The sequence below is a fragment of the Myxine glutinosa genome, chromosome 5 (assembly GCF_964187855.1).
Source record: "Myxine glutinosa chromosome 5, kmMyxGlut1.1, whole genome shotgun sequence".
Lineage (NCBI taxonomy): Eukaryota > Metazoa > Chordata > Myxini > Myxiniformes > Myxinidae > Myxine > Myxine glutinosa.
In genome coordinates this window covers 96349660-96489077 of record NC_136265.1, presented here as the reverse complement: position 1 = coordinate 96489077, position 139418 = coordinate 96349660, and the positions used below count along the sequence as shown (strand labels likewise).

At 46.7% G+C, this 139418-nt stretch overlaps 1 protein-coding gene and 1 long non-coding RNA gene across 3 annotated transcripts in view; one reads left to right on the top strand and one right to left on the bottom strand.

The window, feature by feature from the left end:
* Positions 1-28826: 28826 nt before the first annotated feature.
* Positions 28827-96305, bottom strand: LOC144891990 (uncharacterized). 2 transcript variants are annotated; one of them, XM_078777148.1, is made up of 4 exons: positions 96184-96305; positions 68039-68233; positions 61625-61735; positions 28827-31497 (listed from the first exon to the last, which is right to left on the bottom strand). In XM_078777148.1, the coding sequence occupies exons 2-4, from the start codon at positions 68220-68222 to the stop codon at positions 30407-30409; spliced, it is 1386 nt and encodes a 461-aa protein (XP_078633274.1). In that variant the 5' UTR covers positions 68223-68233; positions 96184-96305; the 3' UTR covers positions 28827-30406. The 2 variants fall into 2 exon arrangements, with proteins under 2 accessions (XP_078633274.1, XP_078633275.1); XM_078777149.1 differs by lacking the exon at positions 61625-61735 and having other exon boundaries at positions 96184-96273.
* Positions 96306-137411: 41106 nt separating this feature from the next.
* The window catches only part of LOC144891992 (uncharacterized), a 707648-nt gene continuing 705641 nt past the window's right edge, over positions 137412-139418 (top strand). Inside the window, exon 1 of the long non-coding RNA XR_013623313.1 lies at positions 137412-138289. This is a non-coding gene — a long non-coding RNA (uncharacterized LOC144891992). The remainder of the gene's footprint in view (positions 138290-139418) is intronic.

The window sequence follows — 139418 nt, the reverse complement described above, 5'->3', positions numbered from 1 at the left end:
TGAGGAAGTTGTTGTGGGTGGAGGAGACCTAAATGGACATGTGGGAAGGAGTATGGATGGTTTTGAGGGAGTTCATGGGGGGTTACGGATATGATGTGAGAAATGGAGAAGGTGAAAGGATTTTGGAGTTTGCTGATGGAGCTTATTTGTTGATTTGTAATACTCAGTTCCAGAAAGACGATAATAAGCTTGTTACATACACGTCAGGTGGGTCGACAACAACCGTTGACTACCTGATGGTGCGTAGGAGAGATAGGGGGCACCTCCGGGACACAGAGGTGATCCTGGGGGAGGAGGCTGTTTCACAGCACCACTTGGTTGTCTGCGACATAAGGGTGAAAAAAGGTGCGAGGAGAGCTCGGCGGGTGAAGTACCAACCGAGAATGAAGGTGTGGAGGTTGAAAGAGGTGACAGTAAGGGAGGCATTAAAAGAGAGGCTGAGTAGGGGAGAGGATGATGTGGTTGAGCTTGAAAGTGGTTGGATGTCAATGAAAGCTAGTCTGTTGGGAGCCGTTGGTGAGGAATGTGGATGGACAAAAGGACCACCGAGGCACTCAAAAACATGGTGGTGGGATGATGAAGTTGGAAAGAGGATTGACGAGAAGAGGAAGAAGTTCAAGGAGTGGCAGAAGGCGAAGGGTACGGGAGCAGAAACAGCAGAGCATGAAAGTTATAAGGCAGCCAAGAAGGCTGCAAAGAAAGAGGTAGCAAAGGCGCAGGAGGCATGTAGGAAAATGTTCTTTGAACGCTTGGATTCGGAAGAGGGTCAGAGAGCAGTATTCAGGATTGCAAAACAGATAGCGAAAGAGAGGTGTGGTGTGATGGGGGTGAGTTGCTTGAAGGCTGAAGTGGGACAAATCGTTGTGGACCCAGATGGAATTAAAGGAAGATGGAAAAGATATATGGAAATGCTGTTGAATACAGAGAACGAATGGGATGGCAACATAAAGAGTAACCCAGTTTTAGGACCGGCAGAGAAGATAACGGAGAAGGAAGTTGAGGAAGCGATAAAAGCAATGAAGAGTAGAAAAGTGGGAGGGCCAACAGGAGTTGTGGGAGATATGTTGAAGGCAGCAGGAAGTTGGGGTGTGAAGAGAATGACAGAGATCTGTAATCTGGCGGTGAAAGAAGGCCGCATTCCAGTGGGTTGGGAACTGAGTACCCTCGTCCCTCTATACAAGGGGAAAGGTGACACTCTAGAGTGTGGCTCGTACCGAGCGATAAAGTTATTGGAGCATGGAATGAAGGTATTGGAAAGGGTGTTGGAGAGGAGGATAAGGAAGAAAGTGAAGATCGACGAAATGCAGTTTGGATTTATGCCAGGAAGAGGAATGACAGACGTGCTTTTTATTGTGAGGCAGTTGCAGGAGAAGTACATGGAGAAGAGGAAGAAGTTGTTTCTTGGGTTTGTTGATCTGGAGAAAGCATTCGATAGGGTTCCACGCAAAGTATTGACATGGGCAATGAGGAAGTTAGGAGTGGAGGAATGGTTGATCAGAGTAGTGATGGCAATGTACAAAAGAGCGCGCACAGCTGTAAGGACGAAGGCCGGGAACAGTGGTGAGTTTGAGGTGAAGGTGGGAGTGCATCAGGGGTCGGTACTAAGTCCACTACTATTTGTAGCTGTGATGGAGGTGCTGGCTCAGAACGTAAAGGAGGGTTTACCGTGGGAGTTGTGGTATGCAGATGATCTGGTGTTGATTGCGGAAAGTATGGATGGACTGAAGGAAAAGATGAACAAGTGGAAGGAATGTATGGAGACAAAAGGTCTGAAGGTGAATATTGGAAATATGAAGGTGATGGCAAGTGGTAAAGCATGTGGTGAGGTGGAAAGAACTGGGAAGTGGCCCTGTGCTGTGTGCAGGAAGGGTGTCGGAGTAAACTCCATTCAATGTACAATGTGCGCTGAGTGGGTTCATCAAAAATGTAGTGGTCTGAGAGGGTTATTAAACAGTGTGGCAGCTACATTCAAATGTAAGGTGTGCACAGAGGGAGCTGCAGATGGAGGAAATGTTGAGTTGGATCTTGGAGACGGCGTGAAGCTGGACGGTGTGCAAACATTTTGCTACCTCGGAGACATGCTGAATGGAGAAGGTGGATCAGACTCGGCAACGGTTGCTCGAGTGAGATGTGCATGGAAGAAGTTTCGGGAACTGAGTGGCGTGCTGATGAGGAGGGGAGTGTCGTTGAAGCTGAAGGGAAAGGTGTATGCTGCATGTGTGAGAAGTGTTATGATTTATGGGAGCGAGACATGGGTAATGAACGTAGAGCAGCAACGAAGGTTGGAAAGGGTGGAAATGCGAATGGTTCGATGGATGTGCGGAGTATCGTTGAGAGAGAGGAAGACAAATGATGAATTGCGAAAGATGATGGGAATAGAGCCTGTGATTGATGCTGTGAAGAGGAACAGGTTGAGATGGTTTGGTCATGTGTTGAGGAAGGATGAAAGTGACTGGTTGAGAAGAGTGATGGAAATGAATGTAGAAGGAAGTAGAGGACGGGGAAGACCGAGAAAGACTTGGCTAAAGATGGTGGAAGAAGAAATGTGGGCAAGGGGGTTAACAAGGAGAGATGCAGAAAATAGGGCAAGATGGAGAAGATTGTCATGGGGACCGCAAGGCTAACCGCCGCTCTAGCAGGGAAAATGGCCTTAAAATGCATGTTGTTGTTTGTTGTTGTTCCCCCTCCATCCCCTCCCTTACCTCAAATGGCTAGACAGTTGACACTGCACGTGACAAAGCCGAATGCTTCAACTCTGTGTTTGCCTCAAAATCTTGTGTCCCAAACCCATCTCTGTCTGTTCCCACCTTTCCCAGTCGAACCCAACTGCACCTGGACTCTGTGTCCTTCTTTCCTGACAAGGTGGAGAAGTTTTTGTCAAACCTCGACTCTGATTCTGCAACTGGATCAGACGGCATCAGCCCACGGGTCCTAAAATCCTACTCTGCCGCTCTATCTCACCCTCTCTCTGTTCTTTTCACCCTCTCTTTTGCTCAAGGTCATCTGCCAGAATCTTGGAAATCAGCAAACATTACCGCTTTGCACAAAAAAAGGTACAAAAACAGATCCTTGCAACTGCAGACCAATCAGCCTGCTCCCAATAATCAGCAAGGTCATGCAATCAATCATCGCTTCTGACATCAAATCTTTCCTCTTCTCCAATGGCTTGATCTCGGATCATCAATTTGGATTCAGATCAGGTCATTCTTCTCTGGACATGGTGCTTCTGCTGTCTCAACAATGGATGGAGGTCCTCAATGCCAAACAGGAAATCAGAGCTGTCTCACTTATATTACGTGCCTTCGATACGGTCTGGCACCCAGCTCTGCTCACCAAACTCTCCTCCTATGGTATCCATGGAAATCTCCACTCATGGCTTGCAGACTTGCTCTCTGTTCGTAGGCAACGTGAGGCCCTGAATGGATTTCTCTCATCTCCCCTTCTTGTTCTGGCTGGAGTTCCCCAAGGTAGTGTTCTGGGCCCTGTGCTATTTCTGGTCTTCATCAATGATCTCTCCGACTCTCTGGAAAATCCTCTCTATCTCTTTGCTGATGACTCCACTATCTGCCGCTCCATTCCTCATGCCTCAGATCGGCAGTCTGCAGCCTCCTCACTCTCTGCAGACCTGGACAAAATCACAGACTAACTAGTCAAACAAGTGGAACATGTCTTTCAATCCTGACAAATCTCACACTCTTACTATGTCTCTCCGAAAAGACCGACTGGAAAACCCTCCAATCTACTTTCTCAACAATCCTCTCGAAGAAGTTCTGTCGCTCAAGCTTTTGGGTCTCACTATCTGCTATGATCTTTCTTGGGAAAACCACATTTCCAAGCTTGACTCCAAAACCAGTCGCCGACTGTGCATCCTCTGTCATGCGAAGTCCTTCCTTGGCACACCTGAGCTCCTCACCACATACATGGCTTTCATCAGCAGCTCAATGGAATACTGTTCCCCCCTCTGGGCCGGTGCTCCTGCCTCACACCTAGCTCGGCTACACGCTGTTGAAACCAAAGCTTTCAGAATCATTGGAATCTCCTGCGATGAAGCTAACTCGGAGGGCCTTTCACTCACTCAGCGCAGGCAGGTTGGTGGTCTTTCTGTCTTCTCCCGACTCCTCTCCGGCCTTGCTCCCCCAGCTCTCTCTGTGCTCTGTCCCCCCAATATTCCTTCAGGTCGCACAAGATCTGCCTGCAACCCTCTTATGGTTAAACTGCCAAAATTTAGGCTCTCTGCTCACCTTCACTCTTTCATTCCCCTTTTCTCCCGCCTCTGGAACAAACTCCCCCACTCCCTTCAATCCCACCCCTCCCTCCAGGTCTTTAAAACAGCTGTTCACCACCATCTCTTATCTTCCTCCATCCAAAACCTTGATCTTTTCTACCCCTGCTAATTCACCCCAGATACTTTTTTTTTTTTTTGAAATTCCAACTTCTTTCCTGGAAGTCCTTGCAGTGTTCATGTTTTATACCTCTCCCACCTCCCCCCAAGCCATTTCTCCCGATGTCCCTGCTCTCAAATGTTGTGTTTGTGTCCTTCCGCCTCTCTCCCCAACTTGTCTACCGCTCCCCTTATTTTTGTGTTTTCCGTGTCGGTTTGACTTTTTGTGTGATTAATGTTGGTTCTTTCACGAGCCTCGATCTTGTATACAAAAAAATACAAAAAAAAACTACATATCACATTCGCAATGCATATCTATTGCATGAATTGTTTGTCACGCTTATGCGAAACAAATGCTAAGGAATAACGAACGTGATGCTCATCAATTTCACCCTCTTCGGGCCATTTTTTTCTGTCACCACCCTTTTACACGAGCCGAGATCATGTATAAACATGGAGAATAAATCCATAAAAAGTATGCAACTGAAGCTCAATCAGAAATGACGAGAGTACAAATTGAGGATAACAGGATTACAACAATGACGAGAGTATTGTTGTTGGGTGAAATATTTCACCTTATGATAAGGGGGACAATTGATGTTTGAGAAATTGATCTTCCATTTTGGTTATTTCTTAAAGCAATTAAATCATCATGTCGGGGTTTTTTTTTCCTTCACACCAGAGTTCATCATCAAACTGATAAAATCAAAATGTAAAGACATTGACAGAAACCTTCATGGGGATGGTTCTTGAAGAAAGAAGCTTCAGCATCATTTGCTTTTGGTAGATCCAGGTGACCATCAATGTCGTGCTCAGTTTTCACTTCCACTTTCACAAATAAATCTGGAAAATGTAACTTTTATTAAATGCAGCCAGTCTTACGTCACAGGCAGAACTGGTTCCACACTCTCCTTGAGGAGGAAATCAAACATTTCCCCCATGGGAACAGTGTGGTGTCAAAACATTACAATATCAAAGTGTAAACGTTCTCCACAAACTGCCTCAATGTGAAGAGATGCTTCCTGCTCGACCAGATCTATAGTAGGAATTGCACCACCACCCAATATCACAGCCAACAAAATAAAGGCAAGAACTCGAACAGCATTCTTCAAAGTCGACCGATATGCCTCCGCCAACATTATGACATCATTTAGCTGTTCTCAAATGGAATTAAAATGAATTAAAGCAAAATGGAATTAAAGAAATGGAATCAAATGGAATTAAAAGAAGATGGAAGAGATATATGGAAATACTGTTGCATGCAGAGAATGAATGGGATGGCAACATAGAGAGTAACCCAGTTTTAGGACCGGCAGAGAAGATAACCGAGAAGGAAGTTGAGGAAGCGATAAAAGCAATGAAGAGTAGAAAAGCGGGAGGGCCGATGGGAGTTGTGGGAGATATGTTGAAGGCAGCGGGAAATTGGGGTGTGAAGAGAATGACAGAGATCTGTAATCTGGTGGTGAAAGAAGGCCGCATTCCAGTGGATTGGGAACTGAGTACCCTCGTCCCTCTATACAAGGGGAAAGGTGACCCTTTGGAGTGTGGCTCGTACCGAGCGATAAAGTTATTGGAGCATGGAATGAAGGTATTGGAAAGGGTGTTGGAGAGGAGGATAAGGAAGAAAGTGAAGATTGACGAAATGCAGTTTGGATTTATGCCAGGAAGAGGAACGACAGACGCACTTTTTATTGTGAGGCAGTTGCAGGAGAAGTACATGGAGAAGAGGAAGAAGTTGTTTCTTGGGTTTGTTGATCTGGAGAAAGCATTCGATAGGGTTCCACGTGAAGTATTGACATGGGCATTGAGGAAGTTAGGAGTGGAGGAATAGTTGATCAGAGTAGTGATGGCAATGTACAAAAGAGCGCGCACAGCTGTAAGGAAGAAGGACGGGAACAGTGGTGAGTTTGAGGTGAAGGTGGGAGTGCATCAGGGGTCGGTACGAAGTCCACTACTATTTGTAGCTGTGATGGAGGTGCTGGCTCGGAACGGAAAGGAGGGTTTACCGTGGGAGTTGTTGTATGCAGATGATCTGGTGTTGATTGCAGAAAGTATGGATGGACTGAAGGAGAAGATGAACAAGTGGAAGGAATGTATGGAGACAAAAGGTCTGAAGGTGAATATCAGAAAAACGAAGGTGATAGCAAGTGGTAAAGCATGTGGTGAGGTGGAAAGAACTGGGAAGTGGCCGTGTGCTGTGTGCAGGAAGGGTGTCGGAGTGAATTCCATTCAATGTACAATGTGCGCTGAGTGGGTTCATCAAAAATGTAGTGGTTTGAGAGGGTCATTAACCAGTGTGGCAGCTACATTCAAGTGTAAGGTGTGCACAGAGGGAGCTCCAGATGGAGGAAATGTTGAGTTGGATCTTGGAGACGGCGTGAAGCTGGAAGGTGTGAAAACATTTTGTTACCAAGGAGACATGCTGAATGGAGAAGGTGGATCAGACTCGGCAACGGTTGCTGGAGTGAGATGTGCATGGAAGAAGTTTCGGGAACTGAGTGGCGTGCTGACGAGGAGGGGAGTGTCGTTGAAGCTGAAGGGAAAGGTGTATGCTGCATGTGTGAAAAGTGTTATGATTTATGGGAGTGAGACATGGGTAATGAACGAAGAGCAGCAACGAAGGCTGGAAAGGGTGGAAATGCGAATGGTTCCGTGGATGTGTGGAGTATCGTTGAGAGAGGAAGACAAATGATGAATTGCGAAAGATGATGGGAAGAGAGCCTGTGATGGATGCTGTGAAGAGAAACAGTTTGAGATCGTTTGGTCATGTGTTGAGGAAGGATGAAAGTGACTGGTTGAGAAGAGTGATGGAAATGAATGTAGAAGGAAGTAGAGGACGAGGAAGACCGAGAAAGACTTGGCTAAAGATGGTCGAAGAAGAAATGTGGGCAAGGGGGTTAACAAGGGGAGATGCAGAATATAGGGCAAAATGGAGCAGATTGTCATGGGGACCGCAAAGCTAACCCCCGCTCTTGCAGGGAAAATGGCCTTAAAATGCCTGTTGTTGTTGTTGTTGTTGTTGTATTCAGCTGTTCTCAAGTATCACATTTTCAACCAAACATGACCTTTTACCTTTAAGCCAAAATCGAATCAGTTAATCTTTGCATCATAATTGGTCAAAATAAATTTCAACAACAAAATCAACAACCAATGTTGGTCAAAATCACATCACTTGTTCACAAGTTGGCGGAGTAACTTTTTTTTTTAACCAAATGGGACCTTTGACCTATTGACCCCATAATCTAATCCTTTTGTCTTTACATCATTATACACTTGTCCCAAGTTTGAGTTGGTTCCCTTCAGCCATTCTCAAGTTATCGAGGAAACGAAAACCTATTTCAGACTCTGACCTTTGACCTCTTCATGCCGAAATCAAATCAGTTTATCTTTGCATCATAATATGTTTACTTCAATCAAGTTTGGTCAAAATCCCATCACTGGTTCACAAGTTAATTCGGAAACATATATTTTTTACCGAACGGGACCTCTGAACTTTGACTTTAATGTGGTATTAAAAAATTAACTGGACACTTCCCAATGGTTAAATCAGAACGAGCCGATTCATCATACACTCACGGATTGTTTGACCCCAATATGCGGCCGTTCAAAAATTTCACAATGCTATATTTAAACTACACGTTATGGCCATGACAATATAGTTAGCAATAGTTGTTTTTGGTAGTTTTTGTAACGTAATGCCTCATTACGTAACATAACGCTTGATTACTGCAATTTTGGCTGAGAGCTATGGGTTGGAGTGAAGCAAAAGATGTGGATGTGGTCTGGCAGCTGTCTGACCAATGGGTGCACATTTCCAAAACTAGTGAAGTACCCGTGCTATGCACGGGTGGGAGGCCAGAAGCAAACAGACAATGCAGAAACGGCGAATGCTGAAGCATGAAACCAATAAATTCCACATTCCTGTAGCACCTTCAGTCGCACGTCAGACATGGACAGCCAGTTCGTGAAGGACTTCCATGAAAAACGTACACGTTCGCAAACAAACGGGTACGTTTGTTCCATACCCAGTCAATGGCGAATCTGCAAATGGCGATCCGTGAATTCACGTTTAGAAAGTAGAAACCATCATGGCATTCTGTCATTCACTTGAACTCGATATCTCTTTTTTTCATTCCAAACAGCATAACTCCAATCACAAATTAAATAACATTAATATAAAAAATAAACTTTTAACAACATTCATGACATAAACAAGTATTTAAATCATGATGTGAAGTTCCGTACGGTTGGGTGAATACAATTACGAATTCAAAATCGTAATTGTATTCACTCAATTCCAATCATCAATTGATACTTTAACAAAACGATTAACACGATTAACGTTTAACGATTTAACATTACGGATGAATGATGGTTGTATTGGGATATTATCAAACCCGCGCATTGCCGTCTTCTGTCCACTTCAGGATTCGCTGCAGGTTCGTAATTCTCATCAAAATCTAAACAGTATTTGTCGAATTTCAATAAAAGCCACGTCACTGTTCATATCGGTAAATATTATTCAATCGTGTTTGGAAAAACTGGAAAATTGGAAAACTTGGAAAAATTGGAAAAGCAATACAACCTATTTTACTCCAGAGGGTCCCAGGAATACCCACTCAAAATATCGTTGCGATCGGTTGAGCCGTTTTTGCGGTACCTGGGAACGGACAGACGGACGGACATTTGGTGAATTATAGTAAGATTGACTCACACCAAGAAACCCAACAGCAACGCAAAGCTCTTGTAGACCTGTGACATGTTGCAGGTAAAAATAAGAAAAACCTTGGCACAAAACAAACAGATCCCATCAGAAGCGGTGCAGAACACACAACTCACCATTCGGCTGGTCGCTTTGCTCCTCTTCCACACCAAAGTAGTTCACATCCTCTATTTTTATCTGCAGAATCTCAGAAGATGGTTCAGGCTCCTCAACCTTCATTTTATACCCGAGCACAGTCTGCTGTTCCAATTCTGGCTGCACACCACAGGAATCCTTCCAACAGCCAACTTGAGCATACATGGTGGGAGAACCGAGAGAGATGCAACAAACATACCACTCTTCCTGATGTTTGCTCCACTCTGAGTACCTTGATCTGACACAGTACCTACATGTGAAGTACCTCTGTACTTAAGGCGTTATCCTCTGCCGAAATCAGTTCCAGCACATTAAATGTTCAGCACACACAAACGCACACCATATAAACGCACCCCAAAAATAAATTGTACAAGTTTCAGGTTCTTAAAACAATACTGCAATTGTATTACATGTTAACGTAAATGTTGATTTAACCATATCAAAAGTTTAGATATTCAAATATAATATGGACCTGTTCAGCCTGTTCACCTTACACACAAGCACGGGGGATGTGTTTGAAGGAGCATTTGTGCTCAGATGTAATCCATGCCACAGATATGTTGATATGTAGACAGTTTCGCCGCATCACTAACTTTCAGGTAATAAATAAAGGATCCAATTTAAAGAAAATCGGATTGGCACTGCAACATTCCTCTGGAACATGTCCATGGGCATTTAGTTCAAGTTCATCACACTGGCAAGTAGTACTGCGTCACCTGTATTTAAAGGCCAGCAAAAGTACCTGGCATTGCTAGGTAACGCAGAGTCGCTTCGTGAGGTGAGTATTAAGAGAGGGGAGGGGAGGGAGGAAGGAGGGGAGGGGGGATGAGGAGGGTGTGGTATGGGGAGGGGAACAGTAGGGGAAGGGGAGGGTAGGGTGAGGGGAAGGGGAAGGGGAGGGAAAGCAGAAGGGGGAGGGGGAGAGGGACAGGGATGGGAGTGGGAGGGGAAGTGGAGGGTAGGGTGAGGGGAAGGGGGGAGGGGAGGCACAGCGGAAGGGGGGAGAGGGACGGGGATGGGAGGCGAAGGGTGGGGTGAGGGGAAGGGGAGAAAAGGAAGAGGAAGGTGGAAGGGAGGGGGAGGGAAGTGGGTAAGTGAGTGGAGAAGGAGGGGAATGGGGAGGGAGAGGAAGGGGAAGAGGCAGGGAGAGGAGAGGGAGGAGGGGAGGGTAGGGTGAGGGGAAGGGGAGGGAAAGCAGAAGGGGGAGGGGGAGAGGGTGGGAGGGGGACAGGGATGGGAGTGGGAGGGGAAGTGGAGGGTAGGGGGAGGGGAGGGACAGAGGAAGGGGGGAAGAGGGGTGGGGATGGGAGGAGAAGGGTGGGGTGAGGGAAGGGGAGAAAAGGAAGAGGAAGGTGGAAGGGAGGGGAGGGAAGGGGGGGGGGGGAAATGGTAACAGGGAGGAGAGGAGTGAAGTGTGGAGAGGGGTGAGAGGGGAACGAGAGGAGTGAGGAGTGGGAAAAGGAGACGAGAGAGGGATGGAAAGGAGTGAGGGGTGGAAAGGAGTGAGGGGTGGAAAGGAGTGAGGGGTGGAAAGGAGTGAGGGGTGGAAAGGAGTGAGGGGTGGAAAGGAGTGGGGGGTGGAAAGGAGTGGAGGGTGGAAAGGAGTGAGGGGTGGAAAGGAGTGAGGGGTGGAAAGGAGTGAGGGGTGGAAAGGAGTGAGGGGTGGAAAGGAGTGAGGGGTGGAAAGGAGTGGGGGGTGGAAAGGAGTGGAGGGTGGAAAGGAGTGGGGGGTGGAAAGGAGTGGGGGGTGGAAAGGAGTGGGGGGGGGGGGGTGGAAAGGAGTGGGGGGTGGAAAGGAGTGGGGGGTGGAAAGGAGTGCGGGGTGGAAAGGAGTGGGGGGTGGAAAGGAGTGGGGGGTGGAAAGGAGTGGGGGGTGGAAAGGAGTGGGGGGTGGAAAGGAGTGGGGGTGGAAAGGAGTGAGGGGTGGAAAGGAGTGAGGGGTGGAAAGGAGTGAGGGGTGGAAAGGAGTGGGGGGTGGAAAGGAGTGGGGGGTGGAAAGGAGTGGGGGGTGGAAAGGAGTGGGGGGTGGAAAGGAGTGGGGGGTGGAAAGGAGTGGGGGTGGAAAGGAGTGAGGGGTGGAAAGGAGTGAGGGGTGGAAAGGAGTGAGGGGTGGAAAGGAGTGAGGGGTGGAAAGGAGTGAGGGGTGGAAAGGAGTGAGGTGTGGAAAGGAGTGAGGGATGGAAAGGAGTGAGGGGTGGAAAGGAGTGAGGGGTGGAAAGGAGTGAGGAGTGGAAAGGAGTGAGGTGTGGAAAGGAGTGAGGGGTTGAGAAGAGTGAGGAGGGAGAGGAGTGAGGAGTGGGGAAAGGAGATGAGAGAGGGATGGAAAGGAGTGAGGGGTGGAGAGGAGTGAGGGGTTGAGAAGAGTGAGGAGGGAGAGGAGTGAGGAGTGGGGAAAGGAGATGAGAGAGGGATGGAAAGGAGTGAGGGGTGGAGAGGAGGTGTGGAAAGGAGTGAGGGGTTGAGAAGAGTGAGGAGGGAGAGGAGTGACGAGTGGGGAAAGGAGATGAGAGAGGGATGGAAAGGAGTGGGGGTGGAGAGGAGTAAGGGTGGGATTGGAGTGAGGGGTAGAGAGGAGTGAGGGGTAGAGAGGAGTGAGGGGTAGAGAGTATTGAGGGGGGAGAGGAGAGTGAGGTTTTTACCCATTTTGTAAAACTCTTTGTGCAGCATCCAACTGAAAATGTCCAAATGTCATCCACGCCTCTGCCCTGGGTTTCCCACGAGTGCCCCACAAGTCTGACTGAATGAATGAATGATCGTTTTAAGGCCATTTTCCCCGCTAGAGCGGGGGTTAGCCTTGCGGGCCCGATGACAATCATGGTTCCCTGTTTGAGGCAATGTTTTTATGGCCGGATGCCCTTCCTGACGCCAACCCTTGGTCGCCTCTTACGATGCGCAGGGATACGGTGTACCTATTATAAATCGGGGTACACACCGGGATCATTCATCCCAGCAAGCTGGTACTCAAATAGTCCAATGAAGCCCCACTCGTCTAATAAATAAAATTCATCAGACGTCTGTCTGTCTGTTTGCATTTTTTGAAAGGCCGTCGGGCCGACAACCATCAAATTTGGCACACAGACCCAGTCCAACCCGGCGATTGTCCGAAGGGTATTTTCATCCACAACCTCAGCCTTTAAATACCCTCAAAGACCCCTAATAGCCTCCTCACATGCTTTTAACATGCTTGGGAGATTAGACCCTTAATATCGTGAAGAACCCAAAGACCCACAACACCATTAAGACCCTCAAAGACCCCAGACACCCTCAACACCGTTTAAAACCCCAAATACCCCCAATTTATCCAGATATTGTGCATGTCGATAGTGTTCATCACTAATATGAGTTTTATTCAGTGCATTGTAGCTTTCTTTTGAAGGGAGTTGTGCTTCCTCGAACCCGCCAAGGTTGTCCACATCGTCATACGGGTAAACACCCTTTCGCGTGAGAAGAGCTCAACTGTGCTTGCTTCAGCCAAATGAGTTGGGAAATGTGGATATGCTTTTTGGTTTGATACTAATTTGGATAAATGACTCGTCATTAAATTGCATGAATCTAGAAATCTAATATTAGTTTTCATCGGTTATTACCTCCACCAAAAAAGGTGGATTCATTTGTGAAAGTGGAAGTGAAAAGCGAGCATGACATTGCTGTCCACCTGGATCGACTTGAACCAAATGACTCTGAAGCTTCTTTCTTCGAGAGCCATCCCCATGGAGGTAAAAATCAATGCTTCCACGTTTTGCTTCGGAGAATGTGATGATGATCTCATGAAAAAAACCCGACATGATGATTTAATTGTTTTTAAAGAAAATTCCACGTCGGTGGATCAATTTCTCAAACATCCATTGTCCCCTTCATCATCAGGTGAAAGATTTGAACCAACCATTTGATTTGAATATACTGTAGCGGTTACCGCTGGATGCACACAATCGCCTTGCACCGGCCAGAACACGGCCAGACGCGCCTCTCCCGGGCATGCCCGGACTCGCTGTTCCCGGGCACGCCCGAACCTCCCAGGCACGCCCGCTCTCGCCTTTCCAGGGCTCGCCTAGAGCGTCCGGGCATGCCCGCTATCACCTTTTCAGGGCTCGCCCAGAGCGTCCGGGCATGCCCGCTATCGCCTTTCCAGGGCTCGCGCAGAGCGCCCGGGCACGCCCAGCCTCGACTTGCCAGGCCGCAGCCAAACACGCCCGGGCAGGTCCAGACTCGCCTTTCCAAGGCTCGCCCTTGACACCCGGGCATGCCCGGTATAGCTTTTGCCGGGCAAACTTCCCGACATAAATGTGTATATATATTGCTGCCGGATAAACGGGCTTGTCAGAATACCTGAGCTGTTTTGTTTCAATAATATAAAGCAACTTGGACGAATTCCGTCTTTGGTCGCGTCAATTCTTTTGACTCGCGTTGGAGCGCAGTTCCTTCATTGGTGACCTACCGACATGGATACGGCAGTGACGCTTAAACGGCCTACCTTCTGGGAGGCTCACGCGGCTGTTTGGTTCGCTCAGGCGGACTCTCAGTTTGCCCTGCGAGGCATCACCGCGGACGACACCCGCTTCCACCATGTTGTGGCGGCGCTCGGTTCCGCCACCGCGGCCCGCGCCTTGAGCCTCCTCGAGCACCCGCCGGCTGCTGACAAATACGACGCGCTGAAGACACTCCTCGACGCTTTGGCCTCTCACCGGCAGCACGCGCACGGCGCCTGCTCGCTCTGCCCGAGCTCGGCGACACGCGCCCGTCAGAGCGCATGGACTATATGCTCTCGTTGCTCGGTGAGCACTCTCTGGATTTTCTGTTCCGCGAGCTGTTCCTTCGCCAGCTGCCTCACCCGGTACGCCTCACCCTGGCTGGCACGTTGATCACGGATTCCCGCGCCCTCGCCAGGGAAGCCGATAAGATCTCCTCGGCGGGCCAGCACATCGGCGCGGTTACCTGGAGCCCGCCGCCGTCCGAGGCGACGCCCACGACGCCCGAGCGCCCTGCGCGGTTGGAGGCCGAACTGCCGGTGCAACTGGCGGCCGCCACGCCGCACCACCCGCTTCCGACACGACGGCCGGGGCCTCCACCTGACCGGGCGTGGTGTTACCACGCCAGGTTCGGACACAAGGCTCGGACGTGCTGGCCCCCCTGCACTTTCGGCAGGTCGGGAAACGGCCGGGCCGGCGTTCATTCCCAGCCATGAGCGCCGGCCACTCGGGCAACTTGCTGTTTATTCGGGACAAAGCGTCTGGGCGGCGTTTCCTGTGTGACACCGGCGCCCAACTGAGCGTCATACCCGCCTCCGAGCAGGACAGGCGGGACGCCGTTTGCAGCCCCTCTTTGGTCGCTGCTACTGGCTCGGCCATACGCACTTTCGGCCCACGCGTCGTCACCCTCTGCTTCGGCAGCCAGCGTTTTCAATGGACTTTTGTGACCACCTGCGTCCCCATGGCTTTGCTGGGCGCCGACTTCCTCTGCGCGCACGGGCTGCTGGTCGACGTCAAACGTCGTCGCCTTGTCAATGCCGAGACCTTCAGCTCCCTGGCATGCACGATGAGCAGCTCCACGCCGACCGAACTGGCGTGCGCCCTCCCGGCAGCGAACGAGTTCGCTCGCCTGCTTGCGGAATTCCCGGCCCTCACGCGGCCGACGTTTTCGGCCGTTGCGGTGCGGCACGGGATCGAGCACCACATACCCAATACGGGCCCGCCGGTCTACGCAAGGGCCCGCCGCCTCGACCCGGCCAAGCTCGCCGTGGCGAAGGCCGAGTTCGACGCATTGGAGCACCTCGGCATCGTGCGGCGCTCCGATAGCGCGTGGGCCTCGCCACTGCACATCGTGCCAAAGCCGGGGGGTGGATGGCGCCCGTGTGGCGACTACCGCCGTCTCAACAACGCTACCACCCCCGAAAGGTACCCGATCCCGCATATTCAGGACTTTTCCGCCCATTTGGTGGGACGGGTCATCTTTTCGAAAATTGACCTGATACGGGGCTACCACCAGGTACCTGTCCGGGCGGCAGACGTCCCGAAGACGGCCGTCATCATGCCGTTCGGCCTGTTCGAATTTTTGCGGATGCCGTTTGGCCTCAAGAACGCGGCCCAGGCGTTCCAGCGCTTGATGGACGGCGTGCTGTGCGACCTGCCGTTTCTTTTCGTCTCTCTGGACGATATCCTCGTCGCCAGCACGTCCCGTGCCGAGCACCTCCTCCACCTCCGAACACTGTTCGGTCGCCTCAGCGAGCACGGCTTAATTGTCAACCCGGTCAAATGCCACTTCGGCGCGATGACCGTTGACTTTTTGGGCCACCGCATCACCAAGACCGGGGCCGTGCCACTGCCGACCAAGGTCGAGGCCATCACCACGTTCCCGCGTCCCTGTTCCATCAAGGCCCTCCAAGAGTTCCTCGGCATGGTGAATTTTTATCACCGATTCGTGCCCGTGCTGCTCAGCTCATGCGGCCCCTTTACGAGGCCCTCCAGGGCAAGCCGGCCAAGCATGACATTGTTTGGTCCGCGGCCATGGACGCGGCCTTCGCCAGCGCCAAACTGGCCCTCGCCGACGCAACGCTGCTGGCTCACCCGGTGCTCAACGCGCCCATCGCCCTCACTACGGACGCCTCCAACTACGCGGTGGGCGCCGTCCATGAGCAATGGGTGGACGGGGTTTGGCAGCCACTCGCCTTTTTCAGCCGGCAACTCCGGCCGAACGAGTTAAACTACAGCACGTTTGACCGCGAGCTGCTCGGGCTATTCCTGGCCGTTCGCCATTTCCGACACCTCCTGGAGGGCCGCCCGTTCACGGCTTTCGTCGACCACAAGCCGTTGGTCTATGCAATGGCTAAGGTCACGGAGCCGTGGTCGGCCCGCCAGCAGCGCCACCTCTCCGCCGTGTCGGAGTTCACCACGGACATCCGGCACGTCGCCGGCAAAGACAACGCCATGGCCGACTGTCTTTCTCGGGCCAGCGTGAACGCGGTCCACCTCGGCGTGGACTTCGCGCTCATGGCGGCGACCAGACCACCGATGCCTCGGTGCAGGCACTCCGTGCGGCGGACACGGGCCTCTGCCTGGCCGACATTCCCTTCGCGGGCACCGTCCTGCTCTGCGACGTCTCCCAGGGCCAGCCTCGCCCCATCGTGCCCGTTTCCTAGCAGCGCCGCATCTTCGCCTCCATCCACGGCCTTTCTCACCCGGCCGGAAAGCTTCTCAGAAGCTGGTGTCGGCGCGTTTCGTCTGGCACGGCCTTCGACGAAACATCCGCGACTGGGCCAACGCCTGCACGGCCTGCCAGTGGGTCAAGGTCCACCGCCACACCCAGGCCCCGCTGGCACCTTTCGCCGTGCCTGAACGGCGTTTCGACCACGTCCACGTGGACCTGGTGGGTCCCCTGCCCCCCTCGCGGGGGTTCACCCACCTGCTCACCATGGTGGACAGGACCACCAGGTGGCCGGAGGCTGTGCCCCTCGCCTCCACCACCACCGCCGACGTGGCGCAGGCGTTCATCGCCACCTGGGTCGCGCGCTTCGGCGCACCAGCGGACATCTCGTCCGACCGCGGCCCACAGTTCACGTCTGAGCTTTGGGGCACGGTCGCCCGTTCGTTGGGGGTCACGCTGCACCGCACCACGGCCTACCACCCCCAAGCCAACGGGTTGTGCGAGCGGTTTCACCGCTCCATGAAGGCCGCACTCATGGCCGGCCTTCAGGACGACGGTTGGGCCGACCGGCTGCCGTGGGTCCTTTTGGGCCTTCGCACGGCCCCCAAGGAAGACCTCCAGGCGTCCGCCGTCGAGCTCGTCTACGGCCAGCCGCTCCGCGTCCCGGGCGAATTCGTGCCCGACGCTACCAGTCCCTGGTCCGCCGCTCGCCAGCGCTCGGACCTCCAGGAGGCCGCCCGACGATTTGCCCCCGTGCCGACGTCCCGCCACGGTGGCCCCCAGTCCTACGTCCCCCCCGGCGCTTCGCACAGCGGAGTACGTCTTTGTGCGTCATGACGCGCACCGGGGGCCACTCCGGCCGCCGTACGATGGGCCCTTCCGGGTCCTGCGACGGGGCGACAAGTCTTTCATCGTCGACTTCGGCGGCCGGCCGGACCGGATTTCTGTGGACCACCTCAAACCGGCGCACATGGACGTCGACCGACCACCACGGTTGGCCCTTCCTCTGCGGCGAGGCCGCCCCCCGTCCACAGTTCCCCCCTCTCGACCACCCACCACCACATCGGACCCCTCCCCACGACCCTCCAGGGGTCGCTTCGGCCGGGTCATCCGGACCCCCCTTAAATTGACCCTGCCGGTGCAGGTCGATTCTGGAGGGGCATGTGTAGCAGTTACCGCTGGATGCACACAATCGCCTTGCACCGGCCAGAACACGGCCAGACGCGCCTCTCCCGGGCATGCCCGGACTCACTGTTCCCGGGCACGCCCGAACCTCCCGGGCACGCCCGGTCTCGTCTTTCCCGGGCATGCCCGCTCTCGCCTTTCCAGGGCTCGCCCAGAGCGTCCGGGCATGCCCGCTATCGCCTTTTCAGGGCTCGCCCAGAGCGTCCGGGCATGCCCGCTATCGCCTTTCCAGGGCTCGCCCAGAGCGTCCGGGCATGCCCGCTATCGCCTTTCCAGGGCTCGCCCAGAGCGCCCGGGCACGCCCAGCCTCGACTTGCCAGGCCGCAGCCAAACACGCCCGGGCAGGTCCAGACTCGCCTTTCCAAGGCTCGCCCTTGACACCCGGGCATGCCCGGTATAGCTTTTGCCGGGCAAACTTCCCGACATAAATGTGTATATTGTCGCGATCCCGTCTGTGGAATGTATCCCAGCACGGAATACGGACGTAAATGTCCGGGCTTCAAGTAATCCACGTAGTGAACCAAAAGAGACGCAATAAACACAATTGTGTTTTAATCGGCCTTCTAGGGGTAAGGCACGATTATTTATTGGCTCGATCACAAAACTATAAATGGTAACAGAATTGAATACACTGCACACAGCCTGCAGGAACGGTCGGCACCAGGGGCTCCAACCAGGACGCAGGTAATATCTCTCGCGGTTCCAATCGACGACCTCCGGGACTCGGAGGGTAACAGGATGGAATACCGCACAAGGCCGGCAGGAACGGTCGGCCAGTCCAACTCGGCTGTCGTGAGGATTCAAGGAAAGCCCTTTTTATCTTTCCCACTCGGAGCCTTCGAGCCGCGTGCGTTGCACAAGATGGCGGCCGCGCTCTCTGACCCCTCCACCAATCACGTGCCGAATTCCCCCCCGATCGCGTGAGGCTCCAAGGATGCCACGTCACGCGGTGGGCGGGGCACCAAATCGGTCGTGAGAACAGGTGGTTTCACCGGTGGTTTCTCACAGTCCTCCCCCCCTAAGTAAAAACCCCGTCGAATAGACGGCGTGTTTTTTAAAAACCAGTATTTGTAGTAGGTGCAAATCACATGGCAAGATGATGGCGGTAATCGCTAACAGGCAATTAACGCCATTAACAAGTATTAACACTTATTAACAACAATAACGCAACAACGCCACAATACAACGCAACGCAATAGCGCAACAATAACGCAATTATTAACGCACAGGCCATTAACAGGCATTAACAGGTTAACAATGAACCAGTTTGGTTTTTTTTTTCCACACACAATAGTTAACACCATACACCACATTAATATCTACCCTACAAGAGTTACACTTCACACAAGCACAATAGAGAGGCAAGGGGGCCAAACTCAAGTTGGGGGAAGCGTTGACAGGAAGGGAACGGGCCGAGACCTAGAGCGGCGGGTACTCCTCCGGTGTCGAGAACAACAGTCATATGCGTAATGACCCCTTTCACCGCACTGGTAACATCGATCGTTCGGGTCGAAAGGCCTGCGGACCAAAGGGCGTCTGAAACGAGGCCGCCGCGACATGCCATTCGACATCTCGACGCACACACGCGATCCGCAAATTAACCTTCCATCAAGGGCTCTGACCGAATCTTCAGCATCTCGTGGCTCTTCAAACTCAACAACTGCAAATCCAGGTGGGTTTCGAGCCACCCATACGTTGCGGAGTGGTCCGTAATGTTCGAAGACCCTCCCTAGCTCGGCCTTCGCTGCTCCATTGCCCAGGTTTCCCACATATACCTTAGCATTAGCGTTCCTGCTGAATCGCGACATGGCGGGAGCGGTCCCTGAGGAGCACGGCACCTGAGGGTGGCTGGACGGGAGGCTCGGGTGGACTTCAGCTGACGCAACGTCACCGTCGGGAACTGGAGTCGAGGCGCTAGGCTCCTCGGGCCAGAGTGAAGATATGTCTGACTCCGCCACTCTCTCCGCCTGTTTACTCTGGGATCTAGTGACCCCCCCACAGGTCAGAGTCAATGACTCCTCCCTGGCCATGGCATCATTGCCAATCAGCAAGGAGACCCCGGGTATCGGGTAGTAGGGTACCACCACACAGGTCACTGGACCCTTAAAAATGTCACTCCGGACCTCGAGGAGGGCAAGGGGATACCGGCCAAGAACCCGGTCAATGCCCCGAAGGAGGGTATACTCGCCGGTATAACGCATCTGAGAGGCCGGAACTACCCCCGCCCGGAGAACACACCGTGTCGCCCCAGTATCCCGAAGGTATTGGGCCTCAAACTTCAGCATCGAATCAGGGCCACCCACTAAGGCTGTCCCTGAATAATCCTGGTACAGTGGATGAATGGAATTAGCCTCGGTGGCAGTGACCTCGGTCACCGATGCCACCGTCGTGTGCGAGGGCCCGGCGGATGAGCTCCACTGATCTCCCTCCGACTTAACAGGAGGGTTGCCTCGGTAGGCCGGACTAGCGGGATTAGAGAAGCAGCGGTTTTCACCGTGCCCCACGCGTTTGCAGAAATCGCACCAGGGCCCTGCCCTGGTCTGCGGCTCGCGACCGCCACCAGTGGAGGGCATCGGAGAACCCCTCCCCTCGATCCAGCCGCCGGGCAGACGGGGGGCGGTCTTGATCGCAGACTCCTCCGTCTTACGACGCGACTGCGTGACTTGCAGCATTTTGCACGCCAAAACATGTTTATCAATAAGGTTGACGCAGTCTGCCAAGGAAGCAGTGTCTTTGTCGACAAGAAACAATGCTAAGTCAGGCGGAAGCTGTTGATCGATACGGTAACGCACCAGGAGTTCCGCCACCGCTTGAGGTAACTCAACCTTGCTCCCCTTGAACCATCTCTGCAGCTGTTCCAACAAGGCCCGCGAATGTTCCTCATAGGTTTGACTGGACTCACGAGTCCAGCTGAAAAAATTTCTCCTATAAATACATGCGGACACCGCATAGGCGTTCAAAATCTCGGCCTTCAATGCCCTGTATCTGTTTGCGTCCTCGGTTGCCATCCTCGCATATACCTCCCTCGCCTTCTCAGATAGATGGCTCACAAGATGGCCGACCCACAAGCTCTCATCAATGCCACCGGCAGCCAACAACTTCTCCGCCATCTCCAGATACGCTTCTGGCTTCGTGTCTCCCGTCCAGTCCGGCAAACGAACATGAACAGTTTCCGGGACTCTTGCAGCAGACCCCTCTGCCCGCAGTCGTTCAGTCAACATTCGCAACTCATGCTCTCTGACGCGTTCAGCTTCTGCTGCCGCATGCTCTCTCTCTGCTGCCGCCGCACGCTCTCTCTCTGCTGCCGCATGCTCTCTCGCTGCTGCCGCACGCTCTCCCTCTGCTGCTGCCGCACGCTCTCTCTCTGCTGCCGCATGCTCTCTCTCTGCTGCCGCACGCTCTCCCTCTGCTGCTGCACGCTCTCTCTCTGCTGCTGCACGCTCTCTCTCTGCTGCTGCCGCACACTCTCTCTCTGCTGCTGTCTCTGCTCTGTCATTCTCCCTGTTATACATGTCAAGTTGTTGAACCGGAGTCAGCCCGGTCCAGAAGGGCGAACGCATGCATTTAGTCATGATGGGATCGCTTCCTAACATCTCGGGTTGAGTGACCGGGTCAAGGCTGCTTGCGTCGCTCACCTCGCCACCCACGTGACTGTCAACATGATCAGGTTGAACTCTCACTTCCCTGGTCGACATAGCTTGGCTACGAGTTATCATACGACCAGGCACAAAACACAACCTCAAACACAATGCTCAAACACAACGCTCTGTTGGGGAAATACGACACAAACTACGCAATATCACCCGCACATCAAATTGCCAATGAGAAAAATACCACGTACAAATACTCACGTTTTTTTTTTTTTTTCGGTTGTTTGGAGGGATCCGAGGCTATTCGCTTATCCTTTGTCGGTTGTTTGGAGGGATCCGAGGCTATTCACTTCTCTGCCCAAGACAGCGTCCTACGGCGAGAAAGTTCCTCCGAGACGGCGTCCGCTGGTGAGAAGGCGATGAACAGATGCCAGAAGATGTCGTCCACTGCAGAATTCCCGTCTCAATCGAATGGCTCTTACTTGAATGATCCTAGGACGAGCAACCCATTTGTCGCGATCCCGTCTGTGGAATGTATCCCAGCACGGAATACGGACGTAAATGTCCGGGCTTCAAGTAATCCACGTAGTGAACCAAAAGAGACGCAATAAACACAATTGTGTTTTAATCGGCCTTCTAGGGGTAAGGCACGATTATTTATTGGCTCGATCACAAAACTATAAATGGTAACAGAATTGAATACACTGCACACAGCCTGCAGGAACGGTCGGCACCAGGGGCTCCAACCAGGACGCAGGTAATATCTCTCGCGGTTCCAATCGACGACCTCCGGGACTCGGAGGGTAACAGGATGGAATACCGCACAAGGCCGGCAGGAACGGTCGGCCAGTCCAACTCGGCTGTCGTGAGGATTCAAGGAAAGCCCTTTTTATCTTTCCCACTCGGAGCCTTCGAGCCGCGTGCGTTGCACAAGATGGCGGCCGCGCTCTCTGACCCCTCCACCAATCACGTGCCGAATTCCCCCCCGATCGCGTGAGGCTCCAAGAATGCCACGTCACGCGGTGGGCGGGGCACCAAATCGGTCGTGAGAACAGGTGGTTTCACCGGTGGTTTCTCACAATATATATTGCTGCCCGATAAACGGGCTTGTCAGAATACCTGAGCTGTTTTGTTTCAATAAAGCAACTCAGACGAATTCCGTCTTTGGTCGCGTCAATTCTTTCGACTCGCGTTGGAGCGCAGTTCCTTCAATACCTTGTTACCAAAGGTGGATGGAGGTTATGTTTTCACCCTTATCTGTTTGTCCGTTTGTTTGTCCGTTTGTGAACGAAATATCTCAAAAGGTTGTGCGCGTATTCGGACGAGGTTTGGCAGATATGTAGCGTGTGTGACGAGGTCGAAATTATTAGATTTTGGTGAAGATCCGGATTCGGATCCGGCCACAAGAATTTTTAAAGCGATTCTTCACCATTGGGAGATGGGGCCAAAAACGATACATCGCAGGATATCTCAAAAAGTTGTGGATGGATTTGGACGAAACTGGTTGGACAGGTTGTGTGTGTGAGACAAGGAAGAATCGATTCAATTTTGGTGAAGATCCGGATCCGGATCCGGCTAGTAGAAATTTTTAAGTGATTCTTCACCATTGAGTGATAGATATGGCCAACAGGCGGAGGTTTGCTCTCCACTGAGTGCCGTTCTTGTTGAGATCGATTTTGTAAATGAGATGAACTTCTGGTCTATGGTACAAATGACAGATATGTCCCGAAGATTTTTAAAACCCCGAAATCTCCACAACTCTTCCTCTACTCACGAAGATGTTAAATACCCGACATCTCCACAACTCTTCCCCTACCCACGAAGATGTTAAATACCCGAAATCTCCACAACTCTTCCCCTACTCACGAAGATGAGATCTTTAAAACCCCGAAATCTCCACAACTCTTCCTCTACTCACGAAGATGTTTAAAACCCCGAAATCTCCACAACTCTTCCTCTACTCACGAAGATAAGATGTTTAAAACCCGAAATCTCCACAACTCTTCCTCTACTCACGAAGATGTTTAAAACCCGAAAACTCCACAACTCTTCCTCTACTCACGAAGATATTTAAAACCCCGAAATCTCCACAACTCTTCCTCTACTCACGAAGATGTTTAAAACCCGAAATCTCCACAACTCTTCCTCTACTCACCAAGATATTTAAAACCCCGAAATCTCCACAACTCTTCCTCTACTCACAAAGATATTTAAAACCCCGAAATCTCCACAACTCTTCCTCTACTCACAAAGATATTTAAAACCCCGAAATCTCCACAACTCTTCCTCTACTCACAAAGATATTTAAAACCCCGAAATCTCCACAACTCTTCCTCTACTCACAAAGATATTTAAAACCCCGAAATCTCCACAACTCTTCCTCTACTCACAAAGATATTTAAAACCCGAAATCTCCACAACTCTTCCTCTACTCACAAAGATATTTAAAACCCCGAAATCTCCACAACTCTTCCTCTACTCACAAATATATTTAAAACCCCGAAATCTCCACAACTCTTCCTCTACTCACAAAGATATTTAAAACTCCGAAATCTCCACAACTCTTCCTCTACTCACAAAGATATTTAAAACCCCGAAATCTCCACAACTCTTCCTCTACTCACAAAGATATTTAAAACCCGAAATCTCCACAACTCTTCCTCTACTCACAAAGATATTTAAAACCCCGAAATCTCCACAACTCTTCCTCTACTCACAAAGATATTAAAAACCCGAAATCTCCACAACTCTTCCTCTACTCACGAAGATGTTTAAAACCCCGAAATCTCCACAACTCTTCCTCTACTCACGAAGATGTTTAAAACCCCGAAATCTCCACATCTCTTCCTCTACTCACGAAGATGTTTAAAACTCCGAAATCTCCACAACTCTTCCTCTACTCACGAAGATGTTTAAAACCCGAAATCTCCACAACTCTTCTTCTACTCACAAAGATATTTAAAACCCGAAATCTCCACAACTCTTCCTCTACTCACGAAGATGTTTAAAACCCGAAATCTCCACAACTCTTCCCCTACTCACGAAGATGAGATCTTTAAAACCCCGAAATCTCCACAACTCTTCCTCTACTCACGAAGATGAGATGTTTAAAACCCCGAAATCTCCACAACTCTTCCTCTACTCACGAAGATAAGATGTTTAAAACCCGAAATCTCCACAACTCTTCCTCGACTCACGAAGATGTTTAAAACCCGAAATCTCCACAACTCTTCCTCTACTCACGAAGATATTTAAAACCCGAAATCTCCACAACTCTTCCTCTACTCACAAAGATATTTAAAACCCCGAAATCTCCACAACTCTTCCTCTACTCACAAAGATATTTAAAACCCCGAAATCTCCACAACTCTTCCTCTACTCACAAAGATATTTAAAACCCCGAAATCTCCACAACTCTTCCTCTACTCACAAAGATATTTAAAACCCGAAATCTCCACAACTCTTCCTCTACTCACAAAGATATTTAAAACCCGAAATCTCCACAACTCTTCCTCTACTCACAAAGATATTTAAAACCCCGAAATCTCCACAACTCTTCCTCTACTCACAAAGATATTAAAAACCCGAAATCTCCACAACTCTTCCTCTACTCACGAAGATGTTTAAAACCCCGAAATCTCCACAACTCTTCCTCTACTCACGAAGATGTTTAAAACCCCGAAATCTCCACATCTCTTCCTCTACTCACGAAGATGTTTAAAACTCCGAAATCTCCACAACTCTTCCTCTACTCACTAAGATGTTTAAAACCCGAAATCTCCACAACTCTTCCTCGACTCACGAAGATGTTTAAAACCCCAAATCTCCACAACTCTTCTTCTACTCACAAAGATATTTAAAACCCGAAATCTCCACAACTCTTCCTCTACTCACAAAGATATTTAAAACCCGAAATCTCCACAACTCTTCCTCTACTCACAAAGATATTTAAAACCCCGAAATCTCCACAACTCTTCCTCTACTCACAAAGATATTTAAAACCCCGAAATCTCCACAACTCTTCCTCTACTCACAAAGATATTTAAAACCCGAAATCTCCACAACTCTTCCTCTACTCACAAAGATATTTAAAACCCCGAAATCTCCACAACTCTTCCTCTACTCACAAAGATATTAAAAACCCGAAATCTCCACAACTCTTCCTCTACTCACGAAGATGTTTAAAACCCCGAAATCTCCACAACTCTTCCTCTACTCACGAAGATGTTTAAAACCCCGAAATCTCCACATCTCTTCCTCTACTCACGAAGATGTTTAAAACTCCGAAATCTCCACAACTCTTCCTCTACTCACGAAGATGTTTAAAACCCGAAATCTCCACAACTCTTCCTCGACTCACGAAGATGTTTAAAACCCCAAATCTCCACAACTCTTCTTCTACTCACAAAGATATTTAAAACCCGAAATCTCCACAACTCTTCCTCTACTCACGAAGATGTTTAAAACCCGAAATCTCCACAACTCTTCCCCTACTCACGAAGATGAGATCTTTAAAACCCCGAAATCTCCACAACTCTTCCTCTACTCACGAAGATGAGATGTTTAAAACCCCGAAATCTCCACAACTCTTCCTCTACTCACGAAGATAAGATGTTTAAAACCCGAAATCTCCACAACTCTTCCTCGACTCACGAAGATGTTTAAAACCCGAAATCTCCACAACTCTTCCTCTACTCACGAAGATATTTAAAACCCCGAAATCTCCACAACTCTTCCCCTCCTCACGAAGATGTTTAAAACCCGAAATCTCCACAACTCTTCATCAACTCACGAAGATGTTGAAAACCCGAAATCTCCACAACTCTTCCTCTACTCACGAAGATGTTGAAAACCCGAAATCTCCACAACTCTTCCTCTACTCACAAAGATGTTTAAAACCCGAAATCTCCACAACTCTTCCTCTACTCACAAAGATATTAAAAACCCGAAATCTCCACAACTCTTCCCCTACTCACAACTCACTTTGTATGAAAAGTTTCTTTCGCTGTGCGCTTCCTGCGAACCGGATCCACGCTCCAACACTGGCCGACTATTGTTTCTCTTTCCCATTGTCTGTTGCGTTAATTCTCTCGAATCACTCTCAATTGTTTTTTGACAAGTCACCCCCACCTGCATGTTTTTCTAGAGCATTTCCAGGCGATAATCTTGTCAGAACGTATTTCACACATAAATATCCAACGCTGAAGAAAGAAAGAGAGAGAGAAAAAAAAAGGAAAAAAAAAAAAAGAGGAAAAATAAGGTTCGACAAGCCAAGCTAGAAGATACACCCCTGTTGGTGTTTTCAGAGTTCAACGTCACAAAGGTTGTTGTTGTTTATTTGTGGGACGTGTTTGTTGGATGACCAAACACCTTTCTCTTGGATATCCCTCATTCCAGGATAGCCTGATGGGTGCTGCCTTGGTAATTGGGGCACTGTATCAGCGGCACAACAGCGTTTCCAGAGAAATAATGCAATCAGCAGCCACCGGCTGCATTCGAAACAACAGCAGCAACATTCCAGGGTTGTGTTTTCATCTACCAAACAGCAAGCTGGCGCTCGCCAAGCCATCCGTCCATTATCGGCAAATTGAGTACACCCCCTTCCCCTTTCTGAGTAAAAAGTCCAAAGCACTCCACAAAAGAGCCACACCCTCATCAGCTTCCTGTTTCTCTCTTGCCCCACAGCCAATCACAGGCTTTAAATTCATGGGTTGAACCACGTAAGTCAAACTCAGGTGTGGTGAAGAAGAAGAAGAAGAGCGGAAAAGACATCACAACCATCTTACTAATATGAAAATACGCATTGCGTAGAGTGAGAGCTTCATCGACAATGGTCAGTCGCAATCGGTAATGGGTTGTTGGTTTGTTGTATAATAACTGAAACCGGTGCAGCTGATGGAAAACTCAAATCGGTGTACCTGGCTTAAATGAAGTTGGTGGAGCTGGCGGAAAACTGAAGTCGGTGTAGCTGGCGGGAAACTGAAGCCGGTGTCGTGTAACTGGTGGAAAAAATAAGTGGGTGTAGCTGGCGTAAATGATGAGCGGTTTCAAATTCAATATCCGCTCTGTGAAGTACTGCATTGTAATTTATTGATTTTAATCACCAGGTGAAAATAATTTATCGGTCGCGCCAGACCAAGCAAGATCACGTGAGCAAGATGGCGGATCATGGAAGGGACAAGATGGTGGATCATGGAAGGGACATTTGAAATGATAACATGAAATTTTGTTCCCAAGGGAATGGGGAATGACAGTGAAATTTTGAATGGATTTACATATACATGCAATTGCCATAGAGGTTCGCTTACGAAGCTCTCTCTAATTCACCAAATGTCCGTCCGTTCGAAGGTACCGCAAAAACGGCTGAACCGATCACAACGATATTTTGGGTGGGTAATCCTGAGATCCCCTGGAGTAAAATAGGCTATATTGTTTTTCCAATTTCAGCTAGGGCCTCCAGCATTCTCAGGTTTGGACTCCCACATAACGTTCGCAGCGACGGCGAGCAACAACATGGCGGCTGTAAGATTAACGTGTATGTACATCTGATTACTTGATAAACGCACCAGAGAAAACAAATCGTTTGGGCAATGTGCTCTCCAATATTCAATGTGTTCATGGTTTGAATTACGTAACGTAACGTTTGTGACGCTGTTTTCATTGTGACGATGTTTGTGTGCAAGGTAGTGTTTGACGTTACGGTGTGAACGTGATTTCGTAATGTTTTTCGTTTTTATTTTCGTAATCGTTTAATGAACGTATAATGTTTAATGAACGTTTAATGAGCGTAAGAATAATGTTTAATGATCATTAAATGAATGAATGAATGTAATGAATGTAATGAATAATGCCATGGCGTCGTGTTGGCGGCAGTGACAATATAACAATGTTTGCCAAGAACTTCAAAGAGAGAAAAAGAACTTTTATCAGAATGTCGTCTATCCTGAAGTTCTGAGCTGAAGAAGAGGTACAAAATCATTCCATTTTTTTTCCTAAAGAAAGGCGTACAGTCGATATCACGATTAGAAACACGATGGAATAATATTAACCGATATGAACAGTGATGTGGTTTAAAAAAAATTGAATTCTAAAAATACTGTTTAGATTTTGATGATTTGCGTGTGATATTTATGTATGATGATATGTATGTATGTATGTATGTATGTATAGGTATGAGTGTGTGTATGTATGTATGAGTGTATATGTATGCATGTATAGGTATGAGTGTGTGTATGTATGTATGTGTGTGTGCATGCATGAGTGTATATGTATGTATGTGTGTGTATATGTATGTATATGTATGTATATGTGTGTATGTGGAAGTGTATATGTATGTAGGAGTGTGCATGTGTATGTGTGTATACTGACGCATGTATGTGTATACACATGGGGTGTACTTACTTTTTCACGTGACTGTATGTGTGTATGGGGCAGCTGTTTCAGCTATATCAGGGAGTGACAACCCTGCCCCATGCAAGTCGCGGCTCAGCTGGCTCCGGCTGACAGTACCTGGGTTATGAGACCCTTGTCCAGGGTAATGGATCCCCACTGCCTTGTGGGGGAAGCGTCTTTAGGTTAAGGCTACGAGAAGGACATTCAGATATTAAACTGCACCTGTAGGTCAGCCTGGGCAGCGCTACAACGTGGATAAATGTGCCCATGAAAGTAATTGGGGGCCCGAAAATGAAGATTTTAATCACCAGGAACACGACAACATCAGTCACAAACATCAATGCAGCGACGAATTCACTCACGACTTTTTAGGTTGTAACCTATCTCATTTAACAAGTTTGTCAAATAAACTTCAGCAGGTTACAAATAGGTAGTGTGCTCCGACACTAACCCTAACAACCCTACCCGAACAACTAACCCTAAACCTAACAACTAACCCTAACCGAGTTGTTAGGGTTAGGAAGGGGGTTGGCTGTGAACACGCTCAAAACAGTTTTGTCCAGTGGGTGTGCACAGGATGGAATCCGACCGGTCAGTTGCGTCGCAAGTCCTCAGAGGGTGAGAGCTTGGTTTCACTGAACAATGCAGATGAATCCATGTCCACAAATCAAGCTGATCGACGTTAAATTATTTAACTGCATGATGTTAAGGACCACACATACTTGGCAACAGGGTGAGGAGAGACAGTGAAGGAATAGGCATGTTGCTGTCTCAATGCGGTGAGCGAGGAGATGCCTGCTTGGAAGTCGTCTCTGAAGCAAGGCAATATAGATTCATCGAGAACCGCCCAGTCGATAAGAGCGAACCACTTTGGGTGAATTTGGTTCTTTAGTCAGGGCTTTGGTGTCGCGGAACCAGTCCTGACTCACATGCAGCACTCGCAATTCCACCTTTGCTGGATGAGCTGGATTTTAAAATGCATGGATGTCACCAACAGCAGAGTCAGAGTTGAGCGTTGAAAGAACCTTCTCCACATTCTGAGGTGCAAATCACACAGAATGCAGGAGCAGTTGGGGAAGAGAAGGTGATTGGGGATACAGGATTTAGAAGCAAACACAGAATTGAGGCCTTCATCCTTCTGACAAGTGGAATAGGCTGTGGTGCCATTTGAAGAAAGGGAAGGGGGTGGAGGAGGAGCATACACCGGAGGACAGGCTAATCAGGCACCATCAAGGTTTCGAGGCGACAAGCTTGAAATTTCATTATTGAGGTTGGACAGATGTCCTTTTCTGACAATGTGGAACCAAAAAAAGGGGAACTAAAAAAAAAAACAGAAGCATTTCACACATTGTACATTTCCATGGGTGTTTAAATAAAAAATAAATTCTCTTTTTAAGGCCCTTTTCCCTGCTAGAGCGGGGGTTAGCCTTGCGGGCACCATGACAATCATCATGGTTCCCTTCTTGAGGCAATGTTTTCCTGGCCGAATGCTCTTCCTGACGCCAACCCTTAAGTCGCCTCTTCCGACACAAGGTGCACCTATTCTAAACCGGGGCACACATGGGTGTTTACCATTGTGAATTTTAATATGTCTTTTGAGCACAAATGAGTGAATGATGTTCTCAAACTGTGCATTTGTATGAAATGTTCCCCATTGTGTATTCCCATGTATATTTTAAGAGTGGATGGATGAACGAAAGACTTTCCACAAATTGTGCATTTCTGCAGGCGTTCTCTTGTTGGTTGTTATCTCCATATGTGGGTTTTTGGAGGTGGGAGGAAGTTCTCCTGGAACTCAAAATCTCCACCTCCTTTTTCGGTGAAGGATCATTTTTTCATGAACCGGATTGGGAAACCCCCTTCTCATAGCTTCATTTCAAGGGGTCTTTTTTGAATCTTCACTGAACCTCTGACAGCCGCCACTTGCAGCTCGTTTGTAGTTATTTTCCCCGGAATGCATGTTGATTGATCAACAAAGATTTTCCTGATCATCCCTGTTGCTCCGACTATCACTGGTACAATTTCAGCTTTCTTCAATTTCCAAGTTATCTTGACCTCATTTGTCAGATCCTGGTGTTTGATCATTTTCCTGGTTTCTGAAGCACTTAGTCCAAAACCAATGGGAACTGAACGCTCAATCACCAAAACGGACTTTTCCTCTTTGTGTTTGAGCACAATGTCAGAATCTCCATTGTGAATCACCATGTGCCTTTTAAGATGAGATGACCGATTAAAATATTTCCCACAAATTGTGCATTTGAATGGGCGAAGTTCTCCATTGTGAATTCCCACGTGTGATTTAAAGTTGGATGACTGATTAAAAGATTTTACACAAGTTGTACATACATATGGGCGGTCTCCATTGTGAATTGTCATGTGTGTTTTCAAGCTGAATGAAAGACAGAAGGACTTTCCACAACTTGTGCATTTGTATGGGCGCCCACCATTGTGAATTATCATGTGTGATTTGAGGTGGGATGAATGATTAAAAGATTTCCGACAAGTTGTGCATTTATATGGGCGTACACCATTGTGTATTATCATGTGCCTTGTAAGGTGGGAAGATTGTTTGAAAGATTTTCCACAATTTGTGCATTGATATGGGCGTTCACCATTGTGTATTATCATGTGCCTTGTAAGGTGGGATAACTGTTTAAAATCGTTTCCACAATTTATACATTTGAATGGGCGTTCTCCAATGTGAACTGTCATGTGCCTTTGAAGGACGGATGAATGACTGAAGGATTTTCCACAATTTCTGCATTTGTATTGATGTTCACCTTTCTTTCCTTTGAGAATCTTGTGAAAAGTATTCTGTGCAAACATTTCCTCATTCGGTTTGTCTTGTTTGTAAAAAGTCCTCTGGTCGATCTCACTTGGCGAGTCCTGCGGACATGTGTCTGCGCAGCTCATAAATGTAGGTGCAGTCTCCATTGTAGTTTCCGTGGATTCACCTGTAAATACAGCATCACATGACCTGTAAAAAGAAATCAGATTCTGTTCAATACTTGTAATATCATTCCAACAAACATACCAAAGTCTAACATGTATGTACCGGTATGTATTTGTTTCACTGCAGAAAAGTTTAAAAAACATTATTGATGTAAATATACAGTACAGTACTGTTCAAATGTTTGGGGGTTTTCACAATGTTGTTGTGGTTTTGGAATACCCTGGGAATATTCATCTGTAAATACAACATCACATGACCTGTAAAAAGAAATCAGATTCACATGACCTGACAGACGTACCCAAACATGTACATATGTATTTGTTCCACTACAGAAAAAAAAAAATATATATTCAACTATGTAAATATACAGTCCTTTGTGCAAAAGTTTGGGTTTTTCCATGATATTCATACTTTAGTGTAAATTCATGCAATTAATTATCAATGATAAGTCAATGTGTTTATCTAATATATAAAAGGAGCTCGGTCGTTTTGTGTGCCTGTGTCCATGTGTCCGTGTGTGCATCCGGCGGTCAACAATTGTCTTAATCAAGCATTAACAGCACTCCCCACACAATCGGCAGCGTTATCGATCAGATGCTGGCAATCTGCAAACAGTGTGATGTAGTGTAGGTGACAAATATATATGTATACATATATATATATACATACATATACATATATATATATATATATATATATATATATATATATATATATATATATATATATATATATATATATATATACATACATATATATATATATATATATATATATATATATATCCATACTGTACATATATATATATATATATATATATACATACTGTACATATATATATATATATACATACTGTACATATATATATATATATATATATACATACATACATATATATATATATATATATATATATATATATATATATATCTACATACATATATATATATATATATATATATATATATATATATATATATATATATATATACATATATATATATATATATATATATATATATATATATATATATATATATATATATATATACATACATACATATATATATATATATAAAAAAAATAAAATATATATATATATATATATATATATACATACATATATATATATATATATATATATATATATATATATATATACATACATATATATACATACATATATATATATATATATATATATATATATACATACATATATATACATACATATATATATATATATATATATATATATATATACATACATATATATATATATATATATATATATATACATATATATATACATACATATATATTGTTGCGGATATGGCATTTGGCCTCCATATCCGCTTGTAAATATTCCCCTATTTCCCCAATACTCCCCAACTATCCCCAATCCCCCATTCTCTAGTCCCATTGCCTGTAAATAACACTCTGTAGAACCGACCTTCCCCTTTTTCCCCCATTAAATGTCGTGCCCAGGTCCACCGCATCTCACGTAGACAACTTTCGGACATCTTGCTAGTTATTCTTAGTCTATGTCAGTTAAGGACTCGTTTCCATTAATTCTGACTCTTCGTTGCACCAGAATGTGATTGTATGGCACCAGTAGTGAGTTAAGGACCTCCCCATACCTCCTCCCATCTTCCCCATGAAACAACAACAACAACAACAACTACAACAACAACTACAACAACAGAGGGGGGCGGCGCGGCGCGGGGAGTGTGCGTCCTCACTCCGGCTTGGTTAGCCGCCATTGCCCATGCGCTCCACGGGGTTACCACGAAGGGGCTGGCTGTCAGCTCCTCGTCAGGGGCGGAGCCCGGTAACCCCCCGCAGCCAGTGAGAAGCGGCGGGCCGATTCCATCTGGGGCGGAGCTAACGAGCCGAGGGCGTGTCACTCCCCGCCGGATATGCGCAGCCACATACCGGACGTGAGGTCAGATGCGCCCCCAGCTTGGAAAGACAAGTCGCGACCTCCGAGCGCTGAGCGACCTCCCCGCATCTTTGGACCGGACCGGGTCGATTTTGCCCCTGAGCCAAGGTGCACCTTGAGCCATCCAAGACCTGCCCCTCCTTGCCATCAATCCCCGTGTGAGTCAGTTTTGTCCCGTTTATCTGTGGTCTGTCGGGAATAAGATAAGTGTGTCTAAGTGCCTATCTTTCTATGCTGTCCCTCTCATCCCTGTAATCTAACCTTCCGCAATATTATAACCTCCTCCGGAGGTCTTGAGAACCGTACCCCTGGTGTCGTGTCATTTTAAACCCAGCCGTTGTGTCCTTTCCTCAATTGATTTAGCGTAGCGCGACTCGGCCAAGGTTCGAGTATAATCGGGTAACTTGTGCGAACACGGCAGCCATTCCGCTCGGCCCATCATAACATCTAAGTCGTGTCCGTAACAATTGGTGTCAGGAGTGTCGGATTCGGACCTGGGACTAAATTCATTTAGCCCAAATTTTGGAACACCAATTGTACCATTAGGGTAACAATTGGTGTCGAGGAGTGAGATTCGATCCGGAGCGCGTTTTACGCGCTCGAAATTATAACGGCGAAATTTGATTGTGTTTTACAAAATATAAAAACCCGAATTTTGAAAGTCGCGCTATGGCAGACCAAGTCGGCTGGGGTCCGGTAGAGGAGAGTGAGGCAGGGTCGGTCCAGGACCAAATTGAGGGACGTGAGGAGAGCGAAGCAGTGAGGGTAGCAGACGCACAAAATAGCGTCGTTGCGCCCGACGTTGCGGGCGCGCAAAATGGCGCCTCGCAAGAGCGCGCGGTAGCCGAGCCCGCTGTATCAACGGGCTTTAACATGCAGCCGATTGACATGCAGGCCCTCATTGCGCAGCTACAGGCAGCTGTACAGATGAGTATGGGGAGCCAAATTGAGCGATTGGGTGAGCGGTTGGGAAACCAAATTGTGGGAATGAGGGCTGATAGTGAGCGATTGGAGGGCCAAATGGGGGTAATGGGGAACCGGATGGATGCTCAGGGTGAGCGATTAGAGGGCCAAATGGGGGTAACGAGGGACGAAGCGAGGGGTACTGGTGAGGGATTAGACAATAATTTTAAGGGATTAGACAATAATTTTAAGGGATTAGACAAGAAATTTGGGAAATTAGACGATAGATTAGGGGAAATACAGGAGGGGTTAATGGGGGTAGAAAACAGAATGGCCGCTCAAGAGAATCAAATGGAAGGGATGCAAAAGGGGTTAGAGGGGTTAGAAAATAGTATGGAAGGCAAATTGAGGGACATGAGGGACCAAGCGGAAAGGGAAGTTAAACAAATGGGGCAGCAGATAGAGGGGGTCAGAATGGGGGTAGAAACCAAACTGGATGCTCACAGGGAGGAAATGGAGCAGATGAGGGTGGCATCTGGGCAGGAGATGCAAGTGATGGGAGAGGAGATCAGAAGAGGTGTGAGTGAGGAGGTCGGAGGAGTGCGCGAGGAGGTGAGGCACTGTAAGGAGCACATGGAGAAGGAGGTGAGAAATGGGACTGTAAAGTTACAAGGGGGCATAGAGGACCTGACGCAGGAGGTGGAGCAGCTGACGGTGGGACAGACGGAGTTAGTGGAGCAGGTACAAAGGAACACTGCGGTAATAGGAGGGTTAAAAGCGACACAAAATGACCTAAAAAAATGACTTGGTAGCGACGACGAGGGAATGTCAGAAGGTACGTGAGGGATTGACAACGAGGTTGGACGAGGTGATAGAGGTAATGGAGACGAAGGACCGGCAGGTGAGGACGCACATGGAAACGGTCAAGGTAGCCTTGGAGGACGAGCTTGAGGAGACGTACCGGGGAATAAAAGAGGTGAAGCAGAAATTAGAAGAAATGGAAGAAGGGATGAGCGAAATTAAGAAGCGACGGAGAGGGGATAAGAAAGAGATAAAAGAGGAGATAAAAGAATTGGTCCGAAGTCTGTGTTTGGATCGTGATGATGTGCTCATTAACCGGATGAGGGATTCGCAGGTGATGGAGGAGAAGCGAAGAGGAAGAGGACCCGGTGTAAGTGGTGACCAATATGGTCGTGCGTATGATGCGCCAGGGGATTTAAGAAGCTTGGGGGTCGAGATGGACCCGGGTGTTCGTGAGAGGCCGTTGGTGAAGTGTGCGACAGGTCTGGTGTGCGAAAAAGGAGGTGTGCGAGAAAGTCCGACTCTGGGGTGTGTGAGGAAAAAGTGCGTGCCAAGGAGTGAGGGTGCTGGCGAGAGTGAGTCGGTCGTAGCGCGTGTGCGAGGGAGCACATGGAAGCGCGGGGTGGTAAGTGTTACAGAGGGTGTGACGGGAGAGTGTGCGCAAGAGTGTGCGCGAGAAAGGTGTGTGACGGACGGGTGCATGGGGAAAGAGTGCGCTGTCAAAGGCAAGGAAGAATGCACACCTGTGGTGAGTGTTACAGAGGGTGTAACGGGAGAGTGTGCGCGAGAAAGGTGTGTGACGGACAGGTGCATGAGGAAAGAGTGCGCTGTCAAGAGTAAGGGTGAGTGCGCTGTCAAGAATGGAGGTGAGAGTAGTGAGAGTGACAAGGAGAGTGAGTTGGTTGTGACAGGTGAGCGAGGATGTACACCTGGGATGGAAGGATGCACACCTGGAATGGTAGAGCGTGAGTGGGAATGCACGCTGGAGTTGGTGGTGAGGCACGTGGTTGGGTGTGCGAATGAGAGCACACCTGTGATTGTCACAGAGGAGGTGACAGAGGAGGGGGCGCGAAGAGGTGTGTTGGTGAGGTGTGCGACCAACGAATGTGTGCCAAAGTGTTCGGTGGTCAGGTGTGTGACCAAGGCTGTGAGTGGAATGGGTGTACCTGGGTGTGTAAGGAAAGGTACGAGGAGCATGGAAACGGCTGGATGTGTGAGCAAGGAACGGGCTGCGGGGTGTAAGCGTCCAGGTGAAGCATCGACGGTAACCGGTTTAGAGGTTAGAGCGACTTTTAGCCGAATCGGGCCCTCGGTGCGTGCTGGGCCTCGCTTTGAACGGCCGCGTCCGTGCTCCACTAGGCGGAGCGGGCAGCCCGATAGAAAGGGTCGTCATGGCGACCACTTTTTGTTGAGGCAGTCCGGCAGGTCGAGATCGGGACATTGGATGGCTCCACGCCGAGATGGTGCGTGGGATCTCGGCCCGGGTAAGCCCCCGTCCCTGCACCGAGTGCCGGACGCATCCAGCCGCTGGCACAGAACAACCCGCATTCATGGCTTGGCTTTACGAAGCCGGGCTTTGGACAGGAATTGGCGCACCGAGAGGCATTAGTGAGTAGACTGGGTGATGAGGTTAGTGTTTTGGACCCAAAATTAGAGAAAAACAAAATTTGATGATTGGCAAGGGATTGGCAGTAGTGATTGGCAGATGATGGGTAGTGATTGGCAAATTTTTGATTTGTTGAAATTTGATGTGCAAAATTGGTAGTGAGCGATGGGCCCGGTGGGTAAGGCTGGCATCCCTGCCGCCCTTCCCATATGTGGGGGCAAATGCGCAATAGATTATGGGGTGTATGGCAGTGAAAACTAGCCCGGGTGGGTTAGGTTATATTGTAGGGATCTAGCGAAGATGACATTAGGTGACGTTAAGGTTAGTTAGTGACTGATACCTGTCGGGGGGACGCAGGTAGATTAGTGTGGATGATAATGACGAGGGAGCGCAATAGTTTAAAGGGACGACTGGGAAGCGCAAGTTTCAGAGGGGAGTAGTTAGATGAGATGATGCTGTGTGGTTGAGAATTGAACAGGTGTGCAACTGGACAGGTGTGTGGAGCAGTGTGTGAGTAGTGAGTGTTGTGAATCAGCGCGAATGCGCTTGGGGAGAGAAGGGTGCAGGTGGCACCAGGTGTGAGAGCACAGGTGTGCAGGTACAGGTGTGTGGAGAGAGTTGGAGTAAGTGGTACGGAGTGGTGTGCATGGTGCGAAGGTGTGAATGGGGGAAGAGTGGACCCCCATCACGGATACCCGGGGCGGGTAGTGTAAGTGTTAGGTAGAGGGTATAGGTAAATTGTGGTTGGATATTGGCATTTGTGGTGCGGTTGCAGAATGGTGTTGTGGATGGGTGCATTAGTGTTGTGGAAATGGCTGGGCGTGTAGCCTGTTAGTTTGTGTAGTTGGTTGGGCACTCCACCACTGTGAGGATGTCGGCCAGGTGAGGCCGCAGGTGGGCTCTGGGAGCCGGTAGAGTAGTGGATGGGGCCCGAGGATCCGGAGGACGGACCCGGGTAGCCCAGTGCCAGAGAGGGCACCGAGTGGGGAGAGTGCCAGAGGGCCTTCCCCAGGTAGTTAGGTTAGGGTAAGGAGCAGGTAAGCTCGGAGGCAACCGCAGTGGTGGAGGTGTGCAGGTGGGTAGACCCGCTGGGAGAGGTACACGCCACAGCCCAGAAATTGTGCGAGGGCACCGGGAGATGAATCGGGGGAGTGAGACCCCAAATTGAAAAGCACCACAGTTGGTCAATGGGAATTGGTTTTTAGAACCCATAGTGTAAGTTGGTCAATGGATTGGCAGGGAAAGACCCCGGGTAATGTAAAGTTGTTAAAGTCATTTAGGAAATAGTTAGGATTGATGAACCTGTCGCACCATACGCAGCCACTTACCTGTGGTGATGATGACTCCACACCTGTTTTCTTTGTTTTGTTGCAGGAAATGAGATTGCTGTGGATTGGTGAGACGCATCACGACGTGGATGAGACATTGGGGTGATTCCATCTCTCCCTCCTTAGGAGGGACTGATGATGAATTGGTAATGGCAAATTTTGATATTCAGTTGGAGATGGCAAATTTTGATGAGAGTTGAAAATGGCAAATTTGGTTGGTTAGGAGGGAGAGAAGACGAATTTGGTATATGGGAGGAACGGGGAAGACAGTAGGGATGTTTGTTGATTTGTAAAGTAGATGTTTATGGGTAGTGTTGTGTTGTGTGGATACAGTAAGGGGTAAGGGAGGGGCCATGTAGGTTACCTGGTGGGGGGGGGGGGCGTACGGTAGGAACGTACCTGTCTCACCTGTTTCCCATGTGCCCCCAGTGTGCATCATCTTATATTGCGTGCACTTTTGCGCCCTTACCACCTTACTCACTTGTCTTCTTCTTTTGTCTCCCACCTCCGAGGATCTGGCTTTGGGGCAGAGAGAGAGGAGAGAGAGGTGCTGGCTCCGCAGTTGTGGGCCTGCACTTTCGCTGCTTGCTGCCTGGATCGATACACCATATGGACCGCAATGTTGGTGGCCACCCACAATGGACCGCAGTTCTTTTGCGGCCAAGCACCACCCGTGGATGGACCTATGGGTCAACGTGGCACCTATGCCATACAGGTGAACCACTTTTAGTTGGCCCCCTGACGGCCACAATACAGAAATGGACGCGGTTGGCGCCTTTCTTTATTTTTAAAGAAGCCAGAAGGCCAAGTGCACCACACGAAAAGCAAGAGACACCTGCAGGGTTAGGGGTTGTTGTTTTTATTTTAATGAACAATGGTGACTGCACCGATTGGTGTTTGGGGTGGTGCTTTTGGTGCTGGGAAGGGGTGCTCTGCACATTATTAAAGGCCGTAAGGCCACAGAGCACTCGTGGGTTGGTGTATCGATGCTGGCATGCGTGCTCTCTCTATGCATAACATCTGCATGTGTTCCTCCAAAAACAGGTCCTGGATCGTAGTGTAAATATCAGCGTAGTCTTGTAAATAATGCTCCCTACCGGCTGTATGTTTAGTTTGCGAATTCTTTCCGCAATTCGGTTATCCTGTGGGTGTGTTTCTGTGAGGAGAAGGGTGCAACGTCGCAGGGGGACATATTTACTCATTTGTGAATATCTGTAAAACTGTCGCACTCAGGGTAGAGTTAATAGTAGAGGGAACTACATCTGAGTGCCACACTAAAATAGGTAAAAATTTATCGGGTCGGGACGCCCCGAGGGTAGAGAAGGGTGCAATGTTGCGGATATGGCATTTGGCCTCCATATCCGCTTGTAAATATTCCCCTATTTTTTTTTTTTTTTTTTTTTTTTTTTTTTTTGTATACAAGATCGAGGCTAGTGAAAGAGCGAACATTAATCACACAGAAAGACAAACCGACACATAAAACATAACATAGGGAGCGGTAGACAAGATGGGGAGAGAGGGGGAAGGACACAAACACAACATTTGAGAGCAGGGACCGAGAGACATGGAGACATCGAGAGATCTGAGAGAGGGTGAGGGCTTTGGGGGGGGGGGGGGGCGTGGGAAGGGGGCAGTGGGAGAGGTATAAAACATATGGACACTGCCAGGACTTCCAGGAAAGAAGTTGGAATTTCAAACAAGGTGGATCTGGGGTGAATTAGCGGGGGTAGAAAAGATCAAGGTTTTGGATGGGGGAAGATAAGAGATGGTGGTGAACAGCTGTTTTAAAGACCTGGAGGGAGGAGTGGGATTGAAGGGAGTGAGGGAGTTTGTTCCAGAGGCGGGAGAAAAGAGGAATGAAAGAGTGAAGGTGAGCGGAGAGCCGAGATTTCGGCAGTTTAACCATCAGAGGGTTGCTGGCAGATCTTGTGCGACCTGTAGGAATATTTGGGGGACAGAGCACAGAGAGAGCTGGGGGTGCAAGGCCGGAGAGGAGTCGGTAGAAGACAGAAAGACCACCTACCTGCCTGCGGTGAGTGAGTGAAAGGCCCTCAGAGATAGCTTCATCGCGGGAGATTCCAATAATTCTGAAAGCTTTGGTTTCAACAGCGTGAAGCCGAGCTAGGTGTGAGGCAGGAGCACCGGCCCATAGGGGAGAACAGTATTCCATTGAGCTGCGGATGAAAGCCTTGTATGTGGTGAGGAGCTCAGGTGTGCCGAGGAAGGACTTCGCACGACGGAGGATGCCCAGTCGGCGACTGGCTTTGGAGGCCAGCTTGGAAATGTGGTTTTCCCAAGAAAGATCATGGCAGATAGTGAGACCCAAAATCTTGAGCGACAGAACTTCTTGGAGAGGATTGTTGAGAAAGTAGATGGGAGGGTTGTCCAGTCGATCTTTTCGGAGAGACATAGTAAGAGTGTGAGATTTGTCAGGATTGAAAGACATGTTCCACTTGTTTGACCAGTCTGTGATTTTGTCCAGGTCTTCAGAGAGTGAGGAGGCAGCAGACTGCCGATCTGAGGGAAGAGGAATGGAGCGGCAGAGAGTGGAGTCATCAGCAAAGAGATAGAGAGGATTTTCGAGAGAGTCAGAGAGATCATTGATGAAGACCAGAAAAAGCACGGGGCCCAGAACACTGCCTTGGGGAACTCCAGCCTGAACAGGAAGAGGAGATGAGAGAAACCCATTCAGGGCCACACGTTGACGACGACTAGAGAGGAAGTCCGCCAGCCATGCGTGGAGATTTCCATGGATACCAAAGGAGGAGAGTTTGGTGAGCAGAGCCGGGTGCCAGACCGTGTCGAAGGCACGTGATATGTCGAGGGAGACAGCTCTAATTTCCTGTTTGGCATTGAGGACCTCCATCCATTGTTGAGACAGCAGAAGCAGCATGTCCAGAGTAGAGTGACCTGGTCTGAAACCAAATTGATGATCAGAGATCAAGCCATTGGAGAAGAGGAAAGATTTCATATCAGAAGCAATGATGGATTCCATGACTTTGCTGATAATTGGGAGAAGGCTGATTGGTCTGTAGTTGCTAGGATCTGTTTTTGCACCTTTTTTGTGCAAAGCGGTGATGTTGGCTGATTTCCAAGCAGATGGCAGTTGACCTTGAGCAAAAGAGAGGGTGAAGAGAACAGAGAGAGGGTGAGATAGAGCAGCAGAGCAGGATTTTAGGACCCGTGGGCTGATGCCGTCGGGTCCAGTTGCAGAATCAGAGTCGAGGGTTGACAGAAACTTTTCCACCTTGTCAGGAGGAAAGGACACGGAGTCCAGAAGCAGCAGGGTACGACTGGGTATGGTGGGTACAGAGAGGGATGGGTTTGGGACACAAGATTTAGAGGCAAACACAGAGTTGAGGCATTCAGCTTTTTCACGTGCGGAGTCAGCTGTGTAGCCGTTTGAGGTAAGGGAGGGGATGGAGGGGGAACAAACACCAGAAACGGATTTGACCAGACGCCACCAGGATTTGGAAGAGGGAGACAGATAAGAGAGTTCGGTCTTGAGAACGGAGATATATTGTTTCCTGGCTCTCCTGAGGGCGGACACACACTTGTTTCGGGCTTTGTGAAAGGAAATGAGATTTCCTTCCGTTGGATTTGCTTTCCAGGAGACGAAGGCAAGTTGTTTCTGGGCAACAGCCTCACCACAAGATTCCGTGTACCATGGACGGGAGGAAGGGTATGACAACTGAAGACGAGATGGGATAAATCTGTGCATGAGAGAGAGCAATTTACTTTGGAAGAATTCCCAGGATGAGTTGATGTCAGAGGTGGTAGAGATGGGAGACCAGTCCAGATGATTGATGGCTGCTTGAAGACCGTGCCAGTTGGCCTGAGTGAAATGCCAGACTCGTCGACGCTGAGCAGGCTCCCTGAGGATGGTCAGAGAGATGTCCACTTTAACAAGGACATGATCAGATGATCCGATCGGAGCAGAAGAAGAGCAGCAGACATTTTCAGGGAAGTTAGTCATAACCAAGTCCAGAAGAGAAGATGTTCCGTTGACTGAGATCCGGGTCGGGAAATTGACAGATTGTGTCAGTCCCAGTGAGTCGCAGAAGTCCTTTGCTGAGGAGCCATGGCTGGTGAGAGAGGTACCCACACCCAGCCAACTGGCATGATGACAGTTGAAATCACCACATATGAGGAAGAGAGAGTTGGGATGAGTAGATAGAAGTTGGTCCATATCATCAGACAGCGAGATGTAGATGGAGTCATCACTGTTTGGTGGACGGTACAACACACATATGAACAAGAGGTGGGAGCGAAGGGGAAGCCGTAGCCAGAGGTATTCCTGGGGGTGAGGTGGAGAGAGTGCAGTGCAGGGCGAGTGAGGAAGAGAGTTTTTGATAAAGATAGCAACCCCGCCTCCAGGACGAGGCTCAGGTCTATCATACCGGAGGAGGGAGTAGCCCGGGAGAGATACTATGGAATCGGAGACATCATAAAGGAGGAAAGTTTCTGTTAAGCAGATCACGTCTGGTTTGACAGAAGCAACCTGTATGGAGAGATCAGTTAAGTTTGAACGAAGGCCCCGGATGTTTGAGGTCCATACCGTTAATGAAGAGGAAGGGGGAGCATCAGATACAGAACAGGGGGGAGGAGAGGTAGGGTAAGATGTGGAAGAGGTGGAAGAGGTAGGGAGAGCTGTTGAAGGTGTGTCAGAGATTTCAGAATAGCTCGGAGAAAGGGAAGGATGGGGCGGACAAAAGGTTTGATGGTGATTGGGTGAGCCACAATGAGGTGTTATTTGAGGAGGGGGAAGAGCGAGGCAGAAGGTTGGGGGAGATGGAGGTGAGAGTTTGAAGGGGGAAGAAGCGGGGAGGACGCTTTGAGGAGGGGGAGTGAGAGGGGGGAAATTGAGAAGCAATGAGGGTGGGGAGATTTGAAGGGGAGGGGTGAGGGGGGAGTTTGGGAGGGAAGGGACAAGGGGAGGGATTTGAAAGGGATGGGATATGGGGGAGATTTGGAGGGGAGGAGTGAGGCAGGAGTCTAGGAGGGGAGGGGCGAGGGGGCGTTTTGGCGGGGAGGGGTGAGGGGGTAGTTTAGGAGGGAGGGGGCAAGGGGGGAGATTTGAAAGGGATGGGTGATGGGGAAGATTTGGAGGGGAGGGGTGATGGGGAAGATTTGGAGGGGAGGGGTTATGGGGAAGATTTGGAGGGGAGGGGTGAGATTGGATTTTTGAAAGTGTACGATTTATGGGAAACGAACATTTATTGCAAAACGAGTTTCTTGTGACCTTCGAGTTAAAAATACGTTTAAGGACGCTGGATGGAGGATGGAGTGCAGGAGAGTTTAGGGAATGTAGAAAAAAGGCACTATAGGAGATGGATATTTTTTTTGGGATGAATTGATTTGGTGAGCAAGTCGAAAGCAGCCTTTTAAAGAAGAAGAAGAAAAAGGTGTTATAAAATATGACGGAATACATAACTTCAGGGGAAAGTGTAAACATTGAAGGTTAATGAGTGAAAACTATCTGGGGAAATGGGGGAGAAACACGTGGTCGAAGAACGAACGAACGAATAAGAATGAATAAACGAATGAGAACAGAGAAGGAAATGTTTTTTTGTTTTTTTTTTTGAGTTGAGATTTACACAAGGAAGTAGGCTATGGGTGAAAAGACTGGGAATACAGAGAACGAAAGTTATTGGATCACAAACGACGGACCACTGAGAGAAAAACAAAGCCTCAAGGTTGTACAGTGCACACTGTACATGGCCTTGCTCGTGACACGGCAAACAGACGATCAATTTATGAATTGATCATAAATTTCCTCTCTATTTCCCCAATACTCCCCAACTATCCCCAATCCCCCATTCCCTAGTCCCATTGCCTGTAAATAACACTCTGTAGAACCGACCTTCCCCTTTTCCCCCCATTAAATGTCGTGCCCAGGTCCACCGCATCTCACGTAGACAACTTTCGGACATCTTGCTAGTTATTCTTAGTCTATGTCAGTTAAGGACTCGTTTCCATTAATTCTGACTCTTTGTTGCACCAGAATGTGATTGTATGGCACCAGTAGTGAGTTTAGGACCTCCCCATACCTCCTCCCATCTTCCCCATGAAACAACAACAACAACAACTACAACAACAACTACAACAACAGAGGGGGGCGGCGCGGCGCGGGGAGTATGCGTCCTCACTGCGGCGTGGTTAGCCGCCATTGCCCATGAGCTCCACGGGGTTACCACGAAGGGGCCGGCTGTCAGCTCCTCGTCAGGGGCGGAGCCGGTAACCCCCCCGCACCCAATAAGAAGGGCGGACCGATTCCATCTGGGGCGGAGCTAACTAGCCGAGGGCTTGTCACTCCCCGCCGGATATACGCAGCGACTTACCGGACGTGACGTGAGATGCGCCCCGAGCTTGAAAAAGAGACAAGTCGCGACCTCGAGCGCTGAGAGAGACCTCCCACATCTCTGGACCGGACCGGGTCGATTCTGTCCTTGAGCCAAGAGTGCACCTTGAGCCATCGACCACCCGCCTTCCTTGCCATCAATCCCCGTGTGAGTCAGTTTTGTCCCGTTTATCTGTCGTCTGTCAGGGCTAATATAAGACTGTGTCTAAGTGCCTATCTTCCTATGCTGTCCCTCTCATTCCTGTAATCTAACCTTCCGCCATATTATAACCTCCTCCGGAGGTCTTGAGAACCGTATCCCTGGTGTCGTGTCCTTTTAATCCCAGCCGTTGTGTCCTTTTCCTTCATTGATCTAGCGTAGCGCGACTCGGCCAAGGTTCGAGTATAATCGGGTAAACGTGCAGACGCGGTCATACCAAACCGCTCGGTAAACCAACATCCACAACCGCGTCTGTAACAATTGGTGTCAGGAGTGTCGGATTCGGACCTGGGACTAAATTTATTAGGCCCAAATTTTGGAACATCAATTGTACCACTAGGGTAACAATTGGTGTTGGGAGGTAGAATTCGATCCGGAGCGCGTTTCCCGCGCTCGAAATTATAACGGCGAAATTCGATTGTGTTTTACCAAATATAAAAACCCGAATTTTGAAAGTCGCGCTATGGCAGACCAAGTCGGCTGGGGTCCGGTAGGGGAGAGTGAGGCAGGGTCGGTCCAGGACCAAATTGAGGGACGTGAGGAGAGCGAAGCAGTGAGGGTAGCAGACGCACAAAATAGCGTCGTTGCGCCCGACGTAGCGGGCGCGCAAAATGGCGCCTCGCTGGTCACCGCGCCCGCGACCGTGGCAGTGCCCCTGGTGGATTCGAACCTTTTCCTCCTGCAAATGAGGGCCCTTATGGAACAAATGGGTGAGCAATTGGGAGACCAAATTAGAGGTTTGAAAAGCAGTATGGGACAAATGGGGAACCGGATGGAGGCTCAGAATGAGCAATTGGGGGTAATGGGGAACCGGATGGATGCTCAGGGTGAGCGATTGGAGGGCAAAATAGGGGTAATGGGAAACGAAATGGGGGTAATGAAGGACGAAGCGAGGCGTACCGGAGAGGGGTTAGACAATAATTTTAAGGGATTAGACGAGAAATTTGGGAAATTAGACAATAGATTAGGGGAAATACAGGAGGGGTTAATGGGGGTAGAAAACAGAATGGCTGCTCAAGAGAATCAAATGGAAGGGATGCAAAAGGGGTTAGAGGGGTTAGAAAACAGGATGGAAGGCAAATTGAGGGACATGAGGGACCAAGCGGAAAGGGAAGTTAACCAAATGGGGCAGCAGATAGAGGGGGTCAGAATGGGGGTAGAAACCAAACTGGATGCTCACAGGGGGGAAATGGAGCAGATGAGGGTGGCATCTGGGCAGGAGATGCAAGTGATGGGAGAGGAGATCAGAAGAGGTGTGAGTGAGGAGGTCGGAGGAGTGCGCGAGGAGGTGAGGCACTGTAAGGAGCACATGGAGAAGGAGGTGAGAAAGGGGACTGTAAAGTTACAAGGGGGCATAGAGGACCTGACGCAGGAAGTAGAACAACTGACAGAGGGACAAAAAGGACTAACGGAGCAGGTTCAAAGGAACACTGCGGTATTAGGAGGGTTAAAAGCGACACAGAAAGAACTAAAAGATGACTTGATAGCGACGAAGAGGGAATGTCAGATGGTACGTGAGGGATTGACAACGAGGTTGGACGAGGTGATAGAGGTAATGGAGACGAAGGACCGGCAGGTGAGGACGCACATGGAAACGGTCAAGGTAGCCTTGGAGGACGAGCTTGAGGAGACGTACCGGGGAATAAAAGAGGTGAAGCAGAAACTAGAAGAAGTGGAAGAAGGGGTGAGCGAAATTAAGAAGCGACGGAGAGGGGATAAGAAAGAGATAAAAGAGGAGATAAAAGAATTGGTCCAAAGTCTGTGTTTGGATCGTGATGATGTGCTCATTAACCGGATGAGGGATTCGCAGGTGATGGAGGAGAAGCGAAGAGGAAGAGGACCCGGTGTAAGTGGTGACCAATATGGTCGTGCGTATGATGCGCCAGGGGATTTAAGAAGCTTGGGGGTCGAGATGGACCCGGGTGTTCGTGAGAGGCCGTTGGTGAAGTGTGCGACAGGTCTGGTGTGCGAAAAAGGAGGTGTGCAAGAAAGTCCGACTCTGGGGTGTGTGAGGAAAAAGTGCGTGCCAAGGAGTGAGTGTGCTGGCGAGAGTGAGTCGGTCGTAGCGCGTGTGCGAGGGAGCACGTGGAAGCGCCGTGTGGTGAGTGTTACAGAGGGTGTGACGGGAGAGTGTGCGCAAGAGTGTGCGCGAGAAAGGTGTGTGACGGACAGGTGCATGAGGAAAGAGTGCGCTGTCAGAAGTAAGGAAGTGTGTCCACCTGTGGTGAGTGTTACAGAGGGTGTAACGGGAGAGTGTGCGCGAGAAAGGTGTGTGACGGACAGGTGCATGGGGAAAGAGTGTGCTGTCAAGAGTAAGGGTGAGTGCGTTGTCAAGAGTGGTGGTGAGAGTAGTGAGAGTGACAAGGAGCGTGAGTTGGTTGTGACAGGTGAGCGAGGATGTACACCTGGGATGGAAGGATGCACACCTGGAATGGTAGAGCGTGAGTGGGAATGCACGCTGGAATTGGTGGTGAGGCACGTGGTTGGGTGTGCGAATGAGGGCACACCTGTGATTGTCACAGAGGAGGTGACCGAGGAGGGGGCGCGAAGAGGTGTGTTGGTGAGGTGTGCTACCAACGAATGTGTGCCAAGGTGTTCGGTGGCCAGGTGTGTGACCAAGGCTGTGAGTGGAATGAGGGTACCTGGGTGTGTAAGGAAAGGTACGAGGAGCATGGGCACGGCTGGATGTGTGAGCAAGGAACGGGCTGCGGGGTGTAAGCGTCCAGGTGAAGCATCGACGGTAACCGGTTTAGAGGTTAGAGCGACTTTTAGCCGAATCGGGCCCACGGTGCGTGCTGGGCCTCGCTTTGAACGGCCGTGTCCGTGCTCCACTAGGCGGAGCGGGCAGCCCGATAGAAAGGGTCGTCATGGCGACCACTTTTTGTTGAGGCAGTCCGGCAGGTCGAGATCGGGACATTGGATGGCTCCACGCCGAGATGGTGCGTGGAATCTCGGCCCGGGTAAGCCCCCGTCCCTGCACCGAGTGCCGGACGCATCCAGCCGCTGGCACAGAACAACCCGCATTCATGGCTTGGCTTTAGGAAGCCGGGCTTTGGACAGGAATTGGCGCACCGAGAGGTATTAGTGAGTAGACTGTGTGATGAGGATAGTGTTTTGGCCCCAAAATTAGAGAAAAACAAAATTTGATGATTGGCAAGGGATTGGCAGATGATGGGTAGTGATTGGCAAATTTTTGATTTGTGGAAATTTGATGTGCAAAATTGGTAGTGAGCGATGGGCCCGGTGGGTAAGGGTGGCATCCCTGCCACCCTTCCCATGTGGGGGCAAAGGAGCAATAGCTTATGGGGTGTATGGCAGTGAAAACTAGCCCGGGTGGGTTAGGTTATATTGTAGGGATCTAGCGAGGATGACAGTAAGTAACGTTAAGTTTAGTTAGTGACTGATACCTGTAGTGGGGACGCAGGTAGATTAGTATGGATGATAATGACGTGGGAGCGCAATAGTTTAAAGGGACGACTAGGAAGCGCAAGTTTCAGAGGGGAGTAGTTAGCTGAGATGATGCCGTGTGTGTGAGAATTGAATAGGTGTGATTGAACAGGTGTGATTGCACAGGTGTGCAACTGGACAGGTGTGTGGAGCAGTGTGTGAGTAATGAGTGTTGTGGATCAGCACGAATGCGCTTGGGGAGAGAAGGGTGCAGGTGGCACCAGGTGTGAGAGCACAGGTGTGCAGGTACAGGTGTGTGGAGAGAGTTGGAGTAAGTGGTACGGAGTGGTGTGCATGGTGTGAAGGTGTGGATGGGGGAAGAGTGGACCCCTTTCACGAGTACCCGGGGCGGGTAGTGTAAGTGTTAGGTAGAGGGTATAGGTAAATTGTGGTTGGATATTGGCATCTGTGGTGCGGTTGCAGAATGGTGTTGTGAATGGGTGCATTAGTGTTGTGGAAATGGCTGGGCGTGTAGCCTGTTAGTGTGTGTAGTTGGTTGGGCACTCCACCACTGTGAGGATGTCGGCCAGGTGAGGCCGCAGGTGGGCTCTGGGAGCCGGTAGTTGTGAGTGGGTGCCTGAGGATCCCGGGTGTGGATCGGGCAGCCCAGTGCCAGAGAGGGCACCGAGTGGGGAGAGCGCCAGAGGGCCTTCCCCAGATAGTTAGGTTAGGGTAAGGAGCAGGTAAGCTCGGAGGCAACTGCAGTGGTGGAGGTGTGCAGGTGGGTAGACCCGCTGGGAGAGGTACACGCCACAGCCCAGAAATTGTGCGAGGGCACCGGGAGATGAATCGGGGGAGTGAGACCCCAAATTGAAAAGCACCACAGTTTGGCCAATGGGAACTGGTTTTTAGAACCCATAGTGTAAGAGGGCCAATGGTTTGGCCGGAGAAAGACCCCGGGTAGTGTAAAGTTGTTAAAGTCATTTAGGAAATAGTTAGGATTGATGAACCTGTCGCACCATACGCAGCCACTTACCTGTGGTGATGATGATGACTTCACACCTGTGTTTTCTTTGTTTTGGTGCAGGAAATGAGAATTGCTGTGAGGATTTGTGAGACGCATCACGACGTGGATGAGACATTGGGGTGATTCCATCTCTCCCTCCCTAGGAGGGACTGATGATGAATTGGTGATAGCAAATTATGATGTTGAGTTGGAGATGGCAAATTTTGATGAGAGTTGAAAATGGCAAATTTGATTGGTTAGGAGGGAGAGAAGACGAATTTGGTTTATGGGAGGAACGGGGAAGACAGTAGGGATGTTTGTTGATTTGTAAAGTAGATGTTTATGAGTAGTGTTGTGTTTTGTGGATACAGTAAGGGGTAAGGGAGGGGCCATGTAGGTTACCTGGTTGGGGGGGGGGGGGGGGGGGAGCGTACGGTAGGAACGTACCTGTCTCACCTGGTTCCCATGTGCCCCTAGTGTGCATTACCTTGTGTTGCGTGCACTTTTGCGCCCTTACCACCTTACTCACTTGTCTGCTTCTTTTGTCTCCCACCTCCGAGGATCTGGTTTTGGGGCAGAGAGAGAGGAGAGAGAGGTGCTGGCTACGCAGTTGTGGGCCTGCACTTTCGCTGCTTGCTGCCTGGATCGATACACCATATGGACCGCAATTTTGGTGGCCACCCACAATGGACCGCAGTTCTTTTGCGGCCAAGCACCACCCGTGGATGGACCTATGGGTCAACGTGGCACCTATGCCATACAAGGTGAACCACTTATAGTTGCCCCCCTGACGGCCACAATACAGAAATGGACGCGGTTGGCGCCTTTCTTTATTTTTTTGAAAGAGGCAAGAACACCAAGTGCACCACATGAAGGCAAGACCAGCGGCAGAACATCGGCCGGCTGCGACACCACCGGTGATTTATAAACACTTTATTGGTGCACCGGATGGTGCTGACTGTGTGATGGGGTGGTGCTTTTGGTGCTGGGAAGGGGTGCTCTGCACATTATTAAAGGCCGTAAGGCCACAGAGCACTCGTGGGTTGGTATATCGATGCTGGCATGCGTGCTCTCTCTATGCATAACATCTGCATGTGTTCCTCCAAAAACAGGTCCTGGATCGTAGTGTAAATATCAGCGTAGTCTTGTAAATAATGCTCCCTACCGGCTGTATGTTTAGTTTGCGAATTCTTTCCGCGATTCGGTTATCCTGTGGGCGTGTTTCTGTGAGGAGAAGGGTGCAACGTCGCAGGGGGACATATTTACTCATTTGTGAATATCTGTAAAACTGTCGCACTCAGGGTAGAGTTAATAGTAGAGGGAACTACATCTGAGTGGCACACTAAAATAGGTAAAAATTTATCGGGTCGGGACGCCCCGAGGGTAGAGAAGGGTGCAATGTTGCGGATATGGCATTTGGCCTCCATATCCGCTTGTAAATATTCCCCTATTTCCCCAATACTCCCCAACTATCCCCAATCCCCCATTCCCTAGTCCCATTGCCTGTAAATAACACTCTGTAGAACCGACCTTCCCCTTTTTCCCCCATTAAATGTCATGCCCAGGTCCACCGCATCTCACGTAGACAACTTTCGGACATCTTGCTAGTTATTCTTAGTCTATGTCAGTTAAGGACTCGTTTCCATTAATTCTGACTCTTCGTTGCACCAGAATGTGATTGTATGGCACCAGTAGTGAGTTTAGGACCTCCCCTTACCTCCTCCCATCTTCCCCATGAAACAACAACTACAACAACAACAACAACTACAACAACAACAACAACAACTACAACTACAACAACAGAGGAGATTTGGGGCGGCGCGGCGCGGGGAGTGTGCGTCCTCACTGCGGCGTGGTTAGCCGCCATTGCCCATGCGCTCCACGGGGTTACCACGAAGGGGCCGGCTGTCAGCTCCTCGTCAGGGGCGGAGCCGGTAACCCCCCCGCACCCAATAAGAAGGGCGGACCGATTCCATCTGGGGCGGAGCTAACTAGCCGAGGGCGTGTCACTCCCCGCCGGATATACGCAGCGACTTACCGGACGTGACGTGAGATGCGCCCCGAGCTTGAAGAAGAGACAAGTCGCGACCTCGAGCGCTGAGAGAGACCTCCCACATCTCTGGACCGGACCGGGTCGATTCTGTCCTTGAGCCAAGAGTGCACCTTGAGCCATCGACCACCCGCCTTCCTTGCCATCAATCCCCGTGTGAGTCAGTTTTGTCCCGTTTATCTGTCGTCTGTCGGGGCTAATATAAGACTGTGTCTAAGTGCCTATCTTCCTATGCTGTCCCTCTCATTCCTGTAATCTAACCTTCCGCCATATTATAACCTCCTCCGGAGGTCTTGAGAACCATATCCCTGGTGTCGTGTCCTTTTAATCCCAGCCGTTGTGTCCTTTTCCTTCATTGATCTAGTGTAGCGCGACTCGGCCAAGGTTCGAGTATAATCGGGTAAACGTGCAGGCGCGGTCATACCAAACCGCTCGGTAAACCAACATCCACAACCGCGTCTGTAACAATATATATATATATATATATATATATATATATATATATATATATATATATATATATACATACATATAGATATATATATATAGATATATATATCGATCAGTAAGTTTGTTGTTTTACAAACCTCTGTTATAAGCTGAAGTATAACTCGTTATTTGTAGTTATTTGAGAAGTTCGCTTCGCCACTATACTTCAAATGAGAATGCACGCTTCCTTTCCTTGCTAGCGGCAAGTCTGTTAAAACCTCACGGTCGCTTTTGAAACATGTTTTACGAGCCACGGCCAGGAATGCAGGCAAGGTGTGAACTGTAACCTCTATACGTGGGATTCATGAGTTTTGTATACACAGACCTTTCCCTGGTAAGACTATTATAAACATTAATTGTATTTCGTGTGGCAGAATGCTTGACGTTTACTGCTCTGGATTAAGTCTAAATTGAGAATGCTCGCTGAAAGTGGATCCAAAGGTGAATCTAAAGGCCTGGGACTCCTCATGCACACTTTATGGTCCCTTTGTAAATCGAAATGTAAACTCCCTCGCGTGAATTACAGCTTTTGGTCATCCTGGAGTTTTGAAAGGACATCTGGCCCACGAGATAACAAGCTCTTGCTTCACTCCCCCGAGGCAACAGGAACGGACGTCGGTGGGGGGAATTAGCCCATTTAGGGATACCGGTGGGAGGACCATTAGCCCAGTTTCCTTTGTTCGAGCTCAGTTTCAGCGGAGATCTTCTGATTAAGTATTCCTCTATAAACCGGACTTGAGTCCGCTTACTCGGCAGGAGGGCTGACGTGGCACGCTGTCCGTTCGTGCTGCATATTGTCGGCTCTGCTCCACAGCTGTGAACTTGGTGAATTAATAAACGCTTGTCAATCTTTCCTTGTGGTGAATACCTGAGTTCCCTGGTGACTACCTGAGCTCCCTCCCGACATATATATATATATATATATATATATATATATATATATATATATATATATATATATATATATATATATATATATATATATATATATATATATATATATATATATATATATATATATATATATATACAGTGGAACCTTGACTTACGAGTGCCCCAACTTACGAGTTTTTCGAGATACGAGCCGTCGCTCCGGCAGTTTATTGCTTTGAGATGCGAGCCGAGATCCGAGTTACGAGCTTTCGCCACCCGGTCACGTGGTTATCTTGCCGTTCAAGTACAGTATCTCTGTCGTATAGCGCTGCGTTTTTGTTTTCGCATTTTGGTTATTTCGAGTTTACGCCGCCAGGTAGGTTCTGGTCACGTGGTTATCTTGCCGTTCAAGTACAGTACGTATCGCTGTCGTATAGCGCTGCGTTTTTGTTTTCGCATTTTGGTTATTTCGAGTTTACGCCGCCAGGTAGGTTCTGGTCACGTGGTTATCTTGCCGTTCAAGTACAGTACGTATCTCTGTCGTATAGCGCTGCGTTTTTGTTTTCGCATTTTGGTTATTTCGAGTTTACGCCGCCAGGTAGGTTCTGGTCACGTGGTTATCTTGCCGTTCAAGTACAGTACGTATCTCTGTCGTATAGCGCTGCGTTTTTGTTTTCGCATTTTGGTTATTTCGAGTTTACGCCGCCAGGTAGGTTCTGGTCACGTGGTTATCTTGCCGTTCAAGTACAGTACGTATCTGTCGTATAGCGCTGCGTTTTTGTTTTCGCATTTTGGTTATTTCGAGTTTACGCCACCAGGTAGGTTCTGGTCACGTGGTTATCTTGCCGTTCAAGTACAGTACGTATCTCTGTCGTATAGCGCTGCGTTTTTGTTTTCGCATTTTGGTTATTTCGGAAAATTTCATGTTCATGTCGAACATTTCATGTTCATGTTCATGTTTTCATGTTCATGCCATGCCAGGCCACAACTTGTTCAGAGTGCCCGCGATAGCTCGCCTTCTCTTTGTGGAAAACATGGTGAGATCCTTAACATCCAACAACTAATGGGACGCAAACGGGGCGCCCAGTTTAGCGGTACACACATTGATGAATCACCCTGCCTGTGATTCACCCATGACAGGTTATAGCTGGGTCGGGATTCAAACCCAGGCTGGACAGTTTAGACTTTAGAGTCAAGTGTGCGTACCTCCAGTCCAGGCCATCCTGCCAACTTGTATGCTGCATACAGGTGAAACATAAAGCGCGAGATATTTTTATATATACTGTATATTTTTGAAAAAATTGGTGTGGTTTTTGGCGGGCTGGAACGGATTAATAGCATTTCAATGCATTTCAATGGGGAAATTTGATTTGAGATACGAGCAATTTGAGTTACGAGCTCGGTCACGGAACGAATTAAACTCGTAAGTCAAGGTTCCACTGTATATGTATATATATATATATATATATATATATATATATATATATATATATATATATATATATATATACATATATATATATATATACATATATACATATATATATATATATACATATATATATATATATATACATATATATATATATATATACATATATATATATATATACATATACATATATATATATACATATATATATATATATACATATATATATATATATACATATATATATATATATATATATATTGTTGCGGATCGCGGACAGATGTTATATTGACCGAGCGGTGGTGTATTACCGCGTCCGAACAGTTACTCCCCGATTAGAACCCGATCCCGCCCGATTCCACTCGAACGTTGGCCGAATCGCGCTACGCTAAATCAATGATGGAAAGGACACAACGGCTGGGTTAAATGAAACGACACAAGGGGTACAGTTCTCAAGACCTCCGGAGGAGGATATAATTGGTGATGCAGAAAAGGGGTAGATTACAGGGTAAGAGGTAAAGCACAGAAAAGATGGGCACTTAGACACAGTCTTATCTATCCCCGACAAGACCACAGCAAACGGGACAAGACTGACTTACACGGGGATTGATGGCAGGGAAGGACAGGCAGTCGATAGCACAAGGTGCACCTTGGCTCAGGGGCAGAATCAAACGCGGTCCGGTCCAGAGATGCGGGGAGGTATTGCAGCGCTCGGAGGTCGCGTCTTCTCTCTCCAAGCTGAGGGCGCATCTGACGTCACCTCCCTCTTCCTGCGCATGCTCAGCGGGGAGTGACACGCCCTCGGCTCGTTGGCTCCGCCCCAGATGGAATCGGTCCGCCGCTTCTATTGGGTGCGGGGGGTTACCGGGCTCCGCCCTTGACGAGGAGCTGACAGCGAGCCCCTACGTGGTAACCCCGTCGGAGCACATGTTCGATGGCGGCTAACCAAGCCGGAGTGAGGACGCGCACTCCCCGCGCCGCCGCCGCCGTTGTTGCTGTTGTTGTTGTTGTTGTTGTTGTTGTACCATGAGGAAGAGCTGCGGGGAGGTATTGGGAGGTCCTAAACTTTCTAACGGTGCCATACAATCACATTCTGGTGCAACGAAGAGTCAGAATTAATGGAAACGAGTCCTTAACTGACATAGACTAAGAATAACTAGCAAGATGTCCTATAGTTGTCTACGTGAGATGCGGTGGACCTGGATGCGACATTTAATGGGGGAAATAGGGGAAGGTCGGGTCTACAGAGTGTTGTTTACAGAAAATGGGACTAGGGAATGGGGGATTGGGGATAGTTGGGAAGTATTGGGGAAATAGGGGAATATTTACAAGCGGATATGGATGGAGGCCAATCTCATATCCGCAACAATATACTCAAAGGCAAAAGTTATTGTGACACACAAACAACAAACAGAATCAGTGTTAAACTTTTACTGCCGTGAATGAAATGTTATTACATGGAAAGACAAATGTTTCAAGGTATGGTAACGATCAACAGTCCATAAGAACAGTGCACCTGGCATATGCAAATGAGCCACAACACAAGAGGGGGTTCACAAGCAAGTTCACACAGTCAGTAGCGAGTGTGTCCACCTTGTGCATTGATGCAGGCCTGGCACCTTCGCCTCATTGAGGCCACTAAACGTCGATGAAAGTCCTTGCGAAGATCATTCCATATCCGAGGAAGGATTTGGTGGAGTTCCTGCAGCGTTTTTGGAGGATTCGGATGACGTCGTAAACGTCACTCCATTTCATCCCAGACGTGTTCAATGGGTGACAAATCAGGGGATCTTGCAGGCCAGGGTAACACATTAACATTGTTCTTATTAAGATACTGCTGTACAACTCGAGCAACGTGTGGTCTGGCATTATCGTGTTGAAACGTCACTCTAGGGCCGTTCTGTTGCAAAAACGGTAAAGCGGCCATTTGCAAAATCTCGTCTCGGTACCTCACAGCATTCAAGTTCCCCTCAATCACAATCATTGGCGTTCTTGCTGCAGCTGTTATCCCACCCCAGATCATAACGCCCCCACCTTGAAAACGATACCCTTCCAGAACACATGGCCTGATGTAACGTTCACCTGTGCACCTGTAGACACGTGTCCTACCGTCAGCTCGGTGAAGCTCTGCCAAATGGTGTTTCCATGGACGTTGAATCGATGAGCAACATCACGCTGCGAGGTACCAGACTGAAGCATACCGATAGCTCTCCATCTGTCATTTTCCCCGAGGCGTGGCATGTCGAACTTGTTCCAGAACGATGAATAGAGGTGTTTTTCTGACTTCTGCACTTCTTAAGACTGCATTGAGTGGAAATGATAAGCGTCTGGTTGTCTGGCCTTTTAAAGTGAACATTGCTGGCCATTTTTCTCGAATATGTCATGCTTCTTGCAAATTTCGTGCAATTCGAACAACAACTGCTTGGTTGCGTTTCTTCGACCATTTTAACACACTCTTTCTCTGGTTCAAATCCAAAAATTCATTCACAAGATTACCAATGAAAAAATTCCATGTCACAATAACTTTTGCCTCTGAGTATATATGTGCCCCGACCCAAAATTCATGACAATATATATATATATATATGTATATATATATATATATATATATATATATATATATATATATATATATATATATATATATATATATATAGATATACAGTGAAACCTTGACTTACGAGTTTAATTCGTTCTGTGACCGAGCTCGTAACTCAATTTGCTCGTTTCTCAAATTAAATTTCCCCATTAAAATGCATTGAAATGCTATTAATCCGTTCCAGCCCCCAAAAACCACACCAATTTTTTTTGTTACGTGTTTTTAAATAAGAAAAATGTACTTTATAAATAACAAATAATGTATAAACAAGCACGACCTCGTATATACTGTACATAATAAGCGGCGTTACGCGCGCTGCTTGTAAACAAGGAGGAAGCGGACAACGCGGTAATTTGTAAGAGTCGTTATTCAAGAGCTCACTGTAACACTGGCGCGCTCCGGGCTGCGCGCCCGGTGTATATCCTGAGGCCACGCCTACCCCTCGGCGTGACCGCCGCCCACTCGGTGCGCGGAATGATGTCACCACGCCAGTGAGCTTCCGTGTCCGCCACAATGTAAAGAAATAAACTGGTTTTATTAAGTGTATTTACCTTGAAGATCAGACGAAGATGCTGGCGGAGGTGGAGGAGATGACCTTTGCCTTTTTCGCCACACTTTCGTCACTTTCACTTGCAGGGCGTTTCAATAAAAACCTGTCCAACGAGGTTTGTTTCTTCCTCCCTTTCAAAATGTTTCGATCATACTGCTACGATCGTACTGCCTCGCCAAGTCGACAACACGCACACCTCGCTCATGTTTTTCGACGATTGCGTGTTTTATATCCAAGCACATCATCCTCTTCTTCTTCTCAGTACTGCCCTTGGCACTCAATTTCTTAGGACCCATGGTTAAAACTAAGAAATTTTCCAAAATAACCAAAATGCGAAAACAAAGCAGCAGCGATATACGGCAGAGATGCTTACACGGGAACTCCAGCCTGAACAGGAAGAGGAGATGAGAGAAACCCATTCAGGGCCACACGTTGACGACGACTAGAGAGGAAGTCCGCCAGCCATGCGTGGAGATTTCCATGGATACCAAAGGAGGAGAGTTTGGTGAGCAGAGCGGGGTGCCAGACCGTGTCGAAGGCACGTGATATGTCGAGGGGAGACAGCTCTAATTTCCTATTTGGCATTGAGGACCTCCATCCATTGTTGAGACAGCAGAAGCAGCATGTCCAGAGTAGAGTGATCTGGTCTGAAACCAAATTGATGATCAGAGATCAAGCCATTGGAGAAGTGGAAAGGTTTCATATCCGAAGCAATGATTGATTCCATGACTTTGCTGATAATTGGGAGAAGGCTGATTGGTCTGTAGTTGCTAGGATCTGTTTTTGCACCTTTTTTGTGCAAGGCGGGGATGTTGGCTGATTTCCAAGCGGATGGCAGTTGACCTTGAGCAAAAGAGAGGGTGAAGAGAACAGAGAGAGGGAGTGAAAGCGCGGAAGAACAGGATTTTAGGACCCGTGGGCTGATGCCGTCAGGTCCAGTTGCAGAATCAGAGTCGAGGGTTGACAGAAACTTTTCCAACTTGTCAGGAGGAAAGGACACAGAGTCCAGGAGCAGCTGGGTACGATTGGGTACAGAGAGGGATGGGTTTGGGACACAAGATTTAGAGGCAAACACAGAGTTGAGGCATTCGCTTTTTCATGTGCGGAGTCAGCTGTGTAGCCGTTTGAGGTGAGGGAGGGGATGGAGGGGGAACAAACACCAGAAACAGATTTGACCAGACGCCACCAGGATTTGGAAGAGGGAGACAGATAAGAGAGTTCGATCTTGAGAACGGAGAGATATTGTTTCCTGGCTCTCCTGAGGGTGGACACACACTTGTTTCGGGCTTTGTGAAAGGAAATGAGATTTCCTTCCGTTGGATTTGCTTTCCAGGAGACGAAGGCAAGTTGTTTCTGGGCAACAGCCTCACCACAAGATTCCGTGTACCATGGACGGGGGAAGGGTATGGCAACTGAAGACGAGATGGGATAAATCTGTGCATGAGAGAGAGCAATTTACTTTGGAAGAATTCCCAGGATGAGTTGATGTCACAGGCGGTAGAGATGGGAGACCAGTCCAGATGATTGATGGCTGCTTGAAGACCGTGCCAGTTGGCCTGAGTGAAATGCCAGACTCCTCGATGCTGAGGAGGCTCTCTGAGAATGGTCAGAGAGATGTCCACTTTAACAAGCACATGATCAGATGAGCCAATTGGAGCAGAAGAAGAGCAGCCGACATTTTCAGGGAAGTTAGTCATAACCAAGTCCAGAAGAGAAGATGCTCCGATGCACATGACCAAACCATCTCAACCTGTTCCTCTTCACAGCATCAATCACAGGCTCTATTCCCATCATCTTTCGCAATTCATCATTTGTCTTCCACTCTCTCAACGATACTCCACACATCCACCGAATCATTCGCATTTCCATCCTTTCCAGCCTTCGTTGCTGCTCTATGTTCATTACCCATGTCTCGCTCCCATAAATCATAACACTTCTCACACATGCAGCATACACCTTTCCCTTCAGCTTAAACTACACTCCCCGCCTCGTCAGCACGCCACTCAGTTCCCGAAACTTCTTCCATGCACATCTCACTCCAGCAACCGTTGCCGAGTCTGATCCACCTTCTCCATTCAGCATGTCTCCGAGGTAGCAAAATGTTTTCACACCTTCCAGCTTCAGGCTGTCTCCAAGATCCAACTTAACATTTCCTCCATCTGCAGCTCCCTCTGTGCACACCTTACATTTGAATGTAGCTGCCACACTGGTTAATGACCCTCTCAGACCACTACATTTTTGATGAACCCAGTCAGTGCACATTGTACATTGAATGGAGTTCACTCCGACACCCTTCCTGCACACAGCACACGGCCACTTCCCAGTTCTTTCCACCTCACCACTTGCTATCACCTTCGTTTTTCCGATATTCACCTTCAGACCTTTTGTCTCCATACATTCCTTCCACTTGTTCATCTTTTCCTTCAGTCCATCCATACTTTCCGCAATAAACACCAGATCGTCTGCATACAACAACTCCCACGGTAAACCCTCCTTTACATTCTGAGCCAGCACCTCCATCACAGCTACAAATAGTAGTGGACTTAGTACTGACCCCTGATGCACTCGCACTTTCACCTCAAACTCACCACTGTTGCCATCCTTCGTCCTTACAGCTGTGCACGCTCTTTTGTACATTGCCATCACTACTCTGATCAACCATTCCTCCTCTCCTAACTTCCTCAATGCCCATGTCAATACTTCGCGTGGAACCCTATCGAATGCTTTCTCCAGATCAACAAACCCAAGAAACAACTTCTGCCGCTTCTCCGTGTACTTCTCCTGCAACTGCCTCACAATAAAGAGCGCGTCTGTCGTTCCTCTTCCTGGCATAAATCCAAACTGCATTTCGTCGATCTTCACCTTCTTCCTTATCCTCCTCTCCAACACCCTTTCCAATACCTTCATTCCATGCTCCAATAACTTTATCGCTCGGTGCGAGCCACACTCCAGAGGGTCACCTTTCCCCTTGGAAAGAGGGACGAGGGTATTCAGTTCCCAATCCACTGACATGCGGCCTTCTTTCACCACCAGATTACAGATCTCTGTCATTCTCTTCACACCCCAACTTCCTGCTGCCTTCCACATATCTCTCACAACTCCCATCGGCCCTCCCTCGTAAATCAATAAAAACTGTGCAATTAAAGATCAATAAGATACCAGCATACAACAATACCATAATTGCATAGCATAGCATCCCTGCATAGCATAATATAGCATAATAGTCCTGCTGCCTGCATAGCTGTAATAGCATAGTAATTGAGTACCAGTTCACTGGTAATTCCCTGCTTGTCGTTAAAGGCGGCAAAAAGGGTTGGCGTCAGGAAGGGCATCCGGCCGTAAAACATTGCTTCAAAAAGGGGACCGAAAAACAACAACAACCACAGTTCCCGAAAAAGGCCAACCCCCGCTTGCGGGGAAAAATGGCCTCTAAAGGTGTTTTTTTTTTTATACAACAAGTTCTATTATTGTTGGGATAATGACAAATTATCATTTTAAAATTATTATTACAATTTAATTATCTTTAATAGTTCAATTAAATGTTTTTGTTTTTTTTTCTTTAAACATAATTATCATTAAAATATTTATTATGAGGATGAAGGATACATCAATTTCACCCTCGAGGGCCATTTTTCTCTCTCTGTCACCACCCTTTTCCACGAGCCGAGATCATGTACAAACATGGAGAATAAATCAATAAAAAGAATGCAACTAAAGCTCAATCAGAAAGGATGAGAGTACACATTGAGGATAACAGGATTACAACAAGGTATATTGTTGTTGGGTGTGAAAACATTTTGCTACTTCGGAGACATGCTGAATGGAGAAGGTGGATCAGACTCGGCAACGGTTGCTCGAGTGAGATGTGCATGGAAGAAGTTTCGGGAACTGAGTGGCGTGCTGATGATGAGGGGAGTGTCGTTGAAGCTAACGGGAAAGGTGTATGCTGCATGTGTGAGAAGTGTTATGATTTATGGGAGCGAGACATGGGTAATGAACGTGGAGCAGCAACGAAGGTTGGAAAGGGTGGAAATGCGAATGGTTCGACGGATGTGCGGAGTATCGTTGAGAGAGAGGAAGACAAATGATGAATTGCGAAAGATGATGGGAATAGAGCCTGTGATTGATGCTGTGAAGAGGAACAGGTTGAGATGGTTTGGTCATGTGTTGAGGAAGGATGAAAGTGACTGGTTGAGAAGAGTGATAGAAATGAATGTAGAAGGAAGCAGAGGACGGGGAAGACCGAGAAAGACTTGGCTGAAGATGGTGGAAGAAGAAATGCGGGCAAGGGGGTTAACAAGGAGAGATGCAGAAAATATGGCAAAATGAAGAAGATTGTCATGGGGACCGCAAGGCTAACCCCCGCTCTCGCAAGGAAAATGGCCTTTAAAATGCATGTTGTTGTGTGTTGTTGTTGTATATTGTTGTTGGGTGAAATATTTCAACAAATGATAAGGGGGATAATGAATGTTTTAGAAATTGATCTGCCAATGTGGTTATTTCTTTAAGCAATTAAATCATAACACAGGGTTTTTTTTTTCGTGAACGCGAGAATTCATCATCAAACTTTCCAAATCAAAATGTATAGACAATGACAAAAACCTTCATGGGGATGGTTCTTGAAGAAAGAAGTTTCAGAGTCATTTGATTCTGGAAGATACAGGTGGGCATCAATGTCGTGCTCAGTTTTCACTTCCACTTTCACAAAGAAGTCTGAAAAAAGTAACTTTTATTAAATGCAAGCAGTTTTGTGTCACATGCAAAGCTAGTTCCGTCCCGGTGTGTACCCTGGTTAGAATAGGTACACCGTATCCCTGTCGTAAGAGGTGACGAAGAGGGTTGGTGTCAGGAAGGGCATCCGGCCGTGAAAACATTGCCTCAAAAAGAGAACCATGACAATTACAACGACATATGGGCAGGGTACAGCCCGAAGTGGAGATCGGTTTCTGAGGTTTGGGACATGGAATGTAGGGACAATGACAGGGAGATCAGGAGAAGTGGTGGAAGTATTGGTCAGAAGAAGAGGAGTGGACATATGTTGTGTGCAAGAGATGAGATGGAAGGGAAGTGGTGTGACAATGGTGAAGGGTAGGCAGGGACAGAAATACAAGTTTGTGTGGCAAGGGTGCCCGGAGGGAGTGAATGGTGTTGGTGTCCTGTTTTCTGAGGAGTTTGTAGACAGTGTGGTGAGTGTGACTCGAGTGAGTGATAGGTTGATGATGGTGAAAATGATGATTGGAAAGCTCTTGGTGAACGTCATCTCGGGATATGCTCCGCAGGTTGGTCGGAGCGATGAAGAGAAGGACAAGTTCTGGTGTGCGATAGAGAAGCTGATGGAAAACATGAAAGATGAGGAAGTTGTTGTGGTAGGAGGAGACCTAAATGGACATGTGGGAAGGAGTATGGACGGTTTTGAGGGAGTTCATGGGGGTTACGGATATGGTGTGAGAAATGGAGAAGGTGAAAGGATTTTGGAGTTTGATGATGGAGCTGATTTGTTGATTTGCAATACTCAGTTCCAGAAAGGGGATAATAAGCTTGTTACAAACACGTCAGGTGGGTTGACGACAACCGTTGACTACCTGATGGTGCGTAGGCGAGATAGGGGGCACCTACGGGACACAAAGGTGATCCCGGGGGAGGAGGCTGTTTCACAGCACCACTTGGTTGTCTGCGACATGAGGGTGAAAGGTGCGAGGAGAGCTCGGCGGGTGAAGTACCAACCGAGCATGAAGGTGTGGAGGTTGAAAGAGGTGACAATAAGGGAGGCATTAAAAGAGAGGCTGAGTAGTGTAGAGGATGATGTGGTTGAGCTTGAACGTGGTTGGATGTCAATGAATGATAGTCTGTTGGGAGCCATTGGTGAGGTATGTGGATGGACCTAAGGACCACCGAAGCACTCGGAAACATGGTGGTGGGATGCTGAAGTTGGAAAGAGGATTGAGGAGAAGAGGAAGAAGTTCAAGGAGTGGCAGAAGGCAAAGGGTACAGGAGCAGAAAAAGCAGAGCATGAAAGTTATAAGGCAGCCAAGAAGGCTGCAAAGAAAGAGGTAGCAAAGGCGCAGGAGGCATGTAGGAAAATGTTCGGAGAACGCTTGGATTCGGACGAGGGTCAGAGAGCGGTATTCAGGATTGCAAATCAGATAGCGAAAGAGAGGTGTGATGTGATGGGGTTGAGTTGCTTGAAGGATGAAGTGGGACAAATCGTTGTGGACCCAGATGGAATTAAAGGAAGATGGAAAAGATATATGGAAATGCTGTTGAATACAGAGAATGAATGTGATGGCAACAAAGAGAGAGTAACCCAGTTTTAGGACCGGCAGAGAAGATAACTAAGAAGGAAGTTGAGGAAGAGATAAAAGCAATGAAGAGTAGAAAAGCGGGAGGGCCGACGGGAGTTGTGGGAGATATGTTGAAGGCAGCAGGAAGTTGGGGTGTGAAGAGAATGACAGAGATCTGTAATCTGGTGGTGAAAGAAGGCCGCATTCCAGTGTATTGGGAACTGAGTACCCTCGTCCCTCTATACAAGGGGAAAGGTGACCCTCTGGAGTGTGGCTCGTACCGAGCGAGAAAGTTATTGGAGCATGGAATGAAGGTATTGGAAAGGGTGTTGGAGAGGAGGATAAGGAAGTAGGTGAAGATCGACGAAATGCAGTTTGGATTTATGCCAGGAAGAGGAATGACAGACGCGCTCTTTATTGTGAGGCAGTTGCAGGAGAAGTACATGGAGAAGAGGAAGAAGTTGTTTCTTGGGTTTGCTGATCTGGAGAAAGCATTCGATAGGGTTCCACACGAAGTATTGACATGGGCATTGAGGAAGTTAGAAGTGGAGGAATGGTTGATCAGAGTAGTGATGGCAATGTACAAAAGAGCGCGCACAGCTGTAAGGACGAAGAACGGGAACAGTGGTGAGTTTGAGGTGAAGGTGGGAGTGCATCAGGGGTCGGTACTAAGTCCACTACTATTTGTAGTTGTGATGGAGGTGCTGGCTCAGAACGTAAAGGAGGGTTTATCGTGGGAGTTGTTGTATGCAGATGATCTGGTGTTGATTGCGGAAAGTATGGATGGACTGAAGGAAAAGATGAACAAGTGGAAGGAATGTATGGAGACAAAAGGTCTGAAGGTGAATATAGGAAAGACGAAGGTGACGGCAAGTGGTAAAGCATGTGGTGAGGTGGAAAGAACTGGGAAGTGGCCATGTGCTGTGTGCAGGAAGGGTGTCGGAGTGAACTCCATTCAATGTACAATGTGCGCTGAGTGGGTTCATCAAAAATGTAGCGGTCTGAGAGGGTCATTAACCAGTGTGGCAGCTACATTCAAATGTAAGGTGTGCACAGAGGGAGCTGCAGATGAAGGAAATGTTGAGTTGGATCTTGGAGAAGGCGTGAAGCTGGAAGGTGTGAAAACATTTTGCTACCTCGGAGACATGCTGAATGGAGAAGGTGGATCAGACTCGGCAACGGTTGCTGGAGTGAGATGTGCATGGAAGAAGTTTTGGGAACTGAGTGGCATGCTGACGAGGAGGGGAGTGTCGTTTAAGCTGAAGGGAAAGGTGTATGCTGCATCTGTGAGAAGTGTTATGATTTATGGGAGCGAGACATGGGTAATGAACGTAGAGCAGCAGCGAAGGCTGGAAAGGGTGGAAATGCGAATGGTTAGGTGGATGTGCGGAGTATCGTTGAGAGAGTGGAAGACAAATGATGAATTGCAAAAGATGATGGGAATAGAGCCTGTGATTGATGCTGTGAAGAGGAACAGGTTGAGATGGTTTGGTCATGTGCATCGGAGCATCTTCTCTTCTGGACTTGGTTATGACTAACTTCCCTGAAAATGTCTGCTGCTCTTCTTCTGCTCCAATTGTCTCATCTGATCATGTGCTTGTTAAAGTGGACATCTCTCTGACCATTCTCAGAGAGCCTCCTCAGCGTCGAGGAGTCTGGCATTTCACTCAGGCCAACTGGCACGGTCTTCAAGCAGCCATCAATCATCTGGACTGGTCTCCCATCTCTACCGCCTGTGACATCAACTCATCCTGGGAATTCTTCCAAAGTAAATTGCTCTCTCTCATGCACAGATTTATCCCATCTCGTCTTCAGTTGTCATACCCTTCCCCCATCCATGGGACACGGAATCTTGTGGTGAGGCTGTTGCCCAGAAACAACTTGCCTTCGTCTCCTGGAAAGCAAATCCAACGGAAGTAAATCTCATTTCCTTTCACAAAGCCCGAAACAAGTGTGTGTCCACCCTCAGTGGATCAGACTCGGCAACGGTTGCAAGAGTGAGATGTGCATGGAAGAAGTTTCGGGAACTGAGTGGTGTGCTGATGAGGAGGGGAGTGTCGTTGAAGCTGAAGGGAAAGGTGAAAGCTGCATGTGGTTTTTAATTTTTTAAATTTTTTTTGTATACTGAATCGAGGCTCGTGAAAGAGCGAACATTTATTTCACAAACAAATCAACCAGACAAACAAAATATATAAAAAGAGGGAGCGGAAGACAAGATGGGGAGAGAAGGGGAAGCACACAAACACAACATTTGAGAGCAGGGAGATGTGTGGGATGGAGAGGGCTTGGGGGGAGGAGGCGTGGGAAGGGGGGGGGGGGGGGGAAGTATAAAACACAAGGACACCAAGGACTTCCAGGACAGAAGTTGGTATTTCAAAAAAGTGGATTTGGGGTGAAATTAGCGGGGGTAGAAAAGATCAAGGTTTTGGATGGGGGAAGATAAGAGATGGTGGTGAACAGCTGTTTTAAAGACCTGGAGGGTGGAGTGGGATTGAAGAGAGTGAGGGAGTTTGTTCCAGAGGCGGGAGAAAAGAGGAATGAAGGAGTGAAGGTGAGCAGAGAGTCTTGATTTCGGCAATTTATCCATAAGAGGGTTGCAGGCAGATCTTATGCGACCTGTAGGAATATTTGGGGGACAGAGCCCAGAGAGAGCTGGGGGGGGGGGGGGCAAGGCCAGAGAGGTGTCGGTCGAAGACGGAAAGACCACCAACCTGCCTGCGGTGAGTGAGTGAAAGGCCCTCGGAGTTCGCTTCATCGCGGGAGATTCCAATGATTCTGAATGTGTGATTGAGAAGTGTTATGATTTCGACATTCTGAAGTATGAATAGTAGTGTTGTGATTTAGAAGTGTGAGAAGTGTTATGATTTATGGGAGCGAGACATGGGTAATGAACATAGAGCAGCAACGAAGGCTGGAAAGCGTGGAAATGCGAATGGTTCGGTGGATGTGCGGAGTATCGTTGAGAGAGAGGAAGACAAATGATGAATTGCGAAAGATGATGGGAATAGAGCCTGTGATGGATGCTGTAAAGAGAAACAGGTTGAGATGGTTTGGTCATGTGTTGAGGAAGGATGAAAGTGACTGGTTGAAAAGGGTGATGGAAATGAATGTCGAAGGAAGTAGAGGAACGAGACCGAGGAAGACCGAGAAAGACTTGGCTAACGATGGTGGAAGAAGAGATGCAGGCAAGGGGGTTAACAAGGAGAGATGCAGAAAATAGGGCAAAATGGAGAAGATTGTCACGGGGACCACAAGTCTAACCCCCGCTCTAGCAGGGAAAATGGCCTTAAAATGCATGTTGTTGTTGTTGTTGTTGTTGTTGCAAAGCTCGTTCTACATTCTGAAAATAAATAAATAAATATTGCATTAAAATCATTGATTTGAGATCTTCCTTGAAGAGAGGAAAAAAAACATTTCCCCATGGGAATAGCGTTGTGTCGAAACATTGCGATATCAAAGCATTACGTTTTGTATAAACTGCCTCGATGTTACGAGATGATTCCTACCCGACCACAACTTCATTGGGAATTTCACGACCCGCCAAAATCAAAATCAACAAGAGATTGTAAGACAAATGTTGGGAAGGCTGGGAAGGCAAAATTGAGTTTGCTCAATTTTGAGACAAATCACATACAATTGCGATCCGACATGTGACTAGTTGATTTTTTTTGTCTCAAATGTCAACCCTCATGGAAAAATAAATGCGAGATAGAATGGCAGGTTCACAGATTGACACATGCAGAGATTGGAATGAATAAGCTAAAGCTAAGACAGTGACTGTATGATCGGCCAAAGTGACCATTTGATAAGGGGAGTGGAAAGGGGGAAAAGATTCAGCAAGTGGAGAAAAGCTCAGGAGCGGTTTGAAAAAATAATTTGTTGATCATTAATTTTATTGAAGGACTTGACTTGCAAGATACCTTCGGAGTCTGCACACACATCTTTGAGCTACCTTGTCTGAGTTGAAATCTCAACACATATAAACTGACATCCTGGTTTGTCGCTTGCAGTGAATTTGGCAATGTGTGTGCCGTCCCTCAGAAGAATATTAACCGAAATGTCCCATCTGCCAGCATTAGATAGTGGACATTTGGGATGTCATTTGTCTTTTAGGAGGAGTCGGTGAGTTAATCCCGGCATGATGAATACATTTAAAAAAATTTTGGTCTTATCTGCATCAGTCGCAAAGCCACAAAACAAAAATGAAGATTAAAGGACGCGGATTCCTCCACAGACAGCGTTCCATCGAAGCTCATCGGGGTGCTCATAAAAATTCGGGGCAATACCCCTGGACACTCACCTGGTATAATAAAGCCTCACCTGGTATACTTCCAAAACTCATGGCATTTTATACAAATTGCAATGGTTCCACCTCCCAAAAGACCTCCTCCTCCCCCCCTAACCCCCCCAACACCAACCGACTCCACCATCTCCCTCACCTATTCACGTTTGTTCATTGGTTTGTTACCTGTGTTTCATCCCCACTTTCCCTTCCTCGTCTTCCCATGTTTCATTCAACTTGTGTGCAGTTTGTTCACCCCCATGTCCCCTTATCCCCTCCCCTTCATCTCAATCTCATGTTAACTCTGCTGTTGTAGCTTCCCCCTTTCCATTTTATTATCTTCCATTCCACTCTGTTTTCCACGAGCCTTTATCATATTTCGAAAAAAAACAAAAAACTCGGCACTAAACAAACACATGTCTCATCAGAAGTGATGAAGATCACACAACTCACCATTCGGCTGGTCGCTTTGCTCTTCTTCCAGACCAGAGGAGTTCACATCCTCAATTTTTATCTGCAGAATCTCAGGAGATCCTTCCAGCTCCTCCACCTTCATTTTACACCCGAGCACAGGCGGCTGTTGCGATTCTGGCAGCACATGACAGGAATCCTTCCCACAGCCAACTTGAGCATACATGGTGGGTGAACCTTCAGAGAAGCAAAAAACATACCACTCTTACTCTTCCTGATGTTTACTTCACCCTGAGTACCTTGGTCCCACACAGTACCAACATGTGAAATACCTCTATACTTGAGACCTTATCCTCTGCTTAAAGCAGTTAGCATAACTTAAACGTTCATCACACACATACGGTGGGTGCATCCTGGGACATCCACAAAAATAAATTGTACATGTTGCAGGCTTTTTGACAAAACTGTTAATTGCATTATATGTTGATGTGAATTTTGAAACATACAAAAGTTTAGATATTAAGAGAAAATCTGAGCCTATTCAGCAAATTTATTCAATGGTGAGAAGGCCTCACACACAGGGGATGTGTATGAAGGAAGGAGTATTTGTGCTCAGATGTAATCCATGCCGCAGATATGCTGATATGTACACAGTTTCCCTTCATCACTAACTTTCAGGTAATAAATCAGGAACCCACTTTTAAGAAAATCAGATGGCACAACAACATTCTTCTGGAACACGTCCAGGGCAATTCAGATCAAGTTTATCACACTGGCAAGTAGTACTGTGTCACCTGTGTTAAAGATTTGAAGGAAGACCATTTGTATCATTAAATAGTGTTATGTCGGTGGGGTAGAGATACTTTAGAACAGGTAGGATGTATAAATTAACATGCTCAGGATGTCGTGTAGAATCACCCCATGTAATAAGTTCTGTTTAGCCCGGATGTCGGATAAGTGGTATGTCTGTCCCCATCACGAGGGGGTGGGGCATGTTATTTAGCTCAGGGAATATGGATAAATTATCCCTGTATGTCTTACCCGATGTGATTTATCCTTTGTCCCTTTCGGCACCGCAGTAGACACGAGCGCAAGAAATGCCCATTAATTAAACCATAACAAATAATAAAACTAACCGGAACCCAGATGACGCACTTGGGCTGACAAACCCCGACTTGGCAGGCACACATAGCTCAGGCAGGCCGTGAAGACACGCCCGGAGGAGCCGTGATTGGCCAGGACCGACTGATTGGCAGAGAGAATGGAGGAGCAAGAAGCAACTCGCTATTGGGCGAGAGTTGACTAACAGGAAGGCAGGAGCAAGGAGCCACCAACTGATTGGTGAAGGAAGGGCAAGCAAGAAGCGGCGTGCTGATTGGTGGAGAGCTGGACAAGGTGGTGGTCGTCTGCGGGCATTTGTGGAGAAGCGCCGATGACGTCACGACCCGACATAAAAAACGAACTCTCAGACCGACATTCGCTCTTGCCTTCCTCTCTCTTGCTCCCTTGTTCTTCTCCCTTGCACATTTGTGCTTGGACTGACCTTGTCGAAGACGTCACCGGGAGACGTGCAGAGGCAACGGGAAAAGCCCTCAGCCCGGAAACTGCGGTTCTCCGAGCGGACGACGCATGGACGGGTGTGGCTTGCCGCTGCAGCGTGACAAAGCCGGGGTGAGCGAGACGCCTGGCAAGGCCTAGCATGGCGCGAATGAGCGGACTGCAGCCTTCTTCCTGCCAAGAACACCGCAGCGTCCGGACGGCGAGTTTGGGACCGACACTATTCCTGCCGAGGTTCAAGGCGATTGAGCTAAGGCCGAGAAAAATCTATTTCCGGTCTCTGGTCAGCGCGCGGAAAAATCTATTTCCGGTCTCTGGTCAGCCGGTGACCGAAATACCGGATGACCGAAATACCAGTCATCGATTTTGACCCTGTGCATCAACAATTTTTTAAAATTAATTTCCAACGGTACCTACAACAGCGCGCGCCTGTTGTTTCCGGGCCGGCGCGCTATCTCGGGAAATACAAGTCTGTGAGGGTCGCCATTGGTATCGACGTTCGCGCACGGTTCTCACCTACAAAACTACGTTTAGTTTGGCCAAATCCAACCAGCCGTTCCAAAGATATGAGTAGTGTTGTGTGCCATGACGTCATGAATCCAATCGGCTGGATATTGTCATTTATTGAAACGAAGACGTTCTTTGTCGGGTCCGTGTGAAGGCCTAGAGAGCTGCGGGTGGTCTCGTTAGTTAGGCCTGGATCCTATCTCGTTTGTCATGAAGTTGTAAGTGTCTGTGATAATCTGGTGGACTGGGAGAAGAGATCGTGGGAGACCATCGGCCTGTTAGACCACTTGCACATGCGCAGTGTTGACGCGATCGACGCATTGGAATGTTTGACAGTACGGCGAGGCGATCTCGAGAACGAAATGGCAGTCCATAATATGCTTGAAGAACTTAATGATTTTCAGAATAATTACATTATAAAATAACTTAAGCTTGTATTCATTATTTACAAAAAGGCCTACAAGTCCCATTGGCTGTCTTTAATTTCTCTCTGGATGGCGCCATGGCAGATGAGGCAGACCGCAAGGCATGAGGACACAAAAAACAACACCTTTATATGTGCAATCCATGCTTTTCAAAAAAAAGAAAAAAAAAAAAAAACCGCATTGCGGCATCAATTCTGGAACTTTGGTCTGACCAGAGATCAGCAATTTTTTTTTTTTCGGACTAAGGCCAAAAAATATATATATTTACGGTCTGGTCAGCGCGCGCGTCGATTTTGTCCCTGCGCGTCAAAAATTTTTATTTTTTATTTCCAACGGTACGTACAACAGCACGCGCCGTCTATATATAGAGCAAATGATAAATTATAGAGCACATTAAACATAAACAATGCCGCGCAATTATGCGCGCCTCACGGGAATTGCGCTGCCGGCTCATAACACATGTATATTAAAATGGCGGCATGGTGAAAACTAGGACAAACATTGTGAGTCAAATTAGTTCTTTTGTGGCCTACATATGCCGCTTATTTCTGTATCTCTTGTTTGTGGAGTGAAAACTCTTCGACCTTTCGGCATTGTATCGTGTGATGGCTCGGCAAGTCTTCTTTATGTGTACGAATCGGTGTGCGATGGGAATCTGACCTCCGGCAGTGTTGATCAATTTGTTCTGGACGCAGAACACGCTGGATCGAAGGTCACTGTGATGCTTGGATTATCCCCCGGCGGATTTTTCCAAACTATCCCCCTTACGGAACAAGTTAGTGACTGTCTGGAATTCGAGAAGTATTTTAAATTCGTGGTAGACAAGCCAGTTGTTCAAAAGAGGGCCGCGGTGACTAATGCTTTTGAACTCATGATGCAGTCTGCCAAATACAAATGCCTGCTCGAGACACGACACGAAAAAATGCGAAGTTCGAAATTTACAACTCCATCCTAACGTTTTTGCATGCCGGTGACCTCAGTTGGAGGAGGGAATACCTACACCTTGGAGAACATTTTGTGGAGGTTCTCTGCAATACACTTTGGATGTTAGACCCCCATAGACCAACCCTGCAACAGCAGATGTGTGGAGTTCCTCACATTTTTGACTCTTTTACGGGATTTAATGACCCCAGAAAACATAAGCACTTTCCACAGGGACTCAACCATGATGAATTGGTGACACTATCACAGCAGCTCTTCAACATTTTCGAACAGGTATGAACATCATGATCAAATGAAATTTGATCATCATGATCATGATCAACATCATTTGAAAAGCTCCATCACCTTCCCGATCCCATCATGGCTGCTGATGGACTCCACTACAAGGGGTTTACTGAAGTGTATGGAACTCCGACAACTGAACGTGACCGCCCATCACTCAAAGAAGGACAAAAAACGGCCCATGGACTACCCGTTAACCCATCCGCACAAACGTCAGCACGTGTCAAAAGAACAGTTTCTTGTCAGGAGTGTGATAAATCTAGGGTCCTGCATGCAGCACGAAAGCTAAAACAGGAGCAACTAGATCCGCTGGATGCTGCTCTGAGTCAAGTTGACTACACTTGTGGGACAGACCTTGAAGACTTTGTGCCACATGATTTAGATCCCGAGGGAGAGCATATTTTGAAGAGAGTGTTTGTGAGGAAGGACTTGCAATGTGTTCAGCCAGTTGAGGTGACCTACTATTCTTCTGGGGTGTTCGCAGCAGTCTGTTGTCATTGTGCATTGGGAGATGATTTGCTGAGTGGACCTCAAGCTCAGGACATATACCCAATATGTCACACCTGCAAAGCTACTCCAACGAAGTCAACCATTTTGAAAAGAAAAAGGAAGTTTATAAACTTCTAATATTTGACTAATAGTCAAATAGAAAGAAGTCTTTGAAGCAAAATAATTGTTGGTATTTGCAGTGATGGGGAGGAATGGTTTCTCGCCTTTTCGACTTGCTTGCTGCAGAAAAATTAAGACTTTGTATTGATACATGTACTTGAAATGAACATTATGAAGGAACAATAGGCCTCTCTTGCATTTTTTCATTTATGCATCACTCCCGTCAGTATTTTAATTTTCACCACTACTTGCTTACAAGATCTGCATCTTTTTGCATGTATAAGTTTTGTCATACACAGAATGTTTAGCTGGTATAAAGCTATATTTTCATACTTGCTCTTCCATCTGCACACTTGTGAACGTGTATTGAACAAGTACAAAAAGTTTTAATTAAAACAAAAGCCGCGTCGATGTTACACAATGCCTAGATGCAGTTGTGCCTATAACGTCGATGTTATAGGCACAGGACATTCCTATTGATTCGATTACTTGATGTTATTTTGTGCAAAGTGAAAATATATCTCGGCAATTTCCCATGTGTGGCGACGAATTTTTAATATATCTCGGCATTTTCCCGTCTGTTATTTCAGGCGGTGTATGACTGACCATGCCGCGATAAAAAAAAAAAAATCTCGGCAATTTCCCGTGTGTGGCGACACGTGAACGAAGCCATGCTCCTCTCTCCACATTATTGTGACGACGTATAAATTAAATATTTCATCGCGACGATTGTCATCAAATGGACGAATTTTTAATATATCTCGGCATTTTCCCGTCTGTTATTTCGGGCGGTGTATGACTGACCATGCCGCGATTAAAAAAAAAAAAATCTCAATGGACTTGAAGTTACAGGCCTTTGAGAATTCATTTCGTTCTATAAAGGGCAACTTTCATCGGATTTTCTTCACGTTTTTTTTTCAACCGAGTCTAAAACTATGTTAGCGACTGTGAAAAATGAAATGATATATCGAATTTGATTTGAAAGAAAACTGTGTGAGAGAGCAAGACACCACGGGCCTACAAAACAGGCCTCAAAGCTATGCGAGTTAATAAAATGGTGGATATTTGTTTATATGAAGCCTCTCCCACAATGGGTGGAGCTATGGTTCCCAGAATGGGTGGAGCTTTGAGGTTTTGTCTTCTCTGCAAGAACAACAACAAGAAGAAGAACAAGAAGAAGAACAACAACAACAGCAGAGGGCACTCTATGAGCAGCGTCTGCGACGCGGCTAAAAAGGTTGTTCACATCTGATCCATATTTCAAACCGACTTTGATCGATACCTAGTTTGTACTGACACTATTTTCATACAGTCCTCCGAAATAGGGATCAGTGCTGGTGGTTTAAGTCACCCAGCATGATCAACAATACATCACAGGTGAGGGGTATTGGGTATCTTGAAAATGCTGCGATCTTGCCTTCTTGTACAAATAGTACAACAAGGTATTCACACCATGTTTGTATTTAAAAAAAAACAAAACACTCGTTTAACAGCCCTGCAAGTCAGTCTATAATATGCTTGAAGAACTGAATGATTTTCAGAATAAATACATTATAAAATAACTTAAGCTTGTGTTCATTATTTACAAAAAGGCCGACCTGTCCCATTGGCTGTCTTTAATTTCTCTCTGGACGGCGCCACAGCAGATGAGGAGGACCGCAAGGCATGAGGCCACAAAAAACAACACCTTTATATGTGCAATCCATGCTTTTCATAAATAAAAAAAAGGAAAAAAAAAAAACCGCATCGCCACATCAATTCTGGAACTTTGGTCTGACCAGAGACCAGCAATATATTTTCTTCAGCCTAAGTGCACACACACAATTTATTTTCCAGTTCTTTTTTATATTCCCCTGGGTCTGTGTTTCTCAGCCTGGTGCGGGAGCGCTCCATCTAGGAATTTAGTTTATCGTCACGTTTTTCTTTGCCCCGGCATTCCGTTTTAATAAATCCTTCCGTTATTTTCTGTACATTTGTAAATCAGTTTTCGTTTGAGTTATTTTTGCAGGGTGAAGACGTCGGCGAGACCCGTCCAGGTGAGTCGGTACTCTTCCTCCTCCTCGCGTATAATCCGCCATACAGTTGGATTCCTAATCCATCCAAAATGTTTTTTTTAGATATCCTGTTCACAGACAAACAAACAAACAAGACCAACCAATATTCTTGAAAAATCTTCGATTTTACAAGTACCAAGAAGACGTCATGCAGAGCACAATATTTGCAAAATCCACCTCAACAAAAACAACAGGCATTTAAAGGCCATTTTCCCTGCTAGAGCAGGGGTTAGCCTTGCGGGCCCCATGACAATCTTTTCCATTTGCCCTATTTTCTGCATCTCCCCTCATTAACCCCCTTGCCCGCATTTCTTCTTCCACCACCTTTAGCCAAGTCTTTTTTTTTTTTTCTTTTTTTTTTGCAAAATCCACCTCTCCGCAAAAATTAATAGTTGCCATCGATACATCAAATTGTCCATTTAATTTCCATTGAAATTGACGATCTTAATCAAGGCTCGAATCAATTGGATGAAAAGCGACGATTTTTCAGATAAAAATTGATGATTTTAGAAGTTTGGACTTTAGTTGACCTTTGGACCTTAAATAGTTGGTTTCCCAATTAAATGAGCCACCATGCAATTGCTGTTTAATTTTCAATCAATCGGATGAAAATTGAGGATTTTAGAAATTTGAAGAAAAGTCGCTGACCTTTGGCCTATGTTGACCTTTTAACCATTTGACCTCAAAAATAAATAGGATTTTGGCAGACCACCAACTCGACAATTTGGTGAAGTTTCGTGAAGATTAGTTTGAAATTGTTAGCTGTAGGCAAGCATAAGTGAGCGGCCAGACAAACACACACACACACACAAACCGGAGTGATCAATATACTTGCCAAGTAACAAGCAAAGGACCACTCTTGAAACCGAACGGCTCATTTGGAACCGGAAGTACGCAATCTCCTGTATATTTCATTATAGTCACACAAAAATCTGATCACGGCAAAAACACCAATAAACTAGAATGGCACTCTTTGACATCACGTCGTCGACTGATATGCATCCGCCCACATTATAACATCATTAACAAGTAGAAAGTTTGATTTCAATCCATTCAGCTGTACCCAAGTTGGCACATTTTTACCTGACATGACCTCTGACCTTTGACCTCAGGACCCCCAAAACCTAATCAGTTAATCTTTACATCATTATACATATCTGTACCAACTTTGAATTAGTTATAGACCTTTAGCTCCAGCCATTCTCAAGTTATAGACCTATTACACACTTTGACCTATGACCTCTTGACCCCAAAATCGAATCAGTTCATCTTTATATCATTCTGCATCAGTGTACCAAATTTGGTCAGAATCCCATCACTGTTTCACAAGTTATCACGGAAACAGTATTTTAACCTCACATGACCTCTGACCTTTGACCTCGTGACCCCAAAATCTAATCAGTCCATCGTTTACTTCATTATACATACCTGTGCCAAATTTGACTAAGATCCTTTTTGGCCATTCTCAAGTTATCGAGGCAATGAAAACCTATCAAAGATGGACGGACAGACAGACAGCCGGAAAACAAGAACTGGCGACTTTGTCGGCGGAGGCATAAAAAGAAATTTTATCATTCGACATAATCCATTTTGAGCTAAACCTTCCTCCCCACCAGACACCAGTTTGAGTGGCAAGTGATTTTTGCCATCCAGCATAATAACAGTTGAAATGTCATATCAGTTTTTCTTGCCGACTGACCTACATCTCACCTACATGCCGACTGACACCCGTGCTGAAGTGTCCCCAAGGTCCCATGCTTGAGGCCTCCAAATGACTAAAGCCAACTAAACTAAACTGCTCCCTCCCAATTCTGTCTCCATGTGATGCATCATGAGATCGCTGGGTGCCAAAGGCACCAGGCCTATGTCGCTCGCTGGAGGATATTTTATTTATTTATTTGGCATCGGAGCGGTGTACTTCAAATGTATCTCTACATGTTTTTATTTAATCTTCCCAACCATTCAGAAATGACTACAAATACAATTATTATGGTTCTTTGGTCTTTCTTTATCCATGGCAGCTTCTGCTTTGCACGTTTCATGTTAGCCGCAAGCATAGAACATTCTCAAATCTCAAACTCAAATTAGATCAGCTGTCTCTCTAAGAAGCAATTTAGAATCATTATATACCCCTGACGAAATTCATTTCCGCTTTGGAATCCCATGGTCTTTGGCTTTTTAGTGCATAGTTCATGTTATTACAACACACAAACAACAACAAATATGTCTTACATTTCATAAGTATCGAGTGAAGCTCTATTTGATCTCTCTGTACATCTTTAACATTCTGGGGTTCTGTTGAGGACTTAAATATAACGTCAGACATTGTCAAATACATGTCCTGCCTATCAGAAAGATTCAAAAGTGCGTGTATCTGTTTATTCAACTGCATGTTTTCACAATTAGAAATGAACTGAATACATGGAAAAATTACCTTGTTTTTGGTAAAATCAACAATTATATCAACAAAATTGCTGTCTCAACAATGGATGTAGGCCCTCCACACCAAATAGGAAATCAGAGCTGTCTCTCTTGACATATATCGTGCCTTCGATACGGTCTGGCACCTCGCTCTGCTCACCAAATTCTCCTCCTTTGGTATCCGTGGAAATCTCCATGCATGGCTTGCGGACTTCCTCTCTGGTCGCAGTCAACGTGTGGTCCTGAATGGAATTCTCTCATCTCCCTTCCTGTTCAGGCTGGAGTTCCTCAAGGCAGTGTTCTGGGCCCTGTGCTTTTTTGGTTTTCGTCAATGATCTTTCCGACTCTCTGGAAAATCCTCTCTATCTCTTTGCTGATGACTCCACTTTCTGCCGCTCCACATCTCAACCCTAAGATCGGCAGGCAGCAGCCTCTTCACTCCCTGCAAACCTGGGCAAAATCACAAACTGGTCAATTTAGTGGAACATGTCTTTCAACCCTGACAAATCTCAAACTCTCACGATGTCTCTCCAAAAAGAACGTCTGGAAAACCCTCCCATATACTTTCTCAACAATCCTCTTTTAGAAGTTATGTCACTCTTTTCAAGCTTTTGGGTCTCAATATCTGCCATGACCTTTCCTGGGAAAACCACATTTCCAAGCTGGCCTCCAAAGCCAGTCGCCGACTGGGCATCGTCCGTCGTGCCAAGTCTTTCCTTGGCACACCTGAGCTCCTCACCACATTCAAGGCTTTCATCCACAGCTTGATGGAATACTGCTCTCCCCTCTGGGCTGGTGCTCTTGCCTCACACCTAGCTCGGCTTCACGCTGTAGAAACGAAAGCTTTCAGGATAATTGGAATTCTCCCGCGATGAAGCTGATTCTGAGGGCCTTTCACTCTCTCACTGCAGGCAGGTTGGTGGTCTTTCTGTTTTCTACAGACTTCTCTCTGGCCTCGCTCGCCCAGCTCTGTTTGTGCTGTGTCCCCCAAATATTCCTTCAGGACGCACAAGATCTGCCAGCAACCCTTTCTGTCTTCTACCGACTCCTCTATGGCCTAGCTCCCCCAGCTCTCTCTGTGCTCTGTCCTCCAAATATTCCTGCAGGACGCACAAGAACTGCCAGCAACCCTCTTCTGAGGAAACTGCCAAAACCAAGACTCTCTGCTCACCTTCACTCTTTTTTTCCTCTTTTTTCCCACCTCGAGAACAAACTCTCACATTCTCTTCAATCCCACTCCTCCCTCCAGGTTTTCAAAACAGCTGTTCACCACCATATCTTATCTTCCCCCATCGAAAACCTTGATGTTTTCTACCCCTGTTAATATACCCCAGATCCGCCTCTTTCAATCTCCGACTTCATTCCTGAAATTCCTTGTCGTGTCAATTTTTTTGATACCGTGTACCCGTGTACCCAGCCCTCTTACTGCATGCTGCCCCGTCTTCTAGCAACCATTGAAATTGGTTTAAAACACCTTCAGTCAGTGTGGTGTAGTGTTTCTTCTTCCAGGTGAGCGCCAGGTGTATTGCCCCGATGTTTATCTGTACGATTATTCACTTTAATGTTGAACTGATGCATCATTTAACCAAGTCTTCCATTGTTTGGATTAAACAATGATGTCAGTCAGTCTACGACTGGGGTTACCTTTACCATGGTTATGGCACGGTAGTGAAGTACAACTAGCCCTTCATTGCGGTTACACGGGGTCTCTAAATGACCGAAGCCTGTGGTGGTCCGAAAACATGGACATCGTGGATCAAGTCACGTGGTGTTACCCCTTATCGATCGCTATGTAGTTAAGAAACGTGTTGTAATCTACAACTACCTTTAGTGCTCATCACGAATATGTTTAAAACCCGAAATCTCCACAACTCTTCCCCTACTCACAACTCGCTTCGTAAAAGTTTCTTTCGCTGCACATCTCCTCATTCCTGGTAACCGGAAGCACACGACTCTTCTTCTTCTCTATTCTATTGGGTTATTTCTATGGATCGTTCTTTCGCCGCCACCAACGTGTATTTACCAGAGCATTCCTTCTAGCGTCTCATCTTGTTAAAATGTATTCACACAAAAATATCCAACGCTGAAAATAAAAAAACCCAGGAAAAAGAAGGTTTGACAAGCCAAGCTCGAAGATACACCTCTGTTGGTGTTTTCAGAGTTCAACGTCACTGAAAGGTTGTTGTTGTTTATTGTATTTTTACAGTTATGGTTGCAAGTATATTGGTCGGTTCCGTTTGTGGTTCTGTCTGTTTGTCTGTGTTTGTCTGTCTGTTTGTCTGTCTGTTTGTCTGTCTGTTTGTCACCGGCCTACAGGTCACAATTCTAAACCGATCGTCACGAAACTTCACCAAGTTGTATAAGTCGTCCCAATTGAGAAGCCTATTGATTTTGAGGTCAAAGGGCAAAGGTCATCTGGAGGTCAAATTTCTAAAATCGCCCTTTTAAATCCGATTGACTTGAACATTGAATAGCATTTGTATATCAAGTCACTAACTTGGGAAACATACTATCTTTGAGGTCAAAAGGTCAAAGGTCAAATTTTAAAAATCATCAAATTTCATCTAAAAACCCATCAATTCTCAACCGATTGACTTGAAAATTGAACAGCATTTGCATATCGAGTCATTAAATTGGGAAACATACTCTTTTTGAGGTCAAAAGGTCAAAGGTCAACTGAAGGTCAAACTTCCAAAATCATCAATTTCCATCTGAAAAAACCATCAATTTTCATCCGATTGACTGGAAAATTGAACGGCATTTGCACATTGTCACTAAATAGGAAAACCAACTATTTTGAGGTCAAAGGTCAACGCAAGGTCAAATTTCTAAGATCATCATTTTTCATCTGAGAAAACGTCACTTTTCATCCTGTTGACCCGAGCTTTGATCAAGTTCGTAAATGTTAATCTTCATGATGGACAATTTGCTGTGTCAACGGAAATTTTTTTCTTGGGGGGGGAGAGAGGGCGGATTTTGCAATGATCGTGCTCCGCATGACGTCTTCTTGTCACTTGCCGGAATAGTATGTTGATCGGTTGGATTGTCTGTCTGTCTGTGTGCAGCACTACGTCTGCACCGTTGCACAAAGAATCGCCAAACTTTACACACATATTTGTCTTGCCCAGGAATAGACTGTGCCCAATTTTTAACTCTCTCGGCCCAAGGCCTCCATTATGACGTCATAATTTGATAATCCAACAAGTACAAAACTTCATCCAATCAAGATGCAATTTCTTGAGCGACATGATGGCATGAACTGGTGGAGAAAAAAAACTAATGATGATGTCATCGGTCACATGGTTCGGCCGCCATCTTGGAAAAACAGAAAAACTTTGCACCTCTATCTCCGAAAGTGCTGAATAGACAAAATTGAGACATGGCTCATTGTAAAGAACTCTCCATGGGGAATAAAATATGTTAATGATGATGTCATAGGTGTGTCCATTATGACGTCATAATCGACAAGTACAAAACTTCATCCGATCAAGATGAAATTTCTTGAGCATAATCTAGGAATAAATTAGTTTAGGTAATGATGACAAAATAGATGATAGTAAACAAATAATGATGACGTCATCGGTCACGTGGTTTGGCCACCATATTTCTCCAAAATGGCCGATAAAAAAAAGTATATTCCGGCAAGTCCTCTGTCTCTGACCGATTTTTCATTTGTTTGTTTGTCTGTCTGTCTGTCACCGGCCTACAGGTCACAATTCTAAAACGATCATCACGAAACTTCACGAAGATCTATAGGTCGTCCGATTTGAGAACCTATCGATTTTGAGGTCAAAGGTCAAAGGTCACCTGGAGGTCAAATTTCTAAAATCGCCATTTCAAATCCGATTGACTTGAAAATTGAAATTAGCATTTGTACATTGAGTCACTAAATTGGGAAACATACTATTTGAGGTCAAAAGGTTAAAGGTCAACTCTAGGTCAAACTTCTAAAATCATCAATTTTCATCTGAAAAATCGTGACTTTTCTTCCTGTTGACCCGAGCTTTGATCAAGATTGTCAATTTTAATCTTGATGAAATGGACAATTTACTGTATCAATGGAATTTTTTTTTCTTGGGGTTGGGGAGTGGATTTTGCAAGTATCGTGCTCCGCATGACGTCTTCTTGCTTATTGGTTCACGAGTTATCAAATGACCACAATATTTGTCATGTGTGTGCGTCTGTGTACGGGCCATCGGCCATTTTGACTCCCGCGCTTTGCGCATCGCGCAAGGTCTTTGCTTCGCTTCAACCGTTTTCACCGCATTCAAACGTTTATCTGGTGCGGTGTGTGTAACGTGGATTTTGAAGGTAAATCTGCGGTTCACCGATTTGGAGCTGTGAAACGTCCATACCCGAGGGTGTGATTTCCCCGTCGCCTGGAGGGCGCGCCTTTGGATTTCCCAGTCACCTTGAGGGCGCCTTTGCGCAGCTTCGGTCGTGTGACTGTGCCTGTCATCCGAACGGGATTCTGGTCGATTAGACATCGTTCTGACGATCGCTGGAGCGGTTCGACTTTGGCTTGAAACCGGATTCAAATTTGGTTTGAAGCCGGGAAAGAGACATTGGGAATGTTCTGGTTTCACTCACTTGGAGCACAGTGAGTTATATATTACAAAACTGATGATACCATCATAGGATATATATTGATTGTACTTTTGATTACGATTATTGTTGTGCTGTTATTCTTGTGTGATCTTAATACAATATTGGTTGTTGGTAACAATTGGTGCGGCTTCACCATTGATCTTTGACATACAGAATAACACATTTTTCTGCCGTGACTCCTCGGGGCTCGGAGGTACACCGTGACCAGGGGGTTGGGGAGGAGCACGTAACACTTGCTAAAAGCCTTGGCCACCAAGGGCCACAAGGTGGGACGAGAAAAACTTCAATTGGTACAGCAGGTCGTAACTTACTTGGGCCATGCTATCTGGCACGGCAAGCAAGAATTGGACACGCAGCGAGTGACCGCTATCACAGAAGTGCCGCGGCCGCGCACTCAACGGGAAATGATGCGTTTCTGAGGTATGACGGGTTACTGCTGCACTTGGATAATCAACTATGCGCTACTCGCTAAGCCACTGTGCGAGGCCACCAAACTGGAAGCCCCGAACAAAATAGTTTGGTCAGACGACATGATACGCTGTTTCGAGGGCATGAAAAGAGCGTTGGCTACGGCACCAACTTTAGGGCTCCCCGATTACGCGAAGCCATTCACCCTTTACAGTCACGTGGTGGGGGGTTTTGCCCAATCCGTATTGACTCAGACTCATGGGGAGAAGGAGCGACCTGTAGCCTACTTTCGTAAAAAGCCAGACCCGGTCGAGCAAGGGCTTCCGGTGTGCCTGCAAGCCGTGGCGGCTGCTAGATACGGTGGAAAGAACAGCGGACATTGTCATGGGACACCCGGTAACATTGCGGGTGCCCCACTGCGTCACTTCGCTGTTACTACAGCAAAAAACCCAACATTTGTCATCCACTAGATTGATGCAATACGAAACCGCACTGATCACCATGGTGAACGGCACCATTGAGCGTTGCACAACTCTAAATCCAGCCTCATTGATGCCCACACCAGAGGAGGGTGACCCCCACGTGTACATCGAGGTGGTACAACAGGTATCTACGGTACGTCCGGACCTGAGGGACACCCCCCTCGACAACCCGGACTGTGTGTTTTACGTCGACGGATCGGCTAAGCCTGCATGGGATGGCTCTTTGCTGTCCGGGTAGCAGTGTGCATTGATAACGAGACGGTGGAAAGCGAACGCCTTTTGAACGCCAATATCTATATGCAGATATTGTGCATGTCGATAGTGTTCATCACTAATATGAGTTTTATTCAGTGCATTGTAGCTTTCCTTTGAAGGGAGTTGTGCTTCCTCAAACCTGCCAAGGTTGTCCACATCGTCATACGGGTAAACACCCTTTCGCGTGATAAGAGCTCAACTGTGCTTGCTTCAGCCAAATGAGTTGGGAAATTTGGATATGCTTTTTGGTTTGATACTAATGTGGATAAATGACTCGTCATTAAATTGCATGAATCTACAAATCTATTATTAATTTTCATCGGTTATTACCTCCACCAAAAAAGGTGGATTCATTTGTGAAAGTGGAGGTGAAAACTGAGCATGACATTGATGTTACAACAACAACAACAACAACAACAGGCATTTTAAGGCCATTTTCCCTGCAAGAGCGGGTGTAGTGAAAATATACCAAAGTTGAACCCGGGAGTGATGCTCGCTTAAACCACTGAGGGGCGTCTATAAGACCTGGGACATCCGCGACGCTGAGCCACTCCTGTGACATTTTACTATGACATGTAGTCTTGAATGGTACGTACCCGCACATATATGCTAGACTCGCTTGCTTTGACTATTATTATCGATCCTTCCTATATGATGCCAAGATCCTGATATCTATTGCATGATTGTATTTTACAGGATGATGCCAAAGATCTAATTGTGATTAAACCTACCTATGGGACAAAGTTGTGGACCTGATTGATTTCCACGACATTTAATCACAATTAAGATCTACGGAAATGGCGGGACACAAGATGATCAATGTACCGACATTCGGCGCCGACCCACAAGCTGAGGATTCGGGCTCGGAGTTCACTCACTGGTTCAAATCGCTGGAGAACCAGTTCGGAGCCCAGGATACCGTTCCCACCGCCGAAACGAAACTGGCTGTGCTGCAGACTAAAGTAGACCACCGCGTCTACAGGAGCATCGCACGATGTACGACGTACGACGCCGCCGTGGCAGAGCTAAAGCGAATTTACATTAAGAAACGGAGCGTGGTGTATAACAGGTATCTGCTCTCAACGTGGCGTCAACAGCCCACCGAGTCGATCGATCGCTTCGCCCAGGAGCTGCGACACCTACTTGCGGACAGTACTCAAGAGGTAAGCACTCATGAGCAAGTCCAGGACGATCTTGTCCGAGATGCTTTTGTCTCTGGGATCAGCTCTTCGATTCTGAGGCTAAGACTTTTGGAGACAGCTGACCTGACGTTCGCGGAGGCTCTACGGGTGGCCCACGTCTACACTGAGGCCGGGGAACAATCTACCGCCTATGACCACACACGAGTCATTGCGGGGACTTCTCAACTCGCGCGACCGGAGAGGGCTACCACCGAGGATACGGGAGCGGACTCGACTACGGCGGAGCCCCTGGCCGCTCCCGAGGTGGACCCGGATTCCGGCCTGGCAGCAGCTACAGCAGCCAGGCCAAGGCCTGAACGAAACGCGATGTGTTACTTCTGTGGCAACCGACAGCATCCCAGGTCTGCTTGTCCGGCTCGGGAGGCAATATGCCATTTGTGTTTGACTAAAGGACATTTTGCAAAAGTCTGCAGGAAGACCACGCGGGGCACACGAACTCGCGCGACCTTGAATGGGCTTATCGCCGAGCCAACGGACCGAGAACAGAGCGGGGCCCCTCACCCGGCTTTGATGAGCGGTCCTCCTCCTCGCGGGCCCCTGGCTGCACGCTCGACCTTGGTGAGATACATCAAGCCGCCTAAACAAGTGGCGCGAACACGACCGATCGCGGAGCGACCGTCCTTGACTGGAATCCGAATGCCCTCCGAAGGCAACTCATACGCTCGCCAAGCTCCTGCTCTGGCACGGCAAACAATGCACGTGACACGAGCGCCATCCGACAGTAGCTCGTATGAACTACACGCTCTTGCTTCAGCACATGAAACTACAGTTGGCTGCGATCGTTCGCATGTGACACGAGCGCCATCTGACGGCAGCTCGTACGGACTACAAGCTCCTGCTTTGGCACGACCAACTATGCGTTTGGCACGAGTGCCCTCTGGAGGCTGCTCAAACCGGAAAACTGCAGCCGGTGTGGGATCCACTCGTGAGGCGCGATCTTCTCGCTCGGATGGCTCGATACCTGCCGGATCTTCCGGCCTTGCTCAGGAACATTATTCCGCTTATGGTCGAAGGCATTTTTGCGCGGGCTTTAGTCGACACGGGGTCTACGGATAGTTTTATCGATCAACGACTGGTGCGTAAACATGGGTGGCCGGTCCTCGGGACAACACGACGGATCTTTATGGCCTCCCAAGGACTCAGGCTCAGCCCAAAAGGGGAATGTCGACTTAAACTCGTGATAAAGGGACGCATGTTTCCAGATGTACATCTCATGGTTTTACCTGCTTTATGCGCAGACATTCTGTTAGGACACGATTTTCTTAAACGGCATGGACGTTTGGAAATGGAATTCGGTGGGACAGACACGCTTGCAGTGTGTGCACTCGCGGAAATGGACATTGAGCCGCTTTCGCTGTTCCCCAACCTGACCACTGACTGCACTCCTGTAGCAGTAAAATCGCGGCGCTACTCCCGAGCAGACGCGCAATTCATTGCGGAAGAAACGGCCCAGCTCTTAAAGGACGGTATTATAGAACCCAGCCGGTCGCCGTGGAGGGCCCAGGTCTTAGTGGTGCGAAGTGAGGCGCATCGCCGACGCATGGTAATCGACTATTCACAGACGATTAATCGCTTTACACAGCTGGACGCCTACCCCCTTCCGGGGATGGACGCACTGGTACGACAGGTGGCCCAGTACTGTCTACAGCACTCTCGATCTGCGTAGTGCGTATCATCAGATCCCCATCTCTAGGGCTGATCGCATCTATACCGCCTTTGAATCGGGTCAAAGGTTATACCAGTTCACCGGACTACCTTTTGGGGTGACGAACGGGGTCGCCTGTTTTCAGAGGGCAATGGACGACCTCATTGCTAAGGAGAACTTGACAGCTGTCTTTGTATATCTGGACAATCTTACGGTTTGTGGGTATGACCAGGGGCATCATGATGCTAATCTGAAGTGCTTCCTCGAGGTCGCGCAGAGGTATCGCCTAACCATGAATGAGGCTAAGTGTCGTTACTCTCTACGCACGATAGATCTTCTGGGGTACACCGTGACCCATGGCTCTGTCGCTCCGGATAAGGAGTGTCTGCGACCTTTGCTCGATATGGCTCCGCCTAGCGATCGTGCTGCGCTGAAGCGTGCTCTCGGGCTGTTCGCCCATTATTCGAAGTGGGTGCAAAATTTCTCCGCGAAGCTCCGCCCCCTTGTGGATCTGCCGTGACTGTGCTATATGTGTGGAACTCAAACCGCGTTTTTACAACCCTCCCATGGGGACGCTGGTTAGGGCTACTAGACCGTGGGAGAGATTGGCGATGGATTTCAAAGGACCGCTGCCGGTGTCGAGTAACTCTCGTTATCTGCTCACTATCGTTGATGAGTACTCGCGATTCCCTTTTGCTTACACGTGCGGGGATATGACGGCTGCCACGGTCATACGGTGCCTGCAGAATTTGTTTTCTATGTTTGGGTATCCGGCCTACGTGCATACCGATCGGGGTGCGGTGTTCCTGTCTCAGGAGGTGAGAGGTAACTTTTTTTTTTTTTTTTGTATACAAGATCGAGGCTCGTGAAAGAGCGAACATTAATCACACAGAAAGACAAACCGACACATAAAACATATAACATCGGGAGCGGTAGACAAGATGGGGAGAGAGGGGGAAGGACACAAACACAACATTTGAGAGCAGGGACCGAGAGACATGGAGACATCGAGAGATCTGAGAGAGGGCGAGGGCTTTGGGGGGGGGGGGGGGTGGGGCATGGGAAGGGGGCGGTGGGAGAGGTATAAAACATATGGACACTGCCAGGACTTCCAGGAAAGAAGTTGGAATTTCAAACAAGGTGGATCTGGGGTGAATTAGCGGGGGTAGAAAAGTTCAAGGATTTGGATGGGGGAAGATAAGAGATGGTGGTGAACAGCTGTTTTAAAGACCTGGAGGGAGGAGTGGGATTGAAGGGAGTGAGGGAGTTTGTTTCAGAGGCGGGAGAAAAGAGGAATGAAAGAGTGAAGGTGAGCAGAGAGCCGAGATTTCGGCAGTTTAACCATCAGAGGGTTGCTGGCAGATCTTGTGCGACCTGTAGGAATATTTGGGGGACAGAGCACAGAGAGAGCTGGGGGTGCAAGGCCGGAGAGGAGTCGGTAGAAGACAGAAAGACCACCTACCTGCCTGCGGTGAGTGAGTGAAAGGCCCTCAGAGATAGCTTCATCGCGGGAGATTCCAATAATTCTGAAAGCTTTGGTTTCAACAGCGTGAAGCCGAGCTAGGTGTGAGGCAGGAGCACCGGCCCATAGGGGAGAACAGTATTCCATTGAGCTGCGGATGAAAGCCTTGTATGTGGTGAGGAGCTCAGGTGTGCCGAGGAAGGACTTCGCACGACGGAGGATGCCCAGTCGGCGACTGGCTTTGGAGGCCAGCTTGGAAATGTGGTTTTCCCAAGAAAGATCATGGCAGATAGTGAGACCCAAAATCTTGAGCGACAGAACTTCTTGGAGAGGATTGTTGAGAAAGTAGATGGGAGGGTTGTCCAGTCGATCTTTTCGGAGAGACATAGTAAGAGTGTGAGATTTGTCAGGATTGAAAGACATGTTCCACTTGTTTGACCAGTCTGTGGTTTTGTCCAGGTCTTCAGAGAGTGAGGAGGCAGCAGACTGCCGATCTGAGGGAAGAGGAATGGAGCGGCAGAGAGTGGAGTCATCAGCAAAGAGATAGAGAGGATTTTCGAGAGAGTCAGAGAGATCATTGATGAAGACCAGAAAAAGCACGGGGCCCAGAACACTGCCTTGGGGAACTCCAGCCTGAACAGGAAGAGGAGATGAGAGAAACCCATTCCGGGCCACACGTTGACGACGACTAGAGAGGAAGTCCGCCAGCCATGCGTGGAGATTTCCATGGATACCAAAGGAGGAGAGTTTGGTGAGCAGAGCGGGGTGCCAGACCGTGTCGAAGGCACGTGATATGTCGAGGGAGACAGCTCTAATTTCCTGTTTGGCATTGAGGACCTCCATCCATTGTTGAGACAGCAGAAGCAGCATGTCCAGAGTAGAGTGACCTGGTCTGAAACCAAATTGATGATCAGAGATCAAGCCATTGGAGAAGAGGAAAGATTTCATATCCGAAGCAATGATGGATTCCATGACTTTGCTGATAATTGGGAGAAGGCTGATTGGTCTGTAGTTGCTAGGATCTGTTTTTGCACCTTTTTTGTGCAAAGCGGTGATGTTGGCTGATTTCCAAGCAGATGGCAGTTGACCTTGAGCAAAAGAGAGGGTGAAGAGAACAAAGAGAGGGTGAGATAGAGCAGCAGAGCAGGATTTTAGGACCCGTGGGCTGATGCCGTCGGGTCCAGTTGCAGAATCAGAGTCGAGGGTTGACAGAAACTTTTCCACCTTGTCAGGAGGAAAGGACACGGAGTCCAGGAGCAGCAGGGTACGACTGGGTATGGTGGGTACAGAGAGGGATGGGTTTGGGACACAAGATTTAGAGGCAAACACAGAGTTGACGCATTCAGCTTTTTCACGTGCGGAGTCAGCTGTGTAGCCGTTTGAGGTAAGGGAGGGGATGGAGGGGGAACAAACACCAGAAACGGATTTGACCAGACGCCACCAGGATTTGGAAGAGGGAGACAGATAAGAGAGTTCGGTCTTGAGAACGGAGAGATATTGTTTCCTGGCTCTCCTGAGGGTGGACACACACTTGTTTCGGGCTTTGTGAAAGGAAATGAGATTTCCTTCCGTTGGATTTGCTTTCCAGGAGACGAAGGCAAGTTGTTTCTGGGCAACAGCCTCACCACAAGATTCCGTGTACCATGGACGGGAGGAAGGGTATGACAACTGAAGACGAGATGGGATAAATCTGTGCATGAGAGAGAGCAATTTACTTTGGAAGAATTCCCAGGATGAGTTGATGTCAGAGGTGGTAGAGATGGGAGACCAGTCCAGATGATTGATGGCTGCTTGAAGACCGTGCCAGTTGGCCTGAGTGAAATGCCAGACTCGTCGACGCTGAGCAGGCTCCATGAGGATGGTCAGAGAGATGTCCACTTTAACAAGGACATGATCAGATGATCCGATCGGAGCAGAAGAAGAGCAGCAGACATTTTCAGGGAAGTTAGTCATAACCAAGTCCAGAAGAGAAGATGTTCCGTTGACTGAGATCCGGGTCGGGAAATTGACAGATTACTTGCTCCAAAATAATGTCGCTTCGAGTTACACCACACCGTACAGACATCAGGCGAATGGGCAGATCGAACGCTTCAATGGGATTATATGGAGGGCCGTCATGCTAAGCCTCAGGACCCTCGGCCGGGGCCTCGATAAATGGGCTTGGTCGCTACCTGCGGCTCTGAACTCGATCAGGGCTCTCCTATGTACGGCCACCAACCAGACTCCTCATGAAAGACTGTTCCACCACCCGAGAAGCTCGGGTAGTATCCGATCTTTACCCAGCTGGCTCGCTGAGCCGGGGCCGGCCTATCTCAAACGAGCGGTTCGCACAAGCAAGTACAACCGCTTAGTGGATAAGGTGCAGGTACTCCAGGCTAATCCCGAGCATGCTCGTGTGATGACGGCAGATGGACGCGAGTCCAGTCTCCGTACGCCATCTTGCCCCATGTGGGGTCATCGACCCTTATAGGGATATCGACGAACCGATCTACGAGTCTATGGACTCTACCAAAGCTTCCTCTATGGAACTTCTGCCGTCACATACACCCCTGCCTGAAGGCTCTGAGGTGCCCCCTCCGACACCTGCCTCCAGCGGCTACTCCGAAGAAGGGGACTCCGGGCTTGGGGACGCCGTACCCAGTAGTTTCCGGATACGAGCTGGCAGGGTAGTTCGCCACCCCGACCGCAACGGGTGGACCGACTGACATGGAATGACGTTCCCCAATCAATTAATGCTGACGCACGCTTGAGACCTGCCTAGCAGCAGTATAGTTCTAACGGCGGGGAGAACGGGGGTTAGCCTTGTGGTCCCCATGACAATCTTCTCCATTTTGCCCTATTTTCTGCATCTCCCCTTGTTAACCCCCTTGCCCGCATTTCTTCCACCACCTTTAGCCAAGTCTTTCTCGGTCTTCCCCGTCCTCTACTTCCTTCTACATTCATTTGCATCATTCTTCTTAACCACTCACTTTCATCCTTCCTCAACACATGACCAAACCATCTCAACCTGTTTCTCTTCACAGCATCCATCACAGGCTCTATCACAATCATCTTTAGCAATTCATCATTTGTCTTCCTCTCTCTCAACGATACTCCACACATCCACCGAACCATTCGCATTTCCACCCTTTCCAGCCTTCGTTGCTGCTCTACGTTCATTACCCATGTCTCGCTCCCATAAATCATAACACTTCTCACACATGCAGCATACACCTTTCCCTTCAGATTCAACGACACTCCCCTCCTCGTCAGAACGCCACTCAGTTCCCGAAACTTCTTCCATGCACATCTCACTCTGGCAACCGTTGCCGAGTCTGATCCACCTTCTCCATTCAGCATGTCTCCGAGGTAACAAAATGTTTTCACACCTTACAGCTTCACGCCGTCTACAAAATCCAACTCAACATTTCCTCCATTTGCAGCTCCCTCTGTGCACATCTTTCACTTGAATGTAGCTGCCACACTGGTTAATGACCCTCTCAAACCACTACATTTTTGATGAACCCACTCAGCGCACATTGCACATTGAATGGAATTCACTCCGACACCCTTCCTGCACACAGCACACGGCCACTTCCCAGTTCTCTCCACCTCACCACATGCTTTACCACTTGCCATCACCTTTGTTTTTCCGATATTCACCTTCAGACCTTTTGTCTCCATACATTCCTTCCACTTGTGCCATCCATACTTTCTGCAATCAACACCAGATCATCTGCAAAAAACAACTCCCATGGTAAACCCTCCTTTACGTTCCGAGCCAGCACCTCCATCACAGCTACAAATAGTAGTGGACTAAGTACCGACCCCTGATGCACTCCCACCTTCACCTCAAACTTACCACTGTTCCCGTCCTTCGTCCTTACAGCTGTGCGTGCTCTTTTGTACATTGCCATCACTACTCTGATCAACCATTCCTCCACTCCTAACTTCCTCAATGCCCATGTCACTACTTCACGTGGAACCCTATCGAATGCTTTCTCCAGATCAACAAACCCAAGAAACAACTTCTTCCTCTTCTCCATGTACTTCTCCTGCAACTGCCTCACAATAAAAAGCATGTCTGTCGTTCCTCTTCCTGGCATAAATCCAAATTGTATTTCATCAATCTTCACTTTCTTCCGTATCCTCCTCTCCAACACCCTTTCCAATACCTTCATTCACAGCTCCAATAACTTTATCGCTCGATACGATCCGCAGTCCGGACGGTCACCTTTCCACCTTGTATAGAGGGACGAGGGTACTCAGTTCCCAATCCAGCGGAATGCGGCCTTCTTTCACCACCAGATTACAGATCTCTGTCATTCTCTTCACACCCCAATTTCCCACTGCCTTCAACATATCTCCCACAACTCCCGTCGGCCCTCCCGCTTTTCTACTCTTCATTGCTTTTATCGCTTCCTCAACTTCCTTCTCGGTTATCTTCTCTGCCGGTCCTAAAACTGGGTTACTCTCTATGTTGCCATCCCATTCATTCTCTGCATTCAACAGTATTTCCATATATCTCTTCCATCTTCCTTTAATTCCATCTGGGTCCACAACGATTTGTCCCACTTCATCCTTCAAGCAACTCACCCCCATCACATCATACCTCTCTTTAGCTATCTGCTTTGCAATCCTGAATACCGCTCTCTGACCCTCTTCCAAATCTAAGCATTCTCCAAACATTTTCCTACATGCCTCCTGTGCCTTTGCTACCTCTTTCTTTGCAGCCTTCTTCGCTGCCTTATAACTTTCATGCTCTGCCTTTTCTGCCCCCATACCCTTCGCCTTCTGCCACTCCTTGAACTTCTTCCTCTTCTCGTCAATCTTCTTTCCAACTTCATCATACCACCACCATGTTTCCGAGTGCCTCGGTGGTCCTTTTGTCCATCCACATACCTCACCAACGGCTCTGCCATACTCACCCTCTCTTTTTATGCCTCCCTCACTGTCACCTCTTTCAACCTCCACACCTTCATTCTCGGTTGGTACTTCACCCGCCGAGCTCTCCTCACACCTTTCACCCTTATGTCGCAGACAACCAAGTGGTGCTGTGAAACAGCCTCCTCCCCCGGGATCACCTTTGTGTCCCGGAGGTGCCCCCTATCTCGCCTACGCACCAGCAGGTAGTCAACGGTTGTCGTCGACCCACCTGACGTGTATGTAACAAGCTCATTACCCTGTTTCTGGAACTGAGTATTACAAATCAACAAATCACCTTTCACCCTCTCCATTTCTCACACCATATCCATAACCTCCATGAACTCCCTCAAAACCATCCATACTCCTTCACACATGTCCATTTCGGTCTCCTCCTACCACAACAACTTCCTCATCTTTCACGTTTTCCATCAGCTTCTCTATCGCACACCAGAACTTGTCCTTCTCTTCATCGCTCCGACCAACCTGCGGAGCATATCCCGAGATGACGTTCATCAAGAGCTTTCCAATCATCATTTTCACCATCATCAACCTATCACTCACTCAAGTCACACTCACCATACTGTCTACAATCTCCTCAGAAAACAGGACACCAACACCATTCACGCCCTCCGGGCACCCTTGCCACACAAACTTGTATTTATGTCCCTGCCTACCCTTCACCATTCTCACATGACATTGTTAGAAATAAACAATTCTTAAAAATGGTATTTTAAGAAAATTCCACGTTGGTGGATCAATTTCTAAAACATCCATTATCCCCTTCATCATCAGGTGAAAGATTTGAACCAACCATTTGATTTGAATATACCTCGTTACCAAAGGTGGATGGAGGTTATGTTTTCACCCTTGTATGTTTGTCCGTTTGTTTGTCCGTTTTTGAACGACATATCTCAAAAGGTTGTGCGCGTATTCAGACGAAATTTGGCAGATATGTAGCGTGTGACAAGGTCGAAATTATTAGATTTTGGTGAAGATCCGGATTCGGATCCGGCCACAAGAATTTTTAAAGCGATTCTTCACCATTGGGAGATGGGGCCAAAAACGATACATAGCAGGATATCTCAAAAAGTTGTGGATTGATTTGGAAGAAACTTATTGGACAGGTTGTGTGTGTGAGACAAGGAAGAATCGATTCAATTTTGGTGAAGATCTGGATCCGGATCCGGCAAGTATAATTTTTTAAGTGATTCTTCACCATTGAGTGATAGATATGGCCAACAGGCGGAGGTTTGCTCTCCACTGAGTGCCGTTCTAGTTGAGATCGATTTTGTAAATGAGATGTACTTCGGGTCTATGGTACAAATGACAGATATGTCCCGAAGATTTTTAAAACCCCAAATCTGCACAACTCTTCCTCGACTCACGAAGATGTTTAAAACCCGAAATGTCCACAATTCTTCCTCGACTCACGAAGATGTTTAAAACACGAAATGTCCACAATTCTTCCTCGACTCACGAAGATGTTTAAAACCCGAAATGTCCACAATTCTTCCTCGACTCACGAAGATGTTTAAAACACGAAATGTCCACAATTCTTCCTCGACTCACGAAGATGTTTAAAACCCGAAATGTCCACAATTCTTCCTCCACTCAAGAAAATGTTTAAAACCCCGAAATATCCACAATTCTTCCTCTACTCACGAAGATGTTTAAAATCCCGAAATCTCTACAACCCTTCCTCCACTCACAAAGATGTTCCAAACCCGAAACCTCCACAACTCTTCCTCTATTCACGAAGATGTTCCAAACCCGAAATCTCCACAATTCTTCCTCTACTCACGAAGATTTTCGAAACCCGAAATCTCCAGAACTCTTCCTCCACTCACGAAGATGTTTAAAACCCGAAATCTCCACAACGCTTCCTCTACTCAGGAATATATTTAAAACCCCAAATCTCCAAAACTCTTCCTCGACTCACGAAGATGTTTAAAACCCTGAAATCTCCACAACTCTTCCCCTTCTCACGAAGACAAGATGTTTAAAACCCAAAATCTCCACAACTCTTACTCCACTCACGACGATGTTCCAAACCCGAAACCTCCACAACTCTTCCTCTACTCACGAAGATAAGATGTTTAAAACCCCGAAATCTCCACAACTCTTCCTCTACTCATGAAGATGTTTAAAACGCGAAATGTCCACAACTCTTCCACAAAGATGTTGAAAACCCGAAATGTCCACAGTTCTTCCACTACTCACAAAGATGTTTAAAACCCGAAATGTCCACAATTCTTCCTCCACTCATGAAAATGTTTAAAACCCAGAAATATCCACAATTCGTCCTCCACTCACGAAGGTGTTTAAAATCCCGAAATCTCCACAATTCTTCCTCGACTCACGAAGATGTTTAAAATCCGAAATCTCCACAACTCTTCCTCCACTCAAGAAGATGTTCCAAACCCGAAACCTCCACAACTTTTCCTCTACTCACGAAGATGTTCCAAACCCGAAACCTCCACAACTCTTCCTCTACTCATGAAGCTGTTCCAAACCCGAAATCTCCACAACTCTTCCTCTACTCACGAAGACAAGATGTTTAAAACCCTAAAATCTCCACAACTCTTCCTCTGCTCACAAAGATGTTCCAAACCCGAAACCTCCACAACTCTTCCTCCTCACGAAGATGTTCCAAACCCGAAATCTCCACAACTCTTCCTCTACTCACGAAGACAAGATGTTTAAAACCCTAAAATCTCCACAACTGTTCCTGTGCTCACAAAGATGTTCCAAACCCGAAATCTCCAAAACTCTTCCTCCACTCACGAAGATATTTAAAACCACAAATCTCCAAAACTCTTCCTCGACTCACAGAGATGTTTAAAACCCCGAAATCTCCACAACTCTTCCCCTCCTCACGAAGACAAGATGTTTAAAACCCCCAAATCTCCACAACCCTTCCTCCACTCACAAAGATGTTCCAAACCCGAAATCTCCACAACTCTTCCCCTCCTCACGAAGACAAGATGTTTAAAACCCCCAAATCTCCACAATTCTTCCTCGACTCACGAAGATGTTCCAAACCCGAAACCTCCACAACTCTTCCTCTACTCACGAAGATGTTCCAAACCCGAAATGTCCACAACTCTTCCTCTACTCACGAAGATGTTCCAAACCCGAAATCTCCACAACTCTTCCTCTACTCACGAAGATGTTCCAAACCCGAAATCTCCTAAACTCTTCCTCCACTCACGAAGAAGTTTAAAACCCTGAAATCTCCACAACTCTTCCTCTACTCACGAAGATGATGTTTAAAACCCCGAAATCTACACAACTCTTCCTCCACTCATGAAGATAAGATGTTTAAAACCCCGAAATCTCCACAACTCTTCCTCGACTCACGAAGATGTTTAAAACACGAAATGTCCACAATTCTTCCTCGACTCACGAAGATGTTTAAAACCCGAAATGTCCACAATACTTCCTCTACTTACGAAGATGTTTAAAACCCGAAATCTCCACAATACTTCCTCTACTCACGAAGAGGTTTAAAACCCGAAATCTCCACAACTCTTCCTCCACTCACGAAGATGTTTAAAACCCAAAATATCCACAACTCTTCCTCTACTCATGAAGATATTTAAAACCCCAAATCTCCACAACTCTTCCGCTCCTCACAAAGATGTTTAAAACCCCGAATCTCCACAACGCTTCCCCAACTCATGAAGATGTTAAATACCCGAAATCTCCACAACTCTTCCCCTCCTCACGAAGATGTTTAAAACCCCAAATCACCACAACGCTTCCTCGACTCACGAAGATGTTAAATACCCGAAATCTCCACAACTCTTCCCCTCCTCACGAAGATGTTTAAAACCCGAAATCTCCACAACTCTTCCTCAACTCACGAAGATGTTGAAAACCCGAAATCTTCACAACTCTTCCTCGACTCACGAAGATGATAAACCCCGAAATCTCCACAACTCTTCCTCTACTCACAAAGATGTTTAAAACCCGAAATCTCCACAACTCTTCCTCTACTCACGAAGATATTTAAAACCCCAAATCTCCACAACTCTTCCTCTACTCATGAAGATATTTAAATCCCCAAATCTCCACAACTCTTCCCCTCCTCACGAAGATGTTTGAAACCCCAAATCTCCACAACTCTTCCTCTACTCACGAAGATGTTTGAAACCCCGAAATCTCCACAACTCTTCCTCGACTCACGAAGATGTTTGAAACCCCGAATCTCCACAACTCTTCCTCTACTCACGAAGATGTTTAAAACCCGAAATCTCCACAACTCTTCCTCTACTCACAAAGATGCTTAAAACCCCAAATCTCCACAGCACAACTCTTCCCCTCCTCACGAAGATGTTTAAAACCCGAAATCTCCACAACTCTTCATCAACTCACGAAGATGTTGAAAACCCGAAATCTCCACAACTTTTCCCCTACTCACAACTCGCTTTGTGTGAAAAGTTTCTTTCGCTGTGCGCTTTCCCGCGAACCGGATCCACGCTCGAACACTGTACGACTCTTCTTCCTCTTTCCCATTGTATGTTGCGTTTCTTCTCTCGAATCACTCTCAATTGTTTTTTCACAAGTCACCACCACCTGCGTGTTTTACTGGAGCATTTCCAGGCGATAATCTTGTCAGAACGTATTTCACACATAAATATCCAACGCTGAAAAAAAAAAAAAAAAAGGGGGGGGGAAAATAAGGTTCGACAAGCCAAGCTAGAAGATACACCCCTGTTGGTATTTTCAGAGTTCAACGTCACAAAGGTTGTTGCTGTTTATTTGTGGTACGTGTTTGTTGGATGACCAAACACCTTTCTCTTGGATATCCCTCATTCCAGGATAGCCTGATGGGTGCTGCCTTGGGATCCCAGGATCCTGAGTTCGAATTCCAGTCATTCGTTGCATTAACACCAGGGGTTTGACTCGGCACGTCACAATTCCGAGGTCGGCAAATTGAGTACCAGCTCGCTGGTAATTGGGGCACTGCATCAGCGACACAAAAGCGTTTCCAAAGAAATTATGCAACCAGCAGCCACCGGCTGTATTCGAAACAGCAGCAGCAACATTCCAGGGTTGTGTTTTCATCTACCAAACAGCAAGCTGGCGCTCGCCAAGCCATCCGTCCATTATCGACAAATTGAGTACACCCCCTCCCCCTTTCTGAGTAAAAAGTCCAAAGCACTCCACAAAAGAGCCACACCCTCATCAGGATCAGCTTCCTGTTTCTCTCTTGCCCCACAGCCAATCACAGGCTTTAAAATCATGGGTTGAACCACGGATGTCAAACTCAGGTGTGGTAAAGAGGAAGAAGAATAAGAGCGGAGAAAGACATCACAACCATCTTATGAATATGAAAATACGCATTGTGTAGAGTGAGAGCTTCGTTGACAATGGTCAGTCGCAATCGGTAATGGGTTGTTGTATAATAATAACTGCAACCGGTGCAGCTGGTGGAAAACTGAAGTTGGTGTCGATGGCGGAAAACTCAAATCGGTGTACTGTGGCGGACACAAGCAAGAGGACACGAATTCAACGCACCAGCAGGTGGCGCGAACGTCCAGGCGGGGAACTGGAAGGCATGCCCCGCCTGGAGTCCCTGTATATAGAGAGTTGTGTCAACTCAAATTTGGACGCCATTTTGTGTCTAAGTGTGTCGGATTAGATATACATGTACATTCGCGATATGGGGTGATATATTCTAAACCTGCTAAAAAAAAATTTACTACACATATTTAGTCTTATTATTACATACAGGTGATATTTGTTTTGTCAAAAACTCAGCTATTGGCATGAAAAAGAGCTGTGTGGTGATATTAAAAGTGGTATGGCAATGCATATTACAAGCCAACACTGCATATAAGAGCTAACATTATAAGTAAGACAAACCAATGCTGTCGTTCTCTGAATTTTAATACCTTTTAGAAAGGAGTGTGGGCATATCCAATATTTTTTAAAGGGTGCCGAGAGCAATTCCGGTGTAGGACTTCCAGCCGACATATAGTCTAACACACTTAAAACAAATTCTGTACGTGGTATTGCCATATTTCTATAGTGTACAACTTTAGTTTTATCGACATTTATATTCAATTTCCATTGTAATGATTTAACAAGCTGCAAGTCAGCTTCTGTCTCTGACATAAGGAAAACGTCATCGGCATCTAGTAAGATTGAAACGTTCATTTATTACTACACCCTTGCCCAGAACTCTGATGGATATTGCCTGATCGATTAATATGTTTCATAGCTGGCGACTTAATTAACACTTAATTTTCGACTGCGCCAAGCCGTAATTAAACAGAGAAAAAACTTTTAAAAATACCTGCAGTGTGCACGGTTCGTCTAGTCAAACAGATATGGAAAAGCACAGATAAGACGTCGTATTCACCATAACTTGTTTAATTTCACCAGGAACACGATGAGGCCAACACAGTAAACATTCAGTACAAAACTTGGTTCATACATTCAGTACAGAACATGATTCATACATTCAGACCGTAAGAAAACTCTGCCCGTAATACAACACTCTGACCAGACCAACACTTCATCCCACTACGTTCACTCCTCACAAGTGAAACTCATCACTACTCCGTTCACTCCTCACAAGTGAGACTCATCACCACTCCGTTCACTCCTCACAAGTGAGACTCATCACTACTCTGTTCACTCCTCACAAGTGAGACACCATCACTACTCCGTTCACTCCTCACAAGTGACAAGTCACAAGAATCACAAGCGGTCCGCTAGGACTACCCGAAAAAAATTGAGCAGGGTTCTTCCCACGGAAATGCATTTTTGGTCAGCTCCTTGAAGATTATAAACAAACACAAATCACTTCCCTTTAAAAGGGTTTTCAACGGACAGACAACCAAAAAAAAACCGAGCAGATAGAATTGCTTTTGAACATCGATCATCAAGCGGCGTGGGCCTACCTGGCAGAGTCTCGAGGAGTCGATCGCTTTCCAGCTCTTTCGTCTGACTTTCGCTTCCCAAATTTGTCTTCTGACTTTATCACTTGGAAATCTATACATCTTATATTTCCCAGATTGGTTTGAACAACCAAAAGCAGAACAACCAGTCATTTTGTTTGGCAATAAACAACATTCCCGTACCAAGCTGACGTTCACGCACGGTGAAGTTAGACACAAAATGGCGCCACGAAATCACGTGACCAGAAATCTAGGGTCAGCGCATGGCGCAACTCTCTTTATACAGGGACTCTAGCCCCGCCTATCGACCGCCCGGCCACGCCCGGGGACTAGGCGTGGCCCCGGCACATATATGCGGGCTCCAAGCTCGAGCCCGCCCAGTGCTGCAGTTTGAGCTTTCCTAATAAAGACTCTTTTGGTTATCCAATGCGTTGTGGCCTACCTTTTTGGCAAGCAAGTTGTGTGCGTAGCACCGCACTTCACTGGTGAACCCGATTGGTTCAGCCGTTGCTGTCCACCGAACGCGCCATGGCCAACAACGCCGTCATGGTAAAACTCCCAGAGTTTTGGGAAGCACAGGCCGATGTGTGGTTCGTGCAGGCCGAAGCACAATTTCAGCTTCGAGGCATAACGGCGGATGAGACCCGTTACGACCACGTGGTCGCCTCCCTCGGGCCCGGCACTGCCGCCCGAGTCATGTCCATCCTGCGGCACCCACCGGTCGACCACAAGTACGGGGCGCTCAAACGTCTCCTCATCGCCACGTTCGGCCTCACGGAGATCGAACGGGCCGACCGCCTCCTGGACCTTCCCGAACTCGACGACACACGACCATCCGTGCGGATGGATCATATGCTGTCGTTGCTGGGCGACCAAGCCCCGGATTTCTTATTTCGGGCGCTCTTCCTACGCCAGCTACCCGCACAGGTACGCCTCGCGCTGGCCGGTTCCAAATTAAAAGAACCCCGCGCCCTGGCTACAGAGGCCGACAAGTTCTTCGCGGCTTGTGACACGCGGTCGGGTTACGGTGCGGCCGTCATGGATCCCGAGGCTGTTGCTGCTGTGTCCCTCGTGGCCGCTGCCACGCCCCGCCCACCACCACCACCACCGCCGAGAAAACCGCGGCCGCCGAAGCCCCCGCCGCCGCAAGCCTGGTGCTCTTACCACGCCAGGTTTGGCCACAAGGCTAGGAAGTGTTGCCCGCCGTGCTCGTTTGACAAGTCGGGAAACTACCAAGCCGGCACTCGGTAGCGGCCCTGAGCGTCGGCCATTCCGGCAGCCTCCTCTTTATCACGGACACATTGTCCGGGCGCCGTTTCCTCTGCGATACAGGAGCGCAGGTAAGCGTCATCCCAGCCTACCCGTCCGACAAGCGAACCGCGGGCCGGGGCCCGCGCTGCTTGCCGCCAATGGTACACCCATCCACACGTTCGGGAAGCGCTGCCTCTCCCTGCGGTTCGGAGGACAGCGCTTTCAATGGTCATTCGTGACCGCCAGCGTGCCGATGGCATTGCTCGGTGCGGACTTCCTATGTGCGAATGGGTTGTTGGTCGACGTAAAGCACAAACGGCTCGTCCAGGCAGAAATCTTGAGCTCGCTCGCTTGTTCGCTGAGCAGCTCGTTGAGCGGCTCACTGAGCGGCTTGCTGGAGGGTTCCGTCCCGGCGAGTTTAGTTTGCACGCTTCCGGCAGCGGACGACGTTACCCGCCTCCTCGCTAGTTTCCCGGCCCTCACGCGGCCCACCTTTTCAGCGGTGGCCATGAAACACGGGGTGGAGCATCACATCCACACGGTCGGGCCGCCGGTCTATGCCCGGGCACGCCGACTCGAGCCCACGAAGCTCGCCGTGGTGAAAACGGAGTTCGCCACGCTGGAGCGGCTGGGGATCGTGCGGCGCTCCAACAGCGCTTGGGCTTCCCCGCTGCACATCGTGCCGAAGCCCGGCGGGGGATGGCGGCCGTGCGGGGACTACCGCCGGCTCAACGATGCCACCACCCCCGATCGCTACCCAGTCCCGCATATTCAGGACTTTTCCGCCCGGTTGGCCAACACGACCGTGTTTTCGAAGGTGGACCTCATCCGGGGCTACCATCAGGTTCCCCGTCCAACCGGTCGACGTCCCGAAGACGGCCGTCATCACTCCTTTCGGCCTCTTCGAATTTCTGAGGATGCCCTTCGGGTTGAAGAATGCGGCTCAGGCGTTCCAACGGCTTATGGATAGCGTCTTGCGCGACTTACCTTTCCTGTTCGTCTACCTGGACGGCATCCTCGTCGTGAGCGCGTCCCGAGAAGACCACCTGCCCCACCTCCGCACGCTGTTCGAACGCCTGGGCCAGCATGGCCTAATCATCAACCCTGCCAAGTGCCATTTCGGTGTCACTGTTAGCCATTAGGGTTTAAACCCCATGACTCAATTGATCATAACATCTGAAATTATATATCGTGCTTCTGAAAACTGATTTGAACTCAGCTGCAGGCAGAGGCGGGTGGACAAAACATGGTTTTGAGGCTCGAGGTGCAGGGTGGATCCTTAGCCCAGTAAACAAGTCCTTGAATGTATGTGCCAGACAGTAGATAATATGCTCACCACCCACGTACAGGGAAAACATGTTGCCAAACGCCTTCTTCACAAAGGGAATAATTAATTATATATCTTTGTAGTTTCCAGTATGTCTCCTAAATCAAGGACATAACCAACCTAGGGAAAGAAATATAGACATTACATATCCTTTGATTGTTGTGTATTCAGCATGTGTATTCAATCATTAATCTACTATTTTGCCTAGTGTCAAGAAAACCATTGAAGGTATTATGAGAATATTTCCTTCGGCCTGCGCTCGGGTCTGATGTGTTTAGATAAAGGGCCAAAAAGGGTCACCCTATCCTATGCTTACATCTTTTTTGTCTAAGTTTGGCCTTCTGCAGGAAGGGACGATGGTAGGTGGGTCTTTACGGCCCAGTTTTGCTTTGTCTTTAGCGCAGATTCTTGTCTGATATTTTGCTATATATGAAATGCCTTTTTGCTTATTTTGCAGCGAGTGTCTTGAGAAATTGCCCGCTGCGTGTCAGGCGGTGCATTTTTGAGCCTTGCTCCACACTGTGTGTTTGTAATCGATTTCATTAAACATTGCTGCTCTGATCGTTCTTCTTCTTCCTTCCCTTGAGGTCTTCGACCGACATCACCACCATCGACTTCTTGGGGCACCGCATCACCGAGCACGGGGCCGTCCCGCTACCAGCCAAGGTGGAGGCGGTCAGGGATTTCCCGCGGCCCCGCATGGTCAAGGGGCTCCAGGAGTTCCTAGGCATGGTGAACGTTTACCACCGCTTCGTGGCCCACGTCGCCCAGCTCCTCCGCCCCTTGCACGAGGACCTCCGGGGCAAGCCGGGCAAAGGTGACATCGCATGGTCGGAGCCGATGACCGCGGCGTTCACAGGCGCAAAGCTGGCTCTGGCCGACGCCACCATGCTGGCGCACCCGGCGCCCGATGCACCGATCGCCCTCACCACCGACGTGTCAGATTACGCGGTGGGCGCGGTGCACGAGCAATGGGTGCGTGGTGCTTGGCAACCGCTGGCGTTTTTCAGCCGGCAGCTTCGCCCGCACGAACGCCGGTACAGCACCTTCGACCGTGAGTTGCTCGGACTCCACCTGGCGGTCCGACACTTCCGCCATCTGCTGGAGGGCTGCCCGTTCACAGTCTTCGTAGACCACAAGCCCCTTGTCTCCGCGATGGCCAAGGTAGCCGAGCCATGGTCGGCACGGCAGCAGCGCCACCTCTCTGCCGTGTCCGAGTACACGACGGACATCCGTCACGTGGCGGGTAAGGACAACCCGGTGGCGGATTGCCTTTCCCGGTCCGCCGTGCACGCGGTCCACCTCGGGGTCGACTATGCCCGGATGGCGGAGGCCCAGACCGCCGACCCCGGCGTCCAGGCGTTGCGGACCGCCGTCACGGGCCTCCGCGTCACCACGGTGCCGTTCGACGTCACGGGCACTGCCCTCCTATGCGACGTCTCCCTCGGCCGGCCTCGCTCCATCGTGCCCGCTGGCTGGCAGCGCCCGGTGTTCGAAACCATCCACGGCCTGTGCCACCCTGGCACGAGGGCATCCCAGAAACTCATCGGGGCAAAGTTTGTCTGGCATGGCCTCCGGAAGGACGTCCACGACTGGGCCAGGACGTGCCTCGCGTGCCAGCGCGCAAAGGTCCACCGCCACACTCAGGCACCGTTGGCCCCGTTCACGGTGCCCGAGCGGCGGTTCGACCACGTGCACGTCGACTTGGTGGGACCTCTGCCCCGCTCGCGAGGGTTCACCGACCTCCTCACCATGGTCGACCGCACCACACGGTGGCCGGAGGCCATCCCATTGGCGGTGACGTCTGCGGCTGAGGTGGCGCAAGCCTTTATCGCCACTTGGGTTGCCCGGTTCGGTGCCCCCTCGGACAACTCGTCCGACCGCGGCCCCCAGTTCACCTCGAAGCTCTGGGCTGGGGTGGCGCAAGGGCTCGGGGTGAAACTACACCGCACCACGGCCTACCACCCCCAGGCCAATGGCCTGTGCGAGCGCTTTCATCGCTCCATGAAGGCCGCGCTCCGGGCCAGCCTCTGCGATGGCGGCTGGGTCAACAGACTCCCCTGGGTCCTGCTGGGCCTCAGGACGGCGCCCAAGGACGACCTGCGCGCGTCCTCGGCGGAGCTGGTCTTCGGGCAACCACTGCAGGTACCGGGTGAATTTATCCCCGACTCCACGGCTCCTTGGTCCGCGGCACAACAGCGCTCCGCCCTTCAGGAGACCGCCCCGAGGTTCGCCCCGGTGCCAACGGCACACCACGGTTGCCCGCCTTCCCATGTCGCCCCGGAGCTTCGCACGGCCAAGTACGTGTTCATCCGGCACGACGCCCACCGGGTACCGCTACGGCCCACGTACGACGGGCCCTTCTGCGTGTTGGAGACCGGGGACAAATTTTTTCACGGTCGACATCGGCGGTGCCCCGGATCGCATTTCCGTGGACCGCCTCAAGCCGGCCCACCTCAATCCAGACCACCCCACGCCAGCGGCTCTGCCTCCACGTCAAGGCCGCCCCCCGGCGGTCAGACCCCCGGCACCCCCGCCAGCAGCTCTTCCTCCTCGTCGAGGCCGCCCACCGGCGGTCGGAACCCCGGCACCCCTCAGCCCCGCCACCCCCCAGACCGGCACCCATCGCCAGGGGGCGTTTCGGCCGGGTCATCCGGCTTCCCCGCAAACTCACCCTTCAGGTGCGTGGGAATTCTGGGGGGGCGCGTGTGGCGGACACAAGCAAGAGGACACAAATTCAACGCACCAGCAGGTGGCGCGAACGTCCAGACGGGGAACTGGAAGGCATGCCCCGCCTATCGACCGATCGGCCACGCCCGGGGACTAGGCATGGCCCCGGCACATATATGCAGGCTCCAAGCTCGAGCCCGCCCAGTGCTACAGTTTGAGCTTTCCTAATAAAGACTCTTTTGGTTATCCAACGCGTTGTGGCCTACCTTTATGGCAAGCAAGTTGTGTGCGTAGCACCGCACTTCAGTACCTGGCTTAAATGAAGTCGGTGTAGCTGGCGGAAAACTTAAGTTGGTGTAGATGGCGGAAAACTCAAATCGGTGTACCTGGCTTAAATGAAGTCGGTGTAGCTGGCGGAAAACTGAAGTCGGTGTAGCTGGTGTAAAAAAGAAGTCAGTGTAGCTGGCGTAAATGATGAGCGGTTTCGAATTCAAAATCCGTTCTGCACAGTACTGTATTGTAATTTATTGATTTTAATCACCAGGTGAAAATAATTTATCGGTCGCGCCAGACCAAGCAAGATCACATGAGCAAGATGGCGGATCATGGAAGGGACATTTGAAATGACAACATTAAATTTTGTTCCCAAGGGAATGGGGAATGACAGTGAAATTTTGAATGGATTTACATATACATGCAATTGCCATAGAGGTTCGCTTACGAAGCTCTCTATAATTCACCGAATGTCCGTCCTTTCCCAGGTACCGCAAAAACGGCTGAACCGATCGCAACGATATTTTGGGTGGGTAATCCTGGGATCCCCTGGAGTAAAATAGGCTATATTGTTTTTCCAATTTCAGCTAGGGCCTCCAGCATTCTCAGGTTTGGACTCCCGCATAACGTTCGCTTCGCATCGCAGTGACGGCGAGCACCAACATGGCGGCAGTAAGATTAACGTGTATGTACATCTGATTACTTGATAAACGTACCAGAGAAAACAACTCGTTTGGGCAATGGGCTCTCCAATATTCAATGTGTTCATGGTTTGAATTACGTAACGTAACGTTTGTGACGCTGTTTTCATTGTGACGATGTTTGTGTGCAAGGTAGTGTTTGACGTGACGGTGTGAACGTGATTTCGTAATGTTTTTCGTTTTTATTTTCGTAATCGTTTAATGAACGTATAATGTTTAATGAGCGTTTAATGAGCGTAAGAATAATGTTTAATGATCATTAAATGAATGAATGAATGAATGTTATGAATAATGCCATGGCGTCGCGTTGGCAGCAGTGACAATATAAAAATGTTTGCCAAGCGGCAAGCACTTCAAAGAGAGAAAAGGAGCTTTTATCAGCAATGTCATCCATCCTGAAGTTCTAAGCTGAAGAAGAGGTACAAAATCATTCCATTTTTTTTCCTAAAGAAAAGGTTACAGTTGATATCACGATTAGAAACACGATGGAATAATATTTACCGATATGAACAGTGATGTGGTTTTTAAAAATTGAAATTCTAAAAATACTGTTTAGATTTTGAAGATGTGCGTGTGATATTTATGTATGATGATGTGTATGTGTGAGTGTATACAGTATGTATGTATGTATATATAGGTATGAGTGCGTGTATGTATGTATATGTATGTATGTATAGGTATGAGTGTGTGTATGTATGAGTGTGTGCATGTATGAGTGTATATGTGTGTGTGTGTGTGTGTGTGTGTATGTATGAGTGTATATGTATGTATATGGGTGTATGGTTATATGGGGACGGGGTTCCGACCGGGCGAGCTTCGGTTATCGGGCCGGAGACCGCAAGGCTCCGAGCTTTGAAAATGTAATGACGCACCGAGGCTCGAAGTTTGAGAGACGTGGTATGTGCAATAGTGTAAGGGATGACTGGGGATGCACTAAGTTAGAAGGGCACCAGGTAGATCAGATGATGCAGGGTGTTTGTGGTTTTTTTGAATGAGGCATTGCGTATGGAAGTTTTTGCTGGTGAGCATGTTGAAATGAGGAATTGTGAGGCAATGCTCGTGAGAGATGTGTGTGTGTGAAGGAGGTGATGGAGCAGCGTATGGTGAAAAGCGCGATTGTGAGTTGTATCGAGCGAATGGTCCTGGAGGATTCCGTGCGCTGTTTGTACGATTGGCAAACAGTACAGTACGAACAGAAGTGTACAGACCAGAAGTACAGACCAGTGAAGTGTACAGAAGTGAACAGTACAGTACCACAGTACGAATGCTCCCGGCAATCTCAGACCTAGCACCGATTGAAAACAACGCAGGTAAAATGAAAAGCACCGGGAGTCTACATTAATTTTGCATCTTAAGGCGGAATGAGGATGGTGCATAGAGTTACTCCCGCCGTTTACCCGCGCCTCTGTGAATCTCTTCACTTTGACATTCAGAGCACTGGGCACTGTTGTTCATGTCGTTTCTTCTGTCTGTTGTTCATCGCCAGTCTTGTTGGTTTTTTCCTCATCTTTCTCTTCTTCTTCTTCTCCCAATCTACCTGTATTACCTGTCTTCCTGGCTCCCCGCCCCCCTTCCCCCTCACCCCCCCCCCTGCTCTTTGTGAAATATGACACTTTGATCTGTTTGCAGATCATGATGATGACAGATCTGTTTGATGTTTGATCTGAAACTATGCCTTACTTTAAAGAAGTAGCAAATGCTTTTAAGCAGCAGATGCTTCTAAGTAGCAAATGTTTCCCGGGATGCAAATGCAGAAGTCTTTCTCCTGTCAAGGGTTTTTGTTTTTTCCCCCTTCCTTGTCACTGAGTCTCTGTCTGTCTCTGCTCATTGCTACATTAATTCATTTTTTATTCGAGGTGATGTTTGTGATATCATTATGTTATCACACCTGTCTTCTGTCATCAATATTATCAGAGATCATCTTTCCTGTTTTTTTTCTTTCTTTGTTTGCCCTCTCTCTCCCTCTCAATCTTTCTGTCTCCCCCTATCTCTCTCTTCATTTCTCACTTGCACTCGCTTGGGTTGAGGCTCATATAAGAGCGAATGAAATGAGGTGTTGACCCAATAATTCTTTGAAAATATGAAATCTCAATGCTTCGTTTGTTCGAATGAGTTGTTTATAAATATGTCCTGCAGGTAAACGTTATTGTTTCTCTGAACCATCGGGCGTGGATTCATTCATTCATTCATCGGGCATGGCATGAGGTGGCATTGCCCCTTGCCATGAGATGTTATGTAGGTAATATTACCATTGACACAGCAATCAGGATTGTGGATTTTTGCCAGGATTTTTTTTCTCAGTGATTTTAAGATTGTTGTGTTAAAACAATTATGATGCCTACACCATGTCATCAATGACATGATTATGATTTTACACACTTGCACAGGTGATGTTGCACCTGTGATGGAAGTTTTCTGTCATTCATATCAACGAATGTAGAGAAAATCAAAATTGTTCTGTGCAGACAGACAAGCATACGGGCTTAAATGTAATATCCTCTTTTTTGATGGAGGTAATAGGATGAGTGGGAAGCATATTTTCGCTCCTTGGAGGACCCCCAAGAAGCGGCATTGTGTTTCCTACTTGTGAAATGAGGAATCAGGCTGTATTGAGCTAAATGTCTAATTGAGCTAATTCTATTGAATTTTATTAGGATTTTTTTGGGCTGATATTTTATTTGTTGTTGTGGGTTTGGAACAACATATTATTGTTCTTTTAAGAGAGCTTTTGATTTTCCATTCTTTCCAGGCTCCTTTGTAAGATTTGATAGGGAAATGGATTAGAGTGGACATACAACACAACATGCATTTTAAGGCCATTTTCCCTGCTAGAGTGGGGGTTAGCCTTGCGGTCCCCATGACAATCTTCTCCATTTTGCCCTATTTTCTGCATCTCTCCTTGTTAACCCCCTTGCCCGCATTTCTTCTTCCACCATCTTTAGCCAAGTCTTTCTCGGTCTTCCCCGTCCTCTACTTCCTTCTTCATCAATTTCCATCACTCTTCTCAACCAGTCACTTTCATCCTTCCTCAACACATGACCAAACCATCTCAGCCTGTTCCTCTTCACAGCATCAACCACAGGCTCTATTCCCATCATCTTTCGCAATTCATCATTTGTCTTCCTCTCTCTCAACGATACTCCGCACATCCATCGAACCACGAAGAGTGGACATCAGAAGTTGAAATGGAAAATAACTTTTTGAATTTCAATAATAATCTGAGTCTAATTGAATTAAATTGTCAATAATTTTTCATCGGTTAGACCTTTTGGCCGAACTTTTTGAGTTCGTTTTCAAAATTGAATTTGGACCAAATCGGAAAAGGGGTTATGCATGTTGTCTTTTAATTGGTTTAAAAGTGAATTCTTAAAAAGGGAGCATTGACATACTTCAGTCGAAATCAGAAGATTGTGATAATAAACTTGATTTTTTTTGGGGAAAAAAAAAAAATTGATAGAGGAAGATGATTTGAGTTGATTTTGCTTTCATTTTTGATTTCATTTTTGTTTTGATTTTTGATTTCATAGATGATTTGATTTTGATTTCATTTTTTGATTTTATTTTGATTTTATTTTGATTTTATTTTTATTTTTATTTTTGAGTTCATAGGAGACTATTTCAGAGGGAAAAACCAAGATCAAAGGTACCAGTGCTTACACGTACCTTAGAAATATTTATTAGCTCAATTATTGTTAATATTTATTAGAAATGTGGTCGGTGGGCGAATCCACAAGGCACACCTGGTGGGCAGTTCCACTCAAGGTGTGCAGAAAGCCCTGGGCAATACAGATGTATACACATTTCAGAAAGGGTGCCATGAAAAAACATTTTGTCACAAAGAACCACTATTAGACTTTTTTGTCTTTAGAAAGGGTGCTGTGCTCTCGTTTTTCATGAAGAACCACTGATATGGTGTACTACTGTATAATTATGTAAATAATGGTGTACTACTGTATAATTATGTAAATTATGGTCGACCTTACTTGTATATTTGTATATGTTTCACGATTGTACATTGTTGGAGGTGACATTTTTGATGTTCTGTTTATACTAGAGTAGCTCATGGTGGTTGAGTATGCACTTTATTGTACAGACCTAAACTCTTCAGGAATCCACTAATTGAAGGTCCAGGAACAATATTTGGTTGGTAACACATTTGCCACTGACGGCGAAATAGCTGAAATGGCCACACCCCTTTTTGGGCCACGCCCCCTTTTTTGCCATGACTGTATCTACAGAACCGTTGGACCTAGGAGGTTGCCCGACCACTCAAAATTTGCGCAATGGCCACATTATGGGGGGTCAGTAATACATTTTCATATCCAAAAGTCAATGGTTTTTAAGATAATTGCCAAAAACCGATTTCAACATGTTACGAACTACAATATTATTCGTAATTGTTCCTGTTCCTGTTCCTATTGTTCAATTACTTGATTCCTGAAGAGTCTAGACTAGACTAGAGTCTAGACTAGAGTCAATACTAGAGTCTAGACTAGAGTCTAGACTAGAATTTAGTCTAGAGTCTAGACTAGAGTCTAGACATGGCTAGAAATTCCGGTCATGGGTGTTTTGTCGTTGAGCCTGCATGCAGGCAGCGGTATCCCATAAAACAACATGGCGTCGCACCGAGAAGCAAGTAGAGGCCGAAGAGGCCTAGATTACAGGCAATTTAACTCTGTCTCCTCTGTTCTTAGGTGAAGGTGTTTAGGTGAAGTGTTAAAGTGTTCTCTGATGGCAAGTAATTCTACTTTCGATCCCTGCTTGCTGTGACTAAAACATGGTAAGTTTTTAAATAATAGTTGCATTTATTATATGCACATTAAATCAATCTGAAACAATATTTGTTCCATATCATTAATTAATCAAAAATATTTTGTACAGGAAACTTCAGTGTTATCAAGCCCAGCAGACGAAGCAGTTTACGATGGGACTGTATGCGTTATATGCAACACTGCATCAGGGAAAACGTTAACAGGTAAATTTTAACAGGTAAAGGTAAAGTTAACAGGTAACCCTAACAAACTATAGCAGATGGGGTACGCTGTTCCTTGAAGATTGCCTGGACCTACAAAGGAAGTTCCCGGGTATCTACAGATGCTTTACAGATGGTGGATGGGTGATGTGCCACACTACCCGACAAGGCAGTGCAGTAGGATTTGACATGGCACTCGAGAAGTGTTACAATAAACCCGCCAAGGTTGCTGGAGGTATCATTGGGATGACCAGACAGAAAGAAGCAGTAGCCTTATGGAATCTCCTAAAGCATGAGAAAGATCTTCATGTGGCACAGCTGCTGGAATGGTGCAACTTGGGAGACAAAGATGACAGTGAGCTGAGCCTACACCATGAGTTCAATCCAAGTTCTACGAAGATTGGCCATGTTCGTGCAAAGGCCCTTCTGGATTACATAAAATCCATCAACAATCCGTTCGACGCTGGAATCAGACTTCAGAACATCTCTACTGGAGCTGACATTCCCCAGGAGGTTGTCGACGGATTACTTGAATGCCTGGAAATTGGTGAGAAGAGTTATGAAGAGTTTGTTGAGACCAGATTTCAGGATAAGGAGAAGCACCTACATGATACAATCCCTACCAACCGCAAGACTGTTTTCGTGAAACGTACTTCTACTCCGTTCACAGCGAAGAAATCGATGGCGAAAAAGGATGCAGCGGAAACGGTTAGGTACATTGACTATGCTAGAGAAAGAGGGTACAGCATGCTAGAACTCCTGAAGTATGAATTGACCAGCACATCCCAGTTCCTCACCACTGAATGTAAAGATGGCATCAAATTGAAGAAGCCCGATAAAGCCTCCTTAGCCAGGGAACTTGTCAGTCGCCTTCCACAGGAGACGAGGAATGTAAAGAGTGACGCTCAGATGACAATAGTGGACTTCATGGCACTTGTGCGTAAACTACCGATGAAAAAGATGGGCCTTCACACATTCGGGGAATTGGCTGAGAGTCTTTCCAACAGGATTCTTGCTACAGGCTCCGTGTCCACAAGAATAGACATTATTTTTGATGTTTATCAAAAATCATCAATCAAGCAAATGGAACGGGCACAGCGAAGTTCCTCAGAACAAATCACAATCACCATTGGGTCTGACAATCAGAAACTCCCTGTCGATCTTGATATGTTCTGGAGCTCAATGTTGAACAAAGTTCGGTTGCAGGAGTATGTCTTCAAGTGGATGCTGCAGAATGTCGAGTCGGACAAGGAAATATTCTTTGGAGGAGTATATGGGGGTGAATGCAGGAAACTGTTAGCTGGCACTGAAACACAGATCGCAGAGCTCTCAAGCAACCAAGAAGAAGCCGACGACAGAATCATGTTCCATATTAATGATGGTGTTGTGAAACACGGGGTTCAATCAGTCTTGGTCGACTCGCCTGACACAGATGTCTTTGTCAACCTCATCTTCCACTTCAACACAACCTGGCGACTACAAAAGCTGTACGTGAAGCTTGGTAACCGGAAAACAAAGAAAACTGTACCAGTCCACATGTTGGTTGATCAACTGGACAACGGTTTGGTGTCGTGTCTCCCAGCCATTCATGCTCTCAGCGGTTGCGACAGTACCAGCAAGGTGGGTCCAAAGCTGTCTGGCCTGAAAGCATCCATCGATCTCTCCCTACTGGAAGGGTTTGGTGTAGAAGAACTGTCACCACAGATAACAAGCAATGCTGAAAAGTTCCTTGTGTCTGGATTAAAGAAGACCGACTGTTCCACTTTCGATGAATATCGATGGGAGCAGTACCACAACTCCAAGAAAGAACTGGACTTCAACCAGCTTGTGTGCTGTTCATCAACGCTACGAGAACACATAAAGCGAGCATTTCTTCAGTGTAAGATGTGGTTGCAAGCCCCAACTCCTGCCGTCACCAAACCAGATCCACTCCAGTATGGGTATGAAGCAACGGACGTTGGCATAACACCAGTGATACTGCCAGTATCGTGCAGGCCCGATGACCTGCCTCCTCCATGCAAATGCCCAAGAGCATGTATGAGTACCAAAACGTGCACTTGCAGAGACAGGAACATTAAATGTGTCACGTTTTGTGGCTGTAGTAAAGGCGAAAAGTGTAGAAATCCAAATAAGTAAATTCCAAAATAGGATGATGCAAAAGGTATAAGTGTCATATAATGTTGTGGCCTTGGTGGTATCATACAATTGTAGTTCGTAACATGTTGAAATCGGTTTTTGGCAATTATCTTAAAAACCATTGACTTTTGGATATGAAAATGTATTACTGACCCCCCATAATGTGGCCATTGCGCAAATTTTGAGTGGTCGGGCAACCTCCTAGGTCCAACGGTTCTGTAGATACAGTCACGGCAAAAAAGGGGGCGTGGCCCAAAAAGGGGTATGGCCATTTCAGCTATTTCGCCGTCAGTGGCAAATGTGTTACCAACCAAATATTGTTCCTGGACCTTCAATTAGTGGATTCCTGAAGAGTTTAGGTCTGTACAATAAAGTGCATACTCAACCACCATGAGCTACTAGAGTATTATAACTTTTCGCTCTTGGAACAGATGAAATTGAGGTTCCCATAATAAATAATGGTAGAAATCTCTTACCTTGCACCAATGGTAGCGAAGGAATGGACAGAACGAAGAATGCTACATCCATTAACGATTTTATTAGCGACTATGCGATTTTTTTGCGATAACAAGCGATTATTTCAAGTATACGTGACTATTTTTACGAGAATTTTGCGAACATTGAATTAAAAGATCCAGGATTAGAGTTAATTCTGGAAGTCTCATACTTGCCAATTAAAAAATGTGGTATTGGGGAGCATTTTTGGCAAAACAATTTTTCAATTTAGAAAGTTTGGAACAATTGCTTTGCGAAATTAATTTTTTTGGGGGGAACCAAGTGACAAGAGTCACATGATGATCAGGTGGGAATTTCGGACGATTGTTTTGCATGATTGATAGGTCAGTGGTCGACTGACATGTAAATGGGTGTGTTGTCAAATTTGGATAAGTTAATGTGGGAAACAAAAGGGTACAGTGATGGAATGCACGAGTACGGGGGGCTGAAAGAAAAAGGGGCTTTCTAAGAATTAAAAATATATATATATATATTTTTGTCTGTTTGTGTATCTGCGTTTCTAAAATTGAGGGACACATTTTATGAAATTGGCACCCATCTTGATCTGCACATAATGGTTCCAATGCAAACAAATATACATCATGCATGAGTTTAATTTTTTTGTGTGACAATGTTTGTGTTTTTGTTTTTTTGTGTGTCAATCTCAAAAGATTGTTGAAACCGACAATGTGCCTGTCTTGAAATAGATAGTTTCATGTGGATGGGATCAAATATCCAGAAAATCCGTAAAATAAAATAACAACATAATTTGATTATGAAGATTATCTCTTTTGTCAAGGCAGATGGAATATAACGATTTGATGTGCTGAGTTATAAGCAGCCATTAATTAATAGTAAAGGAATTGTGAGTAATCTTGGGATGCCATTTTTGATAGAATTTATATGAGAATAAAAGCTATTTATGGATATGAGCTTCATAAAAAATAAAAATAAAAATGTGGGAGTACAAAATTCGCTAAATTTGTAAGAGATCTTACATGGATTTATCAGAATACTCTGCTCACGGCTTTTTGATATATATATATATATATATATATATATATATATATATATATATATATATATATATATATATATATATATGAATTTTATCCGCATATAAATTGTGCTGTATGTATGGATGTGTATTAGGCATAGATGATATGGAAAAATAGTAAAGAAAATCTTGCTGAATTGAACTATTGTGGGTTTTTTAAAACGGAATGCATTGTGAATCTTAAACCAAGGGGCAGACATGAACGCGCTATTATGTAGTTTAAACTCAGAACGCGATGTTACATGTACCTGCAACATATTTTGATAATCTGCAAAACCTATATTGGCATACTGGTGTCATTAGTACTCACTAGTTGCATAGAAATAGATGAGCAACAGTTATGGGGGCATAACACTTACTTGGATATTTTCTACAACAAGTAGGGTTTGAACAAGTGGTGGTTGTACACATGGGATTCATCAAATTAAGCTTTGGAGTTCAAACAAAGTCACTGGTTAACAGAAGGAGAATGGACAGTAAATATTTCTTAGATGCTGGGTAAATTAAGTGAGATATTACAAAGACTTATAAGAGCTATTGTTCTTCCTTACAGCGGTTGAAAAATAGATCCAAAACAATGAATCTATAAATGAATGTGATAGGGATAACATCCTCAATTTGAATATGTAATTTAATTGTGGGTAAAGGAATTAATTTATTGTAGTGGATTGTTAACAGCAGCCTGAAATGTCCTGAGAGTGTGCATCCATATAATCAGAAATCCCAGATTTTTAAAGTTTGGTAGAGGTCTTATGTGGAGGAATACTTGCTTGGTAGATAAAAAAAGGTACTGCGTGTTGGCAGCCACTTTTGCGGCCGTTTAGGCCAAACAAATTGGGAGAACCTGTAATTGAATATGTAATTTACAGATGAATATTTGGGAAGTAAAAAGGGAATTTATTGATATGGGAGACATTTTTCAAAGGTTTATTAAAGTGTTGCAATATGACAGTTGGTAAGGAAAATTATTGGATGAAAATTAGATCTGTTTATAAAATGAATTTGTTGACCCTTTGAAGTTAATTCTTCGAATTGTTGTTTCACTAGTATTTTGAGTTCAAATTGGAAATAGTTTGGTAGAGTTTTGGTTAAAACCTTTGGTTGCGGTATTTTGGAACAAATTGATAAACCATAGGAAGTTGATAAGAATAGAAACAAATATGGACCCAAAATAGAAAGATTAAAAGATTGAATCAAGTAATGTTGTAAATGAGTACAGAAGAGTTAAGATAATGGCATAACGAAAATGTTATGAATTGTGTCAGTTTTACAAGATCTGTGAACTCATATCACCACAAGTTACACACTGTTAGTTAAAAAAAAAAAAAAAAAAAAGTAGGGAGGACTATTATAATGATACATTATGCATAGTTTGTTTGTTAAGTATAATTTGTTTGGAATTAGATATTCCTGTTTGTGATTTTAATCATATACATTCATTATTAATACATTTATTTTCTTTGAGTAGTGTTAAAATAACTGCATGAGTTTAATTTTTTTTAACTATATTGATCTGAAAGCAATTTCAAATGCTATTCTTAGTTTTAAATATATATATATACAGTGATCCCTCATTTATCGCGGGGGTTACGTTCCAGAACCCCCCGCGATAGACGAAAATCCGCGAAGTAGCGACCATATTTTTATTTTATTATTTATATATATTTTAAAGCTTTATGACCCTCCCCACACTCTTATTAACCTTTCCCATACTCTTATAAACACTTCCTATACTCTGAAACACTTTTTACACTCTTAAACATACGTAATTTTAACAACATATAAAATTCTAATGGGTACTCACCATTGAAGATACTGTAGCTATAGTCTGGAGGCACTTCCAGGAAATGTGACAGTAGGGATACACTCATGTTACAAGCTGGCAACAATGTTTTTCTGAAAGCCCAGACCTCTAGGAACCCAAAAAGTCTTGTTGCCAGCTTGGGAAATGGTGTTTACCAGATTTGTGGCCATTTTTCAAAATAGCCACCTACATTTTTGGTGTTTTCTAATATTTGAGCTCTAGAACTTATATCTGGCTGTCTTAAAGGTCTCTAGGGTTATGACCTTATAACATATAGTCATACAACAATCCTCACCCAAATTGGGGTGCATGGCATATCTATAAGTGGTTTTATTGAAGCAAAAAGGCAAAAATATGCCTGAAAAACGCCTTCATTTTGATTTTTCCAAATCACTAAATTGCATACTGTGAAGTTGTTCTTTGGTCAATTTCTTTCAAAATAGTTTTAAAATTTGCCCAGATCCCTCCTCTTCATTAGCAAATCTTCAGGAATATACCCAAGTTCTCAGAAAATATGTTTTATGCATGATCAGCTACCCCTACCCCCTAAATCACAAAACGTGCCAATTTTCAATATTTCCAGATTCCAACCAATATCATTGTTGTATGACTTTTTCTCATCATGATAGGTCCAAATTAACTTACTCTATGTGATTAGGTGTTAATAAAAATTGAATTTCACAGTTTAGTGAAAATCCAAGATGGCTGCCAAATGGCCAATAAAATATAATATTTCACATTATGACGTTAAGTTAAGGTAATGCAGTCTACCATTTGATACCAACACATTTTTGAGACATAATATATTTACTCTAGTAGCTCATGGTGGTTGAGTATGCACTTTATTGTACAGACCTAAACTCTTCAGGAATCCACTAATTGAAGGTCCAGGAACAATATTTGGTTGGTAACACATTTGCCACTGACGGCGAAATAGCTGAAATGGCCATACCCCTTTTTGGGCCACGCCCCCTTTTTTGCCGTGACTGTATCTACAGAACCGTTGGACCTAGGAGGTTGCCCGACCACTCAAAATTTGCGCAATGGCCACATTATGGGGGGTCAGTAATACATTTTCATATCCAAAAGTCAATGGTTTTTAAGATAATTGCCAAAAACCGATTTCAACATGTTACGAACTACAATTGTATGATACCACCAAGGCCACAACATTATATGACACTTATACCTTTTGCATCATCCTATTTTGGAATTTACTTATTTGGATTTCTACACTTTTCGCCTTTACTACAGCCACAAAACGTGACACATTTAATGTTCCTGTCTCTGCAAGTGCACGTTTTGGTACTCATACATGCTCTTGGGCATTTGCATGGAGGAGGCAGGTCATCGGGCCTGCACGATACTGGCAGTATCACTGGTGTTATGCCAACGTCCGTTGCTTCATACCCATACTGGAGTGGATCTGGTTTGGTGACGGCAGGAGTTGGGGCTTGCAACCACATCTTACACTGAAGAAATGCTCGCTTTATGTGTTCTCGTAGCGTTGATGAACAGCACACAAGCTGGTTGAAGTCCAGTTCTTTCTTGGAGTTGTGGTACTGCTCCCATCGATATTCATCGAAAGTGGAACAGTCGGTCTTCTTTAATCCAGACACAAGGAACTTTTCAGCATTGCTTGTTATCTGTGGTGACAGTTCTTCTACACCAAACCCTTCCAGTAGGGAGAGATCGATGGATGCTTTCAGGCCAGACAGCTTTGCACCCACCTTGCTGGTACTGTCGCAACCGCTGAGAGCATGAATGGCTGGGAGACACGACACCAAACCGTTGTCCAGTTGATCAACCAACATGTGGACTGGTACAGTTTTCTTTGTTTTCCGGTTACCAAGCTTCACGTACAGCTTTTGTAGTCGCCAGGTTGTGTTGAAGTGGAAGATGAGGTTGACAAAGACATCTGTGTCAGGCGAGTCGACCAAGACTGATTGAACCCCGTGTTTCACAACACCATCATTAATATGGAACATGATTCTGTCGTCGGCTTCTTCTTGGTTGCTTGAGAGCTCTGCGATCTGTGTTTCAGTGCCAGCTAACAGTTTCCTGCATTCACCCCCATATACTCCTCCAAAGAATATTTCCTTGTCCGACTCGACATTCTGCAGCATCCACTTGAAGACATACTCCTGCAACCGAACTTTGTTCAACATTGAGCTCCAGAACATATCAAGATCGACAGGGAGTTTCTGATTGTCAGACCCAATGGTGATTGTGATTTGTTCTGAGGAACTTCGCTGTGCCCGTTCCATTTGCTTGATTGATGATTTTTGATAAACATCAAAAATAATGTCTATTCTTGTGGACACGGAGCCTGTAGCAAGAATCCTGTTGGAAAGACTCTCAGCCAATTCCCCGAATGTGTGAAGGCCCATCTTTTTCATCGGTAGTTTACGCACAAGTGCCATGAAGTCCACTATTGTCATCTGAGCGTCACTCTTTACATTCCTCGTCTCCTGTGGAAGGCGACTGACAAGTTCCCTGGCTAAGGAGGCTTTATCGGGCTTCTTCAATTTGATGCCATCTTTACATTCAGTGGTGAGGAACTGGGATGTGCTGGTCAATTCATACTTCAGGAGTTCTAGCATGCTGTACCCTCTTTCTCTAGCATAGTCAATGTACCTAACCGTTTCCGCTGCATCCTTTTTCGCCATCGATTTCTTCGCTGTGAACGGAGTAGAAGTACGTTTCACGAAAACAGTCTTGCGGTTGGTAGGGATTGTATCATGTAGGTGCTTCTCCTTATCCTGAAATCTGGTCTCAACAAACTCTTCATAACTCTTCTCACCAATTTCCAGGCATTCAAGTAATCCGTCGACAACCTCCTGGGGAATGTCAGCTCCAGTAGAGATGTTCTGAAGTCTGATTCCAGCGTCGAACGGATTGTTGATGGATTTTATGTAATCCAGAAGGGCCTTTGCACGAACATGGCCAATCTTCATAGAACTTGGATTGAACTCATGGTGTAGGCTCAGCTCACTGTCATCTTTGTCTCCCAAGTTGCACCATTCCAGCAGCTGTGCCACATGAAGATCTTTCTCATGCTTTAGGAGATTCCATAAGGCTACTGCTTCTTTCTGTCTGGTCATCCCAATGATACCTCCAGCAACCTTGGCGGGTTTATTGTAACACTTCTCGAGTGCCATGTCAAATCCTACTGCACTGCCTTGTCGGGTAGTGTGGTACATCACCCATCCACCATCTGTAAAGCATCTGTAGATACCCGGGAACTTCCTTTGTAGGTCCAGGCAATCTTCAAGGAACAGCGTACCCCATCTGCTATAGTTTGTTAGGGTTACCTGTTAACTTTACCTTTACCTGTTAAAATTTACCTGTTAACGTTTTCCCTGATGCAGTGTTGCATATAACGCATACAGTCCCATCGTAAACTGCTTCGTCTGCTGGGCTTGATAACACTGAAGTTTCCTGTACAAAATATTTTTGATTAATTAATGATATGGAACAAATATTGTTTCAGATTGATTTAATGTGCATATAATAAATGCAACTATTATTTAAAAACTTACCATGTTTTAGTCACAGCAAGCAGGGATCGAAAGTAGAATTACTTGCCATCAGAGAACACTTTAACACTTCACCTAAACACCTTCACCTAAGAACAGAGGAGAAAGAGTTAAATTGCCTGTAATCTAGGCCTCTTCGGCCTCTACTTGCTTCTCGGTGCGACGCCATGTTGTTTTATGGGATACCGCTGCCTGCATGCAGGCTCAACGACAAAACACCCATGACCGGAATTTCTAGCCATGTCTAGACTCTAGTCTAGACTCTAGTCTGGACTCTAGTCTTGACTCTAGTCTAGACTCTAGTCTAGTCTAGACTCTTCAGGAATCAAGTAATTGAACAATAGGAACAGGAACAGGAACAATTACGAATAATATTGTAGTTCGTAACATGTTGAAATCGGTTTTTGGCAATTATCTTAAAAACCATTGACTTTTGGATATGAAAATGTATTACTGACCCCCCATAATGTGGCCATTGCGCAAATTTTGAGTGGTCGGGCAACCTCCTAGGTCCAACGGTTCTGTAGATACAGTCACGGCAAAAAAGGGGGCGTGGCCCAAAAAGGGGTGTGGCCATTTCAGCTATTTCGCCGTCAGTGGCAAATGTGTTACCAACCAAATATTGTTCCTGGACCTTCAATTAGTGGATTCCTGAAGAGTTTAGGTCTGTACAATAAAGTGCATACTCAACCACCATGAGCTACTCTAGTAATTGCAATAATGATGCTTTCCTTTGTATCCTTCCTCAGGTCCTGCCCGAATCATCATTTTAACATAATTGTTGTGTTAACAATGTACTATAACATATTGCTTGTTGCATGTGCTGTAAATAGCTTTCAGTGTTGTGGTAGACATAGTCTTTGTCTCTTTCCAGATATGAATGAAGATGGAACCTGTAGCTGTGATAGGCGGGAGACGGAAGAGAGAATCAGTTGCACTGGACATCGACTGGAGCACATGCTTCATTTGCCAAGGCAACAGAAAAAATGAAAAGACAACCAAGCCCACAGATGTTGGTCTCGAACGCTTTAAAGACTGTGTGATTACGAGACAGAAATACCATGACCATGAGTACATCTCAACACTTGACAGAATACAGAATATTGACCTTGATGATGAAAAAGAACACATAGTATGGCACAGGGGCTGTTATTCAAAGTTTACACATGCCAACCATATTGAGAGACTGAAAAATCGGCATGAAAAGGAAGCAAAGGACTCGTGTGACCAACCATCTACATGCATTCGCCCCTCTTCTAGAGCATCAGTTGCTTCAGTGTCCTGGGACAAATGTATTTTCTGTCAGGAGGATAAGGCAGGAAAGCAATTGAGGAATGTAGCCACTTTAGAGACCTCAGACAGAATACTAAATGATGCTCAAAAGAACAAGATTATGAGATGCCGGTTGGCAGGAATAAGTGACCTAATAGCTGCTGAAGGGAAGTACCACCTTCCTTGTTATGTAACCTTCAGGAGGAAGTCTGAGTCAACTGTGGTAGAAGAAGGCCCAGAATATCCACCAGATGTTTGTTTCAACAAAATGATCGAGGAGGTGGATGCTGGGCTGTCTGGAGGAGACATCTATACCATGAAAACCATCTGGCACCAATACTGTTACATGATGAGAAGAGACTTCAGTGTCTGTGTGGAGCAATGTGACCGACAGAGTTACAAAGCATTCAAGAACAAAGTCAAAAGGGTATTAGGAGATAGGGCAGATTTTGTACAGTCCATGAATCAACAGGATTCACTTCTAGTCTTCCCACTAATTCAAACAGGTATTGTTGTTCAGAACTTAGCAGAGATGGCAGATGAGCTAGAACAAAGTGAGATACAAGATTCTGATGAAACCTCCCAGCACATTCCATCTTTCTCAGCCGAAACAAAGGACAAGGAACTCTTGAGTTGGCTTTACAGAGTGGCAGTCAAAATGAGAAATGACATCAAGACAATGCCAGGACACTCAGATATTGGAGACATCAATACTGAAAGTGCACAGAAGGTGGTTCCTGAAAGCCTTTACATTTTCCTACGCCTGCTGTGTGATTGTGACAGCATATTTGAAGATTCTGAAGGGACCTCCGAAGGTGATGATGATGGAGAAAGCAAAAGGATTTTGAGCATAGCACAGGACATAGTATGTTTGGCATCTGGTGGCAGAAAGCAGACACCAAAGCAACGAGGGCTAGCTCTCACTGTTCACCAAGCAACAAGGTCCAAGGACTTGGTGCAACTAATGCATGCTGCAGGACATGGTGTTAGTTATGAAACTGTAAGAAGAGCTGACACTGCCCTTGCAAACTCTGTCTTGGCCAGATATGTTGAGCAAAACAACACAATAATACCCCTGAATTTTGCACAAGCTACCTACCAAGGATACATCAGATATGCTAATGATAACATTGACATCATAGAGGAGACCCTTGACGGTCAAGGCTCCTTTCATGCCTCACAGTCTGCTGCCTTTCGAAGAAGCATACCTGGCGAAAAGACCATTGCACCTGATGTCAAGTCAAGCAGTAGCAGATCTGTAACTGTGCCAGAGCATTTCAATGAGATTCAACCTTCAGGCATGGGCACCCAGAAACCCGAAGCAACATTTCCAGTAGCTGTGAAAGCTGATTGGTATATGGAATCGGATGCCCAGGTTATCTCTGAGGCTATGGCCATAGATGTGTCATGGCTCCTTGCACGTCAGTCTCACACCGAGGACCAGCATGTTCCAGGCTGGACAGCATTTAACCAGCGTGTGTCTGATGTGAATCCAGCAAAGACTACAGTAGGGCCTATGCCGATAATCAATGAGCCTGCACATGAGTTTGACACCATCTGGACAGTGATTCAAAACTGCCAAAGGATGACTGCTGCACTAGGGCAAACGTATACAGTACTTACCTTTGATGAGCAACTGTACTGTAAAGCCAAGATGTTGCAGTGGGCCAAACCAGACAAATGCAAAAACCTAGTGGTGATGCTTGGTGGTTTCCATATTCAAATGAATTTCACCAAGGTTATTGGACAGTACATGGCAGATTCCGGCTTGAAGGACATTCTGGTAGAAAGTGGTGTGTATGGCGAGAACACTGCACAGAACATCCTCAACGGGAAACAATGGAACCGCACAATCCGTGCCCACAAGCTTGTGTTTGAGGCATTATGGCGAATTCTGTGGCAGAAGATCCTACATTGGCTGAATGAAAATGAAGTACAGATTGATGCAGAAATCAATCAGGTATCAGAGGACCTTTCGAGAGCTTTCCAGCAGGCAGACGATGAGGCCATCTACAGTGCTCTGAGGCGTCTGGTGCCCAAGGCCTACCAGGTCAGTGCCCTAATAGAAGACATGGACAGGGAACACGAGGCAAATGCCACATTTGTATATTGGCGGCAATACATGCATCTTGTGAGCATCCTCCTGAGGTTCACCCGTGCCATCAGAGATGCCAAGTGGGAATTGTTCCTGACCACTTTTCGCGAGATGCTCCACTGGTTCGGAGCCTTCGTCCGGCCAAACTACCTGCGATGGGGCAGTGTGTTCCTGGCAGATATGAATCAGCTGGGGCACACTGCGCCTGAGGTGTTGGCAGGTTTCAATGAAGGGGTTTGGAGTTTGTCTGAGGAGTTTGTCTGCCGTCTTTACAACCCGAAAGGAGACGCAAAGGAAATCCAGGCGCTGAGATGTTCCCAATTCAGAAAAGTTGGTAAAAAGCCAGAGAACATGCCACCAACAGAGGATGCATTGCACCAGCACATTTTAAGGGCACATCATCAAGCCCTTGTGTGGCGAAATGCCAATGTGCCAAATCCAGGAATCCCCAATCCAACAACATCCGGCTGGTACCTTGAGGACAACCAGCTGATGCCCCGTCTCATGACCAAGGAAGGGCTCACAGCAGAATGTGTCAAAATTGCGACGTGTGCATGTACCTCAAAGGCCCGTCCATGTCTAACTGGCAGGTGCAACTGTAGGAAAAATGGATTGCGGTGCACATTGGCATGCAAATGTGCAGACTTATGCAGGAACCCCCTCAATGACTCTGATAGTGATTAGACGACATGCATGGAAACTTGAGTATATTCCATAATGTCATATTGTTACTATGCTGGCTGTATTTGACGTAATGTAACTAGTCTTGCTTCAGCTCTGTTCCACCAATGTATTACTAGTCTATGATATGACTGTATCCCACATTCTGTCACTTATGTATGAATAGCCAGATTAGCTTGTTGGGTATGACTTTGTTAATTCAGTGCCAAATATTTGTTTAGTTTAAAGGTGCAAGCATTGCATTGACGTTTGTATTGTTTGGATCAGTGTAACATAATAATGTTTGCATTATGTATACAAGTTATGTATGTTTATTTTTGTTTTACATTAAATAATATAGCTTATATTTTACAATCTTCTATGTCTTCATTTATGTAAGTGCCTTGTTTGTCAGTTATGTTGGAACTAATATACTCCGCAAACAAGGCACTTCCAAATCCACACTACTTTCCTGAAATTCAAATGTTATAAAACATAAATTTTACATAAAGTCCCCCTCTAAAATAATACATCTTCAACTCATCAAGACTCTTTCACATACATGTGACCTATAGAATAGTAGTGCCTCATATATTTAGTATAAATGGAACATTTTAGAAGTGCCTCTGAATGAAATTGCAGTCTTATGGTCTCGCGCCACCAAATATTCTATGGCCATTTGGCAGCCATCTTGGATTTTCACTAAAGTGTGAAATTCAATTTTTATTAACACCTAATCACATAGAGCAAGTTAATTTGGACCTATCATGATGAGAAAAAGTCATACAACAATGATATTGGTTGGAATCTGGAAATATTGAAAATTGGCACGTTTTGTGATTTAGGGGGTAGGGGTAGCTGATCATGCATAAAACATATTTTCTGAGAACTTGGGTATATTCCTGAAGATTTGCTAATGAAGAGGAGGGATCTGGGCAAATTTTAAAACTATTTTGAAAGAAATTGACCAAAGAACAACTTCACAGTATGCAATTTAGTGATTTGGAAAAATCAAAATGAAGGCGTTTTTCAGGCATATTTTTGCCTTTTTGCTTCAATAAAACCACTTATAGATATGCCATGCACCCCAATTTGGGTGAGGATTGTTGTATGACTATATGTTATAAGGTCATAACCCTAGAGACCTTTAAGACAGCCAGATATAAGTTCTAGAGCTCAAATATTAGAAAACACCAAAAATGTAGGCGGCCATTTTGAAAAATGGCCACAAATCTGGTCCAAACCATTTCCCAAGCTGGCAACAAGACTTTTTGGGTTCCTAGAGGTCTGGGCTTTCAGAAAAACATTGTTGCCAGCTTGTAACATGAGTGTACCCCTACCACCTTTTCTAGGCCACTTTTGGGGATATGCCTCCAGACTACTACCCATGGGTCCCCCAAGCAAGACCAGCATCAGAATCTCCTTGCTCCAGCCGGTGACGTCACCAGCGGGGATCCCCGGCGCGAGAGTGGCTGGTCACGTGACCGCCAAAGCGTGCCGCGCTTTGCGGGTATAATCAGCGACACCTGTTGATCACGTGACCACCGAAGCACGCCACGCTTGAGAGGCGTGGCTTTCGGTTTCTGGTTGTGCTTTATAATGCAGCCCGATAAACGGGCTTTTCAGTGTTCCCGAGTTGGTTTTGAGAATAAATATCTTCTCGGACGAGTTTGTGTCTTGCCCGTCATTTCGTCCGTATCAAGCAAGAGCCCCGGCTCTTCAATACTACAACTTGCGTGATGAAGATGATGATGAATTAGCTGTGCAGTACTGATGACGATGAAGGTGATGACGATGATTAATGTACTGCACAGCCAGAAAGAGCATTACAGTTACCCATTACGTGGGTAACTAGCGCAAGTGGAAGCTGCCGCATCTGCGTTTTCCATACGCACGACTCTTTGTCTCTTTGTCTACCCTTCTACTGTACACTATGTACAGTATTTTATTTCTTGTAATATGTTTTAATTACTGTATTTTTCTTATTTCTTTACGTTTTTTAATTTTTTAGGCTAGAAAATGCTTATTTTACCACAAAAATATTTAAAATAATAGTATATAAAAGTACATTTATACCGCAAAATCCCACGATATAGCGAAAAATCCGCGATATAATTTTACATATACTAGCGAGAAAAACCCGCGATGTACCGAAGCCGCGAAAAGTGAACCGCGATATAGCGAGGGATGACTGTATATATCTGATTTGAATATTATTTGTGTGAAGCATATAAATGAATATAGCTTTTTTGAATGTTTTAAGGAAAACAACAAATTGTTGAATGTGAAACTGTTATAAGAAATACATGATGAGTTAAAATATGGTGATTTCATGTTAAGATGTACCCTATCTGATTTAGTGTGTTTGGAAAGCAGATTCAGATGTGGCTGAGTAAAAGGATAAGACCAGATCACATCTCAAAGGGAGTGATAACGGAATTTTTTTTTTTTTTTTGTTGTATACAATATCGAGGCTCGTGAAAGAGCGAACATTAATCACACAGAAAGACAAACCTACACATAAAACATATAACATAGGGAGCGGTAGACAAGATGGGGAGAGAGGGGGAAGGACACAAACACAACATTTGAGAGCAGGGACCGAGAGACATGGAGACATCGAGAGATCTGAGAGAGGGCGAGGGCTTTGGGGGGGGGGGGGGGGCGTGGGAAGGGGGCAGTGGGAGAGGTATAAAACATATGGACACTGCCAGGACTTCCAGGAAAGAAGTTGGAATTTCAAACAAGGTGGATCTGGGGTGAATTAGCGGGGGTAGAAAAGATCAAGGTTTTGGATGGGGGAAGATAAGAGATGGTGGTGAACAGCTGTTTTAAAGACCTGGAGGGAGGAGTGGGATTGAAGGGAGTGAGGGAGTTTGTTCCAGAGGCGGGAGAAAAGAGGAATGAAAGAGTGAAGGTGAGCGGAGAGCCGAGATTTCGGCAGTTTAACCATCAGAGGGTTGCTGGCAGATCTTGTGCGACCTGTAGGAATATTTGGGGGACAGAGCACAGAGAGAGCTGGGGGTGCAAGGCCGGAGAGGAGTCGGTAGAAGACAGAAAGACCACCTACCTGCCTGCGGTGAGTGAGTGAAAGGCCCTCAGAGATAGCTTCATCGCGGGAGATTCCAATAATTCTGAAAGCTTTGGTTTCAACAGCGTGAAGCCGAGCTAGGTGTGAGGCAGGAGCACCGGCCCATAGGGGAGAACAGTATTCCATTGAGCTGCGGATGAAAGCCTTGTATGTGGTGAGGAGCTCAGGTGTGCCGAGGAAGGACTTCGCACGACGGAGGATGCCCAGTCGGCGACTGGCTTTGGAGGCCAGCTTGGAAATGTGGTTTTCCCAAGAAAGATCATGGCAGATAGTGAGACCCAAAATCTTGAGCGACAGAACTTCTTGGAGAGGATTGTTGAGAAAGTAGATGGGAGGGTTGTCCAGTCGATCTTTTCGGAGAGACATAGTAAGAGTGTGAGATTTGTCAGGATTGAAAGACATGTTCCACTTGTTTGACCAGTCTGTGATTTTGTCCAGGTCTTCAGAGAGTGAGGAGGCAGCAGACTGCCGATCTGAGGGAAGAGGAATGGAGCGGCAGAGAGTGGAGTCATCAGCAAAGAGATAGAGAGGATTTTCGAGAGAGTCAGAGAGATCATTGATGAAGACCAGAAAAAGCACGGGGCCCAGAACACTGCCTTGGGGAACTCCAGCCTGAACAGGAAGAGGAGATGAGAGAAACCCATTCAGGGCCACACGTTGACGACGACTAGAGAGGAAGTCCGCCAGCCATGCGTGGAGATTTCCATGGATACCAAAGGAGGAGAGTTTGGTGAGCAGAGCGGGGTGCCAGACCGTGTCGAAGGCACGTGATATGTCGAGGGAGACAGCTCTAATTTCCTGTTTGGCATTGAGGACCTCCATCCATTGTTGAGACAGCAGAAGCAGCATGTCCAGAGTAGAGTGACCTGGTCTGAAACCAAATTGATGATCAGAGATCAAGCCATTGGAGAAGAGGAAAGATTTCATATCAGAAGCAATGATGGATTCCATGACTTTGCTGATAATTGGGAGAAGGCTGATTGGTCTGTAGTTGCTAGGATCTGTTTTTGCACCTTTTTTGTGCAAAGCGGTGATGTTGGCTGATTTCCAAGCAGATGGCAGTTGACCTTGAGCAAAAGAGAGGGTGAAGAGAACAGAGAGAGGGTGAGATAGAGCAGCAGAGCAGGATTTTAGGACCCGTGGGCTGATGCCGTCGGGTCCAGTTGCAGAATCAGAGTCGAGGGTTGACAGAAACTTTTCCACCTTGTCAGGAGGAAAGGACACGGAGTCCAGGAGCAGCAGGGTACGACTGGGTATGGTGGGTACAGAGAGGGATGGGTTTGGGACACAAGATTTAGAGGCAAACACAGAGTTGAGGCATTCAGTCTTTTCACGTGCGGAGTCAGCTGTGTAGCCGTTTGAGGTAAGGGAGGGGATGGAGGGGGAACAAACACCAGAAACGGATTTGACCAGACGCCACCAGGATTTGGAAGAGGGAGACAGATAAGAGAGTTCGGTCTTGAGAACGGAGAGATATTGTTTCCTGGCTCTCCTGAGGGTGGACACACACTTGTTTCGGGCTTTGTGAAAGGAAAAGAGATTTCCTTCCGTTGGATTTGCTTTCCAGGAGACGAAGGCAAGTTGTTTCTGGGCAACAGCCTCACCACAAGATTTCGTGTACCATGGACGGGAGGAAGGGTATGACAACTGAAGACGAGATGGGATAAATCTGTGCATGAGAGAGAGCAATTTACTTTGGAAGAATTCCCAGGATGAGTTGATGTCAGAGGTGGTAGAGATGGGAGACCAGTCCAGATGATTGATGGCTGCTTGAAGACCGTGCCAGTTGGCCTGAGTGAAATGCCAGACTCGTCGACGCTGAGCAGGCTCCCTGAGGATGGTCAGAGAGATGTCCACTTTAACAAGGACATGATCAGATGATCCGATCGGAGCAGAAGAAGAGCAGCAGACATTTTCAGGGAAGTTAGTCATAACCAAGTCCAGAAGAGAAGATGTTCCGTTGACTGAGATCCGGGTCGGGAAATTGACAGATTGTGTCAGTCCCAGTGAGTCGCAGAAGTCCTTTGCTGAGGAGCCATGGCTGGTGAGAGAGGTACCCACACCCAGCCAACTGGCATGATGACAGTTGAAATCACCACATATGAGGAAGAGAGAGTTGGGATGAGTAGATAGAAGTTGGTCCATATCATCAGACAGCGAGATGTAGATGGAGTCATCACTGTTTGGTGGACGGTACAGCACACATATGAACAAGAGGTGGGAGCGAAGGGGAAGCCGTAGCCAGAGGTATTCCTGGGGGTGAGGTGGAGAGAGTGCAGTGCAGGGCGAGTGAGGAAGAGAGTTTTTGATAAAGATAGCAACCCCGCCTCCAGGACGAGGCTCAGGTCTATCATACCGGAGGAGGGAGTAGCCCGGGAGAGATACTATGGAATCAGAGACATCATAAAGGAGGAAAGTTTCTGTTAAGCAGATCACGTCTGGTTTGACAGAAGCAACCTGTATGGAGAGATCAGTTAAGTAAAAGTTAAGAATTGGGAAGAAGTTCGAGAAAGAAAATTTGTGGCTAAAAATGAAGTTAATCTTGGCATACACCCTCCTTCTTAAAGAATGATGAAGATATTCTCCTTTGTAAAATTGGAGACGGATGCTTACTTTCACCAAGAAAAATTTATGTCACCATTTGCCTGGATCACACTGCAACATATGGAAGAAAGGCGATCACTTATTTTTGTTCAAATGCCTCAAACATTCATCAAGTCAGCAATTGCGGGATGGCGACATCTTGACTGCGATTTCTACTGGATGCGGTGACGTGTGTCATTTACCAACATCCGGAGAGCCAGTGTGGAGCTGTAAGTGGACAGCTGTGCTTTTCCTCCACAACAGCTGTGCACGATTCTGCTGGAGGCTCTTGGTATGGACCATGGACAACTTGAACACCATGGTCCTAACATCGTTGTGGATGCATCTGGCATCTCTGTTCCACATCTTGCTGGTCAACCAACATCACATCAACACTTGCTCCATGCTCATGATGAGTGAGGAGGCAAGTCGACTACAACTGGACGAAGGCCTTGTTCAAATCTACTATGGCTCACAGCAAGAGTGGCAAGGATGCTACATGCAGAGCAGGGTCAGTTTATGACTCCGCCCAGCTATCACAACAGCGGAAAATCCTACGCGAAATAGTGTAGGTGCTATGAAGACACCAGAATAAAATGTTTTATACTTGAATGTCAAACAAGTGATCAGCCTCTTCTCTTCTTTTCAAAACACAAAAGTCAATATTTGTTTTGAAGCAAAATGTTCTGCCAAATGTTGCAGATGCTTTATTCTTTTTAAAATGGTGAATTGAAATTGTTGTGTTTTGGTTAAGGTGAAGTGTTGCATGCTTAATGCAAATGAAATGAACTGCATTATCAATATGGAAAGAGTCAATGAACAAATAAATGTTTTGTGATCAGATTCTTCCAGGATGACGGTGCATGCCTTAGGAAATTGAATTACCAAATTTGTAATTTGAGTATTTTGCAATCAATGTTTAGATGAATGGTTAATATAAACAAAAAATAAAAAATGAGGGATTGTGGGATAATATATATATTTATATATATTATCAGAATATATTACTATTGCTAAAAACAGTTAAATTGCATTTCAATGTGATCTTGTGTAAAATGGGTTCTCAAACGTGCAGTCTGAACAAGGGAATGTGAATGGAACCAGGATCGGACATTACTGGATATCTGTGAGTTGACCTTTGTCACCTCCGTGAAAGGTCCGGAGGCAAGAGTTTGGATAAAGCATGGGGTTGGTATGCAGCATTCAATTACCGAGGCTGAGCAGGTCAAAGGATTGACCGTTATCAACTTCTGAGTCACTCCATGATGAAAAGCAGATCTCCTTGGTGCCAGGAAGGCTGCCTTTCAGTGACCACGGATCTTAAGCAAACAACATCAAAAGGAGATGAGGCTTATTTAGGGGCATTGCACAAAGGGAGACAGAGAGAACTCCTTCGAATGGACAAGGCGTCGGTTCTGTGTTTTGTGTGGATAGTGTTAGTTCTTCTCTCGTTGATTGAATAAATCTATATTTAAACTGAGTGAGTTTTATGAGTCTCATTGAGCTTTTGGCTGAGAAGTGTCCAAAAAGATGTCACAACACAGGCAATTTTAAAATAGGTCAAATATTTGGGATCCCTCATATAGCAGGCAATTTAAAAATAGGTCAAATCTTCAGGATCCCTAATAAAGCAGGCAATTTAAAAATAGGTCAAATATTCAGGATCCCTCGTATAGCAGGCAAATTAAAAATAGGTCAAATATTCGGGATCCCTCATTTCGCAGGCAATTTTAAAAATAGGTCAAATCTTCAGGATCCCTCATATGGCAGGCATTTAAAAAATAGGTCAAATCTTCGGGATCCCTCATGCAGCAGACATTTAAAAACAGGTCAAATCTTCGGGATCCCACATATAGCAGGCATTTTAAAAATAGGTCAAATCTTTGGGATCCCTCATATAGCAGGCATTTAAAAAATAGGTCAACTTTGGGATCCCTCATATAGCAGGCAATTCTAAAATAGGTCAAATCTTCAGGCTCCATAATATAGCGGGCAATTTAAGAATAGGTCAAATATTCGGGATCCCTCATATAGCAGGCAATTTAAAAATAGGTCAAATCTTCGGGATCCCTTATGATGTTATGGAGCGGGAAATATAAAAAAGGTCAAATCTTCAGGATCCCTCATATAGCAGGCATTTAAAAATAGGTCAAATCTTCGGGATCCCTCATATAGCAGGCATTTTTAAAATAGGTCAAATCTTCAGGATCCATCATATTTTTTTATTTTTTTTTTGTATTCAGAATCGAGGCTCTTGAAAGAGCTGACATTTATTTCACAAACAAATCAAACAGACAAACAAAATATATAAAAAGAGGGAGCGGTAGACAAGATGGGTAGAGAAGGGGAAGCACACAAACACAACATTTGAGAGCAGGGACATCAGGAGATGTGGGAGGGAGAGGGTTTGGGGGGAGGAGGCGTGGGAAGGGGGTGGGGGGTGGGAGAAGGATAAAACACAAGGACACCAAGGACTTCCAGGACAGAAGTTGGTATTTCAAAAAAGTGGATTTGGGGTGAAATTAGCGGGGGTAGAAAAGATCAAGGTTTTGGATGGGGGAAGATAAAAGATGGTGGTGAACAGCTGTTTTAAAAACCTGGAGGGTGGAGTGGGATTGAAGAGAGTGAGGGAGTTTGTTCCAGAGGTGGGACAAAAGAGGAATGAAGGAGTGAAGGTGAGCAGAGAGTCTTGATTTTGGCAGTTTAACCATAAGAGGGTTGCAGGCAGATCTCGTGCGACCTGTAGGAATATTTGGGGGATAGTCAGGGCCCTTAGGGATATTTTGGGGCCGTTTGGTTCAAATTCTTCCAAAAGCACCAAATTTGGCCCAGATGTTGCCCATGCCATACTCTTTCGATTTTTGACCGGCGCCTCCTCCCCCCCCCCCCCCGGGGGCCCCATATTGGTGAAATACGAAATGGCCGCCGCCCGGATTAGAGGAAAATCAGTTAAATAACCAAAAGGGTTGGAATCATGTATGATACCACTTTTCAGGGGTTTTCGAGGTCGAGGAATCCAATTATGATGTTATTTTGATGATTAGAGGTCAAGGTCAACCCTCAAGATCATCTTAAAGGTCATTTTTGAGTCAAACATCTCGGTTTTTGAGTTTTTTGTCAAGATTTACACAAGGTTCACCATTTTATGTTTCTGGGTTGGGTAATCGAACTCTGACCTTATTTTTGACAATTAGAGGAAATATTTACATGTCTATTTCCTAATTTTCAGGCATATGCAGTTCATCAGTCTAATTACAAAGGTACGGGATTTTGATGTTTTATGAACTGTATGCCATATCCTTGTGTTTAATTTTTGTGCGATCATGATCCGGGTTCATGTATACATGATTGTATACATGTCATAAATATGACGTCATAGGTTATGTGACCTGGCGGCCATATTGGATTTTATGAAAACCTTAAAAATGGATCCCTGCCTTCATTTTTCGATTGATTCATTTTGAACTTTTAACCACTTATAGTACGCCATGTGATTGGATGCATATCCTAATTATGATGTCATCGGTCAGGTGACATGGTGGGATGGACCAGTATGGTCCCCGGATCATACCACCCTTGGCGCCCATCAAAAATCGAAAGAGTATGGCATGGGCAACATCTGCACCAAATTTGATGCTTTTGGAAGAATTTGAACCAAAATATCCCGAAGGGCCCTGACTAGGACAGAGCCCGAGAGAGCTGCGGGGGGGGGGGGGGGGGGGGGGAGCAAGGCTGGAGAGGAGTCGGTAGAAGACGGAAAGACCACCAACCTGCCTGCGGTGAGTGAGTGAGAGGCCCTTAGAGTTAGCTTCATCGCAGGAGATTCCAATGATGCTGAACGCTTCGGTTTCAACAGCATGAAAACGAGCTAGGTGTGAGGCAGAAGCACCAGCCCAGAGGGGAGAACAGTATTCCATTGAGCTGTGGATGAAAGCCTTGTATGTGGTGAGGAGCTCAGGTGTGCCAAGGAAGGACTTCGCACGACGGAGGATGCCCAGTCGGCGACTGGCTTTGGAGGCCAGCTTGGAAATGTGGTTTTCCCAGGAAAGATCATGGCAGATAGTGAGACCCAAAAGCTTGAGTGATAGAACTTCTTGGAGAGGATTATTCAGAAAGTAGATGGGAGGGTTGTCCAGTCGGTCTTTTCGGAGAGACATCGTAAGAGTGTGAGATTTGTCAGGATTGAAAGACATGTTCCACTTGTTTGCCCAGTCTGTGATTTTGTCCAGGTCTGCAGAGAGTGAGGAGGCTGCAGACTGCCGATCTGAGGGATGAGGAATGGAGCGACAGAGAGTAGAGTCTTCAGCAAAGAGATAGAGAGGATTTTCAAGAGAGTCAGAGAGATCATTGATGAAGACCAGAAAAAGCACAGGGCCCAGAACACTGCCTTGGGGAACTCCAGCCTGAACAGGAAGAGGAGATGAGAGAAACCCATTCAGGGCCACACGTTGACTACGACTAGAGAGGAAGTCCACCAGCCATGCGTGGATATTTCCATGGATACCAAAGGAGGAGAATTTGGTGAGCAGAGCGGGGTGCCAGACCGTATCGAAGGCATATGATATGTCAAGGGAGACATCTCTAATTTCCTGTTTGGCATTGAGGACCTCCATCCATGGTTGAGAAAGCAGAAGCAGCATGTCCAGAGTAGATTGACCTGAAACCAAATTGATGATCAGAGATCAAGCCATTGGAGAAGAGGAAAGATTTCATATCCGAAGCAATGATGGATTCCATGACTTTGCTGATAATTGGGAGAAGGTTGATTTGTCTGTAGTTTCTAGGATCTGTTTTTGCACATTTTTTGTGCAAAGCGGTGATGTTGGCTGATTTCCAAGCAGATGGCAGATGACCTTGAGCAAAAGAGAGGGTGAAGAGAACAGAGAGAGGGAGTGAAAGAGTGGAAGAACAGGATTTTAGGACCCATGGGCTGATGCCGTCAGGTCCAGTTGCAGAATCAGAGTCGAGGGTTGACAGAAACGTTTCCACCTTGTCAGGAGGAATGGACACAGAGTCCAGGAGCAGCTGGGTATGGTGGGTACAGAGAGGGATGGGTTTGGGACACAAGATTTAGAGGCAAACACAGAGCTGAGGTATTCAGCTTTTTCACGTGCGGAGTCAGCCGTGTAGCCATTTGAGGTGGGGGAGGAGGGGATGGAGGGGGAACAAACACCAGAAACACATTTGACCTGACGGCACCAGGATTTCGAAGAGGGAGACAGATAAGAGAGTTCGGTCTTGAGAATGGAGAGATATTGTTTCCTGGCTCTCCTGAGGGTGGACACACACTTGTTTCGGGCTTTGTGAAAAGAAATGAGATTTCCTTCCATTGGATTTGCTTTCCAGGAGACGAAGGCAAGTTGTTTCTGGGCAACAGCCTCACCACAAGAATCCGTGTACCATGGATGGGAGGAAGGGTATGACAACTGAAGACGAGATGGCATAAATCTGTGCATGAGAGAGAGCAATTTACTTTGGAAGAATTCCCAGGATGAGTTGATGTCAGAGGTGGTAGAGATGGGAGACCTGCTTGGCTGCTTGAAGACCGTGCCAGTTGGCCTGAGTGAAATGCCAGACTCGTCGACGCTGAGGAGGCTCTCTGAGAATGGTCAGAGAGATGTCCACTTTAACAAGCACATGATCAGATGACCGATTGGAGCAGAAGAAGAGCAGCAGACATTTTCAGGGAAGTTAGTCATAACCAAGTCCAGAAGAGAAGATGCTCTGTTGACTGAGATCCGGGTCGGGAAATTGACAGATTGTGTCAGTCCCAGTGAGTCACAGAAGTCCTTTGCTGAGGAGCCATGGCTGGTGAGAGAGGTACCCACACCCAGCCAACTGTCATGGTGACAATTGAAATCACCACATATGAGCAAGAGAGAGTTGGGATGTGTGGAAGTGTACAATTTATCAAATCAAGTAATTTCTATGAGCTACAAACCTGCTCTCCTAGTGTGCAAGTTTTTTGTGGTTTCCATGCAGAATTTGGGATTTCCTACAGTCGGCGAATTATCTACGACACTCTGACCAAGTTCGTTTGCTCGAGAAAAGTAAAATTCTTCGTCGAGGCAATGGCAGATCACATATTGTCATGGCAAAATCATTTCATGACTGAGGGTAATATGATTACAAATAGGGTTTTTGGAAATAATGTAATGTTAGATCGAGTATGTCCTATTGAGTTGTATTAGCAAATTGAAGAAAAAAGATATTGTCTTCTTCTTAAATAATTAAATAATACAAACTAGTAGCTGATAACACCATGTCTGACCAGCTGCCTGGAGTAATTAGCATCCACTGAATTGCTTTACAAATCCCTTTGTGTTTATAAAACTAGTGAATAATCGACACAGTACAAAGTTCTAAGCTAAACATTGTATTGATAAGTGAATGCAAATACTTGGTAATTATTTTGCAGAGTTGGACAAAAAGAGTTCCCGTTGGACAATGGAAGGTGGATGATTTGCTTTGCACTGGCCGATGGGGGATGGGCCCACTGCACTGTCTTTCTATTATCGAACAAATTGTTTTATGAAATTGTCAGCGTTCTCAGTAAAATCTTTCAAAAGAACGATAATTAAACACTGAATCAAATAGCTTATTAGTGTTTGATAAAGGTTAGTCTAAAGTATAAAATCCTATAAAAATTCATGGAGGCTCGCTCTCTCTGGCTCTCTGATCCAATATATTGGTTCATACCTCTTACTTATCTATCTATAATTCCAGTAATCTCTGTGTGTTTGTTTGTACGTTTGTTTGTCTGTGACCGCTGTTTCTCGACAACCACGGGTCCGATATACTTTAAACTTGCCAGGTATATTACTGGGGACCCGAGGATGTGCCTTTTCAAGGTTTCATATTAATCGGACAATTACTTACCGAGCTATGTCCAAAAAACGATTCAACCAATCAGAGAGCAGCAAGCTATCGCGTGTGCCGAACGTGGCGGACACACTCTGCCTCGGATGGCACATTTGAGAGCGTATTCATTTATTTCACGTTTGCAAACTATGTTGGCGCTATGTTGGCGTTAAACTATGTTTTAAAACTAATAAAAACCCCGGGGGGGTTGTCACTGTACTCGCAAGCCGTTCGCCGTTCGCTTTGGCGTTGCGAATGGACCAAAACATTTCATGCACCAAACCATTTCATGTAAAGCGTTCGCCGTTCGCTTTGGCGTTGCGAATGGACCAAAACATTTCATGAACCAAACCATTTCATGTAAATAGAGGGGGGGGATATAATTTTAGATATAGATATAGTACGGGCATGCCCTAGTGAGGGAAAAGATGAGTTTGCAGATTGAAAAAGGATGTGGTTGTCATAGCTACTGAGTGACCTATCGATTAAATAAAGACTTTTTAATTGCATGCCTGTTTTGAAGTTTTAACATGACTTCTTAAAACTCATGCTACGAGTGTGTTAATTTGCAATATTGTGTGATAACCCTTGCATCAAACAATAAATGAATTACAGATAAAACCACAGAATGGTAAATCATTTGGTATAGTTTTAATAATAAAGGCACTGTAATTATTTAATTATGACTCAGGATAATATTGTTAAAGACGTGCTTTGAAATAAAGTAAGTGGTCTTTGTTCTTGTCATGTCGAAAATGAGTAAAATATATATCCACCGCTGAGAATGACCTTCAAATGTTCTTGAAGTCTTCATACAGGATTAGAGGGAAGCTGGCTCCGAAATGTCTGGCAGGAGACGATGGGAAAACAGAAAACCGCATTAAAGAATTTGAAAATGCAGACCTGCTCTCAGCGGGGAGTATTCTCATCTCAATATTTCACTCGACCAATCACATTGTATCCCCCGATCCTTGCTCCCTCCCACCCAAACTTTTCCCAACCAATCCAACTGCTCTCCTCCCCTCTCTTCGCTCCTCCCCCCTCCACCTGCTCCTCCCACTTCAAATTGTATAAAAATCAGGGCTGATTTCCAAATAGTAGGATTATCACTGGATTGGTAAGATGTTGGTGTGTTGTACTTTAGGATTTTCACTAGGTTTGTAATCTATATTATAGTAGGCGAAGATGATTCTGTTGGACGTCTGTCCGGGGGTGTGGCTTACTCGGTTTGCAGAGTAGCTCCACCCACTCCTCCTTCTCGAATAGCTTTGAGGCCTGTTTAGTTAGGCCCGTGCTGTCTTTCTCTCTCACACAGATTTATTTCAATTCTAATTCGATATATCATTTCATTTTTCGCAGTCGCCAACATAGTTTTAGACTCGGTTGAAAAAAAACGGGAAGAAAATGCGATCCGATCCTTCGGATCTTGAGTCTCTCTCACGCCTTTATCTCCAATCTAACTCACCATCTGATTTCATTTTTATTGATGGTTTTAGACTCGGTGTCAGCAACGCGGGAAAACGCAGAGATATATTTTTTAAAATACACCATATCACCGCCCAACACCGCCAACAAGTATCATACACCGTCCAACATGACACAGACGGCAACATGTCGACATTATCGCTTTTTCTTTAAACCGAGTGAACCGAGCCGAACCGAACCGAATAAACCGAGTGAATTCACCGAGCGAATTTCATCCAATTCCACCAAGTTTCATGAAATTACCGAGAGATATTTCTTCGTTTTTATTTTATTAGTTACCAGCAGAAGTACCCAGCATTGCCGGGCGGGGGAGGGGGGAAGGGCACGTACACTTTAAACATGTATATACATGTGGGATGTGGGATATATACATGTGGGACATGTGTACGTGTGTGTGTGTACATGTGTGTGTGTGTGTGTGTACGTGTGTGTGTGTGTGTGTGCGTGCGCACGCGTGCATATGTCAGCCATTAGGGTTTTAGCCCCATGACTCAATTGATCATAACATCTGAAATTATATATCGTGCTTCTAAAAACTGATTTGAACTCAACTGCAGGCAGAGGTGAGTGGACAAAATGTGGTTTCGAGGCTCAACGTGCAGGGTGGATCCTTAGCCTAGTAAATTAGTCCTTGAATGAATGTGCCAAACAGTAGATAAAATGCTCTCGACCCACGTACAGGAAAAAAGATGTCATCCAAACGCCTCCTTCACGAAGGGAATAATTAATTATATATCTTTGTAGTTTCAGTATGTCTCCTAAAGCAAGGACGTAACCTAACACCTCGGAAGAAATATAGACATTACATATACTTGATTGTAATGGTATTCGGCATGTGTATCCAATCATTCATCTACCATTTAGCCTAGTGTATAAGAATATTTACTTCGGCCTGCGCTCGGGTCTGATATGTTTAGATAGATAGCCAAAAAAAGCGTAGCCTATCATTATGCTTACATCTTGTTGTCTAAATTTGACCTTCTGTAGGACGGGACAATGGGAGATGTTGTCCTTATGGCCTTGTATTGCTATGTTTTTAGCGCAGATTCTTGTCTAATATTTTGCTATAAATGAAATGCCTTTCCACTTATTTTTCAGCGAGTGTCTTGAGGAATTGCCCGCTGCGTGTTAGGCGGTGCATTCTTGAGCCTCGCTCCACACGTGTGTATATAATCGATTTTATTAAACATTGTTGCTCTTCTTCCTCTGATTCTTCTTCTTCTTCCTTCCCTTGAGGTCTTCGATCTCGACAATTTTGGTGTCAGAAGTGGGATACATCCAAGTGTGCAGACGAGGTGGATCCTCACGTTCCAGGTCGGGAGGGAGGCCTGCCGGCATCTAATTTGGTGGGTACGCATTTTTGCACCTCGAAATTGAAGCCTCCCGCCTTACTTTGGACACGTGTGGACCTCTGTCGGCTGTACCACCTGGCTTGCATTCCGAACCAAATTTAGTATAAATCAGAGCAGCAGTGGGTAATGAATCGATTATACAGGGCGCCCGGGATAAGGAGGGGTATCCCTCAAGTAAGCTTCCTGTTCGGGAAGCAGGTAGACCCATATGTGGGTGATAGATAATAGGTATTAAGTTACTCCGGCGTGAGAACTGCGTTTAAGGTTAGGAATCGGGGGGCGACCCGATCTTAGGACTACCAGGAGGGACTAGCCCAAGAAAGGTAGAATAATGAGTATTTTAAGTTAAGCTACGCACTGGATGTGTTAGAGTTCACAGGTAAGTAGGATTGAAGTGTGCATGAGTGTGCATGAATTTATACTGTATTGTATGGAGAATGAAAGGTCAGTCACATGGTATTTGTGTATAAGGGAATGAATGACCTGTCATTGCAGCGTGTATTTGTGTTTATTATGTGTGTGTCATTGATGTGTGTCATTGACTGACAAGGGATTCCCCAAATTGCCTGCGGGCGTTGGGCAATCCGGATGAGTAAAATTGACAGGGAATAATGAGAATATTATGGAGAGCATGTGTAGACAGGGCTTTAAAACAAGTGTTCAATTACATCCCCACATTAACGGCTCTCCAGATGTGGCAAGGGAGAATGGGAGTGAAAGTCAAAATAATAGGCTGTCAACCGACAGGGTGTTTATTCAACGGCATGGCCGGGGCTTGTATTTGGCCGACGTGGGATGACAGAATGCGTTGAATGAAGGCAAGAATGACATGTGATGCGGACGTGAGTCCAATCGGAAGGATGGATGGTTATGGTTTCACCCGGTCCGTTTATCTGTCTGTCTGTCCGGACACAGAGCTCTTGGGGAGAGCCAGAAGGGGTTGGGGTGACCAAGATGAATGTGGACAATATATTAATTGTTCATATTAATCTATTAATCTCTGTATATTAATCTGTAAAAATATATTAATCTCTGTGTGTGTGTGTCCGTATTTGTCTGGCTTTCTGGCTGTCTATGGAGTCATGTCTCTGAACACTGATTTTGAGGGAGTTGCAGGCGTGAT

What these genes read in the sequence shown, in the direction of transcription:
- LOC144891990 (XM_078777148.1), bottom strand. Translation starts at nt 68,222, where the DNA reads ATGTATGCTCAAGTTGGCTGTGGGAAGGATTCCTGTCATGTGCTGCCA. An exon ending in GCAAAGCGACCAGCCGAATG is followed by an intron (nt 61,736 to 68,038) that starts GTGAGTTGTGTG and finishes TACTTTTTTCAG; the next exon opens with ACTTCTTTGTGAAAGTGGAA. An exon ending in CAAGAACCATCCCCATGAAG is followed by an intron (nt 31,498 to 61,624) that starts GTTTTTGTCATT and finishes CTGTATTTACAG; the next exon opens with GTGAATCCACGGAAACTACA.